Below are 144,179 nucleotides of genomic sequence, written 5' to 3'. Positions count from 1 at the left end.
CCCATATGTCTTTCATCCTTTGTGCATCCTCTGCTTAGAAAATGCCTAAGAATCTGAACTACACCCAGATTGGGACTAAGAAGCAAGGTCCCTGGGGGCTATTCTTCAAGAGAAACAGAGAGATGGTCACATGAACGTCTAATTATTCAGCCTCGCTTACTGGGGTGGGAAAAAACAGGCCTAAAGGGAAAATTCTATGGCCAGGAGGAGAGAGCACTGACCACGTGGACAGATCGTCTCCCTATAGGGTCTAAGCTTCGTAGAAGGTCCCAGAGGCTACTTTTTTTAATGAATTGTGATGGAGACCTATTGAGGTCGCAGGTTTTTGCTGGGTAACTGGCCCTCCAGCCCACAGCTGGCTCCAGCCGCAGCTCCCCTCCGGGCAGCAGAGTCTTGGGGTGGCGAGGGGAGTGTCTGCCATTGTCTCTGTTCCTTGGGGGCACGGTTCTGATCTTGACCCAGAGAGCATGAACGACTTGTGACAGACCAGGACTCTATACCTCCCCTTGACCAGAAATGGAGGGAGGCAGTCCTGGGTACAGAAACCCTTTAGGATCCGAGCTTTAGGCTGAAGTTGATACAGGCGACCTTGGCCACACCGAAGCTTCCCACGAGATGGCAGTGTTGGGACACTCCAGTTCTCACACTTGGCCCTGTTTCAGGCGCTCGGTAAGTACCAGAGACAGAAATGAAGCAGAGTTGGGATTTCTGCAGCTGAAAACATGTGGGCCTGAGTTTTATTTGAATAATTGACTATAAAGTAACTATTAAACTACTAGTTGAAAGGGAGATAATTATGATTCTTTAAGATTAAGCAACTTGGGAGTCCCCTGGTGGTCCACATCCACTTCTGGGGCCTCGGGTTCGATCCCTGGTCAGGGAACTAAGATCCCGCAAGCCGAGGGGCACAGCCAAAAGAAAACAATGTTTGATTTAAAAATATAAAGTCAAACCTAGAGGGGTGGGAAGGGGTGGGAGGTGGGAAGGAGGGTCAAGACGGAGGGGACATATGTATACCTCAGTCTGATTCATGTTGATGTATGGCAGAAATCAACTCAACAATGTGAAGCAATTATCCTCCAATTAGAAATAAACTAATAAAATAAAACAACTCTTCTTTATCAAACCTCCTTACTAAAAATGTGGTGAGAAAAAGATATTCCTTTCAAGATGAAAGATTTTGTTTTGATATTGTCCTCAGACAGAATGTCTAATTTGATATTGTCCCAGGCTTCCCTGGTGGTTCAGCTGGTAAAGAATCCACCTGCAATGCGGGAGACCTGGCTTTGATCTCTGGGTTGGGAAGATCTTCTGAAGAAGGGAAAGGCTACCCACTCCAGCATTCTGGCCTGAAGAATTCCATGTACTGTATAGTCCATGGGGCTGCAAAGAGTCGGACAGGACTGAGAGACTTTCACTTCACTTAGGCAGAATGAACCCTGTGCAGATGGGGGCTACCCTGGAATCCCTGGACACTTTCACTTCCTGAAGTGGACGGCTCCCTGAGTAGCTCACTTAGCCAAGGGCTAGACAGCAAAGTGGCCAAGAGGTAGGGGCTCTGGGGCCCACAGATCTGCACTTAAACTCTGGCCCCACCACCTACTGAACAGTCCTCACTCACCTCTGTGGGCCTGATATTCTCATCTACAGGAAGGAGAAGGGTTCCCATCTTGCTGAGCGTTTGTTGGGAAGCGTGTGAATGGGTTATCTGCCTGGCAGATAACTCGTCCTCAGTAGCTGATGGCCATGTACTTGGTAGTTCTCAACTCTTGAGTGCTCACTGGCACCTCCCGGAGGATTTTCTAAATGATTAATTCCCACTGCAAATCAAAGTCATAATGAGATATCAGCTCACGTCCTTTAGGATGGTTATTATCAAACAACAACAACAACAAAAGCACACAAAGAGAAAATAGCAAGTGTTGGCAAGAAATGTGGAGAAACCAGAATCATTGAGCATTGCTGGTGGGGAAAGTAAAATGGGGGTGTTGCCATGGGGGACAGACTAGCGAGTCCCCCTCAGTCACACACAGAACAACCATGGGGTCCAGCAATTCCACTCCTAGGGACACACAAGACTGAAAGTGGGAATTCAGACAGGCATGGGCACACCCATCCTCGTAGCAGCATTATCCACCACATCCAGGAGATGGAGACGACCCAATGTCTGTCAACAGATAAGTGGATAAACAAACATAGGACAGACATATAACAGAACAGGGATCATCCTTAAAAAGGCAAGACATTCTGACACACGCAAAACATGCATCAACTCTGAAGACACACTGGGCAAAAGAAGTGAGACACTAGAGGTCTCTAGACACTATTGTATGATTCCACCTACAGGAGTCAAGTCATAGACAGAAAGAAAGGAGAAGGCTGGGTGCAGGAGCTGGGGGAGGAGGGGGCAGTTATTGATGAATGGGAAGAGAGATCCAGCTTTGCGAGATCAGAAGCATTCATGAGCTGGATGGTGGTGATGGCTGTACCACAGCGTGTGTGTTCTTAATGCCACTGAACTCTAGATGTAAGAGTGGTGAAAGTGAGGAATTCCCTGGTCCAGTGGCTAAAATTCTGCACTCCCAGTGCAGAGGGCCCAGGTTCGATCCCTGGTTGGAGAACTAGATCCCACATGCCACAATTAAGAGTTTTTGTGCCTTAGCTAAAGATCCTTTTTGCCGTAACTAAGACCTGATGCAGCCAAATGGGGGCTTCTCTTGCAGCTCAGTCAGTAAAGAATCTGCCTGCAATTCAGGAGATTCAGGTTCGATCCTTGGGTTGGGAGGATCCCCTGGAGAAGGAAATCGCACCCCACACCAGTATTCTTGCCTGGAGAATCCCATGGACAGAGGAGCCTGGCGGGCTACAGTCTATGGAGTCACAAGAGTCAGACACGACTTAGCAACTACACCACCACAGCCAAATAAATATTTTTTTAAAGGTGGTTAAAGATGTAAATTTTATGTCAGGTGTATTTCACCGCAGCCTTTAGAGCTTATTTTTACAATCATTCAAAAATATTTTAAAAAGAAGAAAGAACAAACTGGAATGACAGGAGTACACATTTGTAGAGTAGAAGAGACTAATTAGGTAAACCTTCTGCCTCCAGCCCCGTTAGTTAATTCAATTATCACTTTACGGTGCCCTAAGTGAGCTGTAAGGCTCACCGGAGTGCTGCCAGCTTTATGGGGTCTGCGGGCACTTTACAAGCTGCCTCAGCTCTCAAGTGTCAAATTGGGGCTGTATCGACAGATAAAAGGAAAATCGGCTGCTGGAATCGAGGCCTTTCCCTGCGATATCTTTATACTGCGCTATAAAAGCCTATCACACTTAATTTAAGGAGTGAAAACTGTTGACATCTCTTTCAATTGCTAATCTTTAGGAAACAATGAGTGGAATATTATTTGAAATGAATAACTGCTCGCTTTATTGGCGAGTAGTAAAAATCTAATAGTTGGCAAAACAATACGGTGTTTACTCTTCAAGATAGGCGGGTTTATTAGCTCGAGCACCAGGAGCGTTTACAGTCCACGCGGCCCTCAGCTCATTAGGGTTTCACTTGGGTTATAGCACTGGGTGTTTTGCGTGCTGTTATTCTTTTTCTTTTTTTCCCCCTCTCTTGTTTTCTTCTCTTCACTCCCCCAATATAAGGTGACTATTTTTTTTTGGCTGCACTGGGTCCTTGTTGCTGTGAAGACTTTTCTCTAGTTGTGGCGAGCAGGGGCTACTGTTCACTGTGGTTCTCTGGCTTCACCGCGGTGGCTTCTCTTGTTGTGGGGCACAGGCTCTAGGCTCTTGGGTTTCAGTAGTTGCAGCTCATGGGCTCTGGAGTGCTGGCTCAGCAGTCGTGACCACGGGCTTAGGTGCTCCGCTGAATGTGGGATTTTCCCGGACCAGGGATCGAACTCGCGTCACCTGGATTGGCAGGCGGATTCCTACCCACTAAGGAGCCCGACGCTTCCAGTCAGAGCTGCCGCTGCTGCCCAGTCGCTCAGGCGTGTCCGGCTCCGTGTGACCCCGTGGCCTGCAGCCCTCCAGGCTCCTCCTTCCATGGGATTCTCCAGGCACGAATACTGCAGTGGGTTGCCATATCCTCCTCCAGGGGATTTTCCCAATGCAGGGATCAAACTCGGGTCTCCTGCACTGCAGGCAGATTCTTTACCACCTGAGCAACCAGGGAAGCCCTTTTAATTAGAGATGTCATATATCAAATGTGACATATGGTCATTTAACTGAAAAACAGCCTTTGAGAGGGGAAAAAAAAAATGTTCATCAGATGTTTATTAAAGGTTGTTGTAGATTCCCAAAGTGAGAACTTTCAGGTCAGTCAGGAGGCTAGGAAGTCAGAGAGATGACCAGGGCTGGGAGCGAGTCTAGTCGGTTTGTGTGTCCACGCTGCCCACACATGCAAACCTACACACCTACACACAACACACACTCAGTTCCCTCAGGCCTGGAGGAAACGAGGCTGCTCGGCCCTGCATGTAGTTCCCGTGCTCACTTATGTGTCTTCTCCACCCACCCGGAGCCCCGGACTGCTCGGCTCAGTCACTTAATAAGCACAAAATGAGGAGGTTGAGGAGTGGACTCTGACCCAGAGAGACCATTTTTATTATGACATTTTGAGAACAGACTTCTTGTGCAAATGGCACCTGCTTCCTCTTTCTTGAGGCTTCAGCTCAGTTCCCCCTGGAGGCCCGGCTGCACCTTCCGGGTCCAGGACCTCTGTGGATGGGATGCGCTGGGGGCTGCTGTCTCTCTTTTTACAGGACATTTTCACTGCCATGCGCTTACGTCACAGCAAAATACCCCAATGTCCAGACAGGGGAGAAGGGCCAGCTGCTCCTTTATGGGCCCCTGGTGGTGCCTTGGTCAACTCCAGCCAGATGTTTGGACTTCCCAGATGGCGCTAATGGTAAAAAAAAAAACAAAAAAAAAACCCTCCTGCCAATTCTGGAGATACAAGAGACACAGGTTCCATCCCTGGGTCGGGACGATCCCCTGGAGAATGGCAACCCACTCCAGTATTCTTGCCTGGAGACTCTCATGGACAGAGGAGCCTGGTGGCCTGCAGTCCGTGGGGTCTCAAAGAGTCAGACACTGAGTGACTTAGCACATATGCACATCAGCTGTTTACAGAAATAAGCTTTTGCACCTTCACCAGCCTCCCAAGAAACAATGATAAAGAGGATTTTTGCACATGGAGACTGGGTCTGGTCTTCAGACCATAGGGTCAGCATCAAGGCTGAGGGCAGTAGTTCCCTGACTTGGGTGTAGAAGTCCCTGCAGAGCAGCCTAGGAGAAACACATGGAACAGAGCAGCACTTTTAACTTTAACCCAGAGACACTGCAAATGCCCAGAATGGCTCTTGTGAGGCCACTTCTCTCCAGAAACACCACGAGCAGACAGGGCCTACGAGGTCACTGTTAAGCCCCACTGTGGGTTCTGTGCTCCCTGCAGGCAGACCCGGGCACTCTGCGGTGGTCCAGCCTGCCTTGAGTCAAGGACAAAAAATCACATCCACGCTTTGCACACAGGTGGGGCCGGGGGATGTGGTCCAGAATCTTCGGTGCTCACACTCCTGCTGCTGAGACAGTCACACAGCTGGGAGCCGGGCGCCGAGTTCAGAGGTGGCCGAGCCCCACCACTAGGCCTGCCGATCACTCATGCCAAGAGAGGCGCCTTATCTCCTGAACTTTCAGCCTGCTAATTCCAACCACGGTACATATCGCTCAACTTTAGGCAATAAAAGAGAAAAAAAAAAAAAGTGTTTATCTGCCATGGCCAAAGCCAGACTCTCCCAGATGACTCTTCTGCAAAACTATTTCCTTGTTCTCCATGTCCCGGTCTCTCCGGTCAAGGCCAGTCAAAGCTCAAGCCTCGCCCAGTGGCCTGAGAACTTGGCCTTGTCACCAGGCCAGTGAGAAAGCCCTGAGCCCAGTGACCTGACTCAGGGGGTCACCACCGAGGTCGGGAGCAGGTGCAAAGAACACCACTGGACCCCAGGCTCTCTGTCCCATCAACAGTGAGGTACTGGTCAGCGGGGATTCCAAAGCCACTGATGTTATCTCAGGATCCCGCTGTAGGCCTAACACCTCGAGAGGCCACCACCTGACCCTGGGTGGTATGCAGACCCCCAAGGTGGCATCCAGACTGCAATCGGGCCAGGTGATGCCACAAATCTCACCCGAGCAGCCACCCACCCCACCCTGCAATGGCCTGTGGGCTGCGAGGGAAGGTGCTTGGTCACTTCTTCCCAGTGACCCTGGACAGAAGGGACAGATAGGGGATGAAGACTCCATGTCTGGGGGTTGTGCCCCTGACCAGAGTGGCTCCCAGGCCAGCAGGCTCGGCCCAGCTAGCAGACATGCAGGAGGGGTGGGGTGGGGGCCGGGGCCCCTCTGGTTACTCCTCAGCACAGCAGCCCTAGGGACACATCCCCTTTGGTGCCGCTGCTCCATCGCCAGCCCCATCCCTCCCCCAGCCTCGTCAAAGGCAGAAAAGGCTTCTCCTGGTCCTTTCTGTGAAGGGAGCCTCCTGGCAAGGACTGAGCTGCTCAGATACAGGCTGGCCGGGGACGCCCTCTCGGTGGACACCTACTAACAGCACGCCGGCCTGTCAACCGCCTCCGCTGAATCGTGGTTTGGCCGCTTTATTTTTCCCAGAAGCGGCATTATTCGGCCACATCTATATGACATATTCGAGGCTTCCCAGGTGTCTCAGTGGTAAAGAATCTGCCTACAGTGTAGGAGGTGTAAGAGATGTGGGTTTGATCCCTGGGTCGGGAAGATCCTTGGAGGAGGGCATGGCAACCCACTCCAGTATTCTTGCTTGGAGAATCTCATGGACAGAGGAGCCTGGCGGGCTACAGTCCATGGGGTCACAAAGAGTCAGACACAATGGAGCACAAGCATAAAACATAATATGACATATTACATATATTATATATATATATATAATATATATGACAGCATCTCTGAAGAAGGCAGAGACCCCACTGGAGCTTCAAGAAGAGCGTTTCAGGGAGGGGTGCCAGAAATGGCCACCTTTGAAGATGCATAGGATGCACCCCAAAGAGCCAAGGACCAGAAGGGTGAGGGGCTGGATGGTGCTGGGTGTGCGGGCTGGCTCCTTGGCACCAGCAGCCCCAGTGGGGGGACTCGAGTCACAGCCAGGGCTACCAGATTTGGGGGCACATCAGATACACTTCATGGCAAATAGATGGGCAAAAAGTGGAAATAGTGACAGACTTTATTTTGGGGGGCTTCAAAGTCACTGTGGACAGTGACTGCAGCCACAAAATTAAAAGATATTTACTCCTTGGGAGAAAAGCTATGACAAACCTAGACAGCATATTCAAAGGCAGAGATGTTACTTTGCTGACAAAGGCCCATATAGTCAAAGCTATGGTTTTTCCAGTAGTCATGTACAGATGTGAGAGCTGGACCATAAAGAAGGCTGAGCGCCAAAGAATGGATGCTTTTGAATTGTGGTGCTGGAGAAGACTCCTCAGAGTCCCTTGGACTGCAAGGAGATCAAACCAGTCAATCATAAAAGAAATCAACCCTGTATATTCATTGGAAGGACTGATGCTGAAGCTGAAGCTCTAATACCTTGGCCACCTGATTGCAAAGAACCAATACACTGGAAAAGACCCTGATGCTGGGAAACATTTAGAGCAGGAGGAGAAGGGGACGACAGAGGATGAGATGATTGGATGGCACCATCAACTTGATGGACATGAGTTTGAGCAAGCTCCAGGAGATGGTGAAGGACAGGGAAGCCTGGCGTGCTGCAGCCCATGGGGGTCACAGAGAATCGGACACGACTGAGCGACTAGACGACAATAACAACCTATACGTTCTGGTGCCTCCTCACTCAGCAGCCAGCAGCATCCACTTCCAGTGCTGATGCTGCCAGAGCATTAATGATGCTGTAAAATAATAAGGCTCGGGACAGCCCGCACGAGAGCGAGCACTTGATAAAAAGGAGATTTACAGCCACATCCATCAATTTAATTATCTTTTACTAGGGTTTAAACTTAGGAGTAATACTAATCTCTATTTAGCACGGTTTATAGGATCTATGGACACTTTACAATCTTCCTCTACTCACAAGTGTCAAATTATGGCAATATTGATAAAACGGAGTAAACAGCAAGTGAGACAACCCCAGAACAGGCTAATACTCTTTTTACTGCACCGTAAAAGCCTATTACTCTCTGATTTCGGGTGAAAATTTGTGGCCAATAATCTGAGATGATAATGTTTTGGAAACAATCACACAGATAATAAAAGCTGCCTTCTCCTTCAACACCCCCACCCAGCCGCAATCCCAGCCCAGCCTCCTCCTCAGACTTGTCCATAAAAAGACAGGGCCACAGGGTCCGAGCCAGAGGCTGCCTGGCGATCGGCAGCCTCAGTGCAGGGCCTTGGGGGCCTGGGAGGCCTTGGGGGCCGTTCAGGGACAGAGACGCACGCACCCCATGGCCCCAGCTGCCCTGCTCTCAAGCTTCCACGCCCCCTCCGCCCACACAGGCCTCCTGCAAGGAAACCCCCTCCAGAGGTCTTCACAGGAATCTCACTTTTGGGGGTCGAGGAGGAAGGAGTAGCCTGCAACATGATCTTGGACACAGCACTTGGGGACCACCTCCAGCCGATGATGTGGCTCCAGCAAAGGGCCCTTGGGCCAACACCCCCAAGGAACTGCTGCGTAACCTGGAGTCTGGTCTCTCTCTCATTCGCTCCCTTTGCTGTTGGCTCAGGATTCCCCAATAGCATCTGTTACTGTTGTTCAGTCGTTCAGTTGTGCCCGACTCTTTGCCACCCCATGGACTGCAGCACGCCAGGCTTCCCTGTCCTCCATCATCTCCCGAAGCCTTGCTCCAACTCACGTCCATCAAGTCGGTGATGCCAACCAACCATGTCATCCTCTGTCGCCCCTTCTCCTCCTGCTTTCAACCTTTCCCAGCATCTGGGTCTTTTCCAATGAGCCGGCTCTTTGCATCAGGTGTACCAGAGCTTCAGCTTCAGCATCCATGCTCGGCACAGGTTTTCTCCATCTGGATCTCCTGTGCTTCCCAGCCTGACTTTCTTGGAACCAAGACCCCCCCACCCTCCCCACCACCCCAGCAAACACAGCAGAGCTTTCAAGCCAAAGCTCCCTACTGGGTGGACGGTCCTCATCAGAGATGCTGGCCAGCTCTGGATGGAGAGCAGGAGAGACCTGTGCCCTCCTCTCCACCCCGGGGCTTCCCCAGGGACCTGCGTCCCTGCCTCAATCCGGGCAGGCAGCCTCACGCTTGCACTGTGCTTTAGAGGCACCTGTTCTCCAGGCCGTCTGCATCCCCCGCCCCATGCTCACCTCGACCGCTGGGCCCAGGTTGGAGCTCAGGGAATTTTTGGCAGACTCGAGTTTTTGGCATCAAGTTTGTCCTCCAGACCTGAAACCACGCCTGTGGTCCTTGGTTCTGCTGCTCTGCCCACGTCCTGATCCAAACAGCGTATGGTGGCTGGGGACGTGGGACAGAGGGAGAGGAGAGGGGGGCACTTGGCCCCACCCCCAGCACACAGCCGGCCCCTGAGGACGGCCTGGTGCCCCCACCCCCACCGTCACCACGACACCTCTAAACACTCTCAGTATCACTGTGGAAGCAGTGCACATCCACAAACACAAACTCTGGTCCTTTCAAACATGAGTCTCCACCAACCACAAGTCAGACATCATCGTTGTGAATCACAGACCACTCCTGGTTTGGTGGCCAGGAACTTCTCTGAGTCACAGTTAATCGATCAGAACCATGGAATGACTTGCCTTCTCTACGAGTCTTTACGAAAATCAGAGGAACATGTAATATGGATAGAAGCGCCTCGTAAACTGTAAGGTGCTGTAACAATGGCAACAATAACATCCCCCAGCAGTTACTCGCTAAGGGCCAGGTGCCAGGATGACCATCTCATACAGATTAACTGCTAACAATAACACCCGCAAATCCCTATGCCCAATGTGTTAGCCACTCAGTCATGTCCGACTCTTTGTGACTCCATGGACTGCAGCCTGCCGGGCTCCTCTGTCCATGGCATTCTCCAGGCAAGAATAGTAGAGTGGGTTGCCATGCCCTCCGCCAGGGGATCTTCTCGACCCAGGGATTGAACCCACATCTTTTGTATCTCCTGCATTGGCTTCCCTGATAGCTCAGTTGGTAAAGAATCTACCTACAAGGCAAGAGACACCAGTTTGATTCCTGGTTGGGAAGATCCACTGGAGATCTTGCTTCCCTTGTGGCTCAGCTGGTAAAGAATCCACCTGCAATGCAGGAGACCAGGGTTCCATGCCTGGGTTGGGAAGATCCCCTGGAAAGGGGAACAGCTACCCATTCCAGTATTCTGGCCTGGAGAATTCCATGGACCATACAGTCCATGGGATCGCAAAGAGTCAGACACAACAAAGCAACTTTCATTTTCAACTTTTTTTTCAACTTTTGCATCTCCTGCATTAGCAGGCAGGTTCTTTATCACCTGAGCCACCAGGGAAGGTCCTATGAGGGAGATACTGTTACTATTATCTCATTTTAATGAAGCTGAAACCAAGGCTAGGAGAGGCAATGGGACTCAAGGTCACACAGCTGGTGAATGAGAGGTGGCCTAACGCCCCTGCTGCTCCTGAAGTGTGGAGGTGGGGCTGCCCGGCATGGGTAATGGTCATGTGGTCAGGGTAGCCAGCTGGCCTGGTGGCTGCAGGGACCCAGGGTCAGACGGGAGTCAGAGAGCCAGCCCTCTGCCAACATGGCTTTCTGGATCAAAGTATAAAGATACACCCCTCTTCAGAGTTCTGAAATTCCCCAGAGCTGAGCCAAGCAAAATATCTAGATACTAACCTGCATGTGTGTATGCTCAGTCGTGGCTGACTCTTTGCAACCCCACAGACTATAACCCATCAGGCTCCTCTGACCTTGGGATTCCCCAGGCAAACATACTGGAGCGTGTTGCCATGTCCTCCTCTATGGGACCTTCCCGACCCAGGGATCGAGCCCAAGTCTCCTGCAGCAGTTGCACTGCAGGTGGAAGCTTTACACTGAACCACCGGGGAAGGCCTAGATACTACCCTAGCTTCCCCCAGTTTTGAAACTGGTGTGGAGGGGGTGCAGTGGGGGCCGTAGGGGCCAGGGGACCTTGTAACCCATCTGGACAGGGTGACTTGTCCAAGGTCACACAGCAGAGGGGAAGCTGGAAGTCAGCCCTCTCCCCTTGCTGCTCAGGGCTCGTCTGGCCAGCCAGGCCAGCCCTCACGGGGTGAGCCGCATCCCACATCAGGGCCAGTCAGAGCATCCGGATTAAATGCCGATTCCAAGGCCACCTAGCTTCCTGCTGGTCAGGAATCTGCACTTTCAACAGATCTATTCCCCTTGCACGCCTTGTTCCAGAGGAGATGAGGTGCACCCAGCGCTGCCTTGGGAGGCCTCCAGCGCTACATGGACCAGAGGCCGCAGGGCTGGGCTCCAACCGGCTTCTTCCTGAGTTAACTGTAAGTGCAGCAGTGCAGAAGAGGCTGACCCCGCCAGGGAAGTAAACCTACTTCCAGGCACACGCTGCTGCTTCTGAAACCTACACACGTGTTTTTAAACCGCCTTTCCTTTCTTTATTTTCCGAAGCCCTTTTCCAGGTGACTTTTCCTGTCTCTTTTCAAGCCCGACCCAACCCAAGTCTGGTCCTTCAGTCCCCTTGACAATCCCACGCCCCCCTGAGAAGCATTTACAGAACATGGGTGTACTTTTACCCTCCCAAAGGTGACTCAGAAGACAGAGCCCTGGCCTGAGCTTGTACCCAGAGTGGGGAAACGGCCGTGTTTCCATGCTGGAACCATCTCTGTGTGAACACCTGTGCCCGGATCCTGGCACTGGGGGGAGAGCCGCAGGGGTGGCTCAGAAGATACCCGCAGCTCCTAGGGCAAGGTCCAGATGAGCGTGCAGGACAGGGGATACATGGTGTGACCCTGGTGGTGCAATCGCCACCACTGCCATCCAGGGCTCTGCAAACCTGAGCACCGAAAGAGGGGAGAGGCACAGTCAATGAGAGGGCTAACCAGCAAGCTTGCCTTCATGGGGGTTCATTTATCAACTTGCTTTCAAGAGGCCTCAGGACACACAGCAGGTGCAGGTGTGTTTGAAACAGAGATGAAAAGGAGAAGATGCAGAGCTGTGGAGGGGTGGGGACGGCACCCCGACAGAGAAAAATCGGGGAGCTCAGGACAAAGGGAGACCCATGGGCTGGAGAGAAGGGAGCCTGGAAGGATGGAAACCCCAATCCAGGGGAGGAGAGCTGTCCTTGCAGGTTCTCTCAAGGTCTGCTTGTCAGCCCTTCTAGAACAAGGTGGATGATAAGGTGGCCCCTTAACAGTCAGCAGAATAGACTTCGGCAGCTGTAGAGCATCACCCAGATGTGTGTGTCACTACCGGAACATACCAGAACATTCCTGATACGTTTAGAGCCAACCCCGAAATAGGCAGGGCCATCCATCTGCCCTGACACCACAGCCAGGAGCAGAGGGGCCGGGTGAGCCGCAGAGAAGGCAGGTGGGCGAGGAGCTGGGCATTGTTGGAAAATCAGAAAGACTTCTTTTGACACAGGAAAGAATCAGCCCCTCTGTCTCAAGAAAAAGAGAGATTTCTGATAAAAGGAAGGTTCCAATTTTCAGCAGTCATGCTCAAGGCAATGGTAGTCAAATGTCAACAATGGCTAGAAATAAAGTCAATATCATTCCTTTCCATGAACACATAAATATACTAGAGATGATTTATTTGGCCATAAATTATTTCCAAGCACACATTTTTCCTCTTTTCCACTGCACGTATTTTAAAATCTGTGTCACATGTATCGACACGTGGGGTGGGGGGATGGAAGCACACAGATAATTTTCAATCTGTAAAACATACATTAAAAAAAAAAAATTCTGAAAATGTGAAAGAGAAACAGTGATTGATTTGAATGGTGACTGGGGCAGGAATTGCTTGGGAGGTGCGGTTGGTCCCACAAATGATGCAGGAGACAAAGGGCTCCAACCAGCAAAGAAAAAGCCCACCCCCCACCCCCATCCAGCCCAGGGTGTTTGCCGTGTGCATGGAGGCAAAAAGTCAGTTTGGGATTCCGCCCGCCCAATCTTATCCGCCCAATCTTATCAGGTGGTAAATCTGTCCTTTGATCTTGTCAACACTGTGGAAGGTTGGAGACAGCTGCCACCACCCCAAGTCAGCAGGGCCTCACCATGGCCTCATAAAACATTTATGAAACCTGTAATAAACAGGCCTGATAAGGAAGAGGGCTCAAGATTTCAAAACTCAGCAGCTACGGAGAAAATGCCCTTCTCTGCCTCCAAGGTTCCTTTATTTGAAGAACAAACACAAACCATCAATTCCCACTGGCCATAAAGTTTCTGAGCAAAGAGTTTCACCAAGCCCTGAGATTAGCAGAATTTGTTTGGAGCCTTGCCCATAAGGGAAAAACCACTCCCCTACCCCCCACCCCCCGCCCTGCCGCCTGAAATTCTCTGAGCTGATATGGGCACCGGGGCGGCCGGGCAAGACAGAGGGAGGGGGCCAGAGCGACAATAAAAATTCAGTCACGGAGAAATAAAGAGTCATTTGATGCCACAAAGTAAACTAATTTCTATGATTGAGTTTAGAAAAGAGAAGAGTAGCATTTTCATGGCCCGTCACAAAATATAACTTTGTTAATATTTATTTTAACTTCTGTTTTCTTTTCTGGGAAATTAATGGCATTCTCTGAGTTTAGCAGAAGTAGAAAGAGCCCTCACAACTCCCCCACTCTCCAGGAGCTTTTTTAGTTTTTACTGGGCAGGTGTCAGGTGAATGGCTGGACCCACAGGTCTTCAAAGAATCTAGAAATAAAGAAAGCCAAGACCATCGATGGCTCAGCGGGTAAAGAATACACCTGCAATGCAGGAGACACAGGAGACATGGGTTCAATCCCTGAATCAGGAAGATCCCCGGGAGGAGGAAATGACAACCCTCTCCAGCATTCTTGCCTGGAGAATCCCACGGACAGAGGAGCCTGGCGGGCTACAATCCATGGTGTCGCTAGAGTCAGACACGACTGAGCGACCGAGTGCACACGAGAGAGAGAAGCACAATGACAGTGACTGGAAACTCCTCTAGGAACAGGAATGTGCTTCAGGGCAGGGAAGGCTGGTGGCCCACGCTGCAGGAGGGGCCTGGCACTGTGGGCGTCCGAGGAAGGATGAGTAGGTGAAAGGAAGCAAGATGGGAGCTGCTGCAGGCATCAGTCAAGGGAGATGCTACAGTCAAGGAGCCGTGGCAGCACACCTGAGCTGAGACAGAGAGGAACAGAGCAAGCCTACACACCAGAGGAGCAGCTTTATTTAGTTCCTGCTTCAAGTTGGTTGAAGGCAACATAATCCAAGGATAACTGAATTGACTGGGAGGAAGATTCCAGGTCTCTCATATCTTCTGCCTGGCCAACCAGGTGACCAACTCCATGAGAAATGAAAAGGCGGACCCTCGGGGTGGGGGCTGCTGAACAACCCCTCCTCTGGCTGAGCCACACTCCTGCACAAAAGCCTCTCCACCCCCACCCCCTCCCCACCAGGTCCCCAGGCTGGGAGATGCTCTCCTGCCTTCCTCCTTGGTGCCCACCTGTTGGGCTCACATTCCTACTCAAGGTCCACACCTGCCTCACCGCTCAGCACAAAGTAAATCCACACACGTCCTCACACGGGGGCCCCTGGGCAGTGCGAGCGTTCTGTGTGTCCACTGTGTTTTCCTTTCAGTCTTTCTGTGTTCAGAGGGTGGAGGCCACCTAGACTGATCTCGGAAGCGACTGCCCCACAGAGAGCACCTGGAGCGGGACGACAGTGGCGGGCCAGGAGGGGAGCCCCAAAGCGCTCCCACCCCCGTGGTCGGCTTCTGTGCCCAGAGCAGGGCCCAGCAGGTGGGCTCAGGTGGGCTTCAGCATTCCAGGCTAAGGACACACAGCTGGCAGCATCTGAGCTGTCCCAGCGTTTGGGCACTAGCCCTGGTCAACAGTGGTCTGGCTGAAAGCCACCGAGGTGGGCAAAGATGAACTGACCGTTCCGTAAGACACAGGACCCCCTGAGCGAACAGGCTATGTTTTGAGGTTCAGAGCTGAAGTGTCTGCAGTGCTTCTGGACCAGGGGAGCTGAGCTGGACTTTCATGGAGAGCTTGCCCAGGGGATCTTTCCAGAAACCCCATCCAATTGGCCATTGTCAGGCAGTGGTTGCCTCAAGGCCACAGCCCTCTGGTGCCTGGAACCTCGGGGAGAGGAAGGAGCTGGCTGTTGGGACAACTGCGGGCGAGGGATGAGGGGCCCTGTGTTCCGCCCCCCAGGACAGGCCCGAGCATCTTCTGGAAGTCAGGAGGCAGGGCGGGACACAGTCAAGGGCACAAGCCCTCTGCCATCCACCCAGGCCCCACGCCCGCCCTCACACTTCCTACTCTGTGACCTTGGGCACCAAAGCGTGTGCTGGGTTTCCTCCTCTATAGAATCAGAAGGGTGAAACCATGGCTCTCACTGGATCACCATGAAAAATGGATGAGACAACTCAAGGGCGGCACCGGGAACTCTCAATACCGGTTGGCGTCATCTTTAGTATTCTGAGACCTTGCCAGCATCTTTCCTCCTTAGTGCTTAGAACAAACAGCTTGTAATTTTCATGCACATTTCACATCCACAAAAGATTCCCTATGAAGCCAGAGTTTTGCCCTGAAGTTTGGCACTTTTTGCTTCTTACACACTCTGACGTCACCAATCTTGATACCTTAGAAACTGTAACTCTCATTCTTCTGGTGTTGTCCAATTGCGCTCAGTTACTTCAGTTGTGTCTGACTCTTTGTGATGCTATGGACAGTAGCCCACCAGGCTCCTCCATCCATGGAATTCTCCAGGCAAGAATACTGGAGTGGGTTGCCACTCCCTTCTCCAGGGGATCTTCCTGGTCAAGAGATTAAACCCTGCATCTCCTGCATCGCAGGAGGACTGTTTATCACTGAGCTACCGGGGAAGCTCATTGCCTATTTAGTTATCTCACACACACACACACACACACACACACACACACACACAAACCCGCATAGAGTGGATGTGATGATCAGTCCTATTTTACTGGCAAGGCAACCAAGGTCTGGCAATGGGTTTCCAAGCAAGGCTAGCGGGTGTGAACCTCGCCTCTGAGTCTTGGAGCCTGACTCTGCTTGGACCTAACTGGACAAGACGATGAGGAGAGGTCGAACTGGGGTGGGGTTGAGGGGGCAGGTAGGTCAGAGGCAGGGACGGGGATGAGGGTGAGGGAGGGGTGTCCCAGCAGACAGGGGTCACAGGGACATCCTAGTTAAAGGCAACAAAGACCCCAGCCCAACAATCCCTGGCCAAGGTTAAGGCGAGTGAACATGTTGTGAGGTTATGGCATGTTCCTCCGGGCAGATGGGCAGGGGGACAGGCGAGGGCTGGCCACACTCACCCCTGTGCTGTCTCCCCACTTCACAGACACCATCCACCCCAGGGTGGCCTTTGAGCATCCAGGCCGCCACTCCCCCACTTTCCTTCTGGGCCAGTGGGGAAGTCCCTTCATCCGGCACAAGTTGAAAGATTCCAAACAGTTTACAATTTGGAGGTTGGGTATCTGCACACTTGTGCTCAGAGCAGCGCTATTCACAGTAGCCAAAAGGTAGAAGCTACCCAAGTGTCCACCGAGGGACCAACGGACAAACAAACTGCAATGTATCCATGCAATGGAATATTACTCAGCCCTCAAAACGCAGTGAATCCTGACACAGGCTACAGTGTGGAGGGCAGTGAGGATATAATACTTGGGGAAAAAAAGACAAGGGCTGCGGGACTCCACCTGTATGAGGTCCCTGGAGCTGTCAGATCCATGGAGACAAAAAGCAGACTTGTGGGGCTGGGGGGTGAGCAGCTGGGGGTGGGAGCTGCTGTTTGGTGGGGACAGAGTTTTAGTTTCACATGATGAAAAGATTCTGGGGGTGGTGGCGCAAGAACATGAACGGACCCAACACTGCTGAACTGAGTGCTTAAAAATGGTGAAGACGGGGAAAACAAATGGTGAAGATGGCAAATTTGACATTACGTGTATTTCACCATAATTTGTTTAGAAACTCGGATGGGGTACACTGCCTCAGTCCACGCCCAGCAGGAAGTCAGCGCACCCTCCCCATGCCCCGAGGGGACACCTGGCCTTGCCTCCCAGCCACCTGCCCACGCGCGCTCAGTGCCCTGGGCGGGGCTGCAGCTGCCCGGAGGGAGGGGGCCAAGCTCACCCCTCTCGGTTCCCCTGCTACTCAAGCAGGGCCTGACACAGAGCTGGTGCTCAGTAAAGACGCGTGGCAGGGAAAGAGGGTGGGAGAGAGAGAAGAGGAGCAGACAGACAGACACACGAGGCAGAGGCGGACAGACACAGCTCCCTCTCTGCATCATGTGCATGCTTATAGCCTGAGAACCAAGGGGGCTTTCTAGGCTCTCAGAACTGGCCCTGGCTTTATTTTAGGACTTGATGAGTCCTGCCCCCATCTCACTGCCCAGAATTCTGAAACTCCAGAGGGCTGGGGGGTGGGTTCCGGGTCTCTCCCGTCCTGGGCATTTCAGGGCCCAGACGACCTCGGACGTGAGCACAGGGGCTCAGCTGTCCACGATCCAGCATCCACGGCAAAGGGCCCCGCAGCTGCAGAGGTTCACACTGGCCAGGCCCCCATCACCTCGCTCCCCCTGGGCCCTGACAGAGGCTCCTCCTCCCCAGCACCTCTCAGCGTCTTAGTTCTAGAACCCCGAAGGCTCCCTCCCTTGTGGAGATGAAGTGATCCACTCCACAGAGCCCTCCCTGCACCCCCTCCGGCCCCTCACCCCTGGGACCTCCTTCCAGAGGAACAGCCGCCCCCGCGGTTCCGTTATCTGCACAGACTGTTCCCAGGCGATAAAGGGCCAGGGTCAGGTGCGGGGAGCTTTGTGGCCCGGCTGAGCGCAGGGATTTCCCTGGCCCGTCGCCCCTGCTGTTTGCTCACCTGTCATCTCAGCCTGGTGATGAGGCTGACATGAAAGGGGGAGCGGGCGCGTGTGGCAGCAGAGGTCACTTTTTGGAAGGCTGCTGGCTATAAAGCTGCCTGGGCGGCTTTCGCTGGAGGCCCCAGGCAGCCGTGCAGCCGGTCCCCAGTTAATGTGTAACCAGCGAGCGCCCCTCGGGCAGCCACAGAAGGTGGTTTCGCCCCCCACTCCCACCCCTTTCTCCCCACTTCTCCAGGCCAGCCACCTCATCCTAAGCTCACTGGGCCCCAAACCGCTGAAAACTGAAGGCCAGAGGTTCATCCCAGCCCTCAGCCTCCCCCAAAGGCCCAGCTCTTCCAGCTCGGGGCGGGAGGGTCGCCCACACAGGGTGCAGTCCAACCACGACCTCTGACCCTGGGGGAGGACAGGGCATGGGGGTCAGGGGTGCTGGCCTCATACTGCAGAGGGGCCGGCTAGGACGGCACCCTCGGCGTGAAGATCCGACGTGTGCTGTCTGTTCCCTGCCCCTTGGCTCCCAGCAAAAAAAAAAATCAGTGCCTTTCTTGTTAATCACGCCAATGAGGGTTGCACGGTGCTTTGGAGTCGAGCTGATGTCAAGCAGTATCAAAACACAATGCAGGCAAGGACCAGCGGTCCTGAGCACACCACAGAGTGGTCCTTAGTAAGAGCTGAAGAAATGGACAATGGAGACTGCAAATGACAAATTCCTAAAGAGCACCAAATCCAGAGTGAATTTGATGTCGGGGGGGCAGGGTTTTTCCAGAAGCCCTTTTCCTGAAGTATGTTAATAACAGAAAAGCACACAAATCGCAAGAATAGAGCTCAATGAATTCCCTACCAAGGGCGTTTGCCTGTGGGCCCTGCACCCAAATTACATCACAGAGCACGACGGGCCCCAGGAGCCCCCAGATCCCTTCCGGGCGCTTCCCTCCACCGGTAACCACCATCCTGACTTCAAACACCCCAGGCAGCTTTTGCCTGGTCTTAAATGTCACATAAGTTCTCTGTGTGCCTGCCTCCCTCTGGGTCATCTGGACGCGTGTGCTGGCTCACCCCCGTGGTCACTGCCCTCACCTGGGGCTGGACCCCACGGGGACCTGTCACCGTCTACCTGCCCCTCTCCTGGTAGTGCTCCTGAGGGTGGGTCACGGTCTGGGCCACCGTGACGAGAGCACACGTTGATGTGTTCCCAGTGGACATTGTACACTTCTGCTGGGCGCACACCAAGCTGGGGCCAGACTGGACTCCAGGGAATCTGTTTGTCCTTTTTCTCTCTGAGTTAAATAAGCAGGTGTTGAGTATGAAAAGTTGAGTTGAGTATGTTTGCAGAGCATTGATTTTTAATGAAAGTGGGTATAAAAGCCAGGAGAGAGAGATAACATGCTACTAAAGTGCAGACCAATGACTCTTCAAACGCTCGCGACTTCCGGCAAGTGGGTCATAAACGTAGCAGAAATAGTGTGAGTGCGGGAGCACCCGGGAGTGGTGCTGGGCAGCATTGACCGGAGGAGGATGCGGGCCTCGGGGCTACCGAGCTGGGATCAGGACCCCAGCCCCTGGGGCAGGAAGGACCAGGCTGCATGAGGGTGACGTCCCCACGTCCAGCCCCGTCTCCCCACTGGGTATCCATCACAGCCTCACCTGGCCTTCCGACCACCCTCACCCCACCAGGCAACAAGCAGGGCAATTCCCCGGGGCACGGGGTCTGGCTACCTTGTCCTCTTCAGCCCGAACACGAACGTGGCCACTGGACGTGAAGTCAGCCGACTCTCAGGGTGAAAAGCGGTCCCTGGAGGCTGCCCTACCCCATGCAGAGCTCCCAAAGCCCTCCTCACTCTTCCTTAATGAAAAAGGAGGAAATTTTCGGTAGTAAGGGTGCCCCTTTTCAAAAACCACTCCTTGAATATCTGGAGTTAGCTGGGGGTGAGAGGAAGGGGAAAAGAACATGGACACACTTGACCGAGGAGGCCCAGCAGGGCGGCGCCAAGCCAGCAGGAAGGAAGGCAGCCTGGGGGAGGTTCTGTGGTCAAAGCAGCGAAGGCCACATCCACACTTTCCCCAGCCCCACTTCCAATCAAACCCGTAAACACTGAGAGCCAGAGCCTCAGGGGGACCCAGCCGGGGACAGTCGCGCCCCTGTTCTCAGGAGCTTGTGCTCCGGCTGCTGGGATGGACCATCCAAGCCCCGGGAGGTGCCCGCACGCTCCCTCCCTCTGAAGGACCACACGGTGGGGCTGACGGGCAGTGGGTAGCGAGGCTGATGTGGGCAGGAGGGATGCTAAAGAAAGGACCGTTCTGAAAACACAAAAGGACGGTGATGGGATGAGCTGGGTTCTGACGGCAAGCTGAAACCCACCCTACTCCGTCACTCCTGGCTGGCGACATTCTATGGGGTCGCAAAGGGTCAGATATGGCTGAGCGGTTGGCGCTTTCACTTTGAAGGGAATCTGGGGCTTCCCAGGTAGGACAGCTGACCTCGGGCACAGGCTCTGTCTCCCCTGCTTGGGGTCCATTAGTTAAACCGGCCCCAGTAGCTCCGACCACCCCCTGCCCGCGCCGTGAACCCAGGACACACAGCACGTTGGGGGCAGCACCTCCTCTGTCCCCTCCCCGTCAGTTGCATCTGCATCCAAGCCCTTGACTGTGAGGTTCACGGCTCTAGAGAAGCTGTCTCTGCCCTAAGCCCCTGGTGAACCTGTCACAGGAGAGGACCCATTGTCATAAATCCTGGAGGTAATGCTGATGTACTGAGGTGCCCCTGTGCCCAGCACCCCCTCACTCTGGGGGACAAAGTGAAGTGGTGACTCAGTTGGTAAAGAATCCACCTGCAATGTGGGAGACCTGGGTTCGATCCCTGGTTTGGGAAGATCCCCTGGAGAAAGGAACAGCTACCTACTCCAGCATTCTGGCCTGGAGAAATACACGGACAGTGGAGCCTGGTGGGCCACAGTCCATGGGGTCACAAATCTCAATATCCCAATATCCTGGGGGTGAAGAGATGCTCTCAAACTCATCAGAATGGGCCTCCCAGCAGAGCTTTTACCCAGTGATTATTTTATGAGATTGTTATCACCTGCAGCCACGGGATTAATAAAAATTGGGGGTAATAAAAGAAATCACGAAGGAAACTAATGCTGTCAACTGTGTCATAAAAGTGGGACTTCCCTGGTGGCTCAGTGGTAAAGAATCCGCCTGCCAGTGCAGGAGACTCCAGTTCGATCCCTGGGTTGGGAAGGTCCCCTGGAGGAGGGCATGGCCACCCACTCCAGTATTCTTGCCTGGAGAATACCATGGACAGAGGAATCTGATGGGCTACCATCCCGGGCTCACAAAGAGTCAGACAAGACTGATCAACTGAGCATGTGACATAAAAGAGAGGAAGGAGGCTTCATCTGTAGTGACGTATTCTCCCATCATGCAAACTCAGGAATGAGGGCCAGGAGGAAGGGAGCATAAAGGAGGAAGCTTTAGATGCAGGCCATTCACTAGACCAGGTGCCTGCCTGGCAATGGACCTGTGCCCTGCGCCAACCAAAGGGTCGCCCACAAATGCCTTGGGGGTGCAAGGAGTAGGGGCTTCAGATCTAGCCTTTGTTTAAACCCGCTCCCCAGGAGGAGGCTGCTCCCATAGCCACCCCCACTGCCCAGTTTACAGAGGGGGAGGGGCTGTGAGTGCAGCCTCGGGTGGAGGGACTCACGCATTGCACACAGGAGGATGCAGCCCCTGAGCCAATAGTCCCCTCTTGTTCTGCACAGACAGCAACCCCAAGCAGAGCCAGATTTCCCAGCATCACCCCTGTGACATCCCTGTACTTGCAGCAGGCCCAGGAGCCCCCTCAAGTGACCCAAAGGAAAGGGCAGCTCTGCCCAGCCCAGAGCAGCCTGGGCACCAACTTCAGGGAAAACACACAAATCAGCTCAGATCAGATGGAGCGTGGACTGCAGTGCAGACCCGGCCCTGAACGCTGAGGGTGGCTGGGAGCAGACCCCACCCGGAGGAAGGGAAGGAGTTTCAGGCCGTGAATAAGACGGGCAGTCTAGAGAAGGCCGCTGGCTCGAGGGCAGGGTCCAGGAGGCGGCCAGTTAGGGGAGGCGGTGGGAAAGCAGATGGTGGGGGCAGAGGCGGGCAGCATCGTGTGGACAGCACTGCACACGGGTGAGACGGGGCTGGGGAGGCACGGGGATTTTGTACCAAGTGACTGTGTCAGGGCCAGGTGTTCCTATAAAACCTGACTCGTTCAGGGGAGGCTGTCTGGGCAGGTGGCCCTGGGCCCCATCCCCACCCCTGCCAACTTTCTTTGATTGCTGAACTTGGTTATGGTCATCAGGAAGCTGGGAGATGCTACCGGGAAAGTCAAATCGCTTTCGCAACAGGTACATCGACCATCTCTGGCAGGTCTCAGCAATTCTGAGGACAAACAGGAGGAGAAGAGGGGTTTCAAGAAGGAGAGAGGGTTTCAGAACAGGAAGCCCGATCCGGTCCAGCTGTTTGGACCCTGAGCAGAGGCCACTCCAGGGGCACAGCCGTGACACATCCTGGCCTCTTCACCGTCCAACTCAGAGGTTTCGCCTCTCGGCCTGGCCTTCCTGTGCCCCAGTTCCATCTTGGGCTTTCTCCCCTAGGAGATGTTGGGTGCTCAGGGCCTCCAGCAGTTCAAGGGAGGGGGCGCCAGCCGCCCAGATGACCCAAGTTTCCCAGGAGAGGCCTGTGTCCTACATCCAGCAAAGGTGAGTTGGAGCCAAGTGGCCACCCATCAGTATGCAATCCAAACACCCGCCAAGGCCCCTTGGCCAGTAATAAACCCAGCTGGCTGCAAAACAGGCCCGAGAGCCCAGGATACAACCCTGCCTGGGTAATGATTAACAGGCAACTCAGGGCCCTGGAGGTCACACTGATAATGAGAAAGTTTCCCTGAGCTATCTCAAGTGCAGAGGGCCCCGGGGAGGGGCCCTGCTGGCGCCCGACTCTGACTCCAGCTAACGCTTCCTGCCTCTCCAGGGCGTGCTCGCTTCAACGACCCAACGTGGCCCTGCCCACGGGTACAGGGGCCTGACGTCAGGAGCCTGGGGACATGGCCCTGGTAAAGTCCACAGTGAGGACACCAACGGGGGGCGTCCTCTGGGAGGCGGCTTTTCCCGGGACCCAACACAGATAAGCCTTTCCAAGATGAGAAGGCTGCGTGGCTTCTTATCTTTATGGCTCGCTGGTCCTGAGCCTTGGAGGGCCTCTCTCCAAGAGGAGTGAAACTCAGAAAGTATTTTCAGCAGGACTTTCAGCTTTTTTTTTTTTTTCCTTTTTGAAAAGCACTTTGGCATCTTGCAATGAAATTCTCCAGCAACTTTATTCCAAACTTCCTGAACAACTTCAAACGCAGAACAAGTGAGGATGGCCAAGCACCTGACTTGGGTCTATCATGGCGCCTTGCAGAGCGCAGGAGAATCCTTTCACTGCGGAGGCAAGGCCAACGGAGAAGCAATAACAATAAAAAGGACTCTAAGAGACTTCTCTGGTGGTCTAGCAGCTAAGACTCCGTGCCCGCAGTGCAGGGGGCCTGGGTTCCATCCCTGGTCAGGAAACCTGATCCCACATGCCGCAACTAAGAATTAAGTGCGTGTGTCACTGAAGTGCTAAGTCACTTCAGTTGTGTCTGATTCTTTGAGACCCCATGGACTGTAACCTGCCAGGCTCCTCTGTCCATGGGATTCTCCAGGCAAGAATACTGGAGTGGGTTGCCATGCCCTCCTCCAAGGATCTTCCTGACCCAGGGATCAAACCTGCGTCTCTTTTTTCCTCCTGCACTTGCAGGCGGGTTCTTTACCACTAGCGCCACCTGGGAAGCCCAAGAGTTCTCATGCCGCAACTAAGACCCGGTGCAGTCAAATTAATTAATTAACTATCTAAGATGAAGGGCCTACAAAGCCTCAGTGTTCTAGGAAATCACAATGTCAGCAGAGGATGAATGGTGTCTCCCAATTTGCAAACAGATGTGAAGACTCACTGGAGGGCATATGAGTGTCAGGACAAAGATGGCGCCATGAGCAGCCATCCCAGCTCTGGCTCCAACACCTTCTATCGAACCTTCTACTGGGGTCCTCATCCACCGACAGGGTCCCAACTGACAGACATTTCACACTGTCACTCCTTTACCTTCCACTCCACCAGCCCCTCTGAACTGACAGCAAGGGTCAGAAGCACATTTCCTACTAAGGACAGAAGCTAGGAGACTCTTGGAACACTTTCCAAGCTCTCCTTGTAGAACAGCTCTCCTTGTACTGTTCCTTGAAAAAGCTGATCCTGATTCCTGCCGACACACCCGTCACCTGGCACTCCAGGCGGTCCCCGGATGTCATCAAATATTGACATCCTGTCCTGGTGAGCGGGCAGCCAGTTCTGGGATCCTCTAACCTCGGGAGGCCACCCACTGAGCCATGTGCTTAGAGCCTTTTATTAGTGATCTAATTCATCAGCTAGCTTGTACCAAGACCCCACCTCATCTCTCCAGTCAGGGTCTACTGGGCAAGTGACTTTTTCCCCTTCTTCAGATGAGTACGATCACGCCGATCTTCTCTCACATACGTTGCACTTTAAAATGCCCACAGAGATGTCCCTGGTGGTCCAGTGGTTAAGAATCCACCTGCCAATGCAGGGAACAACGGGTTCCACCCCTGGTCGGGGAAGATCCCACGTACTTTGGAGCAAATAAGCTTTCGAGCCACAACTACTGAGCCTGTGAGTCACAAGGACCGAGCCCACAAGCTGCAACTACTGAAGCCCAAACACCCAAGAGCCTGTGCTCTGCCACAAAGAGAAGCCACCGCAATGAGAAGCCCACACTCTGCAACTAGAGACTAGTCCCTGCTTGCCGCAACTAGAGAAAATCTGTACACAGCAACGAAGACCAGCGCAGCTATAAACAAGTAAACAAATTTTTAACATACATTTTAAAAAATAAATAAAATGTATTAAAATATAAATAAGAAAAATGTTAATAAAAAATAAAAAAACACTATGTGCCATCGATGGAAATAACACCACCTCCCGTAAAGGAAGTAATCTGGACCCCCCCAAAAAAAACAACAAGCCCTATCAAGTTTTCAGATCTACCAACTAGTGTACAGAAACACAGAACTAGAGAAAAATAACAAATGACACCCAGGGCTGCACGTGGCAGCATCTAGAACATTGGAAACCATATATTGATTGATCTCTATCCTTGCTGGGTACATGGCCGGGGGGGGGGGGGCGGGGAGTGGACATTGCATTATTTACTCTGCTTCTATGAATGTGTGAAATTTTGATAATAAGGGTTAAAAATAACTACAAGTATTTGGCACATATACATGTACACAAATACAAAGCAACACTCAGACACCTCTCCATAACCCAACGTGCTTGGAGACAGTGATAAGGAAAATGTGAAGGATGGACCCACACCCCACCTGCTGTTATGGGCCCCTTCCCTCCCTTCCCCTGTCATCTCCACCTGGACCAAGAGGCTCAAGGGCTCCCAAGCCCTCCTTCCCCTGCAGATCCTGGCCTCACACAGTCCCAGGGCACAGAGATGGGGCCCACAGGCTCTGAACGGCGTGGTCGTGATGGGTTCTAGGAAACACCACGTCTGGGTACATGGATGCTGATCTGACTCTGCCAGTCACCAGCTGAGAGACTTTGGGCAAATAACTCCTGTGAGCGTCACTTGACCTCTCTGAGCGCTGATGCCTTCCTCTGTCAAAAAAGGAGAATTATTTGTTCAGAACACACTGTGATGGGTGTGAGGACAATGAAGATAAGAATCTCTGCTCTTAGGAGAGAGACCGTGCTTCAGGAATGTCCAGCACAAGGCTGGATGCCAGAAGGACCATCCCAGAGGCAAAGGCCACTAAAGAGCTCTGGGCAGAAGAGAATCATTTGCCCCTGAGTATCAGGGAAGGCTCCCTGGAGTAGGTGGCATTTGAGCTGGACCCTGGTAGACAGGCTGGCAGGGGACAGGAAGAGGAGAGGAAGCCAGCAGAGGGAGCCCTGAGCCCATGAGAAGGAAGATGCCTGGTTGTAGGTCTGAGAAGGTAGGTTTCATCCCTGGGTCGGGAAGATCCCCTGGAGGAGGAAATGGCAACCCACTCCAATATTCTGGCCTGAAAAATTCCACGGAAAGAGGAGCCTGGTGGGCTACAGAACATGGGGTTGCAAAGAGTAGGATATGACTGAGCAACTAACATACACATACAGGTTACAAAGAGAGGGTGGCTTAGGGAGAAAGACCTGATGCTATTTGCAGCCAGAAAGAGGAGGGACCCAGGGCAGCCTCTGTGAACCAGCTCTGATGGTAACAAAGACAGAAGACATCTGACAGTACAGCGGGCTTCCTCCTCCTAGGGAAAAGGTACACAGACACACAGACACCACACACACACACACACACACACACACACAGGGGTGTGAAGATCAAACCAGGGTCTTGTGCATTGTAGGCACATTCCTTACCATCTGAGCCACTGCGGAAGCCCAAGTTTGGGGCAGGAGTTCACAAACCATGTAGGAGAGAAAGGACAGCTGGAAAAAGGAAAGACGCCAACTGCCACATGCAGACACATTCGCCCCCAAGATTAGGTGGGGAAATGCGTCCTCTTTTCCCCCATGTCAGACCTCTTTGCATCCTGCCCAGGTTCATTCTAGAATCAGTCCTCCAGGACTGAGAGAACAGGTCGGGGAGCCACCTGACCCCTGCAGCCAGAGCCTGGCTCCCTGAGGGGGTGATGGGAAAGAGGCCGCCCTGCCCCTGCTGCCTAGCACACCGAGTTCTCTCTGTTCTCTCTATAGAAAAATGGCATCACAAAATCAAAATGCACGTGGGTAAAGAAACATAAGAAAAATGTTCCATCAGGCAGCTGATTCACAGACGGGTCCATTTCTGTTTGTGGTATTTGTAGGCTTTTTAAAATTTGTAACTTGATGAGATTTTTCTCTTCTTATTCTTAAAAAAAAAAAAAAAAACTCTAGCAAACTCAGTCTTATTTTTCTTAAACTTCAGCACGCCCTCCCCAAATCCTCATCCCAAGTCCTCACAGTAGAGAGCACCCCCAAATGTGTACCCAGCCTTGTTCCAGGGCAAGTGAAGGTCCTGGGAGCTCCCCCGCCCACAGCCCACCTCTCCTTGTCCCTCCTTAACTTGACTGACGGATGCCCAGCGCCTGCAGGGAGCAATGGGCAGCTGGAGGTAGGGCCATGGGACCCTGATGGCAAATGGACTCTAAGGGAGTGCAGGCCTGGGAAGATTGCGGACCCCGAGAGCCACAGCGCCCTGGTCACGTTCATTCCCCACCTTCTGGGGGCCTCTGGACACACTGCACCCCTCCCACCCCCACCCCGGCCAGCAAGAGAGCCAGAGACAACGGAGTACGAAGGAGCCAGTGGGGAACAGCACTGGTGGAGACAGAAGCCAGTGCCCTGAGGAGACCCCATGTGGTTTCTGGCAGTGGCCCCCTCCATGGTCACAGCTTGGGACACAGTGGCCGAGGCCCCCAAAGTGGACTCTGAGGCCCAGCTCCCTCAGGAGTCCACCTCCCGGCTCTCACCCTCATCCGATGCTCTGCAGGCTGGCTGATCCTCTCCAAGCTACTCCCAAGAGACGGGACTGTCTCCACTGCCAGAAGAGCCCAGCCCTGCACCTCCGGATTTCAGAGGATGCTCGAGAAACACTTGCTAAATACGTGCATGCTGAGTCATGTCTGACTCTTTGCAACCCCATGGACTGCCAAGCTCCTCTGTCCAGGGGATTCTCCAAGCAGGAATACTGGAGTGGGTAGCCATTCCCTTCTCCAGGGGACCTTCCCGACCCAGGGATCGAACCTGCATCTCCCACATTTCCTGCATTGGTAGGTGGATTCTTAACCACTGGCCCATAAGGGAGTCCTCTCCAGGTGATTCTTACAAGCTCTGAGGTCTATGAGGCAGGCCTTGGCTGTGACATTCCCTTTCTGATGGCTTGCAACACCTGCTCTCTGGGTGTCTGTGGCCCATGGCACAGAACCGTGCTCCTGTGTGGGCAGAGGAGGGGTCAGGGCATCTCTGGAAGGGGGTTGCTGATGGGCTTCCTCTGAAACACTGTCCAGCACCTGGCAACTCAGAAGGAGCCCCCCACCCGCAGCAGGTGAAGGAACAGCACAGGGCCCTGGAAAAATGCTCACTGGACAGGTGTGACAGCCAGGGACAGTCCCCCATGGTGACCCCGCTGTAACCGGCCGGGTTCTGGGCTGGGGAGGCCCTCCAGCCTCGTTTGCCAGCGAAGATAAGAAACGGTCTTGCAGCCGCAGAACCTGATGTGAACTCCCTGGTGTATCTTTGAATTTTCTAACAAAAAAGATTAAACAATAAGATACCTCCTGGTGGGGGGGGCACCCACTGCCGTCAGAGGGCTGGGTGTGGGTTCTGAAGGCCATGGGGACAGTGTGGAACTCGGGGAGTTTTGCTCCCAGGCCGTGAGCTGCCTGGCTGGCGGGCTCCATGGGGAAAGCGCTGAGAAGACCCATCCAGGCCTCGTGGGCCCTGTGCCTGCTTGCTCCCTGGCTCCCCACTGGATGGAAGTTTCAGCCCTGACCCAGGGCCTGGCGGCAAGCTGCATAAGGAGATAGTCAACATCAGGACGGCAGCTGGGCTGGGAGGAGATGCGGCTGGCCGTGGCCAAGAACTCACAGGACACGGGCCCTCCTGCCAAGGCCACCCCCCTGACCACCAACCGACGAGTCAGAAACCCGGCTCTGAAACCCTGAGGAGCTCCAGGCCCAGCCTGGCCAGCCCTGAGCAGGATGCCCAGGCCCTGGGGGTCAGTGGTGGGGTGGGGGTGGCCAGGACTCCACCCACGGTGGGGAACAGCTTCCGAGAGCGTACCCAGGACGACACGAGCCATGACCCACTGCCAGACTTTCCGGGTTTGCAGGTTTCCCGACTGCAGCCACGTCCCAGTGAGGAGGGCAGCTTTCTAGAACGTTTCCACTCAGCCCTCTTCTCTCCTCTTCCTCCACTCCTATCCCCTTCCCCATTCCTCTCCCTCTCCAGCCCCTACTCAGCCCTTTTATCTTCTCCCCAGACACCATCATCAGCGATATTTTCTTGCTAAGCAGTCAGAAGGGGTGACCAGGTGGGCCATGAGGGCAGCTGCCCCTCGAGGGGTCGGCGCCCCCCTCCACCTCCAGCCCGGCTCCTCTCGCCCGAGCCAGCCCCGGCTCCAGCTGTTCCCAGGGTCCCCAGGCAGATGCTAACTAAGGACAGCAGAGCCCTTCCCGGGAAGGACTCCATGCCACCACACAGGCCAATTAACAAGGGTCCACAGCTCCACAGCACATGCTACACTGCTCATGCGTCATCAATTGATGACCCTGCTTTCAGAGATCCCCCTCCTCCCCACCCAACTCATGATTTAAATTGTATTCAAGGAAAAGGAGCTGAGTGTTCAAAAGCCCAGAGACAGCAATAAAAACCAAGCAAAAGCCTGGAGGAAAAACGGTTTACCCTGATGTGTTTTTCACCTCACAAACTGCGAAATAAACAGAGCACATGAAGCCCCACAAGTGTTTTACAGCGCCTCCTGTGTGTTATTTCCGGAAGATGCGTCTCTACACATCTCAGCCTCCGTAATTTAGCTAAAGTCACAGAGGTAAAAGCAGCTGGGCCACCTGTCCCCACACCTCCCAGCGAGTCTCGTGGCTGTGTTACCCATGCTTCTGGGAATCACAGCCCTCCCTGGCTGGCCAGGGGATGCTGCGGCCAGCAGGCAGCCACACCGCAGGCAACTTCTGTCCCCGGGCTGGTGGCATGCCACTCGGCCTTGTTCCAGCAGCCTAGAGTGCATTGTTTCCATTTTATAGCCACTGGCTTTCACGAAACCTACTTCCCACATGCAGCCATGAAATTAAAAGACGCTTACTCCTTGGAAGGAAAGTTATGATCAACCTAGACAGCATATTAAAAAGCAGAGATAAAAAATAAATAAATAAATAAAGATTAAAAAAAAAAAAAAGCAGAGATATTACTTTGTCAACAAAGGGCCGTCTAGTCAAGGCTATGGTTTTTCCAGTCGTCATATATGGATGTGAGAGTTGGACGATAAAGAAAGCTGAGCACAGAAGAATTGATGCTTTTGAACTGTGGCGTTGGAGAAGACTCTTGAGAGTCCCTTGGACTATAAGGAAATCCAACCAGTCCATCCTAAAGGAGATCAGTCCTGGATGTTCATTGGAAGGACTGATGTTGAAGCTGAAACTCGAATACTTTGGCCACCTCATGTGAAGAACCGACTCATCTGAAAAGACTCTGATGCTGGGAAAGATTGAAGGCAGGAGGAGAAGGGGATGACAGAGGATGAGATGGTTGGATGGCATCACCATCTCAATGGACATGAGTTTGGGTAAACTTTGGGAGTTGGAGATGGACAGGGAGGCCTGGCATGCTGCGGTTCATGGGGTCGCAAAGAGTGGGACACAACTGAGCAACTGAGCTGAACTGAACTGAACTTATCCCACCCTTCAATCTAACATTGGCAACTCACGTTAGTCTCTTCAGGCCCCAGCCAGTCACAAGGAGTTAGGCGACTCTGATCAGGTCTGATGCATCACTGGGCAATGTCAAGCTATGCCCTGGTTCCCTCCACCAACTTGAATAAAATGGCAGAATTCAAGTGTCTAAATACTCAGATCTTCCACAAAGCCTGAAGGAGTGCTGTGGAATTGGGTTTAAAAGCAGCAGAACTGCCATCAGGAAATGATCTAAGGCTGGAGGTATACTGAGTGTATGTGTGCTCAGTCATGTCCGACTCTTCACAACCCCATGGACTGTAGCCTACCAGGCTCCTCTGTCTGTGGGATTCTCCAGACAAGAATACTGGAGTGAGTTGCCATTTTCTTCTCCAGGGGATCTTCCCAGTCTAGGGATCAAGCTCACATCTCCAGCATCTCCTGCATTGGCAGGCAAGTTCTTCACCACTGAGCCACCAGGGAAGCCTGTAAAGGACGTGGGTAGGTGGGCACACACAGGCTTGCTGGGTGGAGGTGGTCTGTGATGACTGTGCTTGGACTCTGTGCCTGGTGCCATGTAGAGAGATGGCAGCAGGGGGTTTAGATGAGTCCTTTTGGGGGCAAGGTGGCCGAAGAGAATGGGATGCTGACTGCAGAGTTCTCACCAATCTTATTAACGGCATCAAAAATGCCAGGTTCTCGGACTTCCCTGGTGGCCGCGTAGTGAAGACTCCATGCTTCCAATGCAGGGGGCTTGGGTTCAATCACTGATTGGGGAACTAAGATCTCACATGCCACACAGTGCAGCCAAAAAAAAAATTATTTTTTACGTTAATTAAAAAGTGCAAGTTTCCTGAAGATCTTGTCAGTAACCTACATTCAAAGTCCTACTTGAAACGAGGCTCTCCCCTTCACAGACTGAAGGTTAAGAAGGGGCTCCCCCATCTCAGTCACTCCTTAAACGGCAAACCTCCTGCCCGGGGTTAAAGTTATAGGGACTGAAATAAAACAGAGGGACTCCATGGGGAAACAGGCATTCTTCACCTCTGTTCTGTACACAACTGTATTGACATTTTTCTTATATTGCAATATTAAGCCCAAAGTCTACCTACAGAGCGCCCTTCCGGTCAAGGTCAGTGGTTTTCAAACTCATACATTTATAAGTATCCTGCACAACTGTTGAATTAAAACCATTTCAGGATGCTTTATGGGAGGCTGAAGGGAATTTCAAAGGTAATTTTGGTTGGACAAGATTTTTGCCTTTCGTGCTGATAGCAGCACCTAACCCGTGTGCAGTCCTCCCCACCTCACCAACCACACAACCAGGAAATCAGTGAGTGTTAACATCCTGCTCACTCAGTTCTCCCGGGACGCACTTCCCCAAAGAACCCGGACTGTCTTGTATCTTCTTCTACTTCTCCGTCATCAAATACAGAGAAGAAAAAAAGCAAAGACATGAGGAGTACATTAATAGGATTAATAGCATTCTCTCTAAGGATTCCCCTTAGATTTGGGGGAAATTCCTTTCTATATTTTGCATAAATATTTCCAGGTCAAAAAATAATGCTCACCCTACAATAAAAGGGAAAGAGAAAGGAAACCCAGCTCATGAAGCACAGCCCAGGCGCCGCTCAGTCTGAGGCTGCCTGTGTTTATCTCTGGTGTCCGCTGGCAGTTGGAAGCATTACAGCTTGCTGATAACCAGCAATGAGTAAGCATCACGGCCGCTCAGAATGTCACCCTGAAGCACTAATAAAACGCCCACAACTTCTGCACCGGCATCACTCCTCAGCCAGCACGCTCCCAAAGGCAAGCTTACACGTTTTCAGGTTACAAATGACCATTTCCTCTGTTTTCCACTACATCACCTGGACTCTTGGCACTCAGGCAGGTCCCACTCAAGAGCCTTCCACACCAGCTGCAAGGTCTTTCTAATCTTGGAAGATGGAGCTGGGTGGGCTGGAAATTCCCCACGCCTGCTGCCTCTAAGCCAAGCTCCACGAATGTTAAACCAGGAGCTGCAGTCCACGGGGGTCGCAAAGAGTTGGAGACGACTTGGCGACTAAACCACCACCATCACATCTGAGCTGCTACAGAGACAATAAGTGTGGATGGGCCCCTCACTACACCCAGGCTCGTACCTCCCTCACCGTCAAGGCTCTGGGGGATCATTCTTAAGGCAAAGTTTAGCCACAGCTCCAGGAACAAGAGACAGGGCAAGAGACTCCTAGAAGGCTCTTTGTAAATGCCTTCCCTGGAGGGGTTTAACAACTGGAGCTCCCCAGTCGGTGGGGAGGAGGTGCTGTATTCAGGGCTTAGACCACTGGAATCCTGGGCTCTGCTCCGGAGGGCGGCCACCAGCAGACAGGGGTGCTCATGCTGGCTGTGAGCCGGGTCAGAGGGAAGCAACAGGTGACAAAGAGCAAAGAGGGGAGAGAGAGATGCCCCCTGGGGCTGACTGCAGAGAGAGGTCAATGATTGGTCAGGAGAAGAAAGCAGGGGAGGGTGAGGCCTTCTAGCTTCCAAGATCTAGGAGAAAGGGACAACCAGGCTCGAGGGCAGGGGGCAGAGGGCAGAGGGATGGAGATGAGAAAGTGCTTGACTGCTGTTCAGTCGCTCAGTCGTTCAACTCTCCACGACCCCATGGACTGCAGCACTCCAGGCTTCCCTGTCCTTCACCATCTCCCGGAGCTTGCTCAAACTCATGTCCATTGAGTCGGTGATGGCATCCAACCATCTCATCCTCTGTCGCCCCTTCTCCTCTTGCCCTCAGTCTTTCCCAACATCAGGGTCTTTTCTAATGAGTTGGCTCTTTGCATCAGGTGGCCAAAGTATTGGAGATTCAGCTTCAGTCCTTCCAATGAATATTCAGGACTGATTTCCTTTAGGATGGGCTAGTTGGATGTCCTTGCAGTCCAAAGGACTCTCAAGAGTCTTCTCCAACACCATAGTTCAAAAGCATCGATTCTTCAGCGCTTGGCTTTCTTTATGATCCAACTGTCACATCCATACATGACTAATGGAAAAACCATAGCTTTGATTAGATGGACCGTTTCACATTAAAAACAACGGTGGAACTTGGATCTGTCGTTACATAAACATGTAAGCACAAGTTTGACCAGCAGATGTCAGGCTAAAACAATCTATTTTCTGTGAAGCAACACCTCCCAGCTGATTAATTACCTCTGTGAACCCAAAGCTGTACCTCCACTCAGAAAGGGTATGACCCACTTGTCAAATAAATCAAATCTCTCTCTGTCTTTATGCCAACAGCCTAAGGAGCAAAGGGAACATGAAGAATTATAGCTCCTTTTCTCTATGTGTTTCTTTTCCTCCCTTGACCCCAACTACATTTAAACAGGTATTGGAAGTCAGAAAAGATCCTAAGTTAGAAAAACAGTGTAATTTGAGATGTGGTGCTTTTGAGGACTTAAGAAAAAAAGCTAAGAAAATTAAATTGTGGACATGGTCTTTGCAGCGCGAGGTCTCCAAATTCGTCGAGTCAGTACCTTCGCTGTATCATCAGGAAACAACCATCGAGGGTCCTTTGGGTCCTGGGGGACGAGCCGGGTGCTGGAGACGCACAGGCCCCCAAGCAGGGTTCCCACTCTCTGGCTTGATGCCTCCCCCGTAAGGTCCTTGAGCGCCTACATCTCGGAGCTTCCCCGCTGCGTCTCCTGGATAAGCACTGTGCGGGCACAGGGAGGCGGGTTCCTAATAAATACACATCGCTTCTGTCCTGCACACGCAAGAGCGAGCTCTCCAGCAGGGCACCGCCCTGACTCCAAGATGACATCAGTAACTTCTAAACCGTGCAGTTCAGGCACCAACGCACATTCAATTTCCCTCTCGGTTTCCCCCGGCTCCGAGTACAGCTCGAACCAGGATTCAGTGATTTCCGTACCATTTCCTGGGCACGTACATGCTCACGGCCGGAATCATGAGAACAGCACAGGGCACCCCCTCAATAGCCACACCTCAGTGAGGCTATGATTATCATTCTTCTATCTTAGAGATGAAAGCCAAGGCTTAAGGACGCTCAATTTGCCCAACGGCAGAAACATTGAGTCGGTCTTTTAAATGACAGCTGCTGCTGCTGCTAAGTCGCTTCAGTCGTGTCCGACTCTGCGGCCCCAGAGACGGACAGCAGGAGTTTTAACTGCACACGTGGCCGGGGTGGGTGGTGTGGCGGTGGCCCAGGCCCCACCCCCAGTGTCCCAGATGAGGATCTCCGTGTCCAATGATCATGCCTGGTTTATGAATGAAACAAACTGTGCCGTGTAGCCACACGCCTTAGACACACGGCCTCCTGCCAGGAGCCCAACGTGCAAACTCCCCAAGGAGAGACCTCCCCGAGGAGAGACCCTCCCTTTGCTGGCTGTGAGTAGCAGACACACCCACTCTCCCGAATTAATTGTACACTGGTTCCAGCTCAGGGGTTCCCAGAGGAAAGCCATTCACCCAGAACCCTGATTAAACTAAACACTCAATTCTCAGTGAAGTCACCTAAGATCTCAGCTCAAGGCTGATGCATTTGTAAAGATCTTTTGAAATAAGGGCGTTTTCTCCTCTTTTCCTCCCCAGACCTCACATACCGGTGCTCAACTGCTGCCTGCTCCTAAACCTTGCCATCTCTTGCCTCCTCTCTTCAGAGAAAACGTCCCAATGAAAGCCCCTGGATGCCCCCGGGAGCGACAGTCACAATGAGCCCGACCTCTGCTTTTCCTAGATCCAGTGATGCCCAATGTCCAGGGCAATGAAATCAAGGCAGGACTCCAACTCCACAGACCAGGTGAGCTTGGGGTCTGCCCCCAAGCCGGAGCTCCGTTCCACTGTCCGCAGGAGCAGAGCTGGAAATCCGAGGGCCCCCTGGGCTCGCCCGCCCTGCCATCCCCAGCGGCCGGGAGCAGAGCACCCTCCCCACCCACTGTGCCCCGACCCCGAGCTCCTCCTCACCTCCCCAAACACCCATGTTCCCCTATTCCTCCTTCTCTACAGGGTCGTGTGTAACTGCGCCTTTCATCACATTTCCTGCCCATGGTTTCCCTCCGCTCCAGTTTTCTTCTCGATTTACTTTTCTGTCCTGTTGTACATATTTGTGTCCGTGACTGTGGGGACTGGACATGGCAGGGTGTATGCGCATCCATCACGGCCGGAGATGGAGATGTCCGTGGCAGAGGTCAGCAGCACTCCCCGCTCACGCCCAAGGAGGCCGAGGTACGTGGGGCAGTGACCCTGTGGTTCAGGGGGCGGCAGGGTGTCCAGGCTGCTGGCTCATCATCCCAGGACTCCCCTTGCCCCGCCCTACCACTGTGCACCCACCTCTCTGCCCTCAAGCTTATAAACTGTAGGGTCAAAGACAAGAGAAGGCCACTCCCTTCTCTCATAATACAGGCAGGGCCAGGGTAGACAAGGCCACAAAATAAACAGAATCAAATTTAAAAGGGCCCTCACCTGGAAATGCCCTCACCTGGAAGGTAGGCTCCTCCCCGCCCCAGTTCTGCCACATTGTGGGGATGATGTGAAGTACCCTCCCTGACCTTGAACCTTGACTCTAGTCTAGTTTCCACATTCCTCTGAAGTCATTCCCCTTTGTGAGATGAGATCCAAATGACAGGAAAGAAACCAGGGTCCCCAGTTAAACAAGAGCAAGCCCAACAGCAACCCTGAGTCACAGACACCCAGACCCCAAGCAGCCGGCAAGGGCACCTCCACTGTCCCCTCCTGCAGTGGGTCCCCCAGTCCCTCTCCTGCCTCAACTCAGCCCAGTTGACCAGGACCCCTCCCGACCCCAAGGACTTCTCACCCAGGGCCATGGAGCCCCCTGGGGTCTGTGGGCAGGTTTGGGATGTCATGTGTCAACTTGGACAGACGAAAAGATAACTCGATCTTCAGTCTCTTCTAATTGCAACTTAACATTTCCTTAGACAGAGCAGCCTCCAGTGGAACTTCCCAGCTTTGTACAGGTGGAGATGATGTCAGTCACTCTCCACTTTACCGCATGCTACATGGAGAACTCGCATCAACTCAGCTCGGGAAGCCTCACCTTTGCTAACTGCGAGGTTTGTGTCTAGAGACAGCGTCTGACTCGGTGGTTAATCTGTCGATCTCCAGATGTAGAGAGTTAGACAGCAAGGGCCTGCACTAAGGTTCCTGACAACTCTGCCCCGTGTCCAGTGTGTTCCCAGGGAACAGACCAAAGAGGGAGCCCAGCCCCCATGTGCCCGTCGAGGCTGGTTCTCTGGGAGCCTGCCTGACCTTCGGCCTCACCCAGCCCTCTGGGAAGAGTGCCTGAGATAAAATGAGATGCCCACGCTTGTCCTCAAACAGCTCGGTGTAGGCTCACCAAGTGTGATGGTTGCTCCAGCGGAGACTTGGACCCGAGGAAATTCGGCTTGTCCACACAGCATTCTGCAAACACCTGCTGAGTCCCTACTGCGTGCCAGACACCGCACAAAGCATCATCAACAATCCAGGGGATTCTGGGTGGGGCCCCCCAGAGATGAAGCACTGACCCAGACAAAGTCCTTGACCAGAATCCTGGAGACTCTGATGACAGGCGTGCATTTTATTCCTGATGCAAAGCAAAACCTCAGGAGGGTTTAAGCCGGAAACCATCACATCCATGAGCGCTTTGGAAAACATCCTTCTGGGCACAGCTCAGAGACTCTGGGCAAGAAGCCCGGATGCAGCCACGCTGGTGAGTCAGGAAACCCGCTGGGCACCGGACAAGCTGAGGTCACCAGGCAAGTCCCTCATCTCTGGACACAGGGCCTTCACTTGGGAATGGTGGGGCGGACTGGGGGAACCACAGACCACAAGTGACCCTGTGAAATGGGGGTCTTCCTGGGGCAGCCTGATGACTGATGTGGGCCCCGGGCACCTCTACCCAAGGCTCCCCCGAGTGGGATGGACGGCCTACGGTACCCGGGGCTGGCCGTGGTTCCCCCAGACCCTGTGTGCTTGGAAGGGTGCCAGGGGCAAGTGGGACCTGCGGCAGAGTCATCCATCGATGCAAGTCCTCCCAGGGCATCTTGTCAGCCCACCGCTGACCCGAGGTGGGAGCTGTATTCTCAGTAACCACTGAGCATTTGCCCAGCACCCTCTGCCTGCAGCACCTGCCGCTGCTGATTCCCCGCCACCCGCTGGGTCTGACCCTGGACACCCTTCCATGAGGAGCCCTCCCGGGAGCCCTGAGTCATCCAGGTGCCTCCCATCCAAGCTGTACTTCCCGGCAGAGCACGAACCCACAGCCGCTGCCCCCTTTCTCCAGCAGTCAGTGCCCCCGAGGGCGGGACCAACCCCACCGTGCACCGGAAGCAGGTGCTAGACAAACACTGGCTGAAGGAATAAGTGGACACCTTTTAAAAGCCATCAGGACTTCCCTGGTGGTCCAGTGGGTAAGACTCCACCTGCCAATGCAGGGGACAGAGGTTCAATCCCTGGTCTGGGAAGATCTGACATGCCTCGGAGGAACTAAGCCTGTGTGCCACAACTATTGAGCCCAAGTGCTGCAGCTACTGAAGCCCGAACGCCTGTGGGCCACAACCAGTGAGCCTGCACGCCTAGAGCCCGCGCTTCCAACAAGACAAGTCCCCGCAGTGAGAATGTTTCTAGCAGAGAACAGGAGCCCGCTGGACACGTCCCTGGGCACCCCTCGCGAACCTCCACCTCCTGACTCTGCACTCCCTGAGGGCCTGTCCACAAGGAAGAACAGCCCTCGATTCCACAACTGGAGAAAGCTGGCATGCAGCAGTGAAGACCCAGTGCAACCAAAAATAAAATTAAAAACAAAACAAAACATTTGACGCTGGGCTGCAATACACCATGATGTGAATCGTAGTTCAAGACCACTGAAATATCTCTTTAAGCAACAAACTGACCAGTTTCTCTGCTAAGAACACTTACTATATGCATTCAGTTCAGACTAGGCAATTTGTGAGTCTTCCAATTCAAGTGGTTTATCCTGGGCAGAGAGCAGCAGGTAACTGACGGCTTGCTCAGCACCCCTAGATATCTCAGCTGTCAACCCGAGCCCGGGGCCTGTACAGAACCTCGGCGATCACAAGCAGGCATGAGTTGGGGAGAAATTCAGCCATCGCCCTCAGAGTGGGTTGCTAAATGGACAAGTCACTACTTTAGTTTTTATATTCATATGATTATACTTTAAAAGCAGCTTTGGGTATTGATTTTTTTTTTTTCAGTATTCAACAACATCACTAAGCCTCCGTGTTTTCAGAACAGTCAGGATGGGTTTATCTCAGAATGCCAGCTGGAGTGTGGGTGGCAGTCGGTGCCAGCCCAGGGAGCGCCAAGTCGCCAGGTGGTGCCAGTTCAATCACTGATCACTGAGGCAGGAGGCAGGAGGAGGCAGGGTGCTGCCCGCTTCACTGCCACACCTGGTTTCTCCCTTCCAGAGACCTCTGCCTCCCGGCCAAGAGCCCAGGAGAGGCAGCAGGGGAGATGTCAGCCTCGCTCTGCTCAGGCAACCTCAGCAAGGCCTGAGAGCCACAGCCAGCAAGCAAAGCTCTCTGCCTGCACCTTGAAGAAAATGGACCATCCAGCCTTTCTCCAGCAGGACACGCACGTCCTCCAAACACAGGGGCTCATCAAGGCCAGAGTGGCCCAGTGCGGCCTTCACAGGGGGCTCCCTCAACCATAGCTGGCGCCCTCGGTGGCCCAAAGACCAGGTGTTGAGGGGCAGACAACCCAAACAGAGACAGGTGTTCCAAAGAAGAGCCCACGAGCTTGGACAAAGCTAGGTTGTCTGGCCCTCAGCAGGGACACTCCTTAGCAGATGGGGCTCTGCCAACCAGATGCGTGTGTATGTGTGTGTGTTGTGTGTGTGAGCAAGCATGAGGCCAGGTGGCAGGGCAGGGAGCAGGAAGGGGTAAAAGCAAAATCCACCCAAGAGCTTTCTCGCCAAAACTGCCTTCAAGCAAATGGGTTTTCAAAGTAAAATCCTAACTGATGGCCCTCCTTCTTTTCAAACGCTACATCCAATCAAGACCAAGACCAGGAGAGCATTTGGGATGTTAATAGCGCAGTGAACATGGGTGCCCCTCTCGCACCTCCACCTCCTGACTCCCCGCTTCCTGCAGGCCTGTCCAGCTGCCAACCACAGGCCCCTGCCCAGCCCGTTCCTCTCTCTTCCATGCAGACCAGCAGGCAAGGTTTGCCGGCCTGCCCACAGCCTGCACCTCTAGCCAACCCCTGAGACAGCACCCTGGGAATGCAGCATGAGGAGGTGATGGACTTCCGTGCCAAACAGACAAGGGGTAGATTCTGCGGCTGCTACTTGCTAACTTTGGGTGCATCACTCAACTCCCTTGAGCATCAGGTCCATCGTCTGTATAATGGGTATAACCCCTCAGTCATGGATCCTTGGGTGAAAGTAACAGAAGCCCACTGAACTGGCTTAAGCCAAAAAAGGGGGGTGGGGGGGTAAGTTACTAAAGGGATGCTGAGGTTAATCAGAGAATCCAAGGAAGAGCTGGACCAAGGAAAGCTCAGCAGGCTACAGGCTTCATGAAGAGGGCAGATCAGAGATAGTGCTGAGAACTGGGCCAGTTCTGAGTGCAGTGCCTGGGCAGCAAAGCTTTGCTCAGTGTTCACCATCGTTATTAACAGGGTTTCTCTGGTGGCTCAGCGTAAAGAATCCACCCGTAATGCAGGAGACACAGAAGAGACAAGTTCGATGCCTGTGTCAGGAAGATCCCCTGGAGGAGGACATGGCAACCCACTTCGGTATTCTTGACTAGAGAATCCCATGGACAGAGGAGCCTGGCGGGCTACAGTCCATGGGATCACAGAGTCAGGCACAACTGAAACGACTGAGCACACACACATTGTTATTAACAAGCCAGTTGTGCCCTCTCCCAGAGACTGTGAGACAGAAACAGAGATTTCTCACTCGTATGAACTTCGTGTCTATTCTGTTGGCATCTTCAGTATTTCTAATTAGACAGTAGAATTAGATAGTAGCATTTTCCAGACACGGTAAGGGATCTGTTCTATCTCAGTTGTTTAATTTTTCCAACCAGAGTCTAATTTCGTTCTCATTTGCTCTGTGACAGAGGCAGACGGCGGCAGAGCTGAGCTACAGAGAGGAGCCTGTGTCGGGGCGGGGGGTGGTTCCCTGGTTTCACCCACTCCCTCCCCTGGCCACTGAGGTCTTAGCATAGAGACGGGGTGACATCCGGATGCACCCGCACCCACCAGCGTGGGCATCCCTGTGTCTTCCCTGAAGCCCCCCACCCCACCTCTCACAGTGGTGGACCACCGCCACAGCCACCTTCACGATGGCAAGATAGTCAACACAGCAACACGTGGTCAGCCTCAGTCACACAGACAGACAGACCCACTGTGCAGTGTTTAGTCAGAACTCTGGAATCTAAAAGATCCCACTTTAAATCTGAACTCCAGCATTAACCCCTTGTGTGACTGAGAGCAAATCATGTACTACCTTTTCCCCCGTTTTTTTATTACAGTAAAATACACGTAACAAAACCTGCCATTTGAATTATTTTCGAGTGCACGGTTTAGTGGCCGCACACACATTCGCACATCACCTTGCAGTCGCCATCTCCGGAACTCTTCTCACCTTGCAAAACTGACACCCTAAGTCCATTTGTGGTGGTTGGGGTTCTTCAGAGAAACAGAATCACAGTCACATAGACACACGCAGAAATAATGTTTAACCAGCTATCTGAGCACCACTGACCCACTCAGATTTGTGTGCGTGCTAAGTTGCTTCAGTCGGGTCTGACTCTCTGAGACCCCATGGACTGTAGCCCCCCAGGCTCCTGTGTCCACAGGATTCTTCAGGCAAGAATACCGGAGTGGGTTGCCATTTCCTCCTCCAGGGGATCTTCCCCACCCAGGGATCGAACCCGGGTCTCCTGCATTGGCAGGCAGGTTCTTTACCCCTAGTGCCAATGGGGAAGTGAGAGCAGTGTTTGTCAGGCACGCTCCTGCTGTGTACAGGACCCCAGCTCTGGCTGCAGACTGGCCAGCAAAGCACTAAATGCTCTCCCGCCTGGGCTGTGTGTGATAGACTAGCAGACAGTCCCCTCCTCCTGCCGCCCAGACAATGAAGGTACCATCGATGACATTCAAAATCAAGGTTCAAGCTCAAAGTCCTTCTTCAAGGCTCCTTGCCATCTGCTCCAAAGTCTCCATCTCTGAAATACTGTGCAATTGCTCTTATTTCCAGAATCTCCTGATTCTGACATAAAAGGATATGTCTGATGCTTTGCTTAGTCTCAGAGGTGAAACCAATAAACATGGATGAGGTGTGCACCACGGGTAGAAATAAAGCTCTCCTGAGCCCGTTACTCGTAATTGTTGGCTGTTACGTTTTGTTCTGTACCTTGAAAGATGAACAGGGTTGCTCTGTTAAATGAATGAAAAAGCTGTTCTAAGTATGGGATAATTAATAGATTATCTTATATAGCATTCTATAAAATATAAGACAATGAAAGCATTTTTCAAACTAACTTCAAATTGCAGTCTTCCTCTCCACAGAGGTTTTCTTTCCTGCAGCTCAAAGCTGATGTCCTTGTTTACTGTCACTGTGGTAGAATGTATCATCATCCCCTGGGAATGTGACATAAAGTCCTCCCTGCACAAGGTAAAAGGCTGGAAAACAGAGCAGGGCAGAGTTCATTTGGAAAAATCAGCCTTGAAACACATAGTAACATTGGCACCTCACAGCATTCCAAATTTGAGGGGCAAAGGCTATTTGCAGACCCTGCAGTAACCGCTGGGCTTCCCAGGTGGCTCAGTGGTAAAGAACTTGCCTGCCAATGCAGGAGATGCAAGTTTGATCTCTGGGTCAGGAAACTTTTTATTAGATACCTCAAAATATAATTCTGATGTTTCAGATGCATTAATGTATCAGGATACATAAAGATACAATTTTTCACTCACCAAACAGAGGGAAAAAAAGAGTATCTATAAATCACTGAGAATACATGAAGAGTATAACTTAACAAGAAAATGTGGGGACTGAAATTTCCTAAATTGTTAGTAAAACACCAAGACATACAGATACACACAAACATGCATAGCACACATCCCATACCATCACTGCTTTAAATAAGAATGTGTTAGTTGCTCAGTCATGTCCGACTCCTTGGGACCCCATGGATTGTAGCCCGCCAGGCTCCTCTGTGCATGGGATTTTCCAGGCAAGAATACTAGAGTGGCAGTCATTTCCTCATCTAGGGGATCTTCTCAACCCACAGATCAAACCCACATCTCCAAATCTCCTGCATTGCAGGTGGATTCTTTACTGCTGAACCATTGGGGAAGTCCACTTAATCTGTATGCTTAGCCATTTCACACAGTTCCATAAATTCCATCATAGCTCCGAATGATAGTGAAATAACTCCATTAACCTTCAGAGAATTCTACCAAGTGGTGGGACTTTTAACTCCAGTAAGCAGAGGACAGCCCAGGTTCTCTTGTAATGTCACCTACACAGCTGCTTCTATCCAAAAGGACCCCACAAACGGTTCATCCAACCACCCAGCACACGTGGAGTATGAACTTGGTCTCCACAGCCAAGAAGAGCGATGACTGACAGAGCATTAACCAGTCTAGGCATCTGGACCGTGGCCATCCTGCCCTTGGGGGCAGCCACCTTCCTGTATTTCAGAGACCTTTCTCAGATCCTAAGTTGTGGAGTCTGAGTCTGAGACCTTCCTGGGATAATAAGAACCAGAGAGGTGATGGAAATTGACATGAAGCTTTAGCCAAAGAAATGTTTTAACTGAAAAAGCTATTTGTAGACCATCCTGTACTATGGATTCATTTCTACACAACATCTGTATGTGGTAGTGTGTGTTTCGAATAAACTCTGGAGAATATTACCAAAATGTAACCAGTGGTTATTACTCTGATTGAAGCTGAATTTTAGAGTACTTTAAGTTTCTACTTTACTTTGATACTGAACCTTTTGATAATGAGCATGTATTAGTTCTGAAATCAGAAAAAAAATCACTTTTTAATTTTAAAGAATAAATGTGCAAAATAAGTTTCAACCTATCATTTTACATTCTATCAGATATGGTTTTATTAATGGCAAAATGAGTGACTAAAAATAAGATTACCTTAGCCCAGAGGCCCTATTTATTTTTCATTTCCTCATTTTTTATGCCCCGAAGAATATAGGATAGTTAATAGGATTCTAATTTTTAAAGGTGCTAATCATTCTTTAGCCCTGACATGAAGGCACCAAGCAAATGAAACAGAGGAGTTAAATAAAGTCAATGTAGAGTAGAAAACAACAAACTTTATCAGAGTTTATATTAGGATTTTCAGTCATCATGAGGTTCAATGCTGGACCCTATTTCACTCTCCTCTTCTTCTTTCGAATAATTGAAATTTAATAAACAGTCATATTCTACAATGTCATTCCATGACAAATGGCAAGCATGTCCCCACATTGTTAAAAATTCTCCAGAAACAGATCTCGTATCTGCACGGAAAACAACTATAACAGCTGTGACAGACAACCGTGTCTTGGTCGATTTGGCCACCAGTCTGCCATTGGCCTTCTAGGTCTTTAATTAGCTAATGGAAACAATCATCACCTATTCATCAGCTCCTTCATCTACCATTTCAGTGAACACCTTTTGCACACCGGCTCTGTATCAGGCACTCTGCTAGGCATGGGGACGCAGCCCCCAACAAAGCAGATGTGTCTTCCCTGTGGGTGGATTTAGACCTGGTTGCAGGGCAAACATCAACAGGTCAAATGCCCATATTGTCACTCACTGTGCTGACCACTTCTGACACAGTTTGATGACACCCAATTTAAAGTCACCTCCAATTCCTCCAAAAATTAAAAAATTGAATGATCATATGATCTAGCAATTCAAGTAAATACTCCCAGGTATTTAGCCAAAGAAAACAAAAACACTAATTCAGAAAGACACATGCACCTCCAAGTTCACTGCAGCATTATCTACAAGAGCCAAAACATGGAAGCAACCTAAGTGCCCATAAATAAATGACTGGATAAAGAAGATATGGTGGACTGGATAAAGATATGGTGGACTGGATAAAGTAGACACAGTGGACTACTACCAGTAGGCCAGCACTGACAGGCGTCAGTCTGCTCTTTTCTGGCCCTGTCCCTCCAGCAAGAGGTTCAGGTGCCCCTCCTCTGAGACGTCTTCTGACCCCTCGGTCTGGGTTCTGTTCCCCTGGCTCCCTGTGGTCACCTCTAGGTCAGCACTTCCTGCATCAGACTGTCCGTCTGTCTGTCTGTCTCCCCTGCTGGATGGGGCATTCTGAGGCCAGGAAGAGGCCCTCCAGCTCTGACTCCCAAGGCCCACCCAGATCCTGGTGAGAGGGCTTGCCCGCAAACATCTGCAAAATGAGCAAATTCACTGCGGCCTCGCCATTTTCACCTCCACCCAGGGGACTGTTCCCTGTGGACCCTTCTGGGGACAGATGCACGCATGTCCCGACCCCGAGTCCTCAGTACCTTCTTCCACCTGCAGTCAGGCCAATTAGCACATCTGCACATCAGGCCAGGCGGGCACCAGCTGGAGGGGCCGCTCAGCTCAGAAGCTGATTCACCAAGCAGTCCCCGACCGGTGACGCCCCAGACGCTAGGAGCGCCCCGGTGAGGTCAGGGCCCTGCCTCAGCTGCTGGGGGACCACAACTGACCTCCTCCCCTCGACTGCCCAGCGAGTCTACGCCCAGCAAAGGCCAACATTAAAGTCAAGCTGCTTCTGCTGAAAGCCTCCGTTTACACAAACGAATGACGCTGCATCCAGCAAGGGAGCGACGACACACCTCTAACCACGTCTTAATAAGAAAGCGCCATGAACACTCCATGCCCGTGTTGTGACTGTGGAGGACTGGCCCAGACCCATCCTCTGAGGTTTCATCCCCACTCACTCGGCTTTTAAAACGACAGCCTGGGCCTGAGCAGCGTGATAGCCTCCACAGACTGGCCCCGATCTGGGGAGGACAGGAGCGCTCCAGCTCACATTTGTGGGGTCTCCAGACCCCCTGGAGGAGGGCATGGCAACCCAGTCCAGTATTCTGGCCTGGAGAATCCCCATGGACAGAGGAGCCTGACGGTCTACAGTCCACGGGGTCGCAAAGAGTCGGGCATGACTGAAGGACTGAGCACACGCACTCTTCACCCACGTGTTTCCTCCTCAGCTGTCCGGCGCGCTGTGACATTTGTTTCTGGGAAAGGGAGGGAGAGGGAGGCCCCGGCAGCTGCTTCTGACGTGTGCGCACTCTGGGGGCCGGGGCTGGGGAGGGGGGTGCAGGGAGGGACAGCTGCTGGGCCAGCCGGCCTCCTCTCTCCCTAACGCCACCCGGCTTCCTAACCCATCCGCTTGCCTCCTCGGGAGCCCAGAACCCTGGTGGAGTGGGACTCAGCAGCAAGGATCGCCGGCAGAGCACTCTACACCTAGCCTTTCAGAAACACTTCTTCAGCTGTTAGAGGTGCCAGATGGTGGGCAGGTGTAGAGTATGAAGAGTAAACATCAGTTCTCATTCCTCTCCCTCCTGGGTTCCAGCTGAAGAGCTGAATAAGGTGCAAATGAAACAGGATACAGCAGCCACTATAGGGAGCACTCTGCATTCTGCCTGGGGGGAGTCAGGGGGGCTTCCTAGAGGAGGTGATCACGCCTTAGCTGAGTCATGAAGTAGATGCACTAGCTGCATGAAAAACTGGGAGTAAGGGACAGAGATCAGACTGTCCAAAGGGACAAGCAAGAAAGAAGGGGCCCCACACGGTCAGAAAACCACACAAGCCAAATATCCACAAATCCAAATGAGGTCACATCAGTTATATGAGGATATGCTCAGGTGCAAGAAAAATAACACCCAGCAAAAAGTCACTCAAGGGCTTTCCAAACTTCAGAGTGTATACAAATCACCCAGGGATCTCATCAAAATGAAGATGCTGATTTTTAAATGATTCAAAGAAGACCTGGGGTGGGGCCTAAGCTCATTAGAAATGTGGAACATAACTGACAATGTAATTGGCCAAGATAATGGATAATACAATCAGGGTGAGCTGTGGACCACACTTCTGGTGGCAAGGGTTAAAGTTCCAGGAGATGCCTGGACCAGGCTGTTGGACCATGGGTCCAGTGACTTGGCCACGTCAGCAGGGGTCAGGTCTTCTGTCTTTCTACCCTGCTTCCCCAGCACCACTGTCCTAGTCTCATGTTCTTGTCATCAAAGTTGACCGTTTCAGCTCTAGACAGTTCATCTACCCACAACACAGCTCCTCCCACAGCACAACTCCTCCCAAAAGCAAAGAGCGCTTCTCTGCCCAGGGCTCTTCCTCCTCATCAAGGAGAAAAACTTCCCCACATGCTTAGTCGCTCAGTCATGTCGAACTCTTTGCAATCCCGTGGACTGTAGCCCACCAGGCTCCTCTGTCTATGGGATTCTCCAGGCATGAATACCAGAGTGGGTTGCCATTTCTTCCTCCAGGGGATCTTCCCAACCCAGGGATCAAAACTACATCTCTTACAGCCCCTGTATTGGCAGGTGGATTCTTCACCACTAGTGCCACCTGAGAAGTCCCAGTCTCCATCCATACGTTTACACACACACACACACACACACACACACACACACACACACACACACACACACACACACACACACACACACACACACACACACACACACACACACACACACACACACACACACTTACTTATCTGTTTGTCAAGAGAGAAAAGAGAGAGATTCATTATAAGGAACTGGCTCATGCAATCCTGGAGGCTGGGGAGTACCAAGACCTGCAGGGTGAGTTGTCAGCTAGGGACCCACGGGAGCTGATGGTATAACTCCAGTCCAAATCTGAAGTTCTGAGAACTGGCAGAGTCAGTGGTGTAAGTTCCAGTCAGATGGCCAGCAGACTCTAAGCCCAGGAAGAGACGATGTTCCAGTTAACCTTCCAGTGCTATCCGGACCTTCAACTGATTGGACGAGGCCCACCCGCATTAGGAAGAACAACTTGCTGATTCACTTGCTGATCAGTCTGCTGATTCACATGTTAACCTCTAGGTCTGACATATATACCCTACCATGTGTAAGACAGATAGCTAGTGGGAACCTGCCGTATAGCCCAGGGAGCTCAGCTCGGTGCTCTGTGATGACTAGAGGAGTAAGACAGGGAGTGGGAGGGAGGTCTAGGAGGGAGGAGCTATGTGTATCCGTACGGTTGATACACTCTGTTGTTAGCAGAAACTAACACAACATTGCAAATCAATTATACGCCAATAAAAATAAACAAATAAATGTCAGTCTCATCCCATACACCCTCACTTCAACACACAGAATTACATTTAGCTGAATATCTGGACACGCCGATGGTCCAACCAAGAATAACAAAACAACTCTGAAAATGAAGATCCAATAACACCACCTAATTTCAAGACTATGCATATGCTACAATTATCTAGTCAAGGCAGAAGGCAAAGAGATGAATGAAACAGACCCACACATAAGTGCACAACTGGCTTTTTACAAAGATTCAAAGTAAAAATGACCCAAACTAAAAACCAAAACTATGATCTAAAATGATCCAAACCAAAACTAAAACCCTCTGCTTTTTTGAGAATATTACTAAGAGAACAAGAAAATAAATAAAACCAGTCACAGATTGGGAGAAATATCTGAAAAATCATACAGCTATTAAAGAACTTATATCTAGAATACACATTTTTAATCAGTTTTTTTTCTTTCAGTTTCATTGAAGTAAAGTTGACATAGAGCAGTGTGGAAATTTAAGGTGCGCAGCAGAATGACTTACAGCTACTGTGAAATGATTATTACAGTAAATTTAGTTAACAGCTGCCACCTCATATAGACACAAGGGGAAACAAGAAAAAAAGGAAAAATTTCTTACTTGTGATGAGAACCTTTAGGATATATTCTTTTAGCAACTTTCAAATACAACATACAGTAGTGTTAACTACAATCATGGAATTAGTTTATAGATTCATTGTAGCTTTTCTCTCACCTTGAAAAGCTTGGCTCACTACATCAACAAATTTACCTATTGATTTCATCCTCCTATGTAATTAGCTTCAAAATTCCTAGACCAACATTACTACAGATAATGAAATTACAGTAATGAAATTACTACAGTGAATGAAATTCAAGATTTCTCTATTTTTTTTTTTTATGTTAGAACACAACCCACCATCAGAGATATGACACATTTCTGGAGAATCAGACATGCAACAAGTTCTAGAAATAAAAACACTGCAGATGTGGTATAGGACACACTCAGCAACCAGTGGAACAGAAGTAAATTCACAGAAGATCTGTGTGTGTAGGATTGTAACCAGACACTGTCCTTGTCTTGGTGTTTTAGCCGAGGATCCGTGGCTGAGAACAACAGATGACAGGTACCCACATGCTCCAGAGATGCTGGACCATCTATGTCAATATCGCTCACAGGTGCCCCAGACACAGTCTCCATCTGAGCCGGGAGTGATGGGAGAAGATGGAGGGAGATGGTCAGTGGGAAGGAAGGATTTCCAGCAGGGACTGGTCAGGGTGATGGTATCACTCCTCGCCCACACAGAGGAGAAGAGGTTCTGCTCCCTCCACTTCTCCCAAGCTAGTGAGGGGACTGCAGCCCCCAGCCCAGAGCAGGAAGCCACGCCAGCGGTGCAGTCAGACCTGCTGAATGCCAGGAAGTTGGACAGAGCAGCTGAGGAGGGATTAATCCTTGAGCTTCTACACAAGCCCCGACAGCTGAACACCGGGTGAGCGTGATCCTAGGGGTGTGGTGTGCTGGGGGGAACCCCTTCCTGGCCTCTCCAGTCACCTTCTCCAGGATAACCCCGGGCAGGGGGTCAGGTTATCACGACACCATCCCACCCCAAGGCTCTTTCTATCCTTCCTGCCTCACCCTGCCTCTCTGAGCCTTCAGTCCGGTCCCCAGTGAAGACATGAGGCTGCCATGACCTCATTCAGCCCTGAGAAAAGAGTCATACCCTCTGCTCCCTCCAGTTATGGATCTGGTGACTTCTGCTGGGGCATTTTACACATTGTGCAGGCAGTCACTCTGCCATATGGACCCAGGGCTGCAGCTGGGAGGCTCCAGATTGCTGACAGACCATCTAAGATAGTCAGAGGCCCAAGCATCACCGACAGAGCCAGCAGTGGATGCCAGGAGCCCCAAATGAGTCACTGCTCTTGAGGGATGATGCCTGGTGAACTCTTCAAACCCAGGCCTTTGGACCTGCTCTTCTCTTACTTGTGACACCCCCTCTTGCCTCCCCCCAAATCCTACCAGCCCCCCTTTCTCCAGGATACCCTCAGCTCACAGCTCTGACCTGAGATTTCAAAGATCATGGACCACTCTGGAAGGATTTTCTCAAGTTGTCGCTGGTTGGTTTTGTCCCCAGTTCTCACTTCCCTAACTGGATTTTTGACACCTGCCCTGGGGTCCTTTTTCTGGTTCTCAGTCCCAGGCTCTTTCTTGTACATGATGAGCTCCAGAGAGGTATTCTCAACATTTGTGTATGTTTGGAAAACAGCGTAATAAAAACTCAATTAATAAATAAATGTGAGGCTCCTCAGAATATTAACACTGGCTCCTCACCCCCACCCCCATACGCCATGAACCACGTAGGGAGATTACTAAGCCTCCTTAAGTAACCGCAGCTGACAAACCATTGCCAAATACAGCCCGCTGTTCTTTAACGTGATGCCTGTGTTCTGAAAGATCCCCCTCTGGGCACAAAATCAAAAATCACTCCATGAACAGCCCTGGACTCACAGGAGTAAATAGGGCCCGTGGAACAACCCTAAAGACCAAGGACACCTTCATACACAGACAGGACCCTAGGGATCGTATTTTAACACGATTAATGGTTCACAAACACAAAAAAGAGAATGAACATGGCACTGTACCTTGGAAATGACCTGAAGCTGCTCGGGGAGGGGGCTGGCAGGGCTGCAGCCTGTGTGTCTTCATGAAAGGTGGGAAGTGTGACACCCACAGGCCGGGGGCAGGGCCCCTTATCCTTGGTTATCCTTGACCAGAGGGAGGCAATCTTTCCAGCCTTTTATCCTGAGGCCTGTTTCCCTGCCTCAGAGAGGCAGGTCCTTTGAAGCAAGTGTTTATAGTAAATATCTGTTTTTATCAAAGCTGAGAATCAAATCCAGTATTATCAACTTCTCTTGCAATCCACTTGGGAATCACTGCTGGAAATGTGTTTCTGACCTTTTCGTTTTTCTTATCGGCGCTCAGCGCTTGGGGAAACGAGGCAGGACCTGAAACCACCGAGCCACCGGGATGGCGTGGAGTCCGGCAGCTTCCGCGGGGCTCAGGGATTCCTGCAAAGGTGTCCGCACACCTGCAATGCCTTCCCCACACGTGCTCCCCGGAGTTGTGGGCCTGGAGCCTCACACTCGAGTGGGGTGTAGAATAACCATTTCTTCTTTTTCAATAGAGAAAAGCTCACATGTGCACAAGCAGAGCGAAGCCTTTGAGGACCACGGGTGCACGGAGTCCAAGTCGCTGGGAGCTTCTGAGAGGGGTGTGCACGTGCGCGCGTGTGCTCACACCAATGCTTGCATTCACGTGGGCACATGTGCTAGTGTGCATGCTCGCGTGCACGTATACATGCCCACGTTCACAATCCCTACCCTGTTCATTTTAGGTGGGTGCAGGTTGATGCTCACAAGCAAACACAAAATTCATGTTATGCTTAAATTTCCCCTAACAGCAGGTGTCCCCAAGGTCTGGAGACTAATGCCTGATGACCCCAGGTGGAGCTGGTGTAATAGTAAAAGAAATAAAGTGCACAATAGATGTAGGCTTCGCAGGTGGCTCAGTGGTAATGAATCTACTAATGCAAGAGATATGGGTTGGAACCCTGGGTCAGGAGGATGCCCTGGAGAAGGAAATGGCAACCCACTCCAGTATTCTGGCCTGAAGAATCCCACGGACAGAGGAGCCTGGTGGGCTACAGTCCATGGGGTCACAAACAGTTGGACACGACTGAGCATGCACACGCAGGAGCAAGAAATGTAATGCACTTGAATCATCCCGAAACCATTCCCCCAACCACCCCCACTCCATGGAAAAACTGTCTCCCCTGAAAACAGTCCCTGGAACCAAGAAGCTTGGGGACGGCTGCCCTAATGCATCAGTTGCTCTGGAACAGATTCACAGGCTTCATAACAGAACTCCCTGTGAGTGGAAACTAACACAGAGACCACCCTTCTGAGCACCACTCTCTCTTCCATATCATCCCGGTGATAATAATAATAGTGACAGCCGCCTTGTTCTCAGCACATCCTCTGTACGTGCTGGGGTCAGAGACAGAGGTTTGATGCACATGATCACATCCTGTATTTACCACAAACCTGCGAGCCAAGTACTATTACATCTGGCTCCACAGATGAGCAGACAGACACAGAGAGATTAATTCAATCACTTGCCCAAAGACACACAGTTAATCGGCGTGTGTTAAAGAGTCACCAAAGGCATTCTGCTCACTGCTGCCTCCGCCCTTCCCTTCCCTGCCCCTCCCTTCCCATATGGTACCGTATCTGATGAGGCACCTCTTTCTCCATCTTTACTCTGCCTTATTTTTGTTCATTGAACTTACCTGACCTGACCTGATAGCACATTGATTATTTATTTATTGTCAGTCCTCCCTCGAGACTGTTAAGTCCTCCGAGGTGGGGACCTGGTTTTGTCCCTGTGGAATCTCCAACACCGAGAAGAGTCTGGTCCACAGAAGACCAGACTCCAAAAAAGATTTGTGGGATGAATGAATATATCCCATGCTAACTCAAATTTTGCAAAGTTGAAATGGTGTCATGCAAAATACTAATAAAGCCTCACTTTGTTTGCAAAATGTAAAGCAATTCAAATGTCTCCAAGTTGTAAGAATTCATCAAGATCCATACAGTTGCAAAGCTGGTAGGACGGGGAAATTGTAAGTTGTGTTCATACTGCTAACTATAGTTGGAACATACACCTCAGCTTTTGTACTCCGGACACTTCAGAAACCAAAGTATGGGAGGGATTTTGATGGCTCGTGTGTCATTATTTCCTCATTTGCTATTATTATAATTTAAAGTATTTGGGGTGTCTATAAAAATGTCATCCAAGCACTCACTGCATTTATGCGGCGAAAAATATGCCTGACATTCATCAACTTTGGAGCATAAGTCAAATGTGTTGAAGTTTTCTGTAAGGAAGACTGAACTACACTCTGGTCATTCACGGAGAGAGTGTGTGTGTGTGTGTGTAGTTGCTCAGTCTACTCTTTGCCATCCCATGGACTGCAGCCCGCCAGGCTCCTCTGTCCATGGGGATTCTCCCGGCGAGAATACTGGAGTGGGTTGCCATACTCTCCTCCACGGGATCTTCCCAACCCAGGAATAGAACCTAGGTCTCCCGCATTGCGGGCAGACTCTTTACCATCTGAGCCACCTGGGTAAGCCCTCATTTAGGGAAAGGGCTTTGCAGAAGACTAGAGCCCCTGGCTGAGCAAACTATTAATAAGAAATTACAAGCCCCAGATGGAGCCATTTGTGCCCCACCCCCACCCCTGCAGCAAAGGAAGGCTTAATAACAGTTTCAGGCCCTTCCAGATGTCATCTTTGAAACAGCCAATCTAACACTTCCTGATCGAGTCTAGTGAGGTAAGACCCTTCCCTGCCTCCCCTTCCCCCCAAAAGAGTTGGCCTGGCCTGGAACAAGCATTTCTTTTTTTTTTTTTTTCAATCCTTTCTTTTCTTCTGCTAATACCTCCCCTTCCCTCACCCCCTTCTGCCTATAAAAACCCACCATTTTGTACAAGCCCACCTGGGTGAAATGCTGCTGTCCAATTCATTACTCAACAGAGCACATCACATCTTCAAGTTTACTCAGTCGAATTTTGTTTTTATCACAAAACTTAAGGCAACTCTAAGGCAAAAGGAGAAGGGGGCGGCAGAGGATGAGATGGTTGCATGGCATCAACCACTCAATGGACATGAATCTGAGCAAACTCCAGGAGACAGTGAAGGACAGGGAAGCCTGGTGTGCTGCCATCCATGGGATCGTACAGAGTTGGACACAACTGAGCGACTGAACACAGCAATAAGGCGAAAGCAATAATAGTTACAGACTTCTGCACTTTGTCTTGTGACCAATACTTTGTATTTCGGTGGCAAAATAGGCCTCAAATCATGTGAGTCAAGTCTCCTTTGACCTGTAATGCGGCCACCAGGCTACGGGGTTCCAGACTCAGCTCCACAGGCAGGGTTGGCTGGGGGATAGCAACCTGGCCCTCCAGGAATAAGGGCGGTTCTCTAGATGCTCTGTCCCCTGGGGTGGGTGGGTCCCCAACCCCTCACGGCCAGCCCCAAGCACAGGTTTCTTCTCACCCAGATCGCAGGGCTCCCACCAGCGGCCGGGACTAAGACGGACAGAAGCCATCACTGATGTGAGCCCGTGTCTGCCCGAGGCCACAAAACCGTACCCCAGGCCCTGCGACTAACAGGCCACTTCTTTGTCCTGAACCCTCCTGTCACGGGCTCAGCTAAACATTAGCTTCTCTTCCTAACACAGAGCAGACTGCCCACCAACACGCAGCAGGACCAGTGCAGAGGGAGGAAGGTGGGGGCTCTGTCCACGCTGAGCACTGACTGCAGTCCAGGAGGGGCTCGGCCCCAGGATGCAAAGACAGCAAGACACACACTCTGCCACCCAGCGGTCCACAGCCGGGGCGTGATGTTTGTGTGGGGGAAGGAGACCCAGGAAGTCAGAGGCACCTGCTGGGGGTCCCACTGCCAGGAAAGTGTCCTTGTGTGCAAGCAGGAGTCTCCTCCAGTGAGCTGCTCTGGAGAGCGGGAAATGAAGGAAACAAAAGAGGCAAAGATGGCAAACATGCCGTGGGGGGTAATGGACAGGTACAAGCTGAGGCCAGAAACACAAGGGCTAACTCTGAACCCTGACTGTCACTGGCCAAGGCGGGGGTTGGGGCAGAATTCTTCGAGCTCTGATCTCCTTAACCAGGCAAGGCTCGGCGTCGATTAGGAATAAGCTTACTGTGCACGGGGCCTGACCCCGGGAGAGGACATGGAGAAGGCAGTCGTGGCTCTTAACATGGGGGTGGGGAGGGCTCGGGTCCTGCTTGTGCACAACTGGAGGGCGTGAAGGGCACCCAAGGGTGCATCAACTTCAAACCTGAGTCACTGATTTCCAGGCTGACTTGGCGTTATCCACACAAATACCCTCTGCCGAGGAGGTAGGAACTCAGGGCAACCCCGTTGGAAATGGCGGGCTCCTCTGGCATCCCTGGGCCCTGGGCCTTTTGGTTTTTAATCCCTCGAGTTGCTCCCAAGGGAGGTTTCAGCTCTTCGCCAGCACCGTGGCGTCACATCACTCTGACCAACTCCAGTACTCAGCGGCCACTTTCAGTGTGAAAATTCAGCTGTGGGTGGTGACTTGCACTGAAGAGGGTTAAATTAGTGTTTTGGGGAGAGGGACACATGCGTCACTCTGCTTTGGAACAGATGGAAGCTGAAGCTGGGGCTCCCATATCTCATAAAGGAAGGACATGCCACAGCCCCAATCCGGAGGTGACCATGCTGGCAGCCAAGAGCCTGGGCCCCTCTCCGTGTCCCTGGTGACGCATGTGACCATGGAGGAAAAACTAGTTCTAGATCCCTGGGAAAAACACACAAGGAATGAGATGCCACGTCCCACTTTTTTGACCCTAAACTCTCATAACCTGTTTTTCTGCTCTTTCCTATTTTATAAGCATCCATTCGAACTTTCTCCTGCTGTCACACCCGTGGCCCTCAGGCCTGGACCTGCCTTCTCACGTCTCCCTGCCCCTCCAGATGCTTGCAGACTGGTCCCAGCTCCTCCACACAAGAGCTGAAACAGGTTGCTGCTCTCTCAAACCAGCCCTGTGGAGCTAAGGAGCTTTGTCTATAAATTCAAGACAGAGAATAAGGCCTGGAGCTCACTGTTGACCTGCCAAATAATTTCTAAGTATAGAAAAGAGGTTTCTAAACACCATCCAGTGACACAGAGAGAGAGAAAGAAAATGAAACAGGGTGCATAGTCCACAGGCATCCGATTCTTGGGTGGAGATGATATTTTAGAGTTGTGTCTGGAGGCCTGGGGGAGAACCTATGTTTACTCCTTTCTGTCCAAAAGAGGGTTTACTGAACAGACAAGAATCCCAGGCGGTTGAGACCACGGAACAGACGGCCTGATGCAAGGAGTGCATTTGGGGTTTTAGGCTCTATGTCAGATTTAAGATTCATAAAGATTAAGAACACTGAAATTCACCCAGTAAGGGTAAGACGGTGTTGGTTGATCCCATATGAAGTGATGGGATCACTTATTACCTGCAGGGGCACATAACTCCGATGACTGTGGGACCAGGGGACTGCAGATGGAGGGCAGGGGCTCCCAAGGAAGACAGGACAGTTTCTGGGTGAGGAGGGAGCTGGGCACGATTGGAAGGACCCCACTCATGCACAGACACACGTGGCCTCTCTGCTGACGGGCTTTAAGGAGACACGAGGCAGAGATGAGCAGGGGGTGAGTCATAACGCCGCCCTGCCTGTGGTGATGTGGATGGAAGCTGTGACACGCCGGCTGGGCCTCCAGTCCTGCCACGAGGCCAAATCCCAGTATCCCTCCTGCCTCTTTGGGGGCTGGCGAGGAGCCTGAATCTCAGTTGAAGGGGTCCAGGCTCCTGCTGACTGCGCAGTAAGAAGCCCTACAAGCCCCAGGAAGCCCCTACCCCGGACCCAGCTCCCCAGCCCCCCAGAGCAGAGGCCCAGCCTGAGTCCCTCCACCAGCACAACTGCCTTCACATTTTACATCTTCTCCTCTGAAAATATGGTCAATAACCACATCATAGCATAGAAACAGGAGCCTTAGAAACGGAATCTCAGAGCGCTGAAGTGAGCCCCTGGGGAGGACGTGTGCACAGCTGACCCCCAGCCAGCATGTGTCCCAATGGAAAGTGCTGGCCTCAAGTCTCTGCTCCTCCTCCCACCTCCTTCCAGCCCCTGGAGGGAGTGAACCAAGGGTCCCCCAACCTCCTTGCACCCCAAGGACCGGGTGGCTCAAGAAGGGGCAGCCTGACTCTCATGTCCTCTTGGGCTCACTCAGCAGCTTCACTCTCTCTGGTTCTCGTTCTCCCAGGATCCTGGAGGCAACAGGGTTAGAAGTACAAAGTTGACTTTGAAGCAACTGCAGGGATGACGAGGGTCACTTCATAGTGATAAATGATAACACACAGACAATTGCCCACTTGGGGCTGTTCAGCATTGTTGATGGTGCACAATGCTCTTACAACACTCTTTCTTTAATATTTATTTATTCAGCTGCATCAGGTCTTAGTTGCGGCATGCCAGATCTTCATTTCACCATGAGGGATCTTCCGTTGTAGCGCACAGACTCTCTAGTTGCAGCGCACAGGCATAGTTGCTCTGAGGCACATGGGAATCTTAGTTTTCCGACCAGGGATCAAAACCAGGTCCCCATTGGGAAACTTTGCAAGGTGGATTCTTGCTTGGCAAGGTGGATTCTTAACCACTGGACCACCAGAGAAGTCCCTCTTATCAACATTCTTTTATTTAAATCAAAATTGTTTTGAATATCATCAATTGACCAAGAAGATATAATAATTTTATGTCTAATAACCTAGATTCAAATATATGTGTGTGTGTGCTCAGTCATGTTCAACTCTGTGCAACCCTGTAGACTGTAGTCCACCAGACTCCTCTGTCCATGGGATTTCCCAGGCAAGAACACTGGAGTGGGTTGCCATGTCCTCCTCCAGGGGATCTTCCCGATCCAGGGATCACACTCATGTCTCTTGCGTCTCCTGCCTAGGCAGGTGTATTCTTTACTGCACCACTGATGATTTGAATCACCACCTGGGAGATTCAAATATATAAAGCAATGAATAAATAACAGACAAATCTACAAACATACAGGGATTTTGAACTATTTTCATAATTAAACAGATAAAAATCAGCCAGGATATAGATTTGGACAAGCCAGACATCTCTTTGAAAAACAGCTTGGCATTATCTTTAAAATCACAGACATGCAAACCCAGAACTCCCAATTTTCGAGGTACAACCTGCAGGGAAACGACACGTGTGACTCATACACAAAAATATTCACAATAGCGCTGCTCATTGCCAACAGCCTCGTGCAACAGCCAATTCCCATCCACAGTCAAATGAGTAAGTCACTGGGGTATATTCACCAGAGAGAATCCTACATGGCAGCAGAACCAGAGGACTAAGTCTGCACAGAACAGCGTGGGTGAATCTCAAAGCGCAAATGCTGGGATAAAGGAACCGAGTAGGACTCCACTCCTACAGAGTTCAGAAAGAGTCAAAGCTCACGTGCCGTTGTAGTGGACAGTCAGGTGGGTGGTCATTCTGAGGGGTCGGAGGTTAACTAGAGAGAGAGGCACACGGTGGTCTCCTAGGTATTAAACTGTACATATATTTGGGTTGGCCAATAAGTTCATGCGGGTTTTTCTATTACCACCCGAACGGCCTCAATGGCCAACTCGATACTGTCATAGCAACTTCAGGTATGTTGGCTATTATTTGGGACTTCCCTGGTGGCTCAGATGGTAAAGAATCTGCCTACAAGGCAGAAGTCTGGGGTTCAGTCCCTGGGTCGGGAAGATCTCCTGGAGAAGGGCATGGCAACCCACTCCAGTCTTCTTGCCTGGAAAAATCCCATGGACGGAGGAGCCTGGTGGGCTATTGGGTCGCAAAGAGTCGGACATGACTGAGTGACTTCACTTTCACTTTCAAAAGCAATATTTTTCAAACTTAAGAAAGCTGGGTGGAGAGGCCCTGGGAGCTGTCCTGCCCAGAGCAGCTCCGCCCTCCTCTTCTCTGCTCCCTTCAGACAACTTTTCCTACTCCTCCCTGCCCCGCCACTGCCGGGCCGCCCCCCAACCCCACACCCTCCCCCACTGCCGTCTCCCACCAGGAAAGAGGCAGCTGTGGGTTGGGAGGCAAGGCCCAGAAGGTCTGGGTTTTGGGCCCTGACCTACCTCCAGCTAGGAAAAATAATTCCTCACAGGGCCACACTAGTCCATAAGAACCACTTGGGATTTCCTCCTTGTAAAAAGCACACATCTGCCTTCATCTTCCCTGTCTTGGGCTTATCAAGGGCAAGAAAGGGCTATGTTGGAGCAAAATTCAAACATTTCAGATCGTCAACCTTTCGGCATCATCTGTTCCCAAAGTCCAGTACCAAGGTGCAGAGGCAGAAATGACAGAAAATTAAAGCCAGGCAGGTGGGGTGACATCTCTGAAGATGTCAAGTGCCTTCCATGCTCAGCAGAAGCACCTGGTCCCCAAGAGTGACCCCACTCAGGGTATCTCCCGTCCACGATGGGGACCCAGCCAGGCCCAGGGGCTTCCAGAAATTCTTCTTCTTCTTTTTTTTCAATAGATTGTTGACACCTGTATATAAAATAGATCCTATAAACAGACATTTTCCAAAAGCTTTCCAACCACAGGGCGTCTACCTAAAGCCTGAGAAATGTAAGCCTGGGGCTTATTTTCCCTCCACGTGGGAACCAGGCTGAGCAGCAGCCCCTGCGGCGCCGCCAAAAATGGGCAAGAGCAGCTGGATGCACCTCCCGCCCCCTCGGCTGGCTACGGAGGCCCGAGGCCGGAGACAGAGGGAAAGCAGGCTTCGCTGCCGGCCTTCTCCCTTGTGATGAAAAAGTCCGCAGAGTCTCCACTTCCCCTGCCCCCTGCCCCTGCCGCTCGCCCCCTGCCCCTCGCCGCTCCCAACTCTCCCCCCCTCCCGAAGCGCCCCGCCCCCCAGCACCCCGTCCCTTCCCTAAGCTCCCTGGCCCCCTCCCTCCTGCGTCCATCAGGCCACTGGTAGGGGGTCACTCCCTCCACCCCCACCTGCTCCTCTCCACTGCCGCCCTGGGCTTCCTGCCTCCCTGCTGTCCTCCTCAGCATCACTGCTCAGCCCTGTCTGGCCCATTTCTGGCTTTTTGCTTCCACTTTTAACCCCAGCCACCCATCCCACGGGCTTCCCTGCTGGCCCAGAAGGTCAAGAATCCGCCTGCAAAGCAGGAGACACAGGTTTGATTCCTGGATTGGGAAGATCCCCTGGAGGAGGACATGGCAACCCACTCCAGTATTCTTGCCTGGACAATCCCATGGTCAGAGGAGCCTGGTGGGCTACAGTCCGTGGGGTCGCAAAGAGTCCAGAAAGGACTGAGCGACTAAGCATAGCACAGCACAGCATCCCCCCTACACCCCACGCCCTGGCCTCAATTCTCCATGCAGTAGCAGAGCGTCCTTTTAAAATTGGAAATTGGGGACTTCTCTGGCAGTCCAGTGGTTACGAGTCTGCACTTCCATGGCCAGAGGCACAGGTTCAACCCCCTGCTTGGGAACTAAGATCCCTTGTGCCCTGCTCAGAGAAAACAAAACAAACCAAACCTGGAAATCAGACCTAGCCAGGCTCCTCCCCGACGTGGCTTCCCTCCTTTTCTGGATAAGGTCCAAAGTCAGCCCCTCATCCCCACCCTACCCCCACCCCCGTGACATGGCCCTGCCTGTCCTCCTCTTTCCTTAGTCTCCATCTTCCAACCTGCTCTCCAGATTCCTTCAATGCGTCCAGCTAAGGCCGGGCTGGGGGTCTTGCCCCTGGCCCCCCTGCCTCTCCAGTCTCCCTTTAAGATGTCCAGGTGGCTCCCGTCAGATGCCCTCTCTGCTCTCATGTCCCCTCATAACAGAGCCCTTCCCTGCCCCTGCCTCTTCACCGCATCCTGGGGTCTGCGCTCTTGTGTGGTCCACACACGTACATGACATCACAGGTATGTTTCACAGGCCCGTTTCCTGCTGTGGCCTACACTAGAAGGTACATTCCACACCAGGGACTTGTTGGTCTGAATCAATTACTTCTTCATTCCCAGAGCTAACAACATTGACACATAGTAGGCTCTCGATAAATACGTGGATGAACCAAGGATTTTAAAATTATATAAATACTTTCAACATTTTATCTTAAAACACATACATGGTAATTTACTTGCCAATATTTTGACCCAGGGCTGAAGTCTTTCTTTGAGTGATGCCCTCACTGAGGAATCTTGCTGTCTCGCTCTTTGCATAAATCACACCTGTAATGAATTATCTACAATTTCAGATTTTGTTTTCTTTGAAGGGGTTGGAAATCTTAAAGACTGTTGAAAAACAATTTCAGTATAGCATCCTTCTGTTCTTAATTTCCCCCGGTGTCCCCTACACCTAATTTAAAGCAAATATTGTTACTGTTATTGCATCTTTTCAGATCATTCAACTGAGCTTTCAAAGAAGCAACTCTCCCTTCCAAACTCATTATATTTGCATACGTAATATTTAATTGACTGATGTAGTAGGTAATCACATGTCTTAAGCATATTATCATGAACTTCAGGCATCAGCTGGTTTAGGAATAAACAAAGCTCCCCTCAAAGGCATGCAGGTGAGTTGGAGATTCCAGGTTCACTTGCACCTGCCAGCCAGTTTGCTCCAGTGAGACTTCGAGCGGAGGTGGAAGACTCCTTCTGTAGAATGCAAGTCCCTGACGCAAGCACATGGCCGTTGTGATGGAAACCAGTCTGGCGCCACCGGAGAGAATCAGAAAAGCAACTTGAGGGCAGCTAGATGGAGTGAAGGGGCTTCCCACGTGGCTCAGTGGTAGAGAATCCACCTGCCAATGAAGGAGACTCAGGAGACGTGGGTTCGATCCCTAGGTCAGGAGGACCGCTGGAGAAGGATATGGCAACCCACTCCAGTATTCTTGCCTGGAAAATTCCATGGACGGAGGAGTCTGGCGGGCTACTGTCCATGGGGTCGCAGAGTCAGACACAAATGAGCGACTGAGGATCATCACACAAGGTTACTGAGGAGTAAATGAGATAGTATGTCAGGGGTCTGGTTCACTAAATGTTAGTTCCCTTATTCAACTCTTCAGTAGTCTATGAGGAACCCTGTGTTTTCATGGCTGACTGTGTACTCAATCAAATTATGAATTCCCTGTATCTGCAAAGTAAATTTTAATAACATAGTAGTACTTCTCTTGACCTGTCTGCACATTGCCTACACTTGTCTCCTACCTACCGATGGGAAGGTTAGCCTCAACTGTGGGTCTCCTGTCCCCACGCTCCTGGTCTGGTCACTCACTGACACCCTCTTCCAAAGGCCCCCTGCTGGGGTCCCAGCCCGGTGGGTTCACACACACACACACACACCTTGGTCATGGGAAGTTTTCCCCCCTCCCACCTTCTCAGATGTGTGGGCCTCAGAAGCTTCTGGGCTCTGGCCCGCCATCCCGCAACTCAGTTCAGATGTAGGATCAGTCCTGAGCTCTAAAAGCAAAGCTAAATGTTTATTATCCTTCAGGTAAAATTTTCACTGCAGCTTTCAAGGCAATTTTCAAATCCTGCTTGGGAATGAGGAGGGTGGAGTTTGAGGCCCACATCTGTCCCTCTGGGGCGTGTGTTTATGACACCTGTTTTCATCAGACCAGAGCCACCAACCAGACACCCACCGCACCCCCCGCCCTAATGGATGTAACCACAGTCACTGTGTGTGACGAGGATGTGAGCCAGTTCTGCTGTTCTGACTCCCATTCTGGAGTCCTTTTCTGAATGACCTGATAATCTGTCATTTATAGTCACTCAGTAGTGTCTGACTCTTTGCGACCCCATGGCCTGCAGCACACCAGGCTTCCCTGTCCTTCACCATCTCCCAGAGTTTGCTCAAACTCCTGTCCATTCAGTCAGTGATGCCGTCCAACCATCCCTTCCTCTGTTGCCGCAATCTTTCAATCTTTCCCAGCATCAGGGTCTTTTCCAATGAGGCGGCTCTTCGAACCAGGTGGCCAAAGTATTGGAGCTTCAGCTTCAGCCCTTCCAATGGTCCATATAGTCAAAGCTATGGTTTTTCCAGTAGTCATGTACGGATGTGAGAGCTGGACCATAAAGAAGGCTAAGTGCCAAAGAACTGATGCTTTTGAATTGCGGTGCTGGAGAAGATTCTTGAGAGTCCTTTGGACAACAAGGAGATCAAACCAGTCAATCCTAAAGGAAATCAACCCTGACCATTGCTTAATTTGACTTTTCAACAGTGCTCCCATCAGGTCCACTCCAGACTGGCTGTGACCTTACAGAAACATAATCTAGAACTTCAAAGGATTCCTAACACAGGCCCCAAGCTGGATGATTAGAACCACCTGGGAGCCTTTGAGAATGAGCTTTCTCAATGCCACCAAGTTGAAATTGTCCAGAATTGGAAATGACTTATCAGTAGAGTGGGATGGTTTTTCTTGCTCTTTGAAAGTTTTGCTTGTTTAAAAACAATAAAGTGTTCATTAAGTTCTGCATCAGTTTCATTATAGGCAAATCCTTGACAGCAAGTGAGGAAATTTAAGAAAGGAACCCATAAGTGGATTCTAATTGGCTTACTTGGTAAGGCTGGTGGCTCAGATGGTAAAGAATTGCCTGTAATGCAGGGGTCCAGGGTTCGATCCCTGGGTGGGAAAGATCCCCTGGAGAAGGGAATGGCTACCCACTTCAGTCTTTTTGCCTGGGACATCCCATGGACAGAGGAGCCTACTGGGCTACAGTCCATGGGGTTGTAAAAAAGAGTCGGACATGACTGAACAAACGCCTAATACTTTCACTACTATTTCACTTTCATAGTAAGTGGCATATGACGAATAGTGTGAGCTCGTTTCTTCAGGAATCAGATCCATAGTGGCTGCTTGAGAGAGAATTCCTAAGAGCACTGTAGAACCCTCTTTAGGAACCAAGGGGTTAAAAGCTTGGCAATGAACTTATACCTAGTTGACACCTTCCAGCTGAGTGACTTTGGAGAGAGTCTCTTAACCTTGGCGAGACCTAGTTTCCTTTTTTTGTATCATGACCTCTGAGACACTGTCTTCAAGCTACCTTTTTAAAAAATGTAAAATGCTGAGTATAGAGCCTATCACACACTCAACTCAAAAATGATGGGTTATTTCAGCAGACCTGGAGATTTTAAAAAATGGTTGATAGCTTATCATAAAGAACAGACCAATGAAGAAAGGTGGAGAGGGTTTCAAATAACTTACACACAAGCACCGGATGACACAGGAAAGTGGAAAGGGGGAGGGGCGGTCATGGCTTTTCAACAGTCTGCGAAACACTCTCTCGAATACAGACAATGTCTTTTACCTAAAGTTCAGTATGTTACAGATGTTTATCTCAGGTCCCCAGGCGGCTGGCTCCCCGGTTACTGTGTTTAACTCTTGAGAACTCTCCTTCAGAGACTCGAAGGAGAGTGCTGCCTGGCCAGACTTCCCAAGAACCTTGGGGATCAAGAAACAGCAATTTTTAAGTCACTCAACAGAGGACCAGGCTTCGTATCAAGTTCACGTGATCATTTTACAGGACCAAGCAGGCCCGTGGGAGGAAGAATGGGGTGTTAGGAACAGTGACTGCAAAGGTGTCTTGCCCTCTAAGATTCTATGATACGAAATTTAAATGTTTAAACTTGGGATTTGGGGAAAGACAACACCACTAAATAAAGACCAATACATGCACGGTGCATGCTGAATAAACCCAGGCACGGATGGAACGCCGGTTTATGCTCATGGGATGCGTTCTGGGAAAATTTCTTTGGGCGACAGGAGTAGTAAACTTTTGAGGAAAAGCAGTAAGAGAGCGCCCACAGTGTATACTTCTAATTTGTAAATGCATTTTAAGGAGGAAAAAAAAAAACACACACGAAACCCCACAGGCACAAATAGACCAACTTTAATAGATATTATTTTGTATTTATATAGCGCCTTCTTCGAGAACCTTAGATGCTTTACAGACATTGTATCTAATTAATCCCCACAACAACCCTGTGAGGTAGGTATTACTCCCATTTTACAAGATAGGGAGACTGAAGCACACAGAGGTTAAGTGACTTGCCCAAGGTCACACAATTAAATTCACTGAAGAGCCAGGACCTGAGCGCCTTAGCCTCCCGGCTCCCAGGTTAAATACCTCAGGAGAGAAATCTTCAATGAAAAAGTAGCTTTAAAGAAAGTATCAAGAGTAGTATGTTATGGAAGTGAGGTCTTTCTACTGCCATCAAGGAAAGGAAAAACTCTACACGGATGGTTAGAGGCGACGAGACCCATATATTACACACCACCCCCCTCCCTTTGCCTAGAGTCTCAGGGCTCCTGTCTCCAGCCAGCTTCTAAAGGTACCGCTGCCAAGGCAGAAGCCGTGTGACTTAGAAGTGAGACTTAATTTAGAATATTTACTTTCAGTTACAGTAATTCATAGATATTCTTACCCCAATACACAAAATGCGGGACAGCCATCCCAACAAACATGTACACAGTTAGACAGCAATCACCACCGTGTACAAGTGAAACCCGCCTCTCCTTTCAGTTGGTCAGCCAACACACAACCTCATGTCACTTTCTAGACGCGTCACTTTTCTCCCTCTGTCTGCATTTCTCCCCCTAGCCCTAAACCCTCCGTGTTTTTAAAGCATACTGCGTTTCTGAGAAGCTTCGAGACATTACACGTAGATACTGCTGCACCTAAGAGGACAAAGTAAATGGAGAACCATCATGTCATTGTCCCGCCCCTGACAGGTCGTCCTATTAAACAGGGTGTAGATGTGAACAGTGTGCGACTACCATGGAACTCAAGAAAAACGTGAGAACTTGCTTTCATAGAAAATTTAACCTTGGCTTTTACTTTACTGTACTTTTTTAATGCAAAATGTAGTTTACAAACACAACACAGTATCCCAACACTGTACCTTTATGCAAATGACTTCATCTATCTTTCTTCTACATGCTGCGGCCCAATGCAAGTCAAAGCTGGTTCAGCTTACTCCTCGTCTCTGGACTGAAAGCTGCAGACATTCAGCTTTAAATTACAAGACGATTTGGCTGAAGCCCTCAAAGCAAAAAAAATGTATGCACCTCCAGAGCTCTGACCTTGCCCACATTCTTGGTTGTGATTCTCTGAGCCACACTGGTAGATTGGGCAGGCCATGTAATTTGTATGAAACCATCCCAGCCAGGGGTAAGGTTTTAGAAACTGTTATCTGCAAAAGCAATCTGTCAGAAGACATTATCATTTTCTCCCGGCACATTTGTTTCAACAGCCCAATTAGCTAAGTGACCCTGTTAAAGATCTATTCGTGGAACGAATAGGTGAAGTCATTTCCTGAGCTAAAAGATACAGATAATAAATGTTAATAATAGCAGCAGACAAAAACATTCTTCTTTGTTGCTTTTTTTTTTTTTTCAGATTCAACAGTATTAGCAAAATAAGTTTAGAAAATTACAGCAATTTAAAAAAAAAAAGATTACTGCCTGAAAAAGACTTGGATAAAGAACATCTAAGACCTGATTGCTATTATCTTCAATATATATTCAATTATTTTCTGCAAGTTACATTCGGCCACTGTCAGACAACTTACTGATGTATAGGAAAGTGTCAACTGCAATGGTTTACATACATCTTACATCACACATGTCACTTTCTTGAAACTCCCAACAGAATGAAGTCTTTACAAACACAAAGTTAAATTTCTAAACACTCTTCCAGTAAGATCTGTAAAGGTGGAAGGGGGGAAAAAAGGACTTGCTTTCAAAGTACTCCTGGTTGACCTCATTAATGCACTCTTCCCAGGGTCTGTCAGCTCCCCAGAAAGGCTGGGGTTGGGATGGTCACTTCTTTCCAGAATAAAGAAGATCTGAAAATAACGTAACTGCTGTGACATGAGTTTTCCAAATGTGGCCTCAGCCTGAAACAAAGAACTGAAGAACCCTCAAGACTAGCACACCACTACCGCACCAGGATTTCTTCCATCATTCCACAACAATAGGGAATTTTTTTTTTAATTTTACTGAAATTAAAGCTGAGTAAAACTTACTACTAGGAACAAATATTTAGAGCCAGAGATATCAGTTCCTCCTGGAAAAAGAATAATTTACCTTCTCTCACTGCAATTTTTATTAGGGTAACTTATGATTTAAAATAGTTTAAAAATTCACCTTAAAAATAAAAACAAACGAGAGGATTCATTAAACTGACAAAAACTAATAAAAATATGCTCAAATTTACCAACAGAATCATGGGCACTTCATACAATACTTAGACTCTACCAGTTTTAAGTAAAATAAATAAGGAAAAAAATTATAATTACAAAGCCAGTCTTTCCCCTTGGGGAAACAAAAAGCCACTTTTGACCAATTGTTCCCTAGATATACATATACTGTATATGATTATAAGCTTCTTCAGAGAAGCAAACGTATTTGCCTTCCTGACACTGGATTCTAGTATCTGTTAAGTCTCTTTACATCAGGAAGGCGACTGCAAGTGTTGGGCCCAAAAAGCATTTCTGGTTTACGCTCGAAAAGACTACCCAGTGTTCTCTCTCTACGTGTCCAACCCCGGCGCGCATGTGTGCGGCGTGTTCAGCATCACCTCCTGCCACCGTCAGTATAACCTCGCACAGACTCCCGTTCTCTCTGCTGCACCCCCAAGGAGCTCAATCACTACTGGTGCAATGAAGGAAGAGAAAATGCATGTCGGTTACTGGAAGGCTGTTTTACAAGAGGAGCTGGTATCTCTGATTTCACTGCCTTGTGCGGAACTGCACAGACAGCATGATACCTGAGCGAATCAATCAACTACCAGGATAGGAAGAGCGTGTTAACCCACAGTCTTTGCTTTATTGTGTGCAAAGTGTGCTGCTGCCCCCCTGAGCTTCCTGCAGTTCTCTTTTCTTGGAAAAATCGGTGCTTGATCCTTTCCCAAATAACCAGAGAAGATATGAGGCAGAAAGTCTCTCTTCATCGCGGTTCCCTCAGTCCCGGGACTGATAGAAAAGGATGTAGCCAGACTCAGAGTTCTTCGAGATATCTGATGTTAACCCGTAGAATTCTTCAATAGCTTGTGCATCTATTTTCTGCGAGGGAAAAAAACAAACGTCAGTACAAAAATGAGCTCTTTGGACCGCTGGAATCCAGTAAAAGCGTCAACCTTTCTTAGGATAATGTCTTTCCTTTTCTCATTTGTAAAACAGCTCTGCACAATCAGAGTGGCTTGGATGATGCCCAGTATTGGTGAGAACGTGGAACAAACGGAACTCTCATTCACAGCTGGGAGTGCAAAACGGCACCAGACACAGACAAAATGCTTTTATCATCTTCTAAGCCTGAACATACCCTGTGACCCAGCAATTCTATTCCTAGGTACAGGCCAAACCATAAGAAACAACTAATTGAAAAAACAAACAAACAAAAAAAAGAAACAACTAACTGTCAACCATTTGGGATCTATGAACATGGCAATTTCATAGGGTCCAATCTAATATATACTCAAGAAAAAAATGAATGCATATGACCAGTGAAAGACTTGTACGAGGGTAACAAAGGCACTTTTATTTTAATAGTCATTAATGGACAAAAAGCCAAGTTTCTAAGATGGTATATTTGTACGATGGAAAATTACATAGCAATATAAAAAAAAAGAACTACTACTGCAGGTAACAAGAATGAACTGCATAAATACTAATGAATGAAAAAAGACACCAAGAAGTCATACTGGATGAGTCCACTTGTATTCAAACATAGACAAAATTAACCCCAGTAAGATAATAAAATTAGAAATAGTGGGTTCCAGGGGATGGGGGATGAGGGAGGAAAGCTGTAGGTACTGAAGGGGAAAAGGAATAAGAGAGCTTGTTGGGGTGTTGAAATACACCATTTCTTGATCTAGATGGCAGTTATGTGTGTGCACTCATGTGTGTGTGTTCACATGTAACAATTTAAGCTGTTGCTTAAAATCTGCATACTTAACTGTGTCTTATAGCTCAATAAATTATTTTTTTAATAGTGTAAGTTCTTTTTCTTTTCTTGACTAGCTCTGTGGTTGAAAGGTCTCACTTGTTTTATTCTAAACATTTTCAAGGCTAGCTGACTGTTCCAGCAGCACTGGAACTGGATATTAGGGAGTGAGAAGTAGGAATTCGATTACAACCTGAAGACCTGTCATATACAATGAGAAGCTGGAAGGAAAAAGTCACGAGCAAGAAACACACATAACTTTGAAGGAAAACAAGAAATCAGGAAACTACTTACTTCTACAATGTCGTCATCAAACAACAACCAAAAATCATGACTCTTAACTATTGCAATATAATGGCCTCGATTGGGACCACTAAAACAAAGAGAAATAAAAGTTAACTTTATACAAAGTTTATTAGTATTACTCTTCTATGTCCTAAATTCCATGTTCTGTAAAGGAGAAAAACTGAAACAGATAAAAATGTTCCTTACCTATTCTTTCCCCCCAAGAGATCAAGCTACACTGATCCGAAATGTCATTTGGTTTTAAAGTAATTTGTACTCTACTTTGAGAGATATAACCAGTATTCTATTTATATAAAGCTATACTATTAAAATTCTTTGTTGCTTTTTAAAATTATTATTTTTGAAGTAATGTTCATATTTGATTCTTAAGAGACTTAAGTAAAACTTTCTAGCATTTTTGTGGGGCAGGAGAGGCCAGAACACACTGAATTATAACTATCGAACTATGTACGTAGAGTTATTTCTGAGTCTTAACCCTTGGCAATAGCTTTTCTTGAGGAAAAATTCCACATGATGCTTGAAAAAGATACTGAAACCTTGGATCTGCAATCAAGCTCCAACTTCATAAACTTCTCTAAACAAGTAACTTATTTTTAGTATTATTAGTGCTAGTTTTAAGTACTTAATTCTTAGCAACATGTAATTATTATAATTGCCTCTGTATTTCATTTTGTTGTTGTTGTTGTTGTGTATTTCATTTTAAATAAATCTTGGATGCAGAAGTCTTAGGAAAATGTAAAAATAAAGGTGGGGTTTGATTTTTTTTTTTTGGCCATGCTACGTGCCTTGTGGGATCCTCGTTCCCCAACCAGAGACTGAACTCATGACCCCTGCAGTGGAAGCTGGAGTCCCAAACACCAGACCACCAGCAAATTCCCTAAAGGAAATTCTTTTTAAAGAACATATCAAAGACTTTTTTTAGCTGCTCCCAGTTACTTAAGTATGACTCACTAGAAAAGTTTGCATAATTTTTAATTAAATTACAATTCTACCACAATTATAGTATTACAGGCCTTGAAAAAATTTTCAACACAAATTATCCTTTATGGTTCTGAATACGATTTTAAAAGCAGCAACCTCAGATCTGAGAATAAGCTGCCTCCCAGTTTCTTTAGATCTTTGATCCCGTAGTTAAAATTAGTATCTCTGTTGACAGAAAGATACGACGAGAGCACTTTTTCCCTGCAGAAGAAAACATCTTAAACTTAAAAAAAAATTTTAATGCTAACATAAACCTCCAGTCTGATCATTACAGTAGGGTTATGTAAGTTATCTGATACTGCTTTCCTCTGTTCAGATGTCATTACTTACTTTAGAAACAGAATGCTTCAAAAATGGAAAAGCAAGATTACTGCTGAGGATAAATGACAGGAAATGGGCCAACACAGACCGTGGAGGTTAAAGACTGTGACAGATGTGGACCCGCCTCCCAGCTATCTCGACATATTCTGAGCAGAAAGGTGGGACAGAGGGACAGCTAACGAGAAGCTGGGATACGATACGCTGTTAGCACAAGTTTCCAAACACCAGGGGAAATGGAGGAGTGTCTTGTTTTAAAATTATTACAAGAAGGGAATTTCTTGGTGGTCCAGTGGTTAGGACTCCCACTTTCACTGGCGAGGCCCTGGTCAGTCCCTGGTGAGGGAACTAAGATCCCACAAGCGGTACAGTACAGCCAAAGTGTGTGTGTATGTGTGTGTGTGTGTGTGTGTGTGTGTGTGTGTGTGTATATAATAAAATTAATACAGGAAATTGTAAACAGTCAACGAAGACTTATGTTCCAAACATAAATGTTGATTATGAAATGCTCTTGTGGTCTGAGAACCTTGTTGAGCTATTTTATAAATTAAGGTCTATAGATGAGACAGTACACTAAATTAGCTAATAAGAAACACACACACAGACTTGTAAAATCGGAAAACTTATCTTTGAAGGTTATTTCCAAAGCCTTCTTAAAGTGTTTTTCATAATTATTAACATGATGAACATATCCAACTAGTCTCAGATTTATTTATTTTGTAAAAATAATTTATTTTATAAAATCTCTTTAAGCAGCATCTTTTTTTTTTTAACCAACAACCAAGAAAAACCAAAAAGAAAACTAACAGGACTTAAAAGTTCTCAGAGTAATATTTAGATGGTGGTGCTGGTGGTTTAGTCGCTAAGTTGTGTCCAACTCTTGTGACCCCATGGACTGTAGCCTGCCAGGCTCCTCTGTCCATGGGATTCTCCAGGCAAGAATACTGGAGTGGGTTGCCATTCCCTTCCCCAGGGGATCTTCCCGACCCAGGAATTGAACCTGGGTCTGCTGCACTGCAAGCATATTCTTTACCAACTGAGCTACGAGGGAAGCCCCTATTTAGATAATAAGAAAAAATATCAGATCCAAGCAATAACACACTATTTTAACATATAAAAGTTTTAAGGAGGAGATGGTAAAATGGATCTGAAATACTCATTCTGAAATAAACTCATCTCGGTCCGAGAGCACCGGGGGTACAGAATCTCTGGCAGGCCCGCCTCTGAGAGGCTCTGGGATGTCCTGTGAGCACTGCCCACCCCCAGCCTCCTGCCGGCACGGCCCACGCCCATTACCTTCCACAGTGAACCACGACGGCCACGAGGTCATACATTCTGTCAGGATTGGTCGCATCGCCTGAAGTGTTAAACAGACGAAGTTCTAAAGGAAAAACCACCCGGTAAGAAAGTTTTGTGTATCGATGAAGTTGATCCATATACTTAAATCTTTTCAGATGCAGAGCTAGAATCATGGGCAGCTTTTTCACTTTCATCCTGTCAGAATAAACATGAAGACAGAATTTCATAACAGACATTCACCATGACCTTAAAAGAACTATCAAACTGCAGGATTCAACTAACTGTTGACGGTCAGTTTTATTAGCCCAGCACTGCCCACTTCCACATATTTCTACCTGTGCCTTTTTTAAGTTTTTTATTTTATGTTGGGGGGGGTGGTGGTGGTGGTTTAGTCACTAAGTCGTGTCCAACTCTCGCGATCCCATGGACTGTAGCCTGCCAGGCTCCTCTGTCCGTGGGATTCTCCAGGCAAGAATACTGGAGTGGGTTGCCATTTGTATTGGGGTAGAGCTGATTAATAATGCTGTGATGGTCTGAGGTGAACAGCGATCTACTGTGATTCTTACATCAGCAGAGCAACATTCTGACGGTCTTAAGACGGCCCCCTGCCCCCCATCATCTCCAAACTACATAATGCGACGTGGAACTCCGTGTGGCTCCCAAATAGAGGACTAGCCCTTTATTTTAAGAACTCTGTACTCCTGAAACAGAGGTCCCTTATGACAAGGCAGACTGCAGGGGATGCCTGTGTCTGGTAGAGGAAAAACCGGCTCCTAAGAGCTGCTGTGAGCAGAGACTGAAATCCATTTGTTCTACTCATCTACGTAAGTCAGGAACAGACTGGGAACAGGAGGGAGAGAGAGAGACAGAAGAGCAATGAAGACCAGCCACTCAGGGTGTTTCACAGAGACGGGATACAGCTCCTTACTAACAGCTCTGACTGCATGGATCCTGGAAAGGCAATAAAATAACCTGGAAACACAGGAATGAGGTATCTACCTGTGAAGTCCAGGCCTCCTCATCCTCAACAATCCTGAAGACCCCCTCCACGCCATCTCTGCTCTCCCACGTCACTGCACGGCAGCCTCTTCTTACAAAATTCGCCGCCAATGCTTTCCCTTCCGACAGAAACAGCCGTTCTCCTTGGTCCTCCACCAGCACTTCATAGACTCACTCTGTCTCAGTACAGTTTGCTACACTACAAAATACGGAGATGGTTGTGGTCTCACTCTGGGCAGACAGAAACCACCTCTTTCATCGTATTTCTCCACCACCCAGTAATATGCCTGGCACACAGCAGGTACTTGACAAACAGCGCAGGACTGAATTCTGTATGTGTTCAGTGAAGCAAAACACTTTTCATAACTAAAAAAAAAATTTACTAAGCCACTGCCTCCAATAAAGTGAAAAAAAAAAAAAAGTTTATAACCTTATGTGAAACCTGCATTCTACAGATCTTAAGTGTGGAGGAGCAGCTGATGATCCCAGAAATATTTACTAACCTGGTCAGTGGAAAACATTAGTGAAAATAAATGTAAAAACCTAATCTTTCCTGGAAAACCAGTCAGCCACAGGAATCAACAGTCTTTATGCCCTTTCCCCCAATAATTCCATTTCTAGAAATTAAATATATAACTTCAAATACAATATCCCTGAGCCGTCACTGAAACTGAGAAACAGGGATATTTACAATCTCAAAATACCTCCACATAAAATGCATATGAGTTACAACTAAGGAAAAAGCACAGCTTAACAGCGTAACGCTGGGAGACAGCACCTCAGTCAAGTGACCAGAGAGAACGGCAGCAGTCACGGGACATACAGAGCAGGCCCCAGACCATCCTGGGAAAGGCTGGCTGTGGGGCTGACCCTCAGCTGGCATCTGGGACCTTGATCTGGGGGTGCTCCCGCTGTTTCCTAGCTGGTAAGCGGGTCTCGGTGTGCCTGAACTTGTTGTGCAGATCAAATGGTTTATGTTGAGCACTTGCTTCCCTTCCAGGAGCCTGGAGTTTTGGTACACGCCTGATGGCTTGGTGGGTGAAGAATCCGCCTGTGATGCATTAGACATAAGAGACTCAGGTTTGATCCCTGGGTCAGGAAGATCCCTTGAGGAGGAAATGGCAACCCACTCCGGTATTCTTGCCTGGAGAACCCCATAGACAGAGGAGCCTGGCGGACTGTGGTCCATGGGGCCGCAGAGTCGGACACTGAGTGACTGAGCACGTACGCACACACACAGGCAGGGAATGCTAGGTGACCTGCCCCCAGTAAATCTCGGGCACCACACTGAGTCTGTGATGAGCTTCTCTGGGAGACAATGCTGTCACATTCAGTGCTGGAGAAACAAGTGTGCCCACGTGACTCCACGGGGACAGGACACTTGGAAGCTGGCCTGGCTTCCCCTTTGCTGATCAGACCTGCACTGTTCCCTGTGACAAACCTTAGCTGTGAGCAGGACTACAGATGCTGAATCCTGCAAGTCCTTCTAGGGAAGCATCAAATCCAGGAGGGGTCGTGGGGGCCCTGACACATGACACGTATCAAAATCATGTACCATTTAAAAAGAACACAGCCTCACCTCTGTGTGATTCTTGCCCAGAATACATAATCTGAACCTCATCACATGAAAACATGAGATGAACCCAAAGAAGGACATTATGTAAAATAACTAACCTGTAATTTTTAAGTGTCAAGAGAGTGAGAGTCAAGCAAAGACTAACAAGGAACTGCTCCCGATGTAAAAAGATGACAGAGACACGAATGCTAAATGCAACGTGTCTTCTGGACTGGATCCTTCTTTTCTACTAAGGACGTTACTGGGACATTTGGTGATGCTAAAATAAGGTCTACAACAACAGTAACATATCACTGCTGCCCTCCTGACGTGGACAGACATAGTACAGGGGAAACCTCCTTGCTGGCAGGACACTGCTACCGAAGTCTCAGAATTGTGGGACATCACAGGAGGGACCCACTCTCAAATGGTTTAGGGTGAAAAAGCATTCTTGGTGTATTGTTCACAAGACTTTGAGACTGCTTCAAAGTAAAAGGTAAAATAATCAGGGTGATGATGAGTCCATTTTCTGATACCAGAATTCGGTCTTCACGGTTACACACTGAGAGAAGGCATGAATCCCATGGAGGAACAGTGGGGACTGGAGTGGGCATGAGGAAAGCACCTTTCCCCTCTTCTTTCCTCACCCAGAGAACGCTTACACAACGAGGAAGGCTTCAAAGCAGAATCCTCTCGCTGTACTGGTTTATGGTGACTAACCACTCACCAAGTGTGGACAGTCAAGGTGGCAGAGTTGGGCACTGTTTGCCTGGTAACTACCTAATGTGTTTGTCTAGTCATTACCTAATGAGTCTTAACGGCTGGTGATAAAATGAAGGATGATTATTCAACACAAACTGCCAGAGATCACTTCTGGCTAGAACATCCATGGCCAAAGAATCACTATGAATTTCAGAAAACACTAAATTACCGTTTGTGTGCTTCCTGTTTGCTGCGACATTCTTCACAGTAATATTTGTATTCACTGCATAGAGTTTCTGTGTTGCTAAAACCCCTGTGTAAAATTTAAAATAAATTATTAGTTTTGCCTATACCAGAAAATGATGTATTCATTTCAAGATATTCTAAAAACCAAAGATAATCATTAACTGTCAGAATAAATAATTCCACGCTTACCTTAAGCAGTGAGTAATTGATGTGTTTTGTTCCACGTCAACAGAAAGGTCTAAAAAATCTTCATCTTTGCTGCTTATCTGTAAAAATAAGAGAATTAATTACCTTTGGTTTCTTTAGATATCAGTAAATTACTGCTCCAAAATGACAGAATTAAATGTGGATTATTATTAGTATTATTAAATATATAAAGAACCTTTTCCCCCAAGTTGAAAAGAAACTACTTGAGTCATGCAAGTTTACAAAAGGACGCTGAATCAATACCCTTCATTATATTTAGAGGAAAGTGCCAAAGTGCACCTACGGCTGCTCTCCTTACTGGCAAAGGCTGGTGTGATGTGAAATCCCATCACTTCCCCGAATCCTGGTATTGGGGGTGGTTTAGTCACTCAGTCGTGGCCCACTCTTTCAACCCCATGGACTGTAGCCCGCCAGGCTCCTGTGCCCAGGGTGTAAACTATGCCATATACAGTAATTCTTAAAAGAACACAGGACAAGGCTGGATGAGAATGGCTGGTAAAGGACGATCTCTGTACTGTTTAATTATTTAAGAAAAAAATTACCATTTAAGAAAAAATATTAGCCCAACATGCCAAACTGAGCCTTCACTTATGACTTTCTTTCATTTATCCTCTGAATTTAACCATGTTCTGTTTGAATTATGAATAAATCATCTATAATGATCTAAAGCTGCTACTTACTCACTGAACTGGAACAGGACTCATCACTCATGCTGGCTGCCTCCCTCAACAGGATGTAACCGGAGGGACGTCAGACTCGGTCCCCAGGAGCACCCCTCACCCCCCCACCCCCCACCACACAACTCTACACGCATAGATGGTCTGTGACGACTTTTTCAATACGACACCAAAAGCATTTAAAGAATATCAAAAGCATTTCCATGAAGGAAAAAAAACAAACAGGACTTTATTAAAATTTAAAATTAAAAACTTCTGATCTGCCAAAGGCACGGTTCAGAGAATGTGAAGATGAGCCACAGGCTGGGAGAAATCCTTGCAAATGACACATCTGACAAAGGCCTGGTACCTAAAATGTACAAAGTACTCCTAAAACTCAACAACTAGAAAACAAACAACCTGATTTGAAAAATGGGCCAAAGACCAGGGCCAAAGACTCACCAAAGAAGATATATAGATGGCAAATGGGTGCATGAAAAGATGTTCCACATTATATGCCATCAGAGAAACGCAAATTAAAACGAGACAACACTACACACCTATTAGAACAGCCAAAATCCAAAACGCAGACGTCAGCACGTGCTGACCAGGACGTGGAGCCGCAGGAACTCTCCCTCATTGCTGGTGGGAATGGGAATGTAGTTCCAAAACTAAATGTACTCTTCCTACCACACGATCTAGCAACTGCGCCCCTGACCACTAACTGAGGCACTGAAACTTATATCCACACAAAATCCTGCACGTGCGTGTTCTGAGCAGCTTTATTCATAATTACCAAAACCTGTAAGCAACCGAGATGTCCTTCAGTAGGTGAATGGATAAACTCTGGTACATCCAGACAATAAAATGTAATTCAGCAATTAAAAAGAAATGAGCTATCAAGCTGTGAAAAGACAGGCGGGAACCTTAAATATCTACTGCTGAGTGAAAGAAGCCAATCTGAAAAGACCACACACTCTACGATTCCAACCATGTGGCATCTGCAAAGGGCAAACTATGGAGGCAGTAAAATGACCAGTGGCCGCCAGGGCACAGAGGGTCATCAGAGCAGCGAGACTACTCTGTACAACACTGCAGTCACAGGACAGCCCTCCTGTTCAACGTGAAGCCTCAAAACAGTTCACACCACGGTGAGTGTTTCTCTGCCAGCTCAGGGTTCGGTCAGCAAGCAGACAGCTGAGAGGCTCGTCGGTCACAGGCACCACAACTGTCAAGCTCACTCTCATGCTCATCTTCAAAGAACTTTTAACACAATGGGTTAGACGTGTTCCATACGACATTTTATGATATACTTACGGTTTCACAAGTAAGACATCTGGTTTCATTAGTCAGTGTTCCCTGAAAGATCTCATGAACCCATGTTGGGTCTGGTGTGCTGTTATTTTCACTGTCAATGTTACCATTAGGCAAACGACCATTTTGTTTCTCCTGCTTTCTCTCTTCTTGTAAAATATCAGCAATGGTATTTAGTAGGTAATTTAGGAATTCGTGGGCATCTTGCTGCATGTAGTTGTCAAAGAGCTCTAAAAATAACAATACATAGAGAATTATTTCAGAATGAATAACTGCATTAAAAAACTAAATAAAAAAAGAATACCTAGTATTTTTATCAGAACTACATAAAATGTTTAGGACTGTTAGTAATGGACAAGAAACAGGTATCTTTCACATGTACAAATTATGAGTCGAATTTGGGGAAAATAAAGTTATGATGAATAAAAATCTTCTAAAAAATACTAATTGATCAAGAAAGAGAAAACCTGTCCTCATACATAATGTATTGTGGTGGTAAGAAACAACTGTTTTTTATCAGTTCACTTAATCTATCATCCCATAAATACGACAAAAAGGCAAAACGGTTGTCTGATGAAGCCTTACAAATAGCTGTGAAAAGAAGAGAAGTGAAAAGCAAAGGAAAAAAGGAAAGATACACCCATTTGAATGCAGAATTCCAAAGAATAGCAAGGAGAGATAAGAAAGCCTTCCTCAGCGCTCAATGCAAAGAAATAGAGGAAAACAATAGAATGGGAAAGACTCGAGATCTCTTCAAGAAAATGAGAGATACCAGGGGAACATTTCATGCAAAGATGGGCACAATAAAGGACAGAAATGGTAAGGACCTAACAAAAGCAGAAGATATTAAGAAGAGGTGGCAAGAATACACAGAAGAACTATACAGAAAAGATCTTCATGACCCAGATAATCATGATGATGTGATCACTCACCTAGAGCCAGCCATCCTGGACTGCGAAGTCAAGTGGGCCTTAGAAAAGCATTACGACAAAAAAAGCTACTAGAGGTGATGGAATTCCTCCATCATTTGAAGGAATTCCTCCATCATTCCTCTCATTTGAAATTGAGCTATTTCAAATCCTAAAAGATGATGCTGTGAAAGTGCTGCACTCAATATGCCAGCAAATTTGGAAAACTCAGCAGTGGCCACAGGACTGGAAAAGGGCAGTTTTCATTCCAATCCCAAAGAGAGGCAATGCCAAAGAATGCTCAAACTACTGCACAATGGCATTCATCTCAAACTCTAGCAAAGTAATGCTCAAAATTCTCCAAGCCAGGCTTCAACTGTACATAAACCATGAACTTCCAGATGCTCAAGGTGGATTTAGAAAAGGCAGAGGAACCAGAGATCAAATTGCCAACATCTGTTGGATTATCAAAAAAGCAAGAGAATTCCAGAAAAACATCTATTTCTGCTTTATTGACTATGCCAAAGCCTTTGACTATGTGGATCACAACAAACTGTGGAAAATTCTTAAAGAGATGGGAATACCAGACCACCTGACCTACCTCCTGAGAAATCTGTATGCAGGTCAGGAAGCAACAGTTAAAACTGTAAATGGAACAACAAACTGGTTCCAAGTCGGGAAAGGAGTACATCAAGACTGTATATTGTCACCCTGCTTATTTAACTTATATGCAGAGTATATCATGCGAAATGCTGAGCTGGATGAAGCACAAGCTAGAATCAAGATTGCCGGGAGAAATATCAATAACCTCAGATATGCAAATGACACTACCCTTATGGCAGAAAGCAAAGAACTAAAGAGCCTCTTGATGAAAGTGAAAGAGGAGAGTGAAAAAGTTGGCTTAAAGCTCAACATTCAGAAAACAAAGATCATGGCATCTGGTCCCATCACTTCATGGCAGATAGATGGGGTAACAGTGAGAGACTTTAGACTTTATTTTTTTGGCCTCCAAAAGCAGTGCAGATGGTGACTGCAGCCATGAAACTGAAAGACGCCTGCTACTTGATGACCAATCTAGACAGCATATTAAAAAGCAGAGACATTACTTGGCCGACAAAGGTCTGTCTAGTCAAAGCTATGGTTTTTCCAATAGTCGTGTATGGATGTGTGAGTTGGACTATAAAGCAAGCTGAGCGCCAAAGAATTGATGCTTTTGAACTGTGGTGTTGGAAAAGACTCTTGAGAGTCCCTTGGACTGCAAGGAGATCAAACCAGTCCATCCTGAAGGACATCAGTCCTAAATAGTCATTGAAAGGACTGATGCTGAAGCTGAGCTGAAATTCCAATACTTTGGCCACCTGATTCGAAGAACTGACTCATTTGAAAAGACCCTGATGCTGGGAAAGATTGAAGACAGAAGGAGAAGGGGATGACAGAGGATGAGGTGGTTGGATGGCAACACTGACTCAATGGACGTGAGTTTGAGTAAACTCCAGGAGTTGGTGATGGACAGGGAAGCCTGGCGTGCTGCAGTCCATGGGGTCGCAAAGAGTCGGACATGACTGAGTGATTGAACTGAACAGATACTACAACAGGGCAAGTTTTAAAGCAGAAAGTGGACAACCTCGTGGCAGTGCCAGGGCAAATGCATACGAACCACAGAGGAAGCCGTGAACATGATAAATCACCCCGTGTGTACCCTCTGACCGAGTCAGGTGAGGCCTGGAACCTGTACTTCTCTAAGCTCCTCCGGGTGATTCTGCTACGCAGTCAGGTTTAGGGAACAGGCATCATAGAAAATCTATTTAATCCAGAGAATCTCTAAGGGCCCTTCCAAACATGTGACCCGTAACTCCGTGGAACGTCCCCCGCAGCTACTCAAATGAGTCGCTGTCGTGGCAACACTAAGCGCTTGACCTGTGCTCGCATCACGTACCCTGAGCCTGGAGAGGAAGACCTTCCAGGGCAGGGCCTCATGCCATCTTCCTAACAACCCCGTGACACCACTATTAGCAGTATTTCACAAGTGAGAAAATGGGAGAGTGCGGTAAAGACACTGCCAGGAATCGGCAGAACCAGGACTCAAGCCAGGCCATCCAGCCCCACCCAGGGGACTCGAGCAGCCAGGCCACCTGGCCACACAGGCGTCTGCACCCAGCCAACAAGACGCACTCAGACCACCGCCCAGTCAGGAAGTCTCACCTCCAGAGCTTATATAAGTTCAGGAAGTTTACGGTTTACATTTTCACAATGATAGAATAGAAACCAGTTAGAAAATCGAGGGAAAACCTCCCTAAGACACAGGAATTTAAAAATTACATTTTAGAAGAGCTGCAGATATGACCGCATGAGACTAAGTTCTACACATTAGAAATCATTTAAAAAGTTTAAGATGGTGAAACCTGAAAGGTATCAACATCTTCAACATAAAAAAGAATGTATACAAAAGACAAAGTCGGCAAAAGACTTGAGATCAACAACTTATAGAAACAAAATTTTAAAGGTTAAATAAAATACATGAAAAAACATTCAACTCCATGGTAAACCAAAGAGGTCATCTGACATTTCTTGAATGAATGAATGAATGAATAAACAGACAGACCACAGGCACTGAACAGTGAAGGCGACGTAAGAAGAATAAACTTGGCCCCCAACAGCAATGCGAATAATGCACACTGCTACAAGTCAGCTGTTCTGACTTCAAGCCACCTTAGGAGAAATGACCCTCTGCATAGGTGAAAACCCACGTAAAACCATAGTCAGCCCCTCGTATGTGAGGATCCTCCGTCCGGTTATGCACCTGGGATGTGAGCCACCACAGATGACGCAGGGCTGTAGTATTGACTACCGAGAAAATCCTCGTATAAGTGGACACAGGCAATATAAACCCATGCTGTCCAAAGGTCAACTGTACATGAGTTTCCTACCAGGACAAAATTTTTTAAGTGTCCCACCAACACAGACAGAAAAAAAAAAACTCTCCGAGAAGACCGGAATCAGTCTCATTCAAACAGAGTTGTACTTGGCTTTCTCACAAACAGAAGATACTCAACACATCTAGAATTTAAGACAGTAAGTAGGTTTAGCCTGAATCAGGGAAATATAAAAAAAAAGTGCTTTTGTGAGCAGTTAATCTATTTGTATATGGAGAAAATGAACAAAACTTTTAACATGGTTATCAGATTAAAAAACAGTAACCTTGTATGACAAAACCCACTGCAGTATTGTAGAGTGGTTGGCCTCCAACTGGTAAAAATAAATGAAAAACAAAAAAAAAATAGTAACCTGTAATCATAATATTGCAGCATCTTCATATGTTTTAGGAAATTCAGTATGACCCATGCTTCTCTCGATTCATGTGACAATGAACAGTGTCAACTGAGTTAAGGGCAGGACTCCCCATTAATAACCAACCTTAGAAACTTCTCAAATCATATTTCTATGGGCATCATTATATTTAACAGCTAACAAATGAAACTAAAAATAACACCCAATTTTCCTTCTATAGGGACTGAAATGCCTACATCCAAACAAACAAGCAAAAAGAATTCCACACATTTCTCAAGTCCATCCGAACTTCGCGAGGCAGCTCACCACCCTGGACAGACGCTGGGCTCAGACATCAGGGAGCACACGGGCCTGACAGGTCACCTTAACACCCCTGAGTGCCAGTGACGACAGGGCAACTTCTGAGGAAGTAGTGACTAATGATGAGCTTGCTAAGGAAATCAAATGAAAACTATTTGAAGAGAGAAAAACAGAAGTGGGGGTGTAGCCAGTTACTATTTTTAAAAGGGGTGGTGGGGTAGGGGGTGGAGTTAAAACCATATATCCTAAACCAGAAAGTTTCATTTATTGTGTTGGTGCTTTCCTTTGCCTGCGGAGTGACTCCTGGCAAGTCTTTTAAGCTTCCGTTTTTGTTTTTCTTCCATGGCTAAAGTGGGGGAAATATAATGGCCTCTCATGAGGTTATTGTAAGGATCCAATGAGTTAATATTCATGAAAAGCATTACCAAAAAAAAAACAACCCCAAATGAACAGTAATTGGGGAAAAGAAAAAAATCAACAAAAACACTGCAGAAGACCCCACAACTTTTCCTTTTTCAATATTTGGCTACACCGGGTCTTAGTTGTAGCATGGGGGATCTAGTTCCCTGATCAGGGATCAAACCCAGCCACATCCAACACCCCCGCCCCCGCCCGCATTGGGAGCCTGGAGTCTTAGCCACTGGACCACCAGGGAAGTGCCTCCCAACAACTTTCCTTGATCAAAGGGCCAAGCAGGCAAAAAAAGAGAAATGATGATTTCTCATTTCCAGGCCTACAGAATTTGATCTCTGCATAGCACACTTCAGACGGCAGCCACACCTCACAGAAACCAGCCTGACTGTGTCCTCACTGAGCCGGCTGGCGTTGCCTTTGCGGCAGGAACACCACCTTTGACTTCTGAGAGGCCGCTGCACCACCGGGCGTGAGGACGCCCAGCCGACGCTTGTTGCACCCAACTGTCCTGTTACCTTAGCAGCAGGCTGAGAAGCAGAAGAGTTATTTACCATTTTCTTTCCGCAGTCTCGTTATGAACTTCTTAGGAGGTATGACTCCAACCTTCTTCTTCTGGGTGGCGATGCTGTGGAAGAGGTCTGCTAAGCACGTGAGAAGGCTCTCCTTCTTCCGGGGCTGACTCTTGTATGCGAGAACTTTTTCCCGAAACGGACGACAGAAGTAAAGTGCCTGAAGAACTGAATTGCAGTAGCAGGTATTCCCAAACTAGAATAGGAAAAGAAAAAAAAAAAAACTTATTTGTTAAAATTGGGGGTAAAACAATTTTCAGAGAAAGAATTTCCAAGCCTAGAGTTGTTGAGAGAAGAGAAAGCAAGATAGCAAATATTTATGATCCTCATAAATTATAAGGTACCTGAGGGTAGAACTGTGGAGTTGGAGAAGACTCTTAAGAGTCCCTTGGACTGCAAGGAGATCCAATCAGTCCAACCTAAAGGAAATCAGTCCTGAATAGTCACTGGAAGGACTGATGCTGAAGCTGAAACTCCAATACTTTGGCCACCTGATGCGAAGAACTGACTCGGTGGAAAACTCATTGGAACTGATGCTGGGAAAGATTGAAGGCAGGAGGAGAAGGGGATGACAGAGGATGAGATGGTTGGATGGCATCACTGACTCAGTGGACATGACTGAGTAAACTCCAGGAGTTGGCGACGGACAGGGAAGCCTGGCGTGCTACAGTCCATGGGGTCGCAAAAACTTGGACACAACTGAGCAACTGAACTGAACTGAGGGTAGAAATAACCGTCCTGACTGCAAATTAGCCATTTTAACATTAAATGGATGCTCTTGACATCAGTTTCATGTTAAAACAAAAGAAAGATACATGCGATAGGTTTGGCCTTTAGGACTACTGAGTTAAAAGAACTACACAGTTTAAATAGTGAGATTAGTTAAGGTTTAGGATTCTGGAGAATTTTTTTCTTTTCCAAGTCCCACTGTTTTGATAGTATTGGTTGTATAAGAACCATTTTCTATACTGTACATTTAAAAATATAACTCTCAAAAATTCTTTAAAAAAACATAATAGTGAAGTTTACTATCAAGTTCTTCAGTGCCATACAAAAAATAAAAACAGAAAATAAGAAAAAAAACAGGATACTTAGAAGTATTAGGTGAAAAAATCAGCAGTGTGACAGCTGAACCACCACCGACATGCTGAAACGCCAGGTCACACCATGCCTGATCCATCAGGAGGATGTGGACTTGCTCTGGAGTTGAATCCTGAATGGCAGCCCCACCTCTCACTGGCTATGTGGCCTGAAGCAGGTGACCACGACTCACTCAGCTTCAGTTTCCTTCTTCTTTTTTTTTTTTGGCCTTGCCCCGAGGCATGTGGGATCTTAGTTCCCCAGCCAGGGATCAAACCTGCGTCCCTGCATTGGAGGCACACAGTCTTAACCACTAGATGCTGGGGAGGCACAAGTTTCCTTCTGTTTAATGACAAGGGAGGAAACAGTCTTACTTTACAAAGAAAAGAACAGAGAGCTTGACAAATATTTTCTGCCTTCTTCCTTCCCATGAATAGAAACAATGACGTGAAAAGCAGGCTAATAAAACACCTGGAAGTCAATCAGGGAGGATCCAGGGAGTAAACAAGGACCGAGGACAGGTCTCAGAGAACTGTCCCAGGGTGAGGTCCTGTATGCGTTAACTCTAACAGGCTACCTGCAGAGGAGTACTGAAGAATGGGAACTCTTCAACTATGTCCATAAACACAAGCGCATGTCTGCTGATATTTTAAAACTAGGAAGGCTAAATCAAAAGCTAATATAAATGATTATTTATAGAGAGAGGGAAAAGAGGAGAGAGCAATGAAAGTGAGGCCACTGTGCATGTACATGGTTATAAAAAGTTTCTTTTGCACCCATATTTTTTAAAAAAGATTTATTTGGCTGACCTGGGTCTCAATTGAGGAACATAGGATCTTTAGTTGCAGCATGCAGACTTTTAGTTGCAGCATGTGAGATCTAGTCTCCCAACCAGGGATCGAACCTGGGCCCCCTGCATTGGGAGCTCAGAATCTCAGCCACTGGACCACCAGGAAAGTCCCTGTATCCCTATTTTTAAAAAACTAAATTAAAAACAAAAACAGGAAGAAAAAATAAATTCCTAAAATTGAAAATAAACAGAAATAAACCTAAATGTCTATCAAGCTGGTGGCAGAATTACTTAAAGAATGACTTCAAATGACTTTAAAACACAGGATGGGTTTTTACTATCATCGCCTTCCTAGGGAAGTTACCAAGCCACTCTCTTTATCGGTCTCCTCATCTGTAGATGACGTTTATACCCGCACCAACCTCTACAATCTTGTGAAGAATTAACTCAATGATCTGCATGAGGAACTTAGTGTGGTTCCGGCATACCTCATCACTACATGGTTATTTTTGAAACAACCTTTTTGAGTCATCTGTCCCTTAGCTTAGCTGAAACAGATTAAATCCTATAACCCCCAGGTCTACACTTAAATCATGACAGACGGCAACAGCACAACAAACCAGCGGGGTAGCAGGTCAGCCTGCAGCACCGTGCATCCTGCTGTGACACGGACCACGCGTGTGGATGGCACACGGGCGCCAGCGCCGTCCATTTATTAAGAACCAGCAAGGCTTACTCTAGCTTTCATTTTTAGGTAAAAGTAAACATTAGCCATGCTCATACTTTCGCCCCCGCCCCCCAATGAATCATCTTACATATTCCATTTGGAAACTACTGGTTTTAACCACTATTACGTCAACATAATATCAGCAGAATGTTTTAAATGGTTAACTGCCCCACTGTCGCCCACACTAGTTGGTGACGGTGCCTGTCCCGTGAACACACCCTTCTAAGGGAAGACCCTCTTCTCCCCACCACAATGTCTGTTCAGGGGGCTCTGCTCCACGTAACTCTAGACCCCACGTCCCCAGCCACCTGCTCCCTGCAGCCACGGGTACCTAATCCAGATTCTCAGGGACACTGATCCTCCCCCTCACCTGACCCCCATCCTGACCCCCTCCTCACCTGCTCCTCCTCCCTCACCTGCTCCCCAGCCCCAGGCCTCCTCACAGGAATTGACTTCTCTATGCAAATTCTGTAAGGGGGTCAGTCACAAGCCCTTCTGCAGATGCTGCCACAGGGTCAGGCACTTGATCCAACCTGGCCCGAGTCCTTTGGTCAGGTTTGATATGAACAGTCTGCAGTCTCTGTTAATATAGGCTTTGAGGGGGGATCGGGATGGGGAACACATGTAACTCCATGGCTGATTCATGTCAATGTGTGACAGAACCCACTGCAATGTTGTGGAGTATTTAGCCTCCAACTAATAAAAATAAATGAAAATAAAATAAAAATAAAATTAAAAAAACAAAACAAAACAAAGTTTTAATTCATACATAAATGATAATATTATGATTTAGAAAGCCTTTAAAGCCACTTTTTCTAGAATTTTAACTAATGCTGAATTATTTCCCCTTTGTAATTCATAGTGCAAAATCTATTTCATGACAATATTTTGGCAAGGTAGTTTCTATTAAGGTTTTGGTTTTTATATTCCTGAACCTAGTTTTTTCATTAAAAAGTCAATCTATGTGCAAACTTTAAAAAAAAAAAAAATAAAATAAAATATGGATCAATGACTGGTTGAGGAACAGGAGTACAAGCTTTAAAACATTAAGAATATAAATCAGAAGTTCACAGTGGAGAGGTAATACCAAAATTACCTAGGTAATATTTCAAAATGTGTTAAAAATTAATGTCTTAATGTAATAGGAAAGAATAAATCTGACTCCGTATTGGAAAAAAAAAAAATAATAATATAGGCTTTGAGCAGTCTAAGAACATCAGGTGGGAAGAAACGAAAGGAGAATGAAATCAACACAAAAGAAAACAGAACCAAGAGACATCAGCCTACTAAACCCTGTAACCTGCAAATGGCAAGTTTCATTTTTATTTCTCTTTCCTCCATGGTGACCCTTGTTCCCTGGATTCAGAGTTCGAATTAATGACTACAATCACTTCAGATTAGAGAAAGCCTTTTATAAGATGGTTCAGCCTCACAAAAAAATTCATTAATCCCAACCAACTTGTGTTTGGGGGCTTATTGTATTAGAAAGTTAAAATGATTCTCGAAAGGCTGCTAAAAATGGAGCGACTGCACAAAAAGTAGGAAAGAGAGTAGTCTAAATCACTCTTCACTCACCTTCACTAGACTAAGTATTTATTGGCTACAAGATATAAAGGAGAAAAGGCAAGTTGGTTGATCAGATTAAAACCATTTGTTTTCAAAGAATTCAGCTAACTGCACAAACAGCCGACATGTAAAAGAGGGATTTTACAGCAAGAGAAAGCACCCAAAGGCTCCTCTGCCTCTCGAGATGGTTTCTGCACTCCCCTGTACCCCCCAGCCACACCCATATTTCTCCTGACATCCTGAAACATCAGAAATACTGACGTATCCACAAGGGTTAACTCAATAGGAAACCCCCACTATATGTATTATGCAAATCACAGGGATAGACATCAGAGTTATCATGAAGAGTCAACTGCCATGAAAGCTATCATTTGTGAAAATGTTCCTCCAAGATAAAAATATCTACAACTGAAAGTAATGGAAACTAGACTGTTATTAACAAAGTGAAGAGTAACCACTCTGAATTTTCTGGTAGGTTATTTAAACTGTGGGTTTTTTTCTCTTCTCTCCATTAAAAAAAAAAGGCTACTTTTCTAACTGCCCAAATGCACAGTTTCCCAAAAGCAAACACCTTTGAGTGATTCTAGTACTTTTACTAGTCACAAAAAGGGATTCAATCAGGCAGACCTAACAGGAACTCTTTTCAGTATTCGCTTTTTGTAAGAGTGATTAAAATGAACCTGGAAATGCACACTTTGCTAAGAACAGACTGATTAGAAGAAAACAGACACGTGCCTCATTTTAACAGAATCCAATTATTAGGAAAGATTAACCACCGAGTTCCTTAAAGCAGCTGCATTCCGTGTTATTTACAAACACTAACGACTTGGCAGACAGGCATAGGGACAGCAGGAAGGTGTTCAGATGTTCTCCTCTGAATTAACTAAGCCATCTCCCCAACCCCTCAGAGCTCCAACCTTAGTTTTTAAGGGACTCTATAAATAGTGTGATAACTCTCCAAATAAAAAAGGGGGAAGGAAACTAGAGAGAAGGGTGATGACAATGTAAGAGTTGAAAACAGAGCTGGTGGAAAAGGGTTCAAGGCACACAACACAGCCGTGAAGTGGCCCAAGAGCACAGATCCCAGGAGCGTGCATCACTGTCCCGGGTCAGCTGTGCCTACTCTCACCACCACTGGTCTCTGCGCAGGGTGTGACGTGCCCATCAACCCTTCACAGCCGGAGCCCTGGCTACCTCAGGACCTCAGGGATCTCAACTCTTCATCATCGTAACGAGGCACAGAGATCAGAAACTCCAGCTTTCCTTGGCTTTATTGAACCTCATTTATTCAGCTTCAAGGGAGAAACACAAACCCCACCTTTTGAATTTAGACTGGTGCATACGAAGTAATAAAAATGATACCTTCTTAGAAACTTTTGGTAACACAATCAATAATGGTATTTGGATACTGGTATCATATTGAGTTAAAAACATCAGCAGAAAAGAAAAATACCACAGAGGTGCTTAGTCATGTCCAACTCTTTGAGACCCCATGGACTGCAGGGCCATCAGGCTCCTGTGTCCTTGGGGATTTTCCAGGCAAAAATACTGCAGGGGGTTGCCATGCCCTCCTGCAGGTGATCTTCCTAACTCAGAGATCGAACCCAGGTCTCCTGCATTGCAGGTGGATTCTCTCCTGACGGAGCCACCAGAGAAGCCCCACAGAGCTTTAGGACTCATATCGTATCAAGTATGTTGTTTTACTTGTTTGGAGGTAATCTGCAAAAAAGTTATTTAGGCACAAAAGGGAGAAAGCTGGAATGCTTATGCAGGAGAAGCTAAAGGTAAGACAGCCTTCAATATAGAAAACACTAATGTTCTAAAGGAAAGAGGTTCTCCTTGGACACTGACAATGAGTACAGCTTTACGACAATTCAAGACACAAACGAGCTTTGGGGTCTGAACCAGGTAAGGGTGGTTCCCACAGAAAAGGAGCAGTGAGACTGGAGAAAATGGGGTCTGCCCCCCTAGAACTGAAATGAGGCTTCTGATCACTAGGCAACTCTATATGTAAGTGCGAACATTTCAGATACTATACAGAAGTCGAGGCAAGACTTCTCAATAAACAAGGGAAATTAAATATTCATTTAACTCTCCTCCCCACGAAACCCCAAATAAAATGACAGTAAAAGAATGGATTAAAAAAAAAAAAAGAATAGATTAGGCAAAAACTCAAAAGGCTAAAGAAGATGACAACAGACTAGAGACAGCAGCAAACTTACAGAAAATTTCACTCTTTTAGATGAACAAAATTTGAGGAAACCTTCCAATAGTAAAGATACTAAAAAAGAGGGGGGCGGGAAATAAACTTAAAGGTCTCAGAAACAATCCAGTGAGCACAAGAAAACCTTGGCAACAACAAAATCTTTGAATAATACCATAAGAAAAGGAGCAGAAGATATTGCCTCCATGAAACAAGGTTAAAAAAAAAAAAAAGGTAACACTCTAAAAAATGAAAAATGCAAAGAGCGGACAAAAAAGTTGAAGACACAATCTAAAATGTAGACTAAGGGAGACAATCAAAAAAGGGAGGAAAAAAAAAATAAGGAATCAGTCTGTTTCAATATGCAATTAACCATATAAAAAAAAAAGACAAAACAGAGACATTACAGTAATAGGAAGAAAACTATCCCAATAATAGTATCAGAAATGGCTTAGACCTGAGGTACACACATCACTAGTCTGAATGGGTCGGTAAACAACACAACAACAGGGTTCTCATCAAGAGACAGGATGAGATTTCAGAACACTGGGGACAGAGAACACCCTTCAGGACTCCCAAACACCTTCTAAAGGGGAAAAGAAGGCACGTACATAAGAGAGAAAGAGCCAGAATGGCAAGTGCCCTCTCAGCATCAAGAGAAGTCAGAAAGTACCAGAGCAAGCCCCAAAGACTCTGAAGGACGGGTATGCCCTAGGATGGACGTCCAACTGACACTTAGAGACAGATAACCAAACCTGTCTTCGGTACACACGACCTCAGAGTTTATATCTGTGCATACTTCCTTAACAAGCGACTCCAGGCCGTGTTCTGCAAAGCAAGGAGGAAACCACCGGGAAGGGGTCAGGATGGAGGGAAGGAGACAAGTGCAGGGCGACGGAAGAGATGCTGCCAGGCACCGGGACAGCAGAGGGGACCTGCTGGGCACGGCTCCGTGGAAACTGACAGGAGGTCTTCTTGGCTTTCTTTGGTTCTCTTGAAGACTTTGGTTAAGAATAAGCGACAATTAAGGCCAAGATTAATTTCATACTGGGAGAACCAGGGAAAGTGAAGCTGGGCAGGGATGGTGGGAAAAGACAGCAAAGTTCCTGCTTCTGTTTCTGCCAAAACAGCAAGTCAGTATATACATGTGTACATATGTATATATATTAATAGAAGTATAAGCACCTTATTTACTCTCTAAGGACACATTCCAGAAAAAGAGCAGAGGATTGATGAGTGGTGTCCTCCAGGGAGGGGAATACAGAGGAGGGTGGGCACTGCTGATTCCGCGTCCAGCACAGACAAAGAAGGGTCCCCCGGCAAGGTGACCCCACACACCACCTCATCTGCCCTCCTCAAGTCTCACAAGAACTCCATGTGTACATAACGACGTGCTAGAACCAAGTTTAATAAAACTTACTTTTGTACCTGTATTATCACCTATATATATATTTATAATGCCACAGACCCACCCAGCAGGACAGTACAACAGCATAAACCACCATCACAAACATGGAAAGATCTGTGGTGTTCTCTGATGATTCGGTAAAGAGTTCAAAATTCTAAAGAGAGTTCTTTAGACTCCACAGACACACAGAGGTATTTACAAAACTATATTTATTTCTATCTGTACATGTGGACCACTTATATTTAGACATGTAAATAATTCTCAAAGAATCAGATCATTTGGTCTAGGCCATATGAGATTTTGGTTATGAGAAAATTCTGACACAAAATAGGAAAAAAAAAAATCAGTCTGATAAATTAGAAACTGTTCTAAAGACTCTTAAGGCTTCAAGCAGTGCCGCTCTCTCTTCCATTAGAGAGAATTCTGAAATTCCAAGTCGAGTTTCTTGGCATTAAATCTGCTGATACGAATGAACAATTTTCCTTTAATAAATTATGAACTGCATTCATCGTCCTTAAGACTACTTCCAAGCACAATTCTATAGGCTACTTATGTATTAACAGATACTTACATTGACTAATCCGAAATAGTGCTCGTTGACCGGAAACTGTTCTGGACCAATCTCTTTCTCTAATGCCGAGGCATTGGCGCCCTATGGGATGAAAAGGAGAAATCTCAGTATTTAGGTATTTTCCCAATACTGTCACAGTTATATATACACTACACAGAGATCCTTAAAATGATTTTGTTTCCTGTAACTACCTAACATTATGGAAAGAAAATAAAGGGTGACAATGAAGAAGAAAGGCTTTTAATAATATGACTAAAAAAAAAACACAGTTTGCAGAACAGTTGGATCAAGGAATTCTACTAATCCTGCTCCTTTTCCTACATGATTCTTATGTGATGGATGACAGCCCCTGCTGTATCTGTGGTCTCACAGGTGTGTGATCTCAGAGACATCCTGAAGTTAGGCATACCTTTGGCAACCTAATACTGCAGCAGTGTACACATGAAAATTTCTCACGCAGAACAAAGGGGACAAGAATGTTTGCTGAGGGCTTCCCTGGTGGCTCAGTGGTAAGGAACCCACCTGCCAACGCAGGAGACATGGGTTCGATCTCTGGTCCAGGAAGATCCCACGTGCCTCGGAGCAACTAAGCCCGTGGGCCGCAACTCCTGAGCCCAGATGCTGCCACTACGGAAGCCTGTGCGCCTAGAACCTGTGCTCCACAACAGGAGAAGCCACTGCAGCGAGAAACTAGAGGAGAGCCCCCGAGAAAAGGCCCGCACAGCAACAAGGGCCGACACCACACAGCCAAAAATAAATAAATAACAACATGAAAAAAACTCTAAGAATGCTTCCTGAAATCTCACCAATGACAGCACAGCTGACTGCAATCTATTAACAGATGGTCTATAAATGACAGCGTACCATGCAGCAGCCAGAATAAATGAAGCAGAGTTCATTCAAACACACGGGTATTTCTCAAACACATAATATTAAGTACACAAAGAAAAAAGGAGATCAACACAACTACCACCACATATATACAAAATAGCACACGGCAGGGGGCTGGGAGAGTGTACACGACACGCACCTGAGTGGGGCCGGAAGAGGACCAGGATGCAGAGGTGAAGGGGGGGAAAGGCAAGAGGGGAAAGTGAGACGACACCCAACAAAAGAAGGGCCTTGCTCAGAGAGTAACCGTGTGCCACGGTCTCAGCAATACGATCGACTCACGTCTGTGCATCTAAGGCCCCGAAGGAAAAGGGATGGAGGTGGGGGGGCGGGGGTGACAAAGGCCCCAGGCACCAGCGTGTACCAGCAAATGGACTCAAGATGCAGTCTGAAAGGGAAGTAGGAGCGATTCTGGAGACAGAGCAGCTGTTAACTTCAAACTTCCCCAGAAAACACAGGACCAGACAAACACAACTGACCCTACTCACAACACAGCTGAACACTGCCTTGTGTACGTAGCTGCGGACAGGACGACACGCACACGGCGCCTCCCAAGGGACCGCCACGCTCAGCACCACCTGCGACCCAGCGCACCTCTGCTGTCTCCTGAGCCTGGAAGCCCGGCCCTTTGTCAGACAGCACCTCCTTGGCTTCCTGACATGCCAGGCCTGAAAATAAGGCCTGAGGGAAGGGACTGGGTGGGCTGGCGGTCAAGCTCAACCAAAACAAGACATGTGCCTGAATACACTCCAGCCACCCAGCACCTGTATTTATTATTTATACATGTTTACTTGTTTAATTTAAGACATACTATTCAGCTTTATATAAGACCCTGATACAATCCCTAGCTCACAGATACTATTTACTTATAAATTTGGCATTCCACGAACTGTTTAATAATAACACGAAATTCAGTTATGACAACAACTTCAAGATCCACTGAACCAGAGCCCTTTGTGGGGAGCCTACCAGCCCCCTGTCCACACCGCCAGCTCAAGTGTCTTGTCATGGAATTTCCTCGCATGTGCTGAAAACTATCACTAAGAATTCAAACTGATACTGGTGTCATTCAAACAAGTATAACCTCCCCCCCCCCCCCCCCCACACACACACAAAAGCTAGAAAAGGTGCTATTATCAAAGGATATCTACTTGGAACAGTAAAAGCCAGCAGGCACACCCAGGGAAAGCATTTCTGGCCCTCAGGGTGAATCGAGAACCCAGCATGCCAGGCTTCCCTGTTCTTCCCTATCTCCCAGAGCTTGCTCAAATTCATGTCCATTGCATCGGTGATGCCTTCCAACCATCTCACCCTCTGTCCCCCACTTCTCCTCCCGCCCTCAATCTTTGCCAGCATCAGGGTCTTTTGCAATGAGTCAGCTCTTTGCATCAGGTGGCCAAAGTGTTGGAGATTCAGCTTCAGCATCAGTCCTTTCAATCTACCTTCCAGGGTAGATTTCTCCAGCAATTTTCCAAACCCCAGCTCTAAGCTCATCTGTTGGATATTCAAGGAAGCCCTTACACCAACTTTGGTTTTCACAGCTAAAGGTCAGATAATTTCTAAAGTCTCTTCTAACTCAACATTCTATCATGTCTAATCACTTTTATCCACACTTCTGAGGACATTACTAGATTAACACAAAACTCTAGGGAACTCCAAGTCAACCAGCACATGACAAGCACCATAGATGGTTACAGATGGAGTAAGGGCAGCAGACTGCAATGGAAAGTACAGAGCGCGCGGAATTTATGGACGCGAGTGCTAAGTTAAGGTACAGCACAGTAAACTATACCTTAGTGCAACGCGATGACACTGCGGTGCTGATTCTGTGAACGTGCGGGAGGATAGTCTCATGGCAGGAATTCAAGACTCTCTTGCAGAAACAACCAGAGCACATTCCTGCCTCTAGCCAAACGCTAACTACAAAGGCAGAGTGTAGACAAAGCAATCCAGTTGCTGATGAGCAGTTGTTGTTTTTTAATTTAGAAGTGTTTTCAACACTGTAGTTAGACATTAAGTGGTAAAAAAAAAAAAAAAAGAAAGAAAAGAAAAAAATCCCACCAAGTTGAAAATTCGCTATACAATTTTTTTAGTACGTTTACAAGAGTTCTCAAACACCATCCCCTGAAGATTCTAAGATTCTGTTGAAGGTTGCCAAACCCTATCATGTCAAATAATAGTCCATCCAGCAGCCCAGGATTTAAATTGAGCCTAGAACCTGTCAACATCCAACAGTAATGGCTCTGAACAGTCTTCCATCCCCACACTTTAGAAATATTTTCCTACTGCAATTAACAACGTTGTGTGAAATCATGATTCTTCACTGGGACAAAGGGAAGAAATGTTGGCACTCTCAGGAATCTCTGCTCTAAAGCTTTCCTGGTGATCAAGAATGTCATCTGTTTTGTCTGAGAACACAACACACTGAAGGAAGAAGACATTCTTTCTGACTCTTCTGTCACCACGTAAGATTATCTTAGACTCAGAACCTATTGCTACAAATTCATCAAGAAGTGATTAGATATTCAGGACCCTCCTGATGAAAACCACCAAAAAGTGGATGAACTTTTTAATTAAAAAAAAAAAAAAAAAAAAAAAAACAGTAAGCTATTTTCTCACAGTGAGCTGGTGAGAAAATAAGAAATCTGCAGAAACCAAAAATCAAGTGATGGGAGAACCTGAGAGATGAGCAAATGCCAAAGACGGATTTCACGAGGAGGCACCTGCTGACACCAGCAACCCGAGCACCCTACACTGATGGCTGGATCAAACGGGGCACGGGGACCAGGGCTGAGGTTCAGGGCCTGCTCAAGACAGGGAGCGGCAGGAGACCCCCGCACTGCAAGGGAGCCAAGAGGGCTGTGTCTTCAGCAAAGGCGAAACAAGAAATAACCCTGCACCACAAGAGGAGATGGCAAAGGAACCTGTCGGACGTGTCCTTGGCCTGGGGGCAGAAGAGACGACCAGTATCTTCCCAACAGTCATAACTACAAGCTCGCCCCCATCAAAGCCTGTGACCCGAATTCACACACAAACAAAATTAGGCAGGAAACGTAATTCTACGAGGTCCTGAGCGGATGGTGCCCACAACCAGCAACCAGTGAAATTACAGACTCACTTCAGAAGACAAATTCAAGCTACCCACAAGGAGTTCCCGCAAGTACAACTCCCAAGAGATTGAGTTCACCGGCAAAAATCACACATACACACAAAAGCAGGAAAACAAAACACCACGTATAAAAACCAGTGAAAACACAGACAGAAGAATTAGACTCAAGATGCTAAATATCAGAAATATTTCAGACATGACACAAAGCAAATGGTTGGTATATACAAAGAAACAGCAAAAGCCTGATTATAAGAACAAACGTGAGAATTTAAAGCCTAAGCTGATTTATTTTTAAAGAATCAAATAAAACTTCCAAATCTGAAAATTATCATTAAAAGTAAAAAACTCAATGGTAATTATGGAGACAGTTTAAAAAAAAAAGCTTCGATACTCTGGCCACCTGATATTGAGGGGCCAACTCACTGGAAAAGACCCTGGATGCTGGGAACAACTGAGGGCAGAAGGAGAAGGAGACGACAGGGGATGAGATGGTTGGATGGCATCACTGACTCAATGGACATGTGTCTGAGCAAGCTCCGGGAGTTGGTGATGGACAGTGAAGCCTGGCGTGCTGCCATCCATGGGGTCATGAAGAGTCAGACATGACTGAGCAACTTAACACCACCACCCAAGCCTAGTCTAGTTCTTAGAAAACTGACAGTCACTGAAAATTAACCACCCACCCTTGTGAAAGAAGAGGAAGTAGAAACTACAAGGATCCCTTCTGTTTACTAATAAAGATACTATGTTTTGAGGACACACCTGCAAATAGGAAAAAAGAAAACCAGTTCAGAGATGGCTCTTCTGAAGAACAATGTTTACACAGTCAACCATGGAAAACACATCTGACTGCCCTGCATTCTGCCATTATGAGAAACAAACAATTACACAAAAGCAAAGTGACACCCAGAAATGTTTTCAAGGAGGTAAATTAAGGCCATTTCTTCTACCATCTAAAGCTCGACTATGATTAAAAAATGGTTATGTGTGACGATGTACTTGGAAAAGCTAATTATGTTCAGTATACACTGTTTAAGAAAATAGCAAACTTTTTATACATTTTAGCAAGAAATAAAAAGTGATGAAAACGTAAAAGATGAACACCTCCATCTAGAAAATGGACTTATCAAGAACACATTCGTCCATCCATATCTGTGGGGAACTGGTTCCAGGACCTCCACAGATTCCAAAACCCAAGGATGCTCAAACCCCTCATGTGAAATGATGCGGTTCTTGCATATGACCCATGAGTCATCTCTCGACAACATGTAACACCTAGTGTGGTGTAAATGCCATGTAAATAGCTGCCAGCACACGGCACATTCAAGTTTTGCTTTTATGAACTTTCTAGGACTTTGTTCACAAAGGTTTTCGATCCTGGGAGGCGGAACCCACAGATAAGGAGGGCCGGCACTTCCTTCTTTCCATTAGACAGCCTACAGTTCTTTATACTAGACAGCCTGTATTTAATACAAATATGAGAAAACACATTTCCCCCACTGCTGTGTTTCGAGTCCTACCTTGAAATCCAGCATTTATCATTCCCAGTTTAAAACTGAAAAGGGTCAGATCAGGCTGGGAGCCAAAGGAGAACTGCCAAAAGAGGCAGGAAAGGCTTCCTGAAGATCAAAGAAGCAAGTGACCCTACAAACCTAGAGCCTGCGGGAGGCACAGGAAGAGGCAAGGGAGGATGTGGACACAGCAAGGAGGAAGTGAGTGCGGCAGGAAGAGGGTGAATCCAGAGAGATGTGAGAAGCAAGCTCCTGTCTCCCAAACCAGAAGACGGAGAAGGAAGACAGGGCTGAGGGCCCACGACTGTTCCCCTGGAAGACGCCATACCCCAACACTAAACCAGAGACGCCGTACCCCGACACTAAACCAGAGACGCCGTGCCCCGACGCTAAACCAGAGACACGTCGTGCCCCGACACTAAACCAGAGACGCCGTACCCCGACGCGAAACCAGAGACGCCGTACCCAGACGCTAAACCAGAGACGCGGTGCCCTGACACTAAGCCAGAGACGCATCGTGCCCCGATGCTAAACCAGAGACGCCGTACCCTGACAGTAAACCAGACACTGTACCCTGACACTAAACCAGAGACGCGGTGCCCCGACACTAAACCAGAGACGCCGTGCCCTGACACTAAACCAGAAATGCTGTACCCAGACAGTAAACCAGACACTGTACCCCAACACTAAACCAGAGACGCCGTACCCCGACACTAAACCAGAGACGCCATACCCTGACACTAAACCAGAGATGCCGTACCCAGACAGTAAACCAGACACTGTATCCCAACACTAAACCAGAGACGCGGTGCCCCGACGCTAAACCAGAGACGCCGTACCCTGATGCTAAACCAGGGACTGTACCCCGATACTAAACCAGACACTGTACCCTGACACTAAACCAGAGACACCGTACCCCAACACAAAACCAGAGACGCCGTGCCCTGACACTAAACCAGAGACGCGTTGTGCCCCGACGCTAAACCAGAGACGCCGTACCCGACGCTAAACCAGACACTGTATCCCGACACTAAACCAGAGACGCCATACCCCGACACTAAACCAGAGACGCCATACCCTGACACTAAACCAGAGACACGCCGTGCCCCGACGCTAAACCAGAGACGCCATACCCCAACACTAAACCAGACACTGTACCCCGACACTAAACCAGAGACGCGGTGCCCCGACACTAAGCCAGAGACATGTCCTGCCCCGACGCTAAACCAGAAACGCCATACCCCGACACTAAACCAGAGACGCCATACCCCGACACTAAACCAGAGACGCCGTATCCTGACAGTAAACCAGACACTGTACCCCGACACTAAACCAGAGACGCGGTGCCCCGACACTAAGCCAGAGACACGTCGTGCCCCGACGCTAAACCAGAGACGCCATACCCCGACACTAAACCAGAGACGCCATACCCCGACACTAAACCAGAGACGCCGTACCCCGACACTAAACCAGACACTGTACCCCGACACTAAACCAGAGACGTGTCATGCCCCGATGCTAAACCAGAGACGCCATACCCCAACACTAAACCAGAGACGCCATGCCCCGACACTAAACCAGACACTGTGCCCTGACACTAAACCAGAGATGCCGTGCCCCGACACTAAACCAGGGACTATACCCCGACACTAAACCAGACACTGTACCCCTACACTAAACCAGAGACGCTGTACCCCAACACTCAACCAGACACTGTACCCCGACACTAAACCAGAGACAATAAACATTTTCATGAGAAAACAAACCATTTCCATAACCTCAGTTTCAGGCATCCTAAAAGTCATCCCAAAGCAGTAGTCCTTCAGAAAAGATGAACCTCAGTAAGCGTCTGAGAACCAACAAGGTCATACCCCTCAGCAGACAGCAGAGTATCACAACCACCGCTCCCTTCTCAGTGAAGCTGAAGAGATCACAGTGCCTCTCCCTACCGAGACAGTAAACGGTGGTTTGTGAGACTTCTGTTCCAATATTCAAGTACACATATATTAGGTCTAACTGCCAAACTGCTCAATCAGAAAACATGGAGCAACGTTTTCCCACTTACAAAAACATGAACCCCTCTGTTTTCCCCAAATCCTGTGTTACAGTAAAGTGAACTATGTGAAAAGTCCCTCACACTTCTGCGAGGAAAATCACCATCCAGCTACAACGTATTATTAAGCTGAAGTGAAATCAAAACTATGTAAATTATTGACTGACTGAATTATTCTGTTACTGTAACAACAGGGTTCATACTCCAGATTCCAGGGGCTAATTGTAATAAAAACTAAAATTATCATCAAACTGAAATAGTTCTGTTAGACACAGACAGGAACTGACTGCAGCTGGCACTGCATGGAGTCCTGTCCAAAACACCCTGCAGAGTGGAAAGACGTCACAGAGACACAGCGGGAAGTTCCTGGGGTCAGGCCCTCCACCACCACTGCTCAGCTGAGAAATCCTCAGCATTAACTATGTCAGAAGGCTTACAACCACAGGCTGTAAAACCCTTCAGAAAAACTGAGGGGAGAATACTTTCTCATTTTATGAAACCAGCATCATCCTGACTCTGAAGCTAGACTAAGACACTATAAACTACAGGCGCTATCCCTTATGAATATAGATGCAGAAACCTCAACAAAGCACTAGTGAACCAAATTCAGCAACATATTAAAAGGATTACCAACCATGACCAAGTGGGATAAACACCCGGAATAAAGCACTCTTACAACTCAAGAACAAAAAAAACAACCCAACCAAAAAATAGGCAAGTGACTTGAACTGACATTTCTCCAAAGATGATATACAAATGGCAAACAAGTACATTTAAAGATGCTCAGGATCACTACTCACTAGGGAAATGCAAATCAAAATCACAAGGTACCACTTCACACCCATCACATTGGCCAGAATCAAGGGGGAGAAATGGAAAACAACAAGCATTGGTGAGGATGTGAAGAAACTTAGTGCTTCCTCCAAAAAGGTAATACGGCATTCCAATATGGCTCAACAATTTCAATCCTAGATACATATTCAAAAGGTCTGAAAACAGGAATGTCAACATTCATAGCAGCATTAGTCATTAAAGGCAAAAGGTAGAAAGAACTCCAAATGTCCATCAAGAGAGGAACAGATACACAAAACGTGGACTAACACAATGGAGTATCATTGAGCCATAAAAAGAAATGAAGTACTTATTCATGCCACGACATGCATGAACTTTGAAAACATTATGCTAAGTGAAATAAGCCAGACCCAAGAGGACAAATAGTGTAGGATTCCATTTACATGCAACACCTCCAACTGGGCAAATTCACAGAAGACAGAAAGTAGATTAACTTCAGATTAAGCAAAGTGTGCAGACAGGGAGGAATGGGGAGTTCTACTGCACGGCCGTGGAGCTCCGGCTGGGGTGATGAAAACATTCTAGAATGAGACGGTGGTGACAGCTGCACGACATGGCAAATGTAACTAATGTTCCTGAAAAATCTATACTTAAGATTACTGAAATGGCAGGGGTTTTTTGTTTATATATCTGACCACAATTTTAAGAAAAAGACCTCGTGCTCAAGGGTCAAGGCTGTCACACTGGGATCCCAAGACAAGAGTTAATCATGCATCCTCCCCCACCATCGTTTTCCTGGAGAGCAAGTCACTACTGAAATCCATAATTTCTTGGGTAAAAAACCTCACCGTGAGGATCGGATAAGGCCAAGCGTTACTTGTTTATAGTGTCACAAGCCCAAAAATATGAGTTAAGCCTTGAAGCAAACAACACCTACCTTCCACTGCTCTAATTGAAAAACCTCAGTAAAATTCACCTTTCAAAATGAACACACGCTTACGTATTTTAAATACAACTAGAACACAATGTTCCAAATGCAGGGAGAAATCAGAGTGGGAGCCTGAGTTTGGGAATGCTACAGAGATCCTGTGTGGGGGCCGCAGCGGGGCCGGGAATCGGGGCCAGAGTCTGAGCCCAAGCTCAGCACCACCTCCCGGACAAGTCACTGAGTCGGTGTGGTCTCCGCACCTCCTAACACAGGAAAACACCTACTCTGCCAAGCTCATGGGGCTGGAAAGCAAACAACGAGAGTGAAGCTTCCCTTTGCAAGGCTATCAGAAGCATCAGTCACTCAAGAGATGGTTTCAACCAAACGGAACAACACAATGGAAAATTCCAACAGAAGACAGCGAACTACCTCACTTGTACTTTGTCTTGGAAGGTACTGGGCAGGTTAAAGAAAACACATAGCTCTTTATCCGAAAGTCTGAAGTTAGCAGCCCCTGGACAGTTGTAATAAATACTAGAACAAGCACCAAATCCCTTTTGTGTGCCTCGTGTAACACCTTATTTAATAAATACTGCAAGTTCACACACTGGAAACAATGCAGAGTGCGGAGGGTAGAGAGTAAAACTAAGGCGTTGTTGGCCGCCCCCTCCCTTCAGGTCCTTTCCCCAGAGACACCGGCTGCTAACAGCGTGGTCTCAGCTCTACAGCGGTTATTATCACAGCTGTAAATTACAGACGTCTCGTCACCAGCTTTAAACCTGCTCTGCAAATGAGAAGCTGGCACGCACACACCTCCGCTTCTCCTTCCCCACGCCACATCCTAGTTTTTATTACGAATTACTGGGTATAAGACTGCTTTAGGGAATCTCATAATTCTATATTTAACTCTCTAGCCAGATTCACCAATCTCATAAAGTAGGTAAATTACTGCCGTGAAACTCTCCTTCTACGTCTCTCCTTCCTCCCCATCCCTACTACCTGTTTACCTGGGCAGGGGCTGGACCACTCACATCTGCTTCTGTGACAATTCACCCACCACACTTCACTCACAAAACAGGAGGTCCATAGATAGCGGCTCAGAGGACAGCCAATGCCGCCAGGGAGCTCGACTCGAAAGCAGACAAAAAGACGTTGAGTAACTTCGACGTAAGAAAAGGTGAGTTACAAGGGCGACAAAACTTTACAAGTAACTATCAAAAAACAAACAAACAAAAAAAATCATCGCTGCGACAAAGGCAGTTCAGGAAAGTCAACAAGAAAAAACCTAAGGAACAGACATGGGGCCCTGGGACATTTAACTATTGTCACTTAAAGGAGAATCTTTCAAGTTTCCTGTTCTCTTTCTCGCTCCCTGATTTCCCTTAAGTGTCTGGAAACCCCCGCTTAGCAGATCCAACTTGTGAAAGACAGCCAGCATCTGTGTCTCTGGTTGGGATTCCTCCCCACTGGTCCTGAAAGAGCTGGGAGGGGCAAGGAGCCACAGCGCCACAGTGCGTGGCTGGGGGTGGCTGCATCGTAGGCTGGCCCTAGGTCTGCGGGGACCCAGCCCATCACATGCCGGTCCCTGCTCTCTCCCCAGCCCTAACGGCCAGGCCGCCCACCCCCAGACAGAAGGTCAGCCACTCTCTGCAAAGACCAGGTCTCTGGCCTGACCCCACGTGCCCACTACTGTGTCAACAGTAAGCAAGAAGGCTCCCTGACCGGACTCTCCCAAGCCAGAGGCTAGACATGATTACCATGGTGACGGCGACACAGCCACAGCCGACTGTGAATGGCAGATTCCAAGTTCAAGCTTCCACAGGGGCTCCCTGGGGAGGACCACAGCTGGCTGGTCTGTTTTTTGCTTTTTTTCTTTCCCATCACTACTTTCCAGTCCTCTAGGAATCCCTCAAAGGATCTGGGGCATCAGTAATGCCGCTCACCCTCTAGCTCTGTTGCAGTTTAACAGACGAAGCACCAACAGCCAACCACTCAGCACATGCACACAGACACACCTTTCTGTGACTCCCACAGATGGTGCCACTGAAGAAGAAGACGCGCGTGTGCTCACACTGGCCACAGGGTCTTTTATAGCAGATCTCGTATGAAGTAAGAGTTTTTATATCAACAAGCATCACTTCCAGTAGTCTGCTCTCCACACAACACTAATATATCTAAATCCTATAACAAGCTCTGCTAATAAACATCTACAGTCATGAAAGGAGTCCTCCTTGGTGCTAAACCAATCTCAGCGGAAACTCGCACACCACAGCAAAGGCTATTCCACTCAGACCGCTGTTCCCTGCAGTCACATCCAACAACGCTTTCTTATTACATCCAGAAATGTAAAAGAAACTCATAGATCCCTTATCTACTTCAGAATAGTTTTTATAAATTAGAACACATTTGAAAACTTATTTTATTAGTCACACTACGACTGTGTCACCAAACTCCAAAGAAAAGGACTAAAGGACCGCTCTCTATAGCGATGCTATTCCCACGGGATAGAACACGGAGAGAAGCAATGTGCAGACCAAAGGTGACTCAACTTCAAAAATATCCTTATCGTATTTGGTCTGCCGTCTAGAACCATCTTCCACTATATTCTGAAACTGACACAGAGGCGGGGAACAGGTCTCCTCTATTCAGTCTGAGGAGGGAAATGTGAGTCCGAGGTGGGCACACACACATCACCTGCCCATACACATGGTGCTCCCTCTCCCAGATCCCAGAGAATAGGGGCCTGCTCTCCATTCATGTCCCCTAAAGTCTCTCCTACTACCAAAAATACTCTCACAGTTACTTCATTCTGAACAGCAAAGAGTAAGCCAAGGAAGTCTGAAACAACCCTAACAAATGGTAATTCTAATTCCTCTAGAGAAGAAGTAAGGAACCTGAACACAACTTGAACATAACTTCATTATGCTAGAGATGTAATCTCATTACAGAATGTGATGAATGTTATAACAAAGAAGCTTTAAAAATCACTTTACAGGGAACTGCCCTGGGGGTCCAGTGGTTAAGACTCCGAGGTCCCAATGCAGGGAGTCTGAGTTCGATCCCTGGTCTGAGAACTAGATGCCACATGCCACATAACTAAGACCCAGTGCAGCCAAATAAATAAAATAAATATTCTTTTAAAACTCACTTTTATAAAGGAGAGACTAGGTCAGCAATCAGTGATACATTATGTGGGGATATCAGCAAACAGGCAGACAAAAAACAGTGGTCCATAGTCTGTGAACAGGAATGCCATCCCAAGCCACAGTATCCACCAGCGTCATAAAAAGAGACTTACACGCAGTGCACTTAAACGAGAGAGATGCCGTGCTGACCAGCTGGGCCAGGTGACAGAGACATCAGGAACAAAACACTGCTGCTAGAGGCACCTACAAGCAGCCTGAAGATGAATGAAGCAGCGTCATAAAATGAATGAAAACATTCACAGTTTTGTTTTTTTTTTTAATCTCAGATCTCTAAGTGTAACAAAATTTATAAATTGAATACAGGTAACGCTTTACGGTATCAGCTGCACCACCAAACATTTTACATAAACACTTAGCCACTGAGGTCTATGAAATACACAAATCCTAAGATATCTGCTGCTCTCTACGGAGGATACTACCATACATCAAGTGCAGCCAGGAGTACGCTGGGGAGGGGGCCAGGACACGTCTCCCCCACCCAGAACACATGAGCTTTGGTGAACAGGGTTCCTTCCGGCTAGAACTCAGGCAGGATCCCATCTAGGAATCCTCCCACCGCAGGCCTGAGTTACTGCGGAGTCTTGTTATCAAAGGACTGCTTCGCCATCACAGGTCCATGTGGAAAGCAATAAGGATTCTGAAATGACTTTGCACACATGTGTGTAGCTGCCTACCCACTTGGCACCACCAGGACAAAGCAAGATGTGGACTAGGTGATCCCTATTTGCAGGGAACCCACAGTGTAGGAGAGGAGAACCAGGAAAAGTTAATTTCAGTGATAACATGGTACCTGGGATTCACCTCAAAATAACCCAGGAGGCGTACAGCAGGTGGGAAGGAAGAAGACATAGGCTGGTCAAGAGACGCTCTGGGCTGCAGATGGTGCACAGCGGCACGTGACTGAAGCGTCGACCCGAGAGACGTCTGTTTTTCTTTAGGAAAGAAGACTGCGCTTGGTTAAAACAGAATGGGAAACATGATGAACTGCCAAAGAAGTGATTCAGATAACAAATTCATTTAGAAAGAGGCGGCCCGTCACAGAAAATAATCACAAGTAGGACGTTTACCACACAAGGGAAGAAACAGGCCTCAGTTAGGCTGACTTCACACTGACAAGCTGCGGGGATGGCATCACTGTGGTGGACAGAGTTAAAGGGCTCCCCTCGAAAGCAGGAAGGGCCGGCAGCTTGCTTCTAACCAACAGAATCTGACGAAGGTTGTGGGACGAGTCTTTGGTGGTAGAAGACTCTGCACCGCTCCCTGGCGTGCTGTCTGACTCACTGGCTCTGAAGGAACAGGCTGCCAGGCGCTCAGAGGACCGTCCCAGGACAGACGGGGGCCACGTGCAGGGGAGGGCTACCTGGAGGAGGGGTCCCACGGACAAGAGGTCCCACGGCCAGGAACTGGAGGTGACCTCTCAGTGCTGAGGGTTGTCTCCCACAGACAGCCAGCCAAAAGCCAGGCCCCCACAACCTGTGCCCTCTGCAAGGCTACAGCTGGTGCCCTGGCCAGAGGTCAGCTCTCATCAGAGCCTCACCTGGCAGTGGATCTGCTAGATGACAGGCGCATGCTGGTTTAAGCTGTGAACTTTGTGACGATCTTCAATTTTGAAGCTCTCCATTTGTCACAGTTTGTGCAGCTTGCCTCTTTTAGTTTTGCCATCATTCTATCTCTTGAGTTTAAAGAAACACTGATTCTGGAACTCCAGGATACAACAGAGGTCGATGTTCACCCTGCAGGAGGACCACGGTGCCCTGCTCTGCCTGAGACGGTGTGAGCCAGGTGTCAGCAACACCTTTCAGTCCCAGAGGGCCCCAGGTGAGATGAGAACGGGCCCTGCAGCCTTGTATTCACATTCTACACCTTAAATCGTTATCTTCCCAAGCACGACTGCACCTTTAATTCTTTTCAGTTTGCTCCAACTGAACACACTACACATCTCTAATTCAGTTCAATCGCTCAGTCGTGTCCAACTCTTTGCGACCCCATGAATTGCAGCACGCCAGGCCTCCCTGTCCATCACAAACTCCCAGAGTTTGCTCAAACTCGTGCCCATCGAGTCAGTGATGCCATCCTGCCATCGCATCCTCTGCTGTCCCTTTCTCCACCTGCCCCCAATCCCTCCCAGCATCAGGGTCTTTTCCAACGAGTCAGTTCTTCACATCAGGTGGTGAAAGAATTGGAGTTTCAGCTTCAGCATAAGTCCTTCCAATGAACACCCAGGACTGATCTCCTTTAGGATGGACTGGTTGGATCTCCTTGCAGTCCAAGGGACTCTCAAGAGTCTTCTCCAACACCACAGTTTAAAAGCATCAATTTTTCGGCGCTCAGCTTTCTTCACAGTCCAACTCTCACATCCCTACATGACCATTGGAAAAACCAAAGCCTTGACCAGATGGACCTATGTTGGCAAAGTAGTGTCTCCGCTTTTTAATATGCTATCTAGGTTGGTCATAACTTTCCTTCCCTAACTATTACCATTAACATTTTGCTGGACTTTGCCCAGATTAATGATTTCTTTGGTAAAGAAGTTCAGCATACAGATCAAAATATAACATTTAAGCTCCAGACACATTCAACAGAACTTTCCTTAGTTTACATCTAATGGAGGATGTAATATTTATTATTATATATATTATATATATATATATATATAATATATTATATAAATAGAATATTTATTATTTCTATAATGCTGATACATCCAATATTCCTATAGTGGTAAGGTTCCTCCAGCTTGTGCTACATATGTGTATAAAACTGTTTCTAAAACAGTTGTTCTTAGATAAAAATTTAATGTCAGAAACTTCTTTAGAAAGACAGAGCTTTCCTACAGCAATTCCATACACCCAACTGAAGTCACTCAGTCGTGTCTGACTCTCTGCGATCCCATGGACTGTAGCCTGCAGGGCCCTTCTGTCCATTGGATTGTCCAGGCAAGGGTACTGGAGTGGGTTGCTGTTTCCTTCTCCAGGGGATATTCCAGGCCAGGGATCAAACCCATATCTCCCACACTGCAGGCAGATATTTTACCACCTGAGCCACCAGGGAAGCCCTAGGCCCACTCTAAATTATTTTATGTGGTCCGTGCATGCTAAGTCTCTTCACTTGCGTCCAACTCTGCTACCCCTGGTGGACTATAGCCCACCAGGCTCCTTTGTGCATGGAATTCTCCAGGTAAGAATACTGGAGTGAACTGCCATGCCCTCCTCCAGCAGATCTTAGGATATATATAAATGCAGGTGAAGTCACACACAGGTATATGTCGTACATGACAGCCAGCATTAGAAAACTGCCATGGCTTGTCACAGGTGAGAAATGGATTGTCAGGTGGAAGGAAGCCCTGATTTTGAGATGATCCATCAGAATCTGCCCACTTAGAATTCAATTCCTTTACTGAACATGTAACTTTTAATCAAAGGGTTAATTTCTCCCACTAGAACCTAAACTAAGAAAGAGCTAAGTAGAACTCAGAACCACCCCAGAAAGGGGGTCTGAGGCCTCAGACTTTCCAGCCGCCGACGGTGCCTGACACCAAGCAACTCCACCATGTCCTGGGCAGACCCTTTGCAGGGTCTGTCCCTTCCTTTCCACTTACCCCAAAACTGCCTGAATTTTGACTGGGGATTTCCACCTGCAATAAGAGGGTAATGTATAGACAGGTCAAGCGAAGTACTACTATGTAATTAAAATTTACCTTGCTGATACAGGGAATTCATAATTTGATTGAGTATATAGTCAGCCATGAAAACACAGGGTTCCTCAAAGACTACTAAGAGTTGAAGAAGGGAGCTAACATTTACTGAGCCAGACCCCTGACATACTACCTCGTTTACTCCTCCTAGTAACCTCGTTCAGCCGTGTCTGACTCTGCGACCCCGTGGACTCTAGCCCGCCAGGCTCCTCTGTGCATGGGCTTTCCTGGGCAAGAACACTGGAGCAGGTTGTCATTTCCTTCTGCAGGGAATCTTCCCAAGCCAGGGATCGAATTCACATCTCCTATAGCCAGGTGGGTGTTTTACCACTGAGCCACCAGCAAGCCTCCCAGTAACCTCGGAGCAGTGCTTCTGGACAAGTGGTTGAGTGAGACAGTTATAAACCAAGACTTTGGACCCAGACTCGAGGGATCTGAACCCTAGATCTGCATGATGGTAGGAAAACTCCTTCAGCTTTTTGTGCCTCAGTTGGCTTCCCTGGTGGCTCAGCTGGTAAAGAATCTGCCTGCGATGCAGGAGACGTGGATTCGATCCCTGGGTTGGGAAGATCCCCTGGAGAAGAGCACGGCTACCCACTCCAGTATTCTGGCCTGGAGAATTCCATGGACCGTATGGTCCATGGGGAAACAAAGAGTCGGACACGACTGAGCGACTTTCACTTTTCCCATCTGTAAAGGATGACAACAGTTCCAACCCCACAGAGCTACAGTGAAAACTAAATCGTTCATGTATGCAAAGGGCTTAGAATAATGACAAGCTCGCAGTTAGCACTAGCCAGCTATTACGCACATTATGTGAGGCCCACTTTATACAGAAAATAAACTCAAGGGTTGAAGGCAATAGGCCCACGGCTGTAACTAACAAATGGCGGAGGGGAAAGCCCAACACAGGTCAGCGTCACAGAGCACCCCCTCCTCATCACACCCCCTCCCCATGTCAGGTCCGCCTCAGGTCACTATGGAAGTGCAAGAACTTCCCCAGGAGTATTCTTGAAAAACAACAGGCAGCAAAACAGGAGACGCTGAGTCCCACCTTCCCAGGTGGCAAGAGCAGCCCCTCTGCATGAACCGCGTGTCACAACGTGGCTGAAGCACAGTAACTCTCCCGCTAAAACAGGCCTTATCCCTTTGGCTAAGGAACTGAATTATATACACTGTTTCTGCGGGAGAGTCAATGAGCACCAACCGACTGACTTTCAAAAAGGCCTTTGGAAGTCAGTCTGTTGGCTGGAGACTTCCTGCATAACCACTCTCTTCCAATGCTTGCCATTCCAGTTTGGCAGCTTTTCAGAAGGAAGGGCAAATTAATAATAATGTACACTAGCTCCCATAGAGCTTCAATCTAAACCACGATGCTGAAGGAGTTCATTCAGAATCTGCTCATCACTGAAATATCAGGACTTCAGATTTAGCTCCCCTGCACCACATACTTACTCTTTTGACCATTGTCAAAAGGTTCTTTTTAAACTCCAAAACTGTAAATCTGTAACACCAAACTCTGGTTGTCAGAAGAGAGAATGAAAAACAACAAAAATAAACATATCTTGGTTTCCAAGAGGTCAGAGAATAGAAAGATACAAGAGCAAATAAAATGTCTGCTATGAGAGCACTAGCATTAATAATTAACTCAATTACCCACAAGACGGTAAGAGCATATTTAATAATACAAATTGTGTTTTAAAAATCATGTCTGCCATGTATGGAAAAGACCAGGAGAGATACAAAAACATGTTATCAAATACAAGTAAATGATTAATGGGTTACTGGTGACTTTTGGCTTCTTTACACATTGCTGTCCATCACATTTTTTTCCTTTTATAATCAGTAAGACAGTAAAATTTCTTAGTAAGTATCCATGTAACTAAAAGAAAACATCACACATCTGTGAAAGACTTGGGAGTGGGAAGCTGGGTAGAAGGTAGCAAATGATCAATCACAAAGGAAAAAAAAAAAAAATCATACAGCTAGCCAACTACATCCACTTCCAGAAAATGTCAGCCATCATTGGTTTAACACAGTATTAAGTGTCCACCACTGCAGAGGTCCAATCTTGGCTCACAAGGGACGTTAGAGGTATTTACACTAGTTAGTTTAAAAGACACTTAAACTGGTTGCTCCCTCCTCACCACCAAAAAACTATAACTCTTTAAGTCCCTATCTGATTTCTGAAAGGATTGAGATGGCAATGTTCCTTTAAGCCACCTGTTATGAACTGAACTGTGTCCATTCCCACCCTCCTCACCAAAAAAAAAAAGAAAGATGTATGTAAAACTTAACTCACAGCAGCGTGGATTGTGACCTTATTTAAAAACTGGGTCTTTACATAAGTAATCAAGCTAGAATGAGGTCACTAAGGTGAACTCCAATTCAGTATGACTGGTGTCCTTATAAAAAGGGGAATTGAGACACAGACACGCACAGAGGAAAAACGATGGGAAGGGACACAGGGGAAGGTGGCGATCGACAAGCCACGGGACACCTGAGGCTCAGACTTCCAAGTGAGGCTCTCAGATGCTGGCGGCGGGGCGGGGAGCTCAGCACCTTCCAAGGGGGCAGTACACTGTCAAGACCGTGGACTCAGACTCTGGCCTCCAGACTGTAAGACAATAAATTTCCCTTGTTCTAAGTCATTCAGTTTGCAGCTCCTGTTACAGAAGCCCTAGGAAGCTAATACACCATCCGATAAGCATGCAGGACGCCCTCAAGAGCACTGCCTTTCCAAAGAGCTCACACCGAGCAATTTCATCTGCAGCATAAATACTCAGCAAGGCCAGTCTAAAGGCATGCCAGTATACAATTCATGAAAGGAATTCATACTATCATCTCATTTTAGTTTGCTTCCAATTTTCTTATGAATGTCTTCTGTGAGAATATTTGTAACATTTAACTACAGTAATATATTCTTGATTGAGACACAATGATTTTGAATGAATTTAATCACTTTGGCCTATGAAGTTGATATAACTGAAATGTACCCCCCTAAAAAAAAAACCTAAACTTCCAACTGAATGGAATAGGCATTTAACATGAACCCGAATTTAAGAATCTATAGATCATAAATACACAGACCCACAACCAGGCCCATGATACTGAAAATACTGAAAGTCAAAGACAAGGAGAAAAAATTCAAAGCAGCACGAGAGAAAGGATAAGTCACTTAGGAAGGGACGCCAGTAAGACTGACCGTTGACTTCTCAGCAGGAGCAAGGCTTGAGGAGGTAGGGTAATGCATTCAAAGTGCTCCCTTTTAAAATCCTCATTTTGATAGTTCAAAACAGTTTATGCAACCTCAGAGGCGATATCTACCAGCCCACGTCTAACACAAGGGGGAGAGCTGGGAGGATGAGGGAGGCAGCCACCCCACCTCAAAAGTGACCATGGAGATGACCCAGCTCATCACTAACACAACACCCAGGGGTGTTAAGAACCACAGCGCAGTTCCAGGAGCGCAAAGGAGAGAAGATGACATCTGGGGTCAAACACTGCAACCACGGGGGAGAGGCGGGAGGACACGCGAGAGGCAGCCACGCCACCTTGAAAGGACAAAAATAAAAACAAACCACAAGCAGAGATGAGGAAAGGTGAGAGAATCCACTTCTGTCTTTTCGGTCGAAAAGGGCAATGTATGAATGTCTTCAAACAAGAAGACAATGAGGCAGATTTGCAAGCGTGGTCATGGGGCAAGGGCTGGATTTTCACAGGGAAAACCCACCAGAGCGCTCACAGGTGCCTCCCCCTAGGCTTCTCCTGCTGGGCTGACCGCTCCCCTTGGGCACCTTCTTAACCAGGGAGACGAAGCGTCCTGTGGGCTAGCTGCGTCCCCTCCTTCGAGTTAAAATATGCAGCAAAAACAAATGAAACTCACTAGTAAACTAGAGAAACTAGTCTCAAAAAAAAAAAAAAAATGAACTGTCTTTTTAAAGAATGACATGCAAATTAACGAAAACAAAAATGATGAATTTGCCTAGCAGAGTCGTGAATACAGTACATGGGGTTTCGTTTTTGATCAGCTGTATCTAGTTTTGAGCCTTTGACATTTCAAAACTGTTCAGACTTCTGCTCACCTTTAGCGTCTCCCTCAGGGGGACACACAGAACACTTGATTTCCATTCCTCACCTGCTCCTGGAGGAACCAAAGCCGCATCATTCACGGCCAAAGTCTGAAACCATCTAAACATGCTGTCTTGCTCTGTAGAAACCAGAAGACCCTTCCTCTGCTATTTCAAGACACATCTTCCTCATGCAGACTTCAAAGTACCAACTGCTACGCCAAGGTACCACCTTAATCAGCCTGCAGAAGAGCCCCTGTGTGAAGCAGATTAAACACCAGGGAATCGTCCCAACATCAGGGAAAGCAAACAAACAAACAAAAAAAAACAACTGTGAACAACATTCTAGGGAAAAAAGAAAAAAAAATTCTTCAAAGTGACAGTGGCTGGCTTTCTGGACTGAGGTTCAGAGCAGAGGAAATGTTTTTGTCTACAGGATCTCACATTATAAACATCTTTCCCACTCCAGAGAACAGGGGGCTCTTATTTTCTTCTTTCCTTGCCCCTAGACTTTTACTCCACGCTTCCTTTGTGCCCAGATGGGCTCTCTTTCTACAATCCTAATTTGAAAGAATTACTAAAGCTCTCTTTTCAGGCATTCCTGAAAAACCCAGGTAGACGAATACTATAGAGAGTAACACAATTGAGTCACTATAATTTTAGACCTTAAAAAAAGTCACTAGAAGGAAACGACAAGAAGTTAGCTGACATCACAAGTAAACTGCTCCCTCACAGCACAGTTTGGCAAAGAACTGCATGTTGTAGGAGAACCAAGCCCACAGATACCTCATTAGAAAAAAAAGAAAAGAAAAAAAAAGTCCATGAACCATAAATTCCTAAAAGACTTTTTCTATGAAAGAGAACCCAAAACTGTGCTTCATCAGTTACCTGAACACCGCAAGACCAGGATCACTAAAATACTCATTTTCAAACTCGGCACTGACTTCTACTTCGTCAAAGGGAACCTGGGAGCCCGCTGCCACACCACAGCCCAGGCAGCCAGACACGCCTCGCCCTCTGTCCCTGAGGACGAATGCCCATCACCAGCCACCACGGGGATCTCCATTTATGTTTCCAGTGCAAAGAAAGCGGTTCCACAAAGATCATCTCCCTTCACGGGCATTCTCTCATTTGATCTAATGGGGAGAATGATTCCATCTCACAGTTAAGTGGTCCATTCAAATATACATATAATTAGTAAGTGGAGTGGGACTCAAAGCTACACACACACACACACACACACACACACAGAAAGCTTAGAAATTAGGGACAAAAAAATTCCCATTTTAAGAAATTTTATTTCTTAAAAAAATTCTTGTTTAAAAAGGAAAGAAAAATAATTTTATCTCAACCATGAAAGAGGTAACGTATTGCCTTGTAGATACCATCACGGACTAGGGAGTCAAGAAACACGGATTTCACCCCCAGTCACTTTGGGGACGACTTGAAGCTTGTTTTTGTACTCTGTGAAAGTGGGGCTAATATTCCCTGAGCTTTCCTCGCTCTGAAAGGATCTTCAAGATGACAGACGTGAGAAGGAGTATGAGACTAACAAAAAAAAAAGACTAAATGATCCTAAAATATCTAGAAAAGCTATCTGTACATTAAGTTCTTAGAGGTGGTGATAGTATTGTGTTATTGTCATATACATTGTCCTTTTGTTTTACAAAGGTTTTTAAGCATAATGAATAAAACAGCTTATTTCTTCCATTTTACTTTGGTTTTCTGTTTATCTTCTTCTTCTTCTTTTTTAATCTTATCTTTCCTATTTTCCTGCCCTCAGAAGTTTCAGCTAGTTTGGAAGCAAGGAAAATCATTTCTTGTGTAGGTATATATTTAACCTTGATTTTTACCATGCATATACAACTTTAAATTTTCTAGTACTGTTTTTTGGATAGGGGACAAGACTTTTAACAAGTTTTTAACTACCATTAAATAGTCCCTTCTACTTCATCATGTTATTGTCGCCATCTTTCTTTAAAAACAACTTTTTAACAATCAATGTAGTAAAATTTACCAATGTTCCTTTATCTCAACTCTCCTCTGAACTTACACCTTCTCAGGATAAATGCAGATCCCAGGAGGCTGCACCTCTGCTCACCCCTGGAATCCCCTCTCTTCCTGCCCACACAGTGACTGACTTCCTTGCACTAAATTCAACCCTGAATATTCACTGGAAGGACTGATGCTGAAACTGAAGCTCCAATTTTTGGCCATCTGATGCAAAGAGCCAACTCACTGGAAAAGACCCTGATGCTGGGAAAAGACTGAGGGCAAGAGAAGGGGGCAGCAGAAGATGAGATGATTATATGGCATCACTGACTCAATGGACACAAATTTGAGCAAATTCCTGGAGATACTGGAGGACAGGGAAGCCCGGCGTGCTGCAGTCCATGGGATCGCAAAGAGTCGGACACAACTGAGCGACTGAACAATAGCAACAGCACAAAGTTCCGATCTCTTCCGAGAGGCTTCCTCCTGAAGCCCTCGTCTCTCTCCCAGGGAGAAATGACCACTTCCTCTTTCGCATACTGATTATTACTCACTCCTGATGTGCTGTATACGTCTGGCCTCCTTCCTGACCTTTTTCTCATCATGGCACACACAGGGAATACTAAGTGTGGAGCCCACAGGAACATACAGGTAAGACCATTCTCACGCGTACTTGTCTGCTAAGTCACTTGAGTCGTGTCCGACTCTTTGTGGCCCCCTGGACTGATGCCCGCCAGGCTCCTCTGTCCATGGGATTCTCCAGGCAAGAATATTGGGGTGGGCTGCCACTTCCTTCTCCAGCGGATCTTCCCGACCCAGGGACTGAACCCATGTCTCTTATGTCTCCTGCACTGGCAGGCAGGTTCTTTTCTGGATGCAACTGGTCAAAGGTCTCTGGTCAATACAGACAGCTCCTGGTTGCCCAGCAGCCAAGAGGATTTCTCTCTGGACACAACTATGACCTATTCAGGACACGCTGAACGGGAAGCTCTTGTGAGACCACAGCTCATCATGCTCATCTCCGTATTCTCAGTACTGCGTGCACCATGACAGCATGCAGGTCCCCGTGAATACTTCCTCAAAGCACTTATGAAGAAAAGGCACTCTTTACAGGGGGGAAAAAAAAGACACATTGCTATTAGCTTAAAAAGAATAAATCCATCACGCCTTCCATGAAAAGCATTTACACACTTAGCATCAGGAAGAAGCCTGGCTCAGGTCACAGAAAGAAAAGGCACTAAAATAAAACCAAAGGAACAATATTCTATCTCCTTTAAAATATACCATGATGAGACCACTATCCACAAGTAGTAAGTGCAGGGTTGGTCCCTGAACCTATGAAGCACTTCAATAAGCACATCTGTCAGTTGGCACTGGGAAAACACCCACTTCTTATTCTGAGCTGGAAACAAATTTTTACTGGTTTGCGGCTTTCGATGTGTGGATTACTACAGATGGAGGTCCTAAGCAAGCTTTGACATCATTCTATAGATGTCACACAACTCTGAGAAAAAGCTGATCTTTCTTTGGAAGCCGTAGCAACAAAGGATAAGCCAGTGAACACACAGGATTGTGAAGACCCACAGCTTCATATTAAATATCATGTTATTATATTATGTATAACATCATATTAAATATCATGTTCTTCACACCATCACAAAATTCTTCTTGATTGAATACTTCTGGGAAAGTAGACTTCAGGGTTTTTCTTCCAAGATGAATTATGTATACAAACCGTCTCTCTCATCTCCTTCTAATACAAATTCTGTGCATAAGGTTTTAAATGATGATGACTTCTATATGGGTATTTTCAACAGTACTGGGTCTCCAGATTATTGATTCAGCATCTCATATAACTTACCGTTATACCTAGCATTTACCTTTTTCTTCCAACACAAAGCATTTTACAGATATTTCAACAATCCTCTTCGAAAAGCAGGTTCAGTAACTGCACTGCAGGTCAACAAGAGGTGTCACCCCAGTAGGGGACAGAGGCATGAAGGAATCAAGTGCAACAATGCGGCCCCAGGAAAGAACAGGAAAATCCAAAAGGAAATAAGGCCTGAAGCTGACTTTAAAACACAACCTTCATTCTATCAATGATGATAAGTTGGTGTGCTTTTTTTCAGTATAAAAATAAGACTTTTCTTCTCAAAGTACTATTTCCAACTTATCTAAACTTCTCAAACATGTTTAGAACATTTAGAATATTTAGAAAAATTTAGAACATTTTTACTCCCAGACAAAAGCAGTAGTTCCTACAAACTACTCAAAACAGGGGAAAAAAGACAATCCACGTTCTTAGTTTGAATATTACGATCTAACCCACTTAACTTCAAAATATATGTGTGCTTTCTCAGAAGCATATACTATTAATAAACTCATGTTTCTTATGATGAAAATGAACTAAAATAACTGCATTTTATTTAAAAGATTTCCATTTTGGTTACTAGTATTTGCCAACCTGACATTAACTAGAAGTGCCAATGAGTCCTTACCTCATGGAGGGGAGCAAACCACTTTACAAAGTTAATAATAACTACAAACACAACAGATGATTAATCACAGGCCAGTATGATTCTACAACCCTATAAAGTGGACGTTTTACAGATACAGTACTTTGAGAAGAAAAGTCTTATTTTTATACTGAAAAAAAGCACACCAACTTGTCATCATTGGTAGAATGAAGGTTGTGTTTTAAAGTCAGCTTCAGGCCTTATTTCCTTTTGGATTTTCCTGTTCTTTCCTGGGGCCACATTGTTGCACTAACCCATTTTACAGATAAAAAAAAAAACGTGGTACAGAGAACTAATTTGTCCAAGATCACACTGACACTCGTGAAAATAAATGTGGAATCTCAAAAAGGGCTTGTGCCTGCTCAGTTGCTCAGTCGTGTCTGACTCTTTGCAACTCCATGGATGCAAAGGCTCCTCTGTCCATGGGATTCTCCAGGCAAGAACACTGGAGCGAGTTGTCATTTCCTTCTCCAGGGGATCTTCCCGACCCAGGGATTGAACCTGGGTCTCTTGCACTGTAGGCGGATTCCTTACCATCTGAGCCACCAGAGAAGCCCTCAAAAAGGGCAGCAATTCAAAAATCCTGCTTTAAAAAACAGTATCGGAAAAGAAAAAAAATGTCAAAAATAAGTAAACAGTTATGTGGACTGAGCCCCTTAATGAGTAAAATGGTGATATCACTAACCTCCACTAAATGCTTTTGAAAGAAGAAACATTTACTTTGGACCATAATTTTCAATAAATTCCACAACATATTTTTTAAAACCTACCAAACTAGGTATAATCCATATTTAACTATATCTAATTCCATGCTCTTCATATTATCTAAAACATGATCAGATGCAACCTACTGAATGGGAAAACCACTGTAAATCATATATCTGATAAGGGACTAGTATCCAAAATATATGAAAGAACTAATGCAAACCAAGAGCAAAAAACCAATCCGATTACAAAGCAGGCAGAAGATCTCAACAGACATCTTTGGAAAAAAACACATACACATTGCCAACAGTTACATGAAAAGATACTCTACATCATTAATCATCAGGGAAATACAAATCAAAACCACAAGGAGGTATCACCTCACACCTGTTAGAATGTGTCAGAAAGACAAAAAATAACAAGTGTTGCTGGGGATGTGGAGAAAAGAGAATCTGCTCACTGTTGGCAGGAATGTAAGTTGATACAGCGACTACAGAAAACAATATGGAGGCTCCTCAAAAAATTAAAAATAGAACTACCATATGATCCAGCAATTCCTCTTCTGGATATTTGTCACAAAAATGAGAACACTAGTTCAAAAAGATAAATGGACCCCTATGTTCAGTGCAGCACTATTTACAATAGCCAAGATATGGAAAAAATAACCTAAATGTTCATCAATGGATGAATGGATAAAGAACATGAGGTATATGTATACAATGGAATGCTATTCAACCACTAAAAAAAAATCTTGCCATTTCTAACAACATGAATGGATATTACTGTTATTATGCTAAGCGAAATAAGTCAGACAAGTACCATATAAGCTCAGTTATATGTGGCATCTTTAAAAAAAAAAAAAAAAAAGGCTCTTGGATACAGAAAACAAGAGTGGTGGTTGCCAGAGGCGACAAGGGTGGAATGTGGAGAGAACTGGGTGAAGGGGGGTCAAAAAAGTAAAAGTAAAATTAATGAAACATGATTAACATTCACAAAATGATGAAATCAACAGTTATTTATAAACTCTAAAAGGATCAGAGAATACTGAGTTTTAGATCTAGAAGGAAACAAACACAGAAGGAATACTTATTAATGTCTAGTCCAACCCCTTTATTTTACAGATGAGAAAAATGAACTCGGAAAGTTTTAAGAGACTTTCCCACATGCACAGATCTAAATGTCAAAATCTGGACTAGAGTTTTCCTTCTGGTCCAACTGCTCTTTTTAATTATACCATGCGGTAGAACATATTATAAAATACTATATTAAGCTTCTAGAACATAGCTACTGAGAGAGAAATCAAAACAAAATCAGATCGTTTAAATCTAAAAAATGAAGATTTCTGGAAACGAATTAATGCTAAATAAACAAATGTTTACATAATCTTTCTGGAGACAGTAAAACTTTCAGGAAAGCTTCAATTAACCTGACTTTAGAGGGAGGCTGGTGGCTCAGTGGTAAAGAATCTGCCTGCCAACATGGGAGACACAGGTTCGAGGGTTCAATCCCTGATGGTGGAAGATCTCACAGGCCTCAGGCACCACAACTTCTGAGTCATGGCTCCACAACAAGAGAAGCCACTGCAATGAGAAGTCTGGGCACCGCAACTAGAGAAAGCCCTCAGGCGGCAACAAAGACCCAGCGCAGCTAAAAATAAATATTTTTTTTTTAAAAAAAGGACAAAACAAGCTCTGGGAGGTAAAGTAAACTATTTTCTTCTGCCTCCAGAGTTTCCAAACTCTTTTTAATAGAGTATTTTCCAAATTTTCTATAATGAGAATAATTTTTTACGTCCAGTGTATATTCTGGCCAAATTCAAAAGATCAGCTGGCTTAAATAAAACTTATTCTAAATGATTGATCCACTAAGGTCCTCAAACACATGTTCAAACATTCCCTATCCAACCATTTATATGACAGAAGACTCCTTATTTTTGAAGGTTTCATCCCTCCTAAGTTAACATTAAAAACAGCAAAATTAGAAAACTCACTTTAAATATTCCCGTCACAGAAACACTAATTTTACTACTAAAATATAAATTAAAATTAATTAAATATTTCACTAATAAAAGAACTACATCCACCCTTCCCTGGTGGCTCAGATGGTAAAGAATTTGCCTGCAATGCAGGAGACCTGGGTTCAATCTCTGGGTCGGGAAGATCTCCTGGAGAAGGGAATGGCAACCCACTCCAGTCTTATTGCGCAGAGAATCCCCATGGGCTACAGTCCACAGGGTTGCAGAGTCAGACATGACTGGGCAACTAAGCATAGCACATCCACCCTATTTCCTAAGAAGGAACATAGAATGTTATTATTTAATAGAATATTCAGACTACAAGAAGAGCCTACCCCACACCCTCACCCCCATGAACAAGGTACCATGTGTGAATGACCCATGAGACTCAATAAGACAAGTAGTCAGTCTCACCTGTGACTTTCCTGCAGTAAGTACAGTCATTTTCAAGATTCCCATGCCTTTTTTGAAGCAAACCTGTCAGACACCAAGCTGCAGACTGTGGTCTTGGTTCAGCAGTCCCATGTTCCAGGGGACCTAGCTGACCCCAGGACTGGGGACAGGCAAGAAGCCAGGCCACCCCACCGCCTACCACCTTCCTTTGCAACAACTTCTCCTTGACTCAAGCCCCGGCTCATGCCCCCTCCCCGGCCAGGACTCCTACAACCCAAACAAGCCTAGATGCCTCTCACATCCCCGGATCCCCCACCACTATGCTTCCTGATGGCCCTGACCCGTGTGGTCACCTGGTCCCGGCCGATACAAGCTGCTCTACAACTTCACTTCGATTTCAAAATGCAGGCCGTCCCTCTACATGCATTTGTCACTTTCCCATTATTTCACCATGATGAAGTATGGTATTAAATATCAGGCAGCTACTCCGTGCCAGGCCCTCAAGTCGGAAGCTACTTTGGCGGCAAAACAAGCACCATGCTATACTGAAATTACTTCCTGGACATCATAAGTCAGAGGGGTTTCTAGAGGCACCCTGCAGATTGATTCCCTGCAGCCTAAACGCAATCCCTCACTCGATCAGGCTGTAACATTGACTTAAGAGCAACAAACCTGACTAACATTCCCGTGCCAGCAGAACAGTGATCTAGAAGACACTTCGGAAGAGATTCGCTTTTAACAGTACTTAATCCAATCAAGGGACTGCTGATTTGCCCAAGTGCCTTATGTTGACAGGTGAAATAAAATTCTGTCAACTTTACTATTTATAGAATAAAATGTCAACTCATTATAAACATTTTCACAGCTGCTGATTCTCTGAGAGATCCAGCCCCCTCCTCCCACCTCCTAACCCACAACCTCAATCTCAGCCACGTTTAGTCAAACTCACTCCCCCCAGACATCGGCATGGGATGGAAGGGACCCGAAGAAACTCTGACTGTCCGCAGAAGGTAGTGCTCTACCAAACTGCACAAATAAACAACAGTCCCTCCACTTAAGGCCTTCACAATCTATTATAACAAGGCGATAAGAGAAAACTTTACAACATAGCTAGTATGGGAAGTACCACTGACATTACAAAAATGCTGTGAAAAGACATGAGTGGGGATAAAGGCTGGGGATGGACAGGTGTAAGATTATTCAAGTAAGGCTACCTGCTTGAGAGAGAGCTGTGAATGCGCCAGAAATCTACAAAGGCACAGAGGTAAATACTTTGCTTTTCTTGGTTGTCAACTTGGTGCTATCTCAGAAGATAGGCTGAAGTGCTCCTTAAGCAAAAGATCGCAGGCTAGTTTGAGATGTTCAGCCCTATCTCGGACAGCGTCAATTTTTATTCAAATATGAACACTGACACACCCAATTTTAACGCTGCTTCAGGAGCAATCTCATTTGGCTGAGTACCGATGTTTCTGTATCTGCCAACAATACACACATCATACCACACGCAGTTAATGCACCAGAGCAGAAGCCCTAGAAAGAACTCTAGAGTATAAGGTTCTTGAGATCAAGATCCCACTTACTCAGTGTTTGACGTGGCAAATTGCTCTGCCTCATTTTCTTAATGTGACTAGTGCATCTATTAATTTGTTGATGTGAATGACGCTTGTTTCCCTTAACTAGAAGGTAAACAACCGTGAAAGCAAGAGTCCCACTTGACGGCTGCTGCATCCCCAGCGCTCAGCACACTCTCCTGCACGAAGTAGGTGCCAAATGTATACCTGAAATACTGGAGTGGATGAGCAGTCAGTAAAGACAGACATATACATCTCTCCAGAAACTCTAGACTTTGACAGGGAACCATGACCCGGCAATCTGTGCAGGCTCAGCAATCTGGCGAGATTATCATTTTCAAAGACTTAATTATCACATTCCTTCTGAAACAGAATATGATAACTGGCACATATAAACGTAATTAATCTACCTGACCCTTGGAAATCACCCTTTAATACGGTCCCTTTAACATCAATGCTTTCCTAAAATGTGAACTGTGCGAGAAAAACATCCACTTGAGGAAATGGACTCTTCATGATTCATTCTTCAGCATGATGTCTTTAAAACTGTAGATTTTAATCCCACCTGATTTCAGCCATTTTTTTAAATACTGTTTCTCACGGTGCAGTTCAGAAATCCGCGGCTAAAAGCCATCTTTCCGATCGGATTCGCAGCTCCTTAAAGAAAGGTACAGGAAATGTACCACCCATACGAGGAAGACAGCTGGTGGGGGGCGGGGGGAATCTCCCACATGCACAAAAAGGGCTGGGCAGGCGTAAAACAGAAGGAAAGACTGCAGGAGTCTTTAATAAACGTGATCGCTAGGCCCACGTGGTAGAAGAATAACTTTTTTTTTCTTCCTGAGACGGCTCATAACTAAGATCGCCAGAGAGATCGCCAGATGTTAAAGCCATAAGGAGCTAAGGAAACGAATTCGCCCCCACCGTGTGAAGTGACAACGGGTCCCCCGGCCAAACACAGAATACCAAGATTTAAACGCACGCTCGCTCTGCTTAACTCAGGACTTGTCCACAAGGCAGGAGCTCTTTTCCCCTGAAGCTCTTTTCCCCTTCTACTTAAAAGCCCCCGACACGATACAAGACAGCGGCGCTGCCTCCAGTTCCCGCACAGAAATTCTTCCAAGTCACACACCGATGCGTCTGGTGCGTTCAAGTAAACAAACGACAGGAACGCTGAAGCTGTTCTCAGGATCGGCGGGCATTTCCAGACAAGACTCCCCGGCTGCAAACCGGGGAGCTCGGTCCCCTCCGAGGAGGAGACACGGTGGGGGGCGGGGGGGTCAGTTTCGACAGCACTAGAAAGTTTCCCCCTTCGCGCGCACACACACACACCCCAGTCCCCCGGGCCCGGCTAGGGGACGCGGCCTCGCCAGGACTCGGGGAGGAGACCTGCGCCGACTTCCGTGCGCGCGGGCCGGCAGGGGGACCTGCCTACCCCGCCGCGGCCCCGCGCGCTCCGGACGCAAAGGCGGGGGCGCAGCGCGCGTGCTCCCACCTCCGGCCCCCCAGCGCCGCGGCGATCAGGAGCACCGCCGGCCCGCGCCCCTCCCTGCCCCCGCGTGCCCCGGGGCCGCTCCGCCTGCGCTGGGGCCGCGCCGTCCAACCGCCCCCCGCCAGCCCCGCGCTAGGCCCCGCGGGCGGCAAGGGCGGGGACGCGGGCCGCCCGCCCGCCGCACCTACCATGGTACAGATGGAGGCGAGTTTGGAGACCGTCATTAGGATTTCCATCCGCCCAGCGCCATCTTCCACCCAATCGCGGCGGCGGCGGGCGGGGAGGGAGGCAGCCGGGCCGCCCGCTCGCACCGCGGGCCGACCCCGAGCCGCCGCGGACCCACGCACCGAGCCTGCTCAGCCGCCGCTGCCGCTTTCGCCGCCGGCGCTCCGGCACTCCCCTCCGCGGGCCCCAGCCCCCGCCTGCCGGCCGCCCGCCCGCCCCCGGCTCCTCCCCGGCGCAGGGCGCAGCCGCTGCCTCGGGGCCCGCGCCTGCCCGCCGCGCACCCCGCCCACCGCGCTGGGGAGCCGGGCTCCGCCGAGGCCCTAATGCCCGGCCTGCCCGGCAGCTGCGCGGCCCGGCGGCGCGCCCGCCCCGCCCACCTCCGCGCGCCCTGCCCCGCCCACCTCCGCGCGCCCTGCCCACTCCCGCGCCGGCCCCGCCCACCACCGCGCACCCCCGCCCTCTCCCTCGCCGGCCCCGCCCGCCGCCTCGAGTCCCGCCCACTCCCGCGCCGGGCCCGCCCTCTCCCCGCGGACACCTCCCTCCACCTCTCTCCGCCTCCCTGAACGCGCCACTCTGGGAACTCCCGCGCCGGCTCCACCCCGCGCTCGGCTGGGGCGGGGCTCGAGCGGCACCGCCTCCCGCCCGCGGCCCTCGCGGTCCTAGAGCCAGCGCTTCGGGTGAGGGACGAAGAGGGGCGCGGGGGCGACCAGCGTCCATCCTGAAAGGAGCAGACCTCCAGCCTCTACCAAGGCCAAGGGGACAGCTAGCCCCCACTGCCCAGCCAGAAAACTGAGGGGCAGTCTCGATAATTCTGGGTACAATGGGAGGAAACCTGCTTCTGGACGGTTAAAATAGCCCGGGTCATCCAATATCCCAAACAGCTAAAATGCAAGGTGGTTTGTCTCTTTTTACACACTTTGGGTGAATAACCTGGGTCAAAACACCATGATTTAGCGAAAGACAAATTAATTCAATAAACGTGAAAGGGGCAAAGAAGAAACTATGTATATTTAGGTCTTTGAATCAAGAAAGGTAAATTACAAGGAAGGGGGCGAAGCTGCTTTCCCGTCTGCTTGTTGGCCATAAATTTAGAATTTGGTTATAAATATAGTTTCTAAATATATTTGTTCTGAAAGTCGAGTTGCAAAATAGGAAAGATCTCAACCTAGCAGAGATGATGATGTTCCCAGGGACAAGTAGTCCCGCAAGTGAGAAAAAGGTCCTGTGAGAAATGGTGAGGCTGGTGTTAGCCAGGAGGACAGTTACTATTTTCTGCTTTTGTAAAATGCATCACTGCACCCTGTCCTTCCTGTCAGGCAGCTCAGCTTCACTTCTTCCTAATTTGAGAAAGAAGTTCAAGTTAATAGAATATAAATTATTGTATTAGCGTGCATGTGTGCTCAGTCAGTCCTGTCTGACTGTTATGACCCCAAGGACTGTAGCTGGCCAGGCTCCTCTGTCCATGGGATTCTCTAGGCAAGAACACTGGGTCGGGTTGCCATTCCCTTCTCCAGGGGAATCTTCCCCACACAGGGATCGAACCCGCATCTCCTGTGGCTCCTGCATTGGCAAGCGAATTCTCCACCACTGAGCCGCCTGGGGAGCCCTTATTATGTTAGAAAGCTGTTATTTTTCACAATTAAAGAATCGTGGTCATGGAATGCTTTTTTGGGTTCCCCCATTTCAGTAGGGCAGAAATTCAGACACATCTCTAAAATCAGATATTCCTTATCTTCTCAGTTCAAAACATTCAAAAAAACAAAACATTCAAACAAAATTTAGGTGAAAAATAGATTTCTGGTACATGCATGCTGTTTCCATAGTGATTTCCATTATAAGCTTGCTTGGGGGAAAATAAATTGCAAACAGAATGTAACCAAGTCCCATAGTAGCTGGCCTGATGCTCCAGGCACCTGAGAAACCAGGCCCACCCTCTCTGCCCTGATACCCGAGCCAGTACTAGAAAGCTCCAAAACACACATTCAGGGTGCTGGGTGCTCATCTCCCTGTTTTTCTGCCCAGACCAGGAAGTATTACCCACCTGAATTCCTTCTCGCTATGTTCCATCTCGCTTAGGCCTCCAGTGTGTGCCTGGGCCTCCTACCAGTGTCGCCATGCCCCTCAATGCTGTCTGTCTCCCCTGTTTGGATTGAAATCTATCTTAATCTTGTCCCATCAAGCAGGTCTGCGCCAGAACTTGAGCACCACCTCTATCTATGTTGCCCACTGAGATCTTTCCTTGTCCATGCAACAGAGGCCACCAGATTTATGTGTAAGTGTAACCTATGGACAGAGGAGCCTGGCAGGCTACAGTCCATAAGGTCATAAAGAGTTGGACACAACTGAGTGAGCTTGCAATCACGCACATAAGTACAAGAACTTCTCTACATGGATTTCTGGTAGAATTACCTGGAGTTGTGTTGGTTGATGTTCAGTTTGCTCAGTTATGTACGACTCTTTGTGACCCCCTGGCCTGTAGCACACCAGGCTTCCTTGTCCTTCACCATCTCCCAGAGCTTGTTCAAATTCATATCCATTAAGTCTGTGATGCCATCCAACCATCTCATCCTCTGTCATCCCCTTCTCCTCTTGCCTTCGATCTTTCCCAGCATCAGGGTATTCTCTAATGAGTCAGCTCTTCACATCAGGTGGCCAAAGTATTGGAGCTTCAACTTCAGCATCAGCCCTTCCAATATTCAGGATTGATTTCCTTTAGGATTGATGGGTTTGATCTCCTTGCTGTCCAAAGGACTCTCAAGAGTCTTCTCCAACACCACAGTTCAAAAGCATCAGGTCTTCAGCACTCAGTCTTCTTTATGGTCCTATTCTCACATCCATACATGACTATTGGAAAAAATCAGAGCTTTGACTGTACAGACCTTTGTAATTTAGAGTCATCAAAATTCAGGTGAGGGACTTCCCTGGAGGTCCGGCAGTTAAGACTCTTGTGCTTCCATTGTGGGGGATGAAGGTTTGATCCCTGGTTGGGGAACTAAGATCTCTCATGCCTCGCAGTGTGGTCAAAAACTTAAAATAAATAAGTTGGGTGATATCACAGATCCTAAAGGCAAATATCTCAATGCCTCGGGTCTCCAGCCTAAGGTTGAATAGAAACATACAAATATAAAGAGAGAGTCTTCCATGCACTAGGTGCTGTGCTGGTGTGTGTTTTTTGGTTTTTGTTTTCTACCATCTGTAATGCAGTTGGAGATAAGATTAAACTGAAATGTCACACTTTCGCCCCCAGAGCTTGAAAGGGATTATCTGGGCTTAGAACACAGTTTTCACCTGCAGCCATATCAGCTTCACAAAAAGCTTCATTGTATGCAGGGAAAAGATGAGTCTGTGTGCAACTGAATTCTTTCCGGCCTTCCTGAGTGTATCAGCTCCAGTTTACACCCAGACAACTTCAGGGACCAACCAAGTAAACAACCTAGGGCCAAGCTGATTCCATTTGGTCAGCACGATATTTATTTAAATGGCTTCATCTGAATAATTTTGCACAATCTTTTACTGTAGAGTTCCTTGCAAGCCAGTTTGTATTTTCTGTTCTCTTTTTGCCTCCAGTTCACCATGTGTCACTTTGTATACTTCTGCTGCCTCTCTCTCCCCTGAAGGCATTAGGGTTTGCAACCAGCTGACATCAGTGAGTGAGATGTTGCCTGTGATGGAGAGGGAAGGACTTGGTGAGGCGATAGGAAGAAGTGCGGAACACACCCCCAATGACAGGATGTGCTTATCAAGGGCTTCTCTGCACACCAGGCATGGAATAGGTGCCACCATCACCTCATTCCAGATGAGGAAACAGAGGCCCAGAAATAACTTTCCAAGCTTGCACAACTAGTAAGCAGTAGAACCAAGATTTTAACCCAGCTTCAGAGGTCACACTTGTATATACTCTGCTAACCCAGCAAACGTCAAAGTGCCTCATTTTGATTCTGACAGAATGAGGTTGAAAGGTACTCACTCCTTTGAGACCCAATTCCAGGTTTTAGCTACAAAATCAGAGAGATAGTGCTTTGCCTTACTTTCCTCAATTGGAAGATAAGGGTAATGTTTATGCCTACCCCAGAGGGGTGTGACGGGTGTGATGTTGAGATAGCATCACCGACTCAATGGACTTGAATTGGAGCAAACTCCAGGAGGTAGTGGAGGACAGAAGAGCACAACTTAGTGACTCAACAACATGTTAAAAAAAAAAGAGAGGAGTGTGACTAGGATAAAACCTGGAGACACGGTTATAAAAGTGTCTGGCACTCAGCATAGACTGGCAAGCTTTTCAACGTTTTAATAGTCAGGATGGGTGAATACAGCTCACAGGCTGCCAGCTCACTCCCTGCAATGGGACAAGGCTCTGCTGTGTGCCAGTCACCTGATCTGTATTTTAGATGCATTTTCTAATGTAAGCTCCCAAGGCCCTTGGACCTGGATCATTTTGTGCTCATTTTACCATGTTCATCTCAGCGCTGCCCACACAGTGGAGGGCCAGAGGCCAGACCCAAACACTGAAAACCCAGGGTCTCAACCCTTCTCTCTCCCAATGCTTGACAGTTGAATGAACTAACCTTCTTGGTGGCACTAATTAACATCATCCACCTGTCCAGCTGGATGTGAGAGCTGGATCATAAAGAATGTCGAGCACCAAAGAACTGATGCTTTCGGACTGTGGAACTGATGCTTTCAAATTTGAGAGTCCCTTGGATAGCAAGGAGATCAAACTAGTCAATCCTAAAGGATATCAACCCTGAATATTCGTTGAAATGAATGAATAATGGTTGGATGGCATCACCAACTCAATGGACATGAGTAAGCTGCAGAAGATGGTGAAGGACAGCCTGGTGTGCTGCTGTCCATGGGGTCACAGTCAGACATGACTGACGGAGTGAACAACAAAATTCATTGGCAGGACTGATGCTGAAGCTGAAGCGCCAATACTTTGGCCATCTGATGCAAAGAGTCAACTCTTTGGAAAAGACCCTGATGCTGGGAAAGATTGAAGGCAGGAGAAGAAGGGGACGACAGAGGATGAGATGTTGGATGGCATCACTGACTCGATGGACATGAGTTTGAGCAAGCTCCTGGAGACAGTGAAGGATGGGAAGACTGGAGTGCTGCAGTCCATGGAGTTGCAAAGAGTTGGATATGACTGAGCGACTGAACCACAACAAACTGCCCAGCATGCTAAGTTGCCTCAGTCGTGTCCAACTCTGTACAACCCTATGGATTGTAGCCTGCCAGCTCCTCTGTCCATGGGATTTCCCAGGCAAGAAAACTTGAGTGGGTTGCCATGCTCTCCGCTAAGGGATCTTCCTGACCGAGGGATCGAACCCACGTCTCTAATGACTGCTGCATTGGCAGGCAGGTTCTTTACCACTAGCGCCACCTGGGAAGCCCCCTGAAGTAGATGTTAATCAAAACAGTGATGTTCTTTTGTTGGTTTCAATCAACAAATCAGTGACTGTCTTTTCAAGACTGATTTCTAATTCAGACGAATGAAGTTGAAGCATATGCTCTATGGATATAACTCCACTTTGCTGGGCAGCATGGCATTGTAGCTAATATATCTAAAACTTAGTCATTGTTTAAAATCTAGGTTTTCAAATAGAGGGCCAAAGGCACGGCCCCTTTATACCCTATTTAAAACTGAAAAAAATTAGTTCATTCCTTAAAACCAATATGAATTGGTCATCTACTGATGCTTAAGAGAAATCTGTGCCCCCAGGAAGTATACAGTCCTCTGGGGACGAACAGGTAAGTTTTATGGAAAACGAGCTGAGAGAATGAAGAATGTCTGCCTTCAGGAGGGACGAGGTGAGGCCAGCTTCACAACCTGGAAGGACAGGATGAACAGTGGTGAGGGAAGGGACCGCAGAGGACACCCATCTGAGCCTGAGGCTCGTCTAAGGCTGGGGCACTGAGTGGCCCATGGTATCTGTGGAGTGAGGGCGGAATGTTAAGGGGACGCAATCCGACCTACAATGACCAGCGAGGGATATGATCTCTGGAACCTCTACAGCCATCTCCATCTGTACTAAGTGGTAGAAGCAGCCTACGCCACTGTTTCCTGGGACTTCCCTGGTGGTCCAGTGGCTAAGACTCCGTGTTCCTGATGCAGGGGGCCTGGGTTCCATCCCTGGTCAGGGAACTAGATCCCACATGCTGCAGCTAAGACCTGGAGCAGCCAAGTAGATAAATATATGGACACATGTATATGTATGGCTGAGTCCCTTCGCTGTTCACCTTAAACCATCATGACATCGTTAACTGGCTATGGTGGTACCCTGATACAAAACGAAATGTTTAATAAAAATAAATAAATGTTAAAAAAGAGAAAAACCTATTTCTTGTCTTTCCTCTTCTCCACTTGGATTCCTCATCCTGCCATTTTTGAGTCTAAACATAGTAGTGAATCTCAAGGAGACATCAAACTAACTGGTCTGTAATTGGGGAGAAAAACCTCGACTTCTGGTGAGCACAGTGGTAACCCAGAATGGTTTATTCAGTACTTGGCTCCTTACTAAGCAGGGCCTGACTGTGGGAGACTGGGGAGAAAAGTGGGGAGCATCCCGGCTGATTAGAAAAAGTGTGAAAGCTGCTGAGCGTGACTTGAGAAGTGGGTATGTTTTCAAATGTTTCAATCAGCCACTCCATCTCCTGTGAAGAGGGGAGAACACAGAGACAGAGCCACAGAGTGACAACCTTGGACACAGAGGTGAGCCATTCCCGTCATGCGGTTACTCAACTTTGTGCGTCTGAATTGCATTTTTTTAGTGACATATCTGTTGAATACTTCCGACACTTCAGGAACAAAAAGCTTGCTCCTTTGAGAAGCTTGCCATCCAGTTGAGAGAGAAAACGTGTACACAAACCACTTTAAGTCAGCTAAGTATCAACTGTGTGATTTGTAGTATTACCATTGTGCAGAGAGGAAAGTGCTTGTTTCTTCTTTAGGTCATCCAGAATTCTACCACTTACTAAAGAGTAGGGTCACTTGATCCAAAGGGAAAAATTAGAAAATCTCAGAGTCACATAATTATATCTTTTAAGTAACACTCACCTCTGTCTTCTTCCTCAAACACCAACAAGCTCCAAGCCATTTCTGAGCCTCTGTACTGGCCATTCCTCCTCCCAGGAACATTCTCCTCCTTTACATGGTCACCTCCTCCAGGAGGCCTTCCCTGATGCCACCATGTGTAAATTTGTGATAACTGGAACTCTGTCTGTTTTAGAGCTATCCCCAAGGCCTAAGAAAGAACAGTTAAGTGCTCAATGAATAAACGTCAGTGAATGAACAGAAACTGATAAACACCTACTCTTTAAGCCTGCCCCCTCCAGAGCAGGTAGAACTGTTTTATGCTGAATAATCCACGCAGTGAATGTGGTCTCCGAAAGCACTCACAGACACTCCAATGCTTCTCTTCAGTGTTTTCCGTCTGGAGTTTCTCATTTTCATTTCAGCATTTGCTCAGCTCTTGTAAGAAAGTGCATCAGGAAAAAAAAAAAGAGAGAAAATGCACTTTGTGGACTCTGAAAGCCTGAAGCACCTACATCTAACTTTCCCAATCATGACTCTGATTTTCTTGATTGTGCCTTTAGGATTTTTCTGTGGAGGCAGCATCTTACTTCATCCTGCCCTCTCCTTATGACTTACTTCTCAAAAATGTCAGGGCAGTTTTTCTATATGATTCACCAGAATTTAACCATGCACTTGGAGTTTGTATTGTAAACATTTGCCTCTGACCTGTGATTTTACTGCCATTTTTGCGTCTTACCACCCACCGGGCCTCCTGTGCACTTGACTTTGAGGAGCCTGCCGAGGGCACCTAGTATGGGGCAGTGTAGCCCCCGGGGGTTTCCTGAGACACACAAGCTCTGTCATCACTTGAGACAGACAGGCGTGACTCCCACTTCTTCTTTTTAGAAGAATCCTCTATTAAAACAGCCGAGCATAACAATGTTAGACAAAGGCAAAAATTCCAAACTATATTTAGCATACAGTAGCTCTTGTCGAACATACAGGAAACTGTTCATGGTGATTTCCCAGGACTGAGGAAGTGGGAATGGGTGCATACTTTTTATGCTTTTTGAGTTTGGGAATATGCAAAAGTATGTCAATTTCAAAAGTTGAGTAAATTGAATTTTTTAAAACCAAAAGATGTAGTTATGTGACAATATTTTAAAGTGATTGGGCACAATCTAAATTTTTAAAAAATTTTAAGTAATTTGTCAATGGGAGCCTAGTTCAGTTCTGGTCCATCTCTGCCTAAATAGAACACACATTTGATGTCTGACACTACCTCCTGTAAGACTCTGGGCTCTTCTGTCTACATTGACTCAGACTCTGCAAGTGAAGAAAGATAGCAGTCTCTTTACAGAAGGGCAAGCTTTCGTCTGCCTGCCTCAAGAGGGCTAGCCATGGGTATTTCTCCTGACTGCTCTGTCAAAAGGAAGAGCATGAGAGATGGGAAGAAAGGAGGTGAACCCAGAAAACCCTGTCTGTTCTGTTCCTGGTGCTCCATCCTCAAGGCCCAAATGGAAAAGAGATGATATTTCTTTTCATCTCTTTTGAGATCACCCTCACATGATCATATAACCAATGAACCCACGACCACCATCGTGTGACCTCCTGCCTGACACCTGGCCAGGAAACAGTGCGGTGCTTTTCTCCAGAAAAGTGCTCATCCTCCCAGGCACTTCTGCATCTTAACCTTTTCTGGGTGTTTTTGTAGGACTTTTTTTTTTTTTTGCTTTAGCCTTATCCCAATTCCCTCTGGCCAATTCTACTAAGCATAGTGTGTGTGTGTGTGTCTGTGTCTGTGTCTGTGTCTGTGTTAGTCGCTCAGTTGTATCGGACTCTGCGACTCTATGGACTGTCGCCCGCCAGGTTCCTCTGTCCATGGAATTCTCCAGGCCAGAATACTGGAGTGGGTAGCCATTCCCTTGTCCAGGGGATCTTCCTGACCCAGAGGCCAAACCCAGGTCTCCTGCATTGCAGGCCAATTCTTTACTGTCTGAGCCACTAGAGAAGCTCACTGAGCATAGTAGAAAATTTATTTCTCTTTTGAACAACAGTTACACACAGGAGCAGATATATCTGCTTACTGGCACAAAGCTTGAGCAAAAATGACAGATGATATGAGAATTTCTTTCAACAGGTCTTCCAGGGAACGGGGAAACACATGCCCATCTGTTTAAGGCTCCAGCCAGGGGCTGCTGCTTCTGACAAACTGGCCACACCTAGTCCCCACTGCTCCCTCATCTTTGCTGCCTGCAAGTGGCAAGGAGTTTTTTATTTTTTAGGATTCAATAGTTAATCATTCATAAAAAATAGGAAACAGACATCAAAAATAATAAATAAGGGAAAAACAAAATTGTATAAAACTCTGGTAGTTAGCAGCGGTCGACTTCTGAAATACTAGAGGGTTTCAACTTAAGAATTAGGGCGTCTCAGACTTCCCTGGTGGTACAGTGGATAGGAATCCGGCTGCCAACGCAGGGAACATGGACTCAATCTCTGGTCTGGGAAGATCCCACGTGCCTGGGAGCAATGAAGCCCATGTACCACAACTACCGAGCCCATACGCCCCCAAGCCTGTGTTCCACAACAAGAGAAGCCACTGCAGTGAGAAGCCCATGCACCGCAACAAAGAGAACCCGCTCACCGCAACTACAGAAAGCCCTTGAGCTGCAGTGAAGACCCAGCGTAGCCAATAGTAAGTTAGTAATTTTTTTTTTAAGTATTAGGGTGTCACTTTGGTTGGATCCCTCCCCTTCACCCCCACAGGGTGTCCAGTTTGTGATCCTGAACAAACTCTTCACCCTTTAAGCTCCAGTTTCCTCTTTATTGCAAAGGGGAAGACCCTGATGTCATCAGCTTGTTGGGAAGATTAAATGAGGTACTGCATGTAAGGACTGGCCTCTGCTGGCCCTCAGGCTGAGCGACATAAGAGAGCGCATGACTGTTCTCATGAATTCTTTCCTCTTTTCTCTTCAACAAGATGATTCAGTCAGAACAGTGTGTGGTTGCTTGATTCAAAGAAAAATGAATTCACAGTACCCAGAGGTGGAAACAACCCGTGTCCATCGATGGATGAATGGATAAACAAACTATGGCAAATACACATAATGGAATATTAGTTGGCCTGGAAAAGGAACAACATTCTGATGCATGCTACAACATGGAAGTGCTTTGAGGCCATGAAACTAAGTGAAATAAACCAGTCACAAAAGGCCATACTGTATAATTCCACTCACATGAAGTACCTAAAATGATCAGAGGCTTCCCTGGCAGTCCAATGGTTAAGACTCTGTGCTTCCACTGCAGGGGGCATGGGTTCAATCCCTGGTTGAGGAATTAAGATCCCATGTGCCATGGAGTGTGGCCTATAAATAAATAATAAAATGGTTGAATGCATAGAGACAAGGAGAATGGTGGCTGCCAGGGGACTGGGAGGAGGGGGATGGAGAGTTACTGTTTAATGAATACAGAGTCTCTATCGAGGATGATGAAAAGGTCTGGGGTATGGACAGTGGTGATGGTTCACAGCAACGTGAACACATTTAATGCCATTGGGCTGTATATTTAATAATGGTTAATATGGTAAATTTTATGCTATGGATTATACATTTCACCACAATAAAAAATAATCATTAAAAATACTCACAAGGACTTATACACAGACAATGTCAATGTGTTCATTTAGACTGAGTTCCTCCACTCTCTGGGCCCCACACTGACCTGCCTACAGCTTCTCTTTTGCCACCCAGCATACCTCCCCATCCTAAGGCCTGCCTTCAAGTGCCCCCACGCTAGAGGGGTCCCCACTCCATTCTGAATCACCACTAGGATGCAGAGGCTACAAACTCACCAGGCACGCCTGTGGCTCAGTGTGAAACCAGGCCTCCCTCGGTTCCTGCCCCACTGCCCATCTGCTTCAGCGCTTCTCCTTCACGGGCTTCCCTCGGCCCCGTGAGTCACCTGACTCCTCTTTTCCACCTGTGCTGACCCCTTGGATGGCGTGACTCAGCCCTTGGATTGCCCGCTTGGCTGGGCACTTGGCCTTGTGAGGTTCAGCTTCCTGTGTCTGCTCCCTGTGGCAGACTCTCAGAGTCTGCCAAGCAGCTGAGGGCATTCTCTGCTTGTCGCCAGCAGAAGCCACCAGTCTCCGAGGCTGGGAACGTGAGTGTCACCCATTTCTGCCTTCCCCCCTCTGCCCCTCCATCAGGGCCACCTCAGGAGCACCCAGTGGATACGTTTCCTTTGGAACACGCCCTTGCATCCTGCTACAAGCCTCTGCACGCACCTCCAGCCTGGTCTCCCTCCTCCAGTCTGGTATCCCCCCCCTCTATTCCGTGTTCCTCCTCCAGTCTTGTCTCTCTCCTCTGGTCTGTGTCCCTCCTCTGGTCTGGTCTCCCTTCTCTGGTCTGGTCTCCCTCCCCTGATCTGGTCTCCATCCTCTGATCTGTGTTCCTCCAGACCTTTCTCCCCATCATGGCCAAAGCTGTTGTCCCCAATGCAGATCTGGTCCTGCTGCTGTCCTGACAAGAAGCCCCACAGGCCCCAACCCTGGAAGACACTCCTGGGCTCCTTGCTCGCCAGAATACACCCCTCACACAGGCCCCCACCTGCCATGCCAGCCCGGCCCCTCCCCCATCACAACACACCGACATCGCCCCATCCCCTCGGGCCTCCACCAAGGCACACATGGCATGTTTTGCCCAGAGTGGTCTCTGCTTACACCTGTTGTTCAGTGTAATTATGAATAGCTTTCCTTTCACTCTCCACAGTGTCCTGGTTTGGGCAACAAGGTACGTGGTCACTGCATTTTCCCTAATTCTTCATCCTCCATGATCTGCTCCATGTTGGAGGTATTGGGAAGCCTTGCCCACTCGGCCTTCTCTGTATGACTTCATGACAGTGTTTACCACGGCACATTGTTAGGGAACTGTCTGTCTTCCCTGCTAGACTCCTTGATCTTAGGTGTGCTCAGTCCCTCAATCATATCCAACTCTTCATGACCCCATGGACTGTAGCCCACCAGGATCCTCTGTCCACAGGATTTCCCAGACAAGAATACTGGAGTGGGTTGCCATTTCCTCCTCCAGGGGATCTTCCCGACACTGGGATCAAACCTGTGTCTCTGACTTCTCCTGCATTGGCAGGTGGATTCTTTACCACCAAGCCACCTGGGAAACCCGTCCTTAAGTCTTATATATCTTCTCATCCCCAGCACTCAGAAGAATCCCTGACATAAAGTAGGTGGTCAATTAAAGTTTGCCAAAGAGGAATGGAAAAGATGAATTCATTCATTGAGAACTCTGTGCCCAACACTATTCAAGGTTCTTGGCAAAGCAGATGACCATCCACATTCTCGTGGAGTTCCTCCACATTTAAGTGGAGAAAATGGACACAAGTTAGTTTCTGAGCAGATCACTGGTGGGGTACAGGTGTGGGATTTGCTGGGTGACTAAGCAGGCTTGCCCCCAGACCTGGGCTGTAGGTCAGCTCTCCTTGAGGCATGATACTGTCTGGGGGATGAGGGCCTCCCTGGCCAAAGCAAGCATTCGGTCAGAAGGAAAGAAGCAAAATGTGATGATGAGAGGGGGGTCATGGAGATGCTAGGATGCTGGCTTTGAAGATGGCGGAAGGGGACAAGCCAAGGAATGTGGGTGGTCCCTTGAAGCTGGAAAAGGTAAGGAAATGACCCCTCCCTAGAGTGTCCAGAATGGAATGCAGCCTGGCCCAGACACTGAGTTTAGCCCTGTGAGGCATGTGTCAGACTTCTGATCTTCAGAACCAGAACACAAAACATTTAAGCTCTAAAAAAAGGGGAGAAGAGAAGAAGCAAGGAACATAGGCTAGGTAAAGGCATCCACTGGGAGTCGGACTGGGGGAACGATCCACCTCCAGGCCAGAGCTGCCTCTGGTAGTGTCTTCTTTCCATCCTGTGAGCATACTTCTGGGACAGTGCATTTAACGGTATGCTTGAATGTTACTCAGCGTGTTATTATAAAGCCCTGGGTGAATACCCTGCCTTCCCGCCCAGGCACATGCCATGTTAGAACCTGTTCACACTAGTTACATGCTCAGGACCTGCCAACCTTGTCCTGAAAACTTTCCTCGACCATCCCTGCTCCCTAACTCTTACATCAAACACCACTCATCGTCATTTTTAGTAATTAGAATATCAGAGCTGCAGGAAAATATCCCCAGAGAGATTGCTCCCGTTCAAATATAAAAATGAAAACAATTCAACAGACATGAAAGGGGCAATATGGTCTATTCTGTTGACATGGTTCCAATAGAAGAAGCCATCCAGGGAAAGAATCAAGGTACCAGATGTCTGTAGGATTAAGCATACCCTGGAAAGCCCTAAATATCTTTCCTCCTGGCTCTACTATGAAATGGTCTGAGAAAGTCTCAACCCTAAAACCAAAGTACATCAAATAAAATTTCTTCTCACTGTTTTCTATTTTTCTTCCCTTGAGAGATGGTGGAGTAGCAGTTCTCTGGATGAGAATATCAAGCAGGCATTTTGATGATGCTGGAAATGAAGCTGGTTGGAGAAAATGGGAATTGCATTGGAAAATGCCAAATGAATTCTTTTGTGCTCTCCTGTTCTAATGCAGGGGTTAAAGCGACCCAAACCAACCGCAGTTCTGTGACACCAGGTGAGTGTTCCAGGGAGGCCAAATCCTGCTCCATCCAGCAATCCATCACCTGTTTGAACCTAAAAGATCTCACTGTTTATCTGTCTGCCTTCTTTCCATGCCACTACTCTAATTTAAATAATTTCCCTGCTGCCAAGACTGCAGTAGATTCTTTCTTCTTCTTTCTTTTTGCTTTGTTGTTATGAAAATTTTCAAACATATTTAAAAAAGTAGAGGGAATAGTAACCCAATTTAGAGCCCAATTTACCCATTGGGTAAATACAACCCAACTTACCCACTGAATAAACAGAACTCAATTTACTCATCATCCAATTTTTCTACAGAAAATTTGTATGTAGTAAAAATGCATGGATTTTAAGTGTACAATATGCTTTGATAAATCATATACTTGTTTGAGGCTTCCCTGTGGCACAGTGGTAAAGAATCTGCCTGCCAATGCAGGAGACGCAGGAGATTTGGACTCAATCCCTGGGTTGTGAAGATCCTCTGGAGTAGGAAATGGCAACCCCTTCCAGTATTCTTGCCTGAAAAATTCCATGGACAGAGGAGGCTGGTGAGCTGCACTGCATGGGGTTGCACAGAGTTGGACACAACTCAGCATGCACACATATACTCGTCTCACGGCCACACCCTATCAATACAAAGAATTTTCCCATCACCCCAGAATGTTCCTTTGCCATCACCCAGTTTGGCAGTTATCAATACATAGCCAAGCTTGTTTCATCTGTACCCCTAACCCCTGGACACCTCAGGATGACTTTGAAGAAAATCCAGATATCTTCTTACTTTATCTGTAAATATTTCCTTGTATTTCTTTGTATTGTTCGCCTAAACGAACAATAATTGTTTAACATTGTCAAATACCCAGTCTGCATCTACACTTTCCCAATTTTCTTTTAACAGATTTACACTTGGTTCTTCATCTTTGGTCTATTTCATTGATTTTGAAAACCACTGCAGGTGAACATTTCCAGTCCACCATCGTGATTATCTACAGTGTGCTCCTTAGTCTAGTACTTGGACTTGACAGATAACTTTCCCATTTAAATTCCAATGCTCCTGTTCATGCAGCTTATCCTCCTACCAAAGAAAACTAGGCTTTATATGAATAAACCTGTTTCCTCATGGCTGGGAATTTGATTATGTGTCTCTTCCCTTTACCCTGCCCACAAGCGTTTGTTAAATAAATGTTTTCTGGACACCTACTAAGCACCAGGAATGAGCGAATAGCTAGGGAATCAGTAGGGAACAAGAGAAACATAATTCCTGCCCCCTGGGAAATCATGGCTTCCTCCCCTCTCTTCCTGTTGGAACCTTAGTTACTTTAAGTGACTGTTGCTCAATAGTGTCTGACTCTTCGGGACTGCATAGACTGTAGCCCACCAGGCTTCTCTGTCCATGGGATCTCCCAGGCAAGAATACTCCAGTGGGTTGACACTTTCTCCTCCAGGGGATTTTCCCGACCCAGGGATCCAACCCGCGTCTCTTGCATCTCCTGCGCTGGCCACATCGTCTGTCTCCTCTTTCTGTTCCTCGCTGACGACTCTCACTCTGCTTCTTCTTTCCCACACTGTGTTCTACTTCTTCCCCCACTGAACGCAGATCTGTGGGCTTGTGACCCTAATTTAAGTCTTCCCTCAGTCTCTGGTCCCCAAATCATGTCCTTGGTCAGGATCTCAGAGCCCTGTCACTTCAGATCCATGCATCTCACCTCTTTGACCCTGAAGCCAGACTTCTGGACCAGAACTGATCTTTATCATACTCCACCCCCACCACCACCACTTACAAGCATTAAAAAACTTCTGCAAATGGAAAAGGAATGGTTGCATATTATTCCTTTATGTTCAACCGTAATTGTCTTAATCATTCTCCTAATACTGACCTTACATTAGTTTCCAGTTTGTCACTATTACGAGTAACATTTCAATGAATATTTTTGTAAATAAATCTTTAGGCATATATCAGATGACTGTCTTAGGTCTGGTTTGTGGGAGCAAAAGCACTGACAAAATATGGCACAGGGACTTCACTGGCGGTCCAGGGTTTAGGATTCAAGCTTCCACTGCAGGCAGTTTGATCCCAGGTCAGGAACTAAGATCCCACATGCCCCAGGGAGTGGACAAAGGAAAAAAAAATTAAACATATGGCACATATATTTGATACACAGTGCTAACCTGATTTGAGAGAGAGTGTGCAAACATACACTCCCACAGCAGAGAATCTGTGCCTGTCTTGTGACATTGTTGCCAACCTTGAGCATTGTTGGCAAACCAGAAAACAAAAGGGAATTCTGGAATAAAAAGAAGCTTTTTCAAGGGGATCAAGAGTATCTATGAAAAATGTACAACTAGCATCATAGTTAATGGCTTCAGACCAAAGTGTTTCTCCCTAAGATTAGAACAAAGTAAGAATGTGCACTCCAATCACTTCTATTTAACAGAGCATTACTTTAAAATGTTTGCTAAGGTGAGATATTTTAAATCACTGTGCATTTTAATTTGCATCTCTTTGTTTTTTAGAATAACTTTTCTTATGTTTATTAGCTGTTTATACCTCTTCTTTCATGAATTTTCTATCTGTAGTCTTTCCCTGTGCTTCTGTTAGTGTCCTATGGTTTGTTTTTTTTTCCTATGGTTTTTTAAGTTATTTTTTGTGAGCTCTCTATATTTTTTGTCTTGTATATTTAGTTTTACAAATCTATAGTTTCCTTTTTTGAATGCCACATTTTTGCAATACAGAATTTAATTTTTTAATAGTGATCGAAACTATGGAGTTTGTCTCTTTTTAAGTGGTTTGGAAAAGACCCCCATGCTGGAAAAGATTGAGAGCAGGAGGAGAGGGCAACAGAGGTTAAGTTGGTTGGATGGCCTCACTGACTCAAAGGACATAAGTTTGAGCAAACTCCAGGAGATAGTGAAGGACAGGGAAGCCTGGAGTGCTGCAGTCCATGGGGTCACAAAGAGTCAGACACAACTGAGTGACTGAACAACAAGGAGTGATTTTTATGCTTCACCATTTGTTCTTACAGTACTGCATGATACTATAGAAACTGTACTGCTTCCATATTCAAGTACTAGTTGGGTAGTTCAAGGCCCTATAACCAATTTTGCTATGAAAAGTAGCTTTTATATCCTGCAGCTGATATTATTTGTATCATTACAGTGCATCAGCATGAAAAAAAAATGGCTCAGAGAATCTAATTTGCAATATTGGTTCAAAGTTACAATGTGTAGGATTTATACTCATGAGTCACACTTTCATATGTAGCTCTCAATTAAAAAGATGGTGAGAGCGATTATTCAAGAAGCAGAGGAGCATAAAAATGTATGACAGAATTTCATGGGGAAAGATGGCTTAATTTGGTCTGAAAGTTCACCTTACTAATTGTTCAAAATGCAAATGGAGAAGAGTTTTCTCCTGTTAAAGAACAGCTAAAGGAGAATGTAAAAAGAATGGTTATTTTTCATGTGCCATCAATCAATAGTTTATTGAGTATATTGAGTACTGAATTTTCCCAAGGTTGTTAGTCTTAAAGGGGATGATTTTTAAATGTTAGTTCATTAAGTGACACCAAAGAATCTTTTATTTGACTTTATGTGTAGCTTAAGTCGTGTATAATATCTGCAGGTTAATAGCTGAGAAATTACTGTATTTTTGTTATACTTCATGTTCTTTTGTCTTGTGATGAGTTTGGATATGAGTCAGTAAGACAAGATGTACCTCAGAGTAAGTACTTTCCAGAATTAATCTAAGCATTTGATGAATAAGATTTGTAAGATATCAGTATTCTCAACATGAAACAAAGGGAGAGTCCAGATGAAGCAATTTAAGAGAATAATTTAGACAGAAGTACAAGAAAGAATAGTGGATTACTAGAGCTTCAAAAAGAATGCATCTGTCAATCACAATTTCAAAATACATCAGTGGAAAGAGAGGAAAATTGTGCTAGCCAGCACTGTTGAAAGGTACTCTGACGGAAACACGTGCCATCTGGGCCCCTGGCTGCCTTGCTTGCTCTGCGTCCCCTCTGCCCAGTTCAGTCCAGCCTTTCTAGAATTTGCTTTCTGTCCCAGCACTGTGCCTGCATGGAACAGGGACTCAGTGAATGGTAGCTTTTATGAACACCTTTTTGATAGGTCCTTGGGGAACAGAATCCACATTCATATGAAGTACCAAGACAGTGGGCTCTGGGGCCAGGCTGTGGGATTCCAATTCCCTATCTGCTTTTAACCAACGGTGTGACCTTGAGCATGTTATTTAACCTCCGGGTGTCAGTGTTCTTTCATGGAAAATGAAAATAAAAGCAGTATCGTAGAAACATGGATGTCAGGATTAATATCAAGGCATACCAAATACCTGCTAGAGAGTAAGCATTTAGTGGTGTGTGCATGCTCGGTCATGTCCGACTCTTTGTGACCCCATGGACTGCAGCCCACCAGGATCCTCTGCCCATGGGATTCTCCAGGCAAGAATGCTGGAGAGGGTTGCCATTTCCTCCTCCAGGGGATCTTCCCAATCCAGGGATCAAACCCTCATCTCCTGCGTCTCCTACATTGGCAGGCAGATTCTTTACCACTCAGCCACCTGGGAAGCCCAGTAAGCATTTGGTACACTTGGGCTATTCTTACACAGAGGAGAGGAAAACATAACCAGCTGGATAATCTCTGTATCATTCTCTGTAAGTGAAACAAAACAAAACATATACAAACACCTCCTAAGGGCCATTGAGTCAAGTTTAGCTGTGAAATAAATACATACTCTTGCCCCTATGTACACACACACAGATACACACACACACACACACATTAGGCTTATGAAAATAGAAATGAACATCTCTCACACATGAAACAAGCCAGAAGGTAGGCAGCCCAGGCTGCTCTGACGTGATCATCTGGGTCCAGGCCGCTAGTTGTATAGCTCTCCCTCCGCAGGCAGCATCCTCATGGCCCCTGAAGGTGCTTGGTCCCTACCATCTCATCTCCTTTTCCAGGCAAGGAGAAGGGAGAAAGGGTGGCAGGGCCTGAGCTTACCCTTTAAAATTATTTGTCAGTAGTCACATGCAACACTTCCAATAACATTCTGCTGATCAAAACCCCATTGAGCTAGGAAGGAGCCTAGGAAAGAGTCCCTACTCTGAGGGGTCACTTGTCCAGCCAATAACTGGGGGTTTGATTACAAAGGAGAAAATGGACATTGGAGAAGACAGCAGCCTAGCAGATAAGGACCTGGTTCAGAGCAAGAAACATAACGGGAACATTTAAGAGAAATGAGGGTAATCCCCCAACTCCGTGTATTTGCTTCCTTATTTGTCAGGACACAGTTGTCAGTGGTTTACTTCATTGTGTTTTATGTTTTAATCCTAAGAATTATGAAAAGGATTATGGTCTCAGCCCTCCTGGAAATGCTCTGCAGAAGAGTATCCAACTCATTCGGACCTCAGCGTTTAGAGAGGAAAAGCGCTTAGGGAGGATTTCAAAGAAAAGCCATCCAATGACTAAGATGACTAACTGCTCAGAATGATAAAGCCGAGGTCGGACCTTTAAGAAAGGGGTGTGAGTCATCCAGGGAGGGAGAGGAGAGGAGCAAGGATGGCCGGCCAGCCATTCATTTCCATTGAGACCGGAGAGAAGTGAAGGAGAAGCAAAAGTGACTTAGGGTGACCCGTAAGGAGAAATGAGCTGACAAGGCGGCATTAAATCCTGCAAGTGGAGATTATACATGACCTTGGCGTGCGCTCCTCCCCCCAGGCGGGGCTGGGAGCAGGTAGAGACAGCAGGTGAACCCCCTGAACATCGAAGGTCTTCTCTCCCATGCCTCAGTTTCCCTCGTGGAATAACTATGTTTTGGAGTTCAGAAAAGGGATACTGGGATGATCTGAAAGGTAAGTTCTGGTTTGCCTGTGCATGAAAAGTAAGAATGACACAAAGTCAGTGTATTGCAGAACAGACCCTACAAGGAGAAAGGAATGAATTTTCCCTGATTTAAGGTACAAATTATAATAATAATACTTGGCTTTCCAGTCAGGATGCACTTCATTCTCTGCAGATGTTAAGCAATGCCAAACAAAATATACACGTTGAAAAGAAAAACAGATAGAACATGGCTCAGAAATAAGACGATTACTTATGAGGGCAAGAAAGAGTAAGAGTCGCGTGGGACCTGGGTCACGGGTCTCAAAACAGGCAGTGGCAGCTGGGAGTCTTCTCTGTCCATGGGATTCTCCAGGCAAGAATACTGGAGTGGGTATCCCCTTCTCCAGGGGATCTTCCCGACCCAGGGATCGAAACTGGGTCTCCTGCATCACAGGCAGGTTCTTTACCACTGAGCCACCAGAGAAGCCCTTAACATCAGAATACAATTATTCACTCGTTTATCAAGTGTGCACTACGTTATGCTGGTTTCCATTTGCATCTCTGACCCAGTCTCTGCCTTCTCTGCTCTGCCTCCTCTCCCATGGTCTAACCTGTAGGATTGGCTTTCATTTGGACTTGAGTACCTGGAAGCACCAGCAAGAGCTTGGAGACTGGCTGGCGTGTTTATAACCCTGGCTTCCTCTCATCAGGGTTGCTGTGGATTGGCTGCTCCAAAGGCAACACTTTCTGGCACCTCAGTTCAGTTCAGTTGCTCAGTCATGTCCAATTCTTTGCGACCCATGGACTGCAGCACGCTAGGTCTCCCTGTCCATCACCAACTCCCAGAGCTTACTCAAACTCGTGTCCATTGAGTCGGTGATGCCATCCAATCATCTCATCCTCTGTCCTCCCCTTCTCCTCCTGCCTTTAATCATTCCTAGCATCAGGGTCTTTTCAAATGAGTCAGTTCTTCTCATCAGGTGGCCAAAGTATTGGAGTTTCAGCTTCAGCGTCAGTCCTGCCAATGAATATTCAGGACTGATTTCCTTTAGGATGGACTGGTTGGATCTCCTCACAGTCCAAGGGACTCTCAAGAGTCTTCTCCAACACCACAGTTCAAAAGCATCAATTCCTCAGCACTCAGCTTTCTTTATAGTCCAACTCTCACATCCATACATGACTACTGGAAAAACCATAGCTTTGACTAGACAGGCCTTTGTTGGCAAAGTAATACAGATACAGAGACTATATCTGCTTTTTAATATGCTCTCTAGATTGGTCATAGATTTTCTTCCAAGGAGCAAGCATCTTTTAACTTCATGGCTGCAGTCATCATCTGCAGTGATTTTGGGGCCCAAGAAAATAAAGTCTGACACTGTTTCCAATGTTCTGGCACCTAGTATGCACCAAATTATCTGTAAAATGCTTTTGCTACCCCCTTCTCTATCAGCAAAAAAATTAAAAGCAGTTTGTCTCCATGTGTCAAGGACAACACTCTGTCGTAACTGTTCTGCTTCAGAACTAAATCAAATCCTGCTGTTATGACACAATTGGGAGGACGCTGGTTCGCCTTGATACTCTGCAGAACCTCATGCTGGTCCATTACTCTGATGGCATTATGCTAATTGGATTCGGGGAGCAGGAGGTGGCAGGAGCCTTAGGCGCCACGGAGTTGGGAGCTAAGCCCCTGGGAAGTCCAGGGGCTGCTGCATGACTGATGGTCCCAGGGGCCTGGGGCATGCTGGGATGTCTTCTTCTGCAAGTGGGAGACAGCTGCTGTGCCCCACCCCACACCCCCCGGGAGACACAGCACCGAGATATTAGAGGCGACCTCAACCACGGGTTGCTGTGTGCCCCTCTGATGACTCACCGGGTAACCTACCAGGCTGCCCATTTTGAATGGGCACAGGGTATGAAAGGTTCTGAAACAAATCCAGGCTTTGTTACAAGCCCTGTGAGCTGCAGACCCAATGACTTGGGAGAATCTGTGGCAGACGGAGATGCTACGGGGGTGGGGAGGGCCTGGGAAGACCCAATAAGAGCCAAGTAAAGCCAACTGCTGATAATTTTTTTTTCAGTAATTTTTTTGTTTTTACTCTCACTGATTCTTTGTTGCTGTGAGTGGATACTTTCTCTATTTTCAATGAGTGGGGGCTACTCTTTGTTGCAATGAGTGGGCTTCTCAGTGAGTGGTTTCTCTTGTTGCTGAACACAGGCTCTAAGGCTCACAGGCTGCAGTAGTTGTGGTGCATGGGCTTAGTTACTCCTCAGCATGTGGGATCCTCCCGGACTAGGGATCAAACCTGTGTCCCCTGCACTGGCAGGCGGATTCTTAACCAGTGGACCACCACAGCAGTGGACTTACCACTGCTGGTAACTATTTTTCCAGTTGAGAAGCAGCTCCTGGACAGTTTGAGGGCCCCAGAGGGACTGACCATCTGATCCACTGCCCCTCACACCCAGGGCATGCCCAGCAGTGTGCTGTGTGTGATGCACTGAGCCAGGCTCTGCAGATCTGGAAACCTCAAATCCCGCGGTCCAGGCTCCGTGGCACCTCTTCCTAAGGCTTGATTGCTCCCCTCTCAACACACACTGGTGGACCGATGGAAAGCTCCCTGCAGCCAC

At 47.5% G+C, this 144,179-nt stretch overlaps 1 protein-coding gene and 1 long non-coding RNA gene across 2 annotated transcripts; both read right to left on the bottom strand.

The window, feature by feature from the left end:
• Positions 1-64,388: 64,388 nt before the first annotated feature.
• Positions 64,389-122,282, bottom strand: USP12 (ubiquitin specific peptidase 12). The gene is made up of 9 exons (XM_043891930.1): positions 121,995-122,282; positions 90,870-90,950; positions 82,507-82,720; positions 77,049-77,275; positions 75,058-75,134; positions 74,852-74,935; positions 71,364-71,561; positions 68,757-68,835; positions 64,389-67,582 (listed from the first exon to the last, which is right to left on the bottom strand). Exons 1-9 carry the CDS (start codon positions 122,040-122,042, stop codon positions 67,481-67,483), a joined length of 1,110 nt encoding a protein of 369 aa, XP_043747865.1. The 5' UTR covers positions 122,043-122,282; the 3' UTR covers positions 64,389-67,480.
• A 3,277-nt stretch (positions 122,283-125,559) lies between these two features.
• LOC122686728 lies at positions 125,560-132,958 on the bottom strand. Its single transcript, XR_006338879.1, has 3 exons — positions 132,900-132,958; positions 129,089-129,275; positions 125,560-125,693 (listed from the first exon to the last, which is right to left on the bottom strand). It is a non-coding gene; the product is annotated as an uncharacterized LOC122686728 (long non-coding RNA).
• Between the last annotated feature and the right edge of the window lie 11,221 nt (positions 132,959-144,179).

The sequence above is a fragment of the Cervus elaphus genome, chromosome 30 (assembly GCF_910594005.1).
Source record: "Cervus elaphus chromosome 30, mCerEla1.1, whole genome shotgun sequence".
Classification (NCBI taxonomy): domain Eukaryota; kingdom Metazoa; phylum Chordata; class Mammalia; order Artiodactyla; family Cervidae; genus Cervus; species Cervus elaphus.
Note: the sequence above shows the minus strand (reverse complement) of the source record. Positions and strands in the feature narration are given on the sequence as shown.

Bases quoted from the DNA above. Each gene is read 5' to 3' on its own strand.
- USP12 (XM_043891930.1), bottom strand. From the start codon at position 122,042: ATGGAAATCCTAATGACGGTCTCCAAACTCGCCTCCATCTGTACCATG. The intron at 90,951-121,994 runs GTAGGTGCGGCG...TTCATCCCATAG, and splicing joins TCGCCTCCATCTGTACCATG to GGCGCCAATGCCTCGGCATT. The intron at 68,836-71,363 runs GTAATGGGCGTG...TCTTTGTTTTAG, and splicing joins GTCGTGGTTCACTGTGGAAG to TGGTCCCAATCGAGGCCATT.